Here is a 121,605-nt window from a genome sequence, read left to right as displayed (position 1 = left end):
TGAAGTGAAAATATCCCAGACTTTGCACAGACTTTGGCTCCAAAATAATCAGGGTTGAAGCTGCACTTTAGAGTCAGGAGCAGAGCTCAGCTGTCAATCATGACATGAAGTTCCAATTTTTTATAACATCAAATAACTAATTAAAGTCAGTCTGATCAGGAAAATGAACACTTGAACGAACGCCCGCATGACAAGAACAACACAAAATGACAGGAACCATCATCAACCAAATTTTATTTGATGTGTTCTTTAATGTTCTAGTTTAGCACATCTCCCTCCTGTTAACATTGGAGAGACAGGATTTATGCGCTATACTGCAGCCCGCCTCCAGGGGGTGATCAAAATGTTCTGGCTTCACTTTTGAGGAGCTCTCATGTTGTACATTGCAATATATGTCCATGGTCTGGATGGGAAGAAACTGAGACTTTCGGAAATGATGACAGACACTGTGTTGATCTCTCAAACTTTGATAGATGGTACCCATAACTGTCTACTATAAATAAAACTTAACTTGGATGTCCACTAGACAGTCACAGATTATGTGAGTTAATGTCAAACACGAGGAGCTCCATTGTTACAACCTACCCCACAACTAGGGTGAGCTGTAACAGCTGATCAGGTCATGTACAGGTCATTTGCTGAATTAAGATCCACACTACCTAATTTATGAAAGGACTTAGGTGAGGAATATACAGTAAAGTAACACTTAACACTTAATGTGTGTGTAGACTGTATTCTTGAATGTGCATGTGTTACATAAGGGCTCAATTATTGTCACAGTTGTGGCAAATATAAATATCTGCCCCTGAGCTGCAGGTTTTGTCAGCCCAGAATTGACAACGTACAAACTTGACCCACACTTCTCTTGCAAAGTGTTCCTTAGACATAATGCAGAAAAAACAAAAGCTATTTATACTAGATATTGCTACTTAAGGGGGTGTAAAAAGGAAGTGGGACTCTACAAAGTTGATGACATCACGTCAGCTCTTTTCTGAATGGTGAAACTGACAGTGTTACAACAGTCCCCAGTCGCCTCTATTGTTAGATTCTAATTTGTCAGCAGGAAGTGCTTTATTAGTCTCTCATTCTGATAAATGGTGATTATATCTTATCCTGTCTAACGTAACGGAATTTGATTCAGCTGTGTGAAATTAACAGGTAAATCTCTTATACTTAAGTATTTCCAATCTCAGCTGCCTCCAGTCCACGAGACAAATATTGTAGCTTAATTTATATATAATTCAATATTAATAATCCAATAATATTATATATGAGTATGAAAATCAAGGGGCTAGTTTTCTGATCATGAATACTTTTACTTTACCTTCAGTGCATTTTGCAGATAATGCTTGTGTATTTCTACTTAAGTGGCACTTTTAAACATTTAAATTTAACAGAGGTTTTATATGGCAATGTCAGCAAGGAAAGTGTCAAAATGTCTCCAACACCTTTGAAACTGACTGACTGCAAGTTTGTGTAAGGAGTACTTTCCCTTTTGATAGCCTACATTTTGTTACTTGTGTACGTAAGTAAAAATCTGAACGCAGTACTTTACTTTTGAAGATTTATTTCATAATGTGGTATATTTTTACTTAGGTAAATAAATATTGAAATGGAACTAATGAAGTGCAATTGCTTCAAAAATTGCATGTAAGTGCTTGAATAAGTTAACTAAAAATAGGCTGTTTCAGCAGTGTTTTGGTAGCACATGAAAAAGTGCGTGTAGGAAAAAACGCAAATTAGAGGCGTCCTTCAGCTGTTACATAGACTACTGTTTTTTGTTGCTGTTTTGTCCTCATGTAGAAAGTTCAGCCTGGGGGATGATTTGCATTACAGCAAAATCAAATGTGTTTCACTACATTTTTAGATGATGAAACTGATGAAGATGAAGATACGAAACAGAAATGTTAAGTAACTTAAAGGAAGTAACCTTAAAGTGATATGAGATTTCTTTCAAAACAAAGGGAAACCATGCTATATTGCTAATAATATATATTAAACAAGACCTGCAAACAGGTTCTAACAGGATCCAAGCAGGTTGTGAAAAAGACATTTTTAAAGTAGAAGACCTGATGCTGATGACTTGAAGGATTAAAATTCTGAAGAATTTTGGCTTTCGAGATAATTGCTCAAATTTGATGTGACAAAATTTCATTGAAATCATTGAGTGTCACAATACATGCCAAAGTAGTCGGGGAATTCACCTGGGTATTCAAACCTGTGACCTTATGATTAAAGGACATGTCTTTAGACTAGACCAGTGGCAGCTGTCCCTGATATCAGCTGACACCAAACATAAACTTAAGGTCTGCAGACGCTTAATAAAGTTCTGCATTGAAGTCAATGAGAGTGAATAATTATATCAGCGTCTTATGGCTTGAGGAAAAGAGAGAGAATTTCACATGGAAGCCACCAAAACAGTCTGAGGCCTAAATGAACCAGGAGCAGATACTTTCCTGACGCCGTCTCTGACCCCGCTCACTGGCTGCTGAGACAGGAAGAAGCTCACAAGCAGAAAATCAGAGAGTGGGATGTAGATCGCAGAAATGTAACTGTTAGTGGTGCAATGCTGAAAAAAATCACACATCAACCTACATTTCTTGGGCGTAATGTCAATTTTTTAAACATACAGTGGTGGCCAAAATTATTAGAACACTTGGCATATTTAAGAGTCAAGTTATTTTTGTTGAACTATTTGGAATGCAGGGCTTTTAGTTGTAATGGAGTATCTTTACATTAATGTATTATGGATCTGAATACCGTTGTGAGAGACAGCAGAATACTTCACTGGCACTTGATCTTTGATATGCTTATTAGATGACTGAGCCTCAGTTTGCACATCAGCAAAATTGTTAGGAACCAATCAAAGATTGTAACTGTTGTCGTCAGAAAAAACAACAGTGTTCGTTGTTGTAAATGACAAGATCTTATAGAGGAAGTTGAGATATAATGCTGTGTCAGCAAACATGCCTACATGCACAAAATATTTGATTTTCTGCCCTCATTCCAAAAATACAAAGCTGTTTACATGGCTAATGAATATCAATATATATTAATTTATATTTTTAGCTGGGAAAATAATAATAATAAGATAGAAAGAATAATCATACCAAAAACAATAAATAAATAAATAATAAATATTATCATAGACTGGAGGTTTTATGTGCCAGTTACGATTTTACTTTTCACTATTATTTATTTATTTTTATTTTCATGTATTTTTATATTTATGTATTTATTTATTTATATTTTTCTTGTTGTAAAAAAATTGGGCACGGCTTAACTTCCCCGAAGTGAAGCCGGAACTAAGTGACGATCATGTGATTTCAGTCAGGACACGATTAGTTGCCGCACTGTTTACCTTTCATGCAAACAGAAGTATCAGAGGAATGCTAGACTTTCTCTCAAAATGTACTCTCACGGTTCCGAGAGTTTAATTAAACAAGCAAGGTAAGACTAAATCATTAAAGGAGAACTTTCTCTGCCGTCGTTAGCGCTTCTTTTCATCTGGTTTAACTGGTTTTCATCTCGCTGTCATTTCCTCTGCTAAGCTAACAAGGCTAAAGTTAGTCTGTCAAAGCCTTCCCTGACTTAAACTTTTAATGTTATATCCACATGAAAAGTGCAGAATGTTCCCTTTAAAGTGCCTGTTGTGTTTTCAGTTATATAAGTTTGTTTTAAATCGTGCCAGTCGATCAGGTTGCAACGTGTTTAGCAGTGTGTCTTTACAGATGCTAAACCAGGTGCACTGGGGGTGTGTGTGTTTATGTGTGTGTTATTTTTAGGGAGATCCAGGACTCTGAGCTGCAGAAGTTTTACAGCAGATTAATCAAGCTGCTCCAGTTGAAGGAGCTTGGTCATGAGACTGTCGACTCCTTACAGAGGCTGCACCTCATCCTCTCTGCCACCAAGTACACCAGGACGTAAGAGCTCCAGCCTGCACCTCCATACAGCATGCATGAGCCACTGACACTGTCCATTCACATTAAGTTTAATTGGCACATTTCTCTTTCCTGTCTTTATTCCTTTCGATTCCCTCCTTCTTCACTCCCTTCACTCTCATTTACTGACTGTGGTGATCACACAAGAGCCACAGTGCTGACCATCACCCTCCAAGTCATCAGTCTTCTTCTTCTGTTTCTGCTCCAATCTCATTTATCCTCAGTTTGAGCTTTTAGTCATAATGTTTCTGCCACAGTTTAAAATCTCATCTGCTGTCATTGACCAAAGGTTGCCTCCAGAGCTTCAGAAGAGGCTTTTGTCACTCCTCTCCTCACCTGTGGAGCAGCTTCAGGTGCTGAGCTCAGCTGTACTCAGAGAGACACTGCCGCTCTCTGGTCAGGAACTGAACTACAGCCAGGAGAACATCAGTCAACTGAACAGCCATGCTGCTGCCCTGCTGCTCTCACAGGTGTGCAGTAATGTGTAGATTGTGTCTGGCTGAATGCATCTTTATTTGGGGACATATATAGGATTCTAAGAGGCCTTTTGTTGCCTTTTAAATTGTTTGTGATTAATTGTCTGATTGGTTAATCAGTTAGTCATTTTGCCACTACTCTACTCAGACATGGTGCAGGTTTGGTGCAAATCCACACAAGAGTAAAAAGTACTGTAGTTTGTTTTGGTATGTTTTAAAGTATAGAGTTATAACTCTATTCATAGATCAGGTATAGACTAGAACACTATTCATAACTTGTGTGTTCATGACACAGTGATTAATTAAAGGAGCTATATGTAATAATTGTATGTCGAAAAATCATTACTGTAGTCCAAATAGTGAGTTGGAGCTATAGATGCTTTATTAAATAGGTCGAAATCCTATTTAATATACAGTCTATGGTTAAAGCGAGTTGTTCCCCTGAAACAGGGGCCCGAATAGAAATTTCAAAGGATGATACAAAACATTTATCACGTATCTGTCCTTAAACACATAAATGAGCTTGTTTTGTTTTTCATATTTACGCTTACAACTTAAACACGTCTCTCACAAACGGTAACCCCAACAGGCTGGATCCAGGGCCGATCTGTCATCCCTCTGTGCTCAGCTGCTTCGCAGTCTGGAAAGCCAACAATCAGAGGGGCCAGCTCACTCTCTAACACACACCCTGCCCATCCTCAACACCATCCTCACACACAGCCCCGAGTGTCTCACTGAAGGTAACAGACAGATTGTGGAGGAAAGTTTGCAGCAAATTGAAAGCGGAAATAACTGACCAAGTGATTCTACACGCACATTAATCAGCACCCTTTGTTTTGTAAAGCTGTGTTCATGCAAAGGAGAAGTTTTCACACAGTTCTTTCAACCTGACTTGCCACAGATCACGTGACCCTCCTGAGTAAAAAGCTTGTCGATTGGCTGCGTTATGCTAGCATCATTCAGGGAGGTGGTGCTTCCTCGGGAGGATTCTTCACGGGACCCAGGTCACGTCAGGTAATCTACCTTCATAGTCGGCCTATAAAGCATTCTCTAAGCTTTTGACTTTTTCATTAATGTAGAAAAGATGTAGACTTTCTCTTTCTTTTCATTGTTTTATATCAAGCTTTACTAAGTTACTGTATCTTTATGTCTGTTTTCTATCAGCCAGTGCCAATAGCAGAGCTGGATGGGACGGTGTCAGGGGATTTCTTCACTGTGCTGTGTGTGGGCCAGGGCTTCACTGATGACCAGTGGATGAACGTCTATTCCTTTTCCATGCTTCGCCACTGGCTTCTCACTTACCACTCTGTTTCCAGTGGCAACTCCACGGCTGACACTGGTATGACCTTACCATTACAAACCACAACTTTTTGCCATCCCATTGTAGAGAGGCTCACTACTTGTCATGTCATACCCACAAAGTACAAACCCCAGTTCCAAAAAAGTTGGGGCGCTGTGTAAAACATAAATAAAAACAGAATGCGATGATTTGCAAATCCTTTTCGACTTGTATTCAATTGAATACAGTACATAGACAAAATATTTAAACTTCAAACTACTTATTTCACCAAGACAATGACAGAACCCATTTTGCATGTGTTAAAACTGTGTGTCTTTGTTGTGAAAGGGTCCAGGCACTGCACTGGTCTGCCTGCAGTCCAGACCTGTGTCTGAGTGAAAATATGGGGCGCAATATGAATTAAAAAATAAACCAACACAGACCCCTGACTGCTGAGTAATTGAAGTTGTATATTATGGAAGAATAATCTGTTTGAACATTCAGTATCTTGTCTTTGTACTGTATTCAACTAAACATGAGTAGAAAATGGTTTTCAGATCATTGTAAAGTCCAAGTATCGACCTTGAAGGCGGTAATTCATTTACATCAGCCGTCTTGGATGACCTGCTCTGTGTTTTCATCATCTCCAGCAAACAGGCTGCAGCTCAGCCTCTCCCTCTCCCACTCCCACTCCTTCTCTAATGGTAAGACACACAAGTTTGTTGACGTTCTCTCCCTGCATGCGCATCTTTCTGAGATGCTATAAATAATCATATCTCTTACAGCTTTGGTTTGACTTTGGGGCGGCACAGGTCAACTCACAACACTTGATATGATCATGACTCCCAGCCACACTTCTTTCTAACAAACCGTCTCACCAGAAATCCTGATCTGTGACTTCTTAATTACACTTTCACATGTGTGTATGCAACTTTTAATCTTCTTTTAATCTTCCTGTGTGTGTAAACCTGAATGAATCACTGGGATGGAATACTAATAAAGTGCTCTGACAGCAGCTACAGTCGGGATGGGATATTGCTATAGAGAGGCAAAGTCCCTCCCATTGTGGTGGTCCACATGGGACCTTACTTCAAAAAGAATATGAACGGCTGTCAATGGAGACACATAATCTTTTGTTCCCATTTGAATTATGTCATGAATTACAAATATGATGTTTGTCAATATAAAAGATAATTTTACAGTAAAGTTGCAGTTTGTAGTTGGTCACGTAGATAGTTGGTCACATCACGTATACAACACCAACATTGTTGTCTCTTGTAATATTATCCTCCCTGATGTTTTATCGGGTGACTCCTGGTCTTTTTATCAGCTGGGAAGTGACAGAATGAGCAAGACCCGTTGCTCATGTGTCTACATCCCGGTACGAAAACACACAGGCATCATAACATCAGCAGCTGACTTCAGCTTATGGAGGGAGAAAGTTACGAGTTACGAGAAACTGTCTTGACATGTAAAATTATCTTTTAAATTGACAAACGGCATATGTGTAATTCATGGTACAGTTGGATAATAATTTGTCCCTTATCACTGAAACATTTTTTTTCCAAAGCATGTCCCACAGTGGTCCACCGGAAGGGGAGGGTCTCTGCCTCTCTATACTGACCTACATCTGCCACAGAGCTACAGCACATGTTGCTTATGGTGTGTTTTTAGTATGAGGAGCAGCCAGATTCTGCCTGTTATCATTTTGATTGTTTCCTCTTGACACCTCTGTGAGTTGGTGGTCTTGAGGCCTAACTCATTGTAGCCAGGTAAATATCTCAACTGCATGAGTTATTTTTTTTACGCATTTGTGAAAGAGCTCAGCGTGATATGATTCTTGTTGCTCTCCTCTGGTTGAACAGCTTCGGGCTTTGTCTTTGCTATATTATAATTTCAGTTTCCAACTGTTATTTTTTTCCTCTTTCTACCGAGATGTGATTGGGTCAGTGATTAACTTGACTGTGTCTAAACCTCTTCTGATAATCTCTTATCTAAACCTCCACAACAAACTTATCTTAAAGCATTTAGATTCAAGAAGTGATGGGTGGATGAAGCTCTGTAAAGCTTTGAGGTTTGAGGCATCAGGGCTCCAAACACAACAGCACAGTGACATCTGTTGGTTTGTAAGGATCACAGCAGCTCCTCATGACGGGTTGAAGCAATAAAACACTCAGATTTTAACAGTTTAGTCTCATTTGTGTGATAAAAGTCAAAGACATATATAAATGAGCAATCATCTGGCCATTTCTAATTTAAAAATGCCCAGTGGACGGTTTCTTAAATGACAACAAACAACATTTCTGTTTATATTAAAGAACTTGTCACCAAATCATATAGCAGGGTTCAACATTAATACTTTTTTCACTAGCCTGGTTGGGTAAGTTAGACAAAATCTACTTGCCCAAAGCCAGTTTTTACTTGCCCCTGTACAAACTGTTTTATTTATTAGTGGTTATCAAATAACAACAAAGACTAAAGTTAATTGTGTTTTATCTAGGTCTGTAATGTCTCTAAAATGGCAGAAAATTAGAAAAAAAAGTCAATCCCTGTTTCTCAAAGTCCAAGGTGATGTCTTTAAATGTCTTGTTTCGTCAGTCTGAAACCCAGTATTCAGTATATGATATTAGATGGAGAATGCAGGATATCTGTATGTTTGAGAGGCTGAAAACTGCACAAAAAGTTACTTTAACCATTATTGGTCATCAGAATAGTTTAATGGCTTTTTTTCTATAAATAAATGAATTGGCTGTGATCTACATTAACAAAAAATATTTCAATAATTTTAACTTCTGCTGTCTCAGATTTTGCAAAAAGCAGTCTGAGAATACATTATAATTTTAAATGATGTTACTATAATAATTCAGCATTTCTTCAAGAAGGATTTGAATCGTGTCTTCTCATTCCTGACTTCCCGTGTTGCAGATGACCGGTCGGAGGTGGACGGGTCGGTGGTTTCTATGGTTTCAGCGACTTCCTCCTCCAGCCGACTGCTGCCTCCAAAGGAGCGTCTGAGAGAGAAGGCTTTCCAGTACTGCCAACGCCTCATTGAGCAGAGTGATCGCAGTGAGTGTGTGTGTGTGAGTGAGAGAAAAGTAAGCAACGTTGTTTTCAACCAAGGTTGTCTGTTCTCCTGTATCTGTACATTATATTTTACTCTGTGGTAGTGTAATAAGTTGTGATGTGTATTTTATTCTTTGTCTCAGAGGCACACAAAAGGACAGACACAGACCTGCAGAAAGCGGTGAGCCTGTAACCCCCTAAAGCAACCCTCTAAACCCCGTAAAGTTTTATACTGGTGCACTCACTGTGTTCTTCTTTCAGTGTCTGGTGGAGGCGGTGTGTATCCTGGACTGTGTGTGTGTAGAGGACGCCACGCTGGTCTACCGAACGTTCCCGTGCATTAAGGCTCTCTTCAGTCGGCTCAGCTCAGACCTGTCATTTGCCCGAGTCATGCTGCCTATAGCACAGTTCTACCTCAACCATGGTGTGTATTCATGTCAACATGTACATGTGCACAACACTTCACATACGTCTCCTCCCTTTCTCTCATATAAGTTCAGATCCTTAGTTCACTGTTAGCTAATAACAGCTAAACGTGTACTTGAACCTGTCTAGGCGAGATGGCTGCAGTGGAGTGTGAGAGTGTGTGGAAGCTGGTGTTAAGCCGATTCCCTGCCGAACTGTTCAACGATCACTTCCTGGCACATGAGCTTCTGCGCTTCCTTCGCCTGAACCTTGAGAACCTGCAGCTCCGAGTCCCACAGTACACCCACTACTTCCCAAACCTGCTGAAGGTGAAAACCAGAGAAAACACGTCCATACGGAGATTGTTCGACTGTTGTATTCTCTTCCATTTGTACATAGTTTTAATAATAATAATGACAATAATAATAAACTAAAATAATAAAGTAATATAATAAAATACTATAACTAATATAAAATAAACTTTATTATGCATCATTATTATTATTGTTATGTGAAATAAACAACACACAAATATATTAGACATTTACTGAAAATATTTGCACCATATCAACGCAAAATATTTTATTTTGATTAATTTCTATTAATTTGCAATAAAAAATGTAAAAATATAAATAATAAACCATTAAAAAGACATGATAGGAGAGGAAATGATTTTTGTAAATTGCTAAAAGTCTAATCAATTTAGATTATATAATGAAGCCTTTTGTTAAATAAATAGATAAATATATTAATTTTAAAAAATTATATCATGATACTTTAAATCATGGGTTTCAGCAGGGGGTCCATGACCCCAGTGGGGTCCTCAGACATGCCCTCCACCTCACAAACCACCACTGAAAGTGCAGAGGGCGAGGATGACGCACTTAACATTACAACTGCTGCTGACTTAGTAGATATGGATAAGCACTAATGAGAAAAAAAATATTCAGTGTAGTATATGTAGAAGAGGGTCCCTGCTTCATCTCTCTATCAGCTAAGGGCTGCATGGCCTGAAAAACTTTGATGACATGTGCTTTAAATTAATGAATCTAAAATGTTTTCATGGACCTCCTATGCCTCCTGTATGTGAGTGAGGAGTTTATGTTAGACGAAGTGTGGATACACAATTTGTTTTCTTTCTTCCTGTGTCTGTCTCTGTAGTTGTTAGCATGGGACAGCCCAGCAGTGGTGGATGACTTTGTGGATCTGCTGCCCTCTCTGGTGACGGCTGGAACTGCAGTGGAGCTTCTCCACACTCTGCTGGACCTGCCCTGTCTCACTGCCACACTGATCCTGCAACTCAGGTCTGTGCCAAAAACTAATCTAACTGGATAAAAGTATCCATCGACATCCTGAATTTTGGAAGAAAAATCTGTTTTTGTGAAGTTATTCACTCCACAATCCCACTTCTCTTGATTCCGACTCTGCGTCCACACACTCCACCATACAGAAGTAGCAGCCATAGCTACACAAAAAACCATAATTACTCTTTTTTGTTTGTTTGTTTGTTTGTTTGTTTTTCAGGTCAACTTGTTTGCCCATCTCTGAGCCAGGTGGGCGTGGCCTTCTGTCACTTGATGCATTTCGAAGCCCCTCCTTCCGTGGGCTTTTCCTCTTCCTGCTCCGAGTGGAAGCAGGCTCAGGTAATCACAGTCACACAATAAAAGGAAAAGCTTTTTTGGGAAATATGCGTATTTGTTTTCCCTCATTTCCCTTATACGTCCTGTCATTTTTACTTCTCACCTTTTGTACAGAATAAATTATTTTTGAGCGTATTCCCTAAAATGTCCAACAATTCCTTTAAAGATTTGTAGAAGTTTTTATTTATGCAATTGTGAATATTTGTAATAAAGTACTTTTTTTTTTTTTACTGTTCAAACTTTCATCAGTGATTGTAGCAGATTGTTCATTGTTAAAACCAGTGGCTTGTGGGAAGTGGCTAGTAACTTTTGGTCTTTATTCTGTAAACACAGCTAATTGACTCAGTCTGTTCTTCTGCCTCCCCTCACAGGTGATACAATTGACAGACTGAGCACGCTCCATGAGCTTCTAGCCGAGGCTGCTGATTGGCCGAGAGTTGTTCAGTGTGCGCAGACTGTCCCTGTGCTGTTGCACATCTTTTTCAACACAGTCATCACGGTGAAGAGATGAGATGTTCATGAGAACTGTAACCGCAGCACATTAACATGTTTCATTTCATTTTCTAATCGTGAGGTGTCCGGCTGTTTTCCAGGTTGCTGATGAGAAGCTTTTAGCTCACTTGATTCTGGTGATGCTGGAGAGAAGCAGCCTCCTCCTCAACATCCCTAAATACATCAAAGAGATACACAGGTAGACACACACGCAGAGAAAGTGTTAATCTGCTGCATGTCTTCACCTTCATCTCCTCACTTGCTCCAACCCTCTGTGTCTCTGCAGGGTGTTCAGCTGCCACCTGCTGAGGTTGTGTAAGCTCCACCCCTCCCTGGTGGTGGACCAGTCTCACGAGCTGCTGGAGTTCGCTGGAACCACAGCCAATGTCTACAGCAAAGAGGAAATCTACACACACGTGGTAATGAAGCTGCGTGTGTCTGCATGAGACAGGAGATGGCAGAGAGGAGAGTCATGCTGATTTGATGAGGATACTTTTTCCTTTCTCTGGATTTTAGATTCTGAACAAAACCCCCAGTATCTCAAGCTCTTCTCACATCTCAGCACCCTGTCTCATGTATTTAATAAGGGTTAATGTACAGTGAGTACATCATTACTTCATGATAATGACCTCCTCACTGTACATTATCCCACTTATTACACAGCTACATACCAGAAAATTCAATAATTTGTCACAAAATATTTCACTGATTTAAAAATTATTTTATCACCCCCTTAGAGCCGATGATCAGAACTGTGTCCATATCAACAGTCTGTTACAGATAGCACTGGTCTGCTATACAGAAATAACAGACCTTAGAATGCTGTGATTGACCAATCAGAATCGAGTGTAATCTATGGTCAGATATAACAGTAAACTATAAAATGTGCCGGCAGACACCAAAATAATATTTCACTTGTTTACTTGCTTTCAGGTGTGGGTGCTCGGAGAGTACCTGTCTGTGTCATGTGACTCTCGCTGCTCCGTGAGACTCATCACTTCCTGTTTTGAGGCGTTGGAGGCGGTGCTGTTTGAGATCACTTCATCTGCCCCGACACCTGGAGCAGTCTGCCCCGCCCCCAGAGTCATCACCACCCTAATGAGTGCTCTGGCTAAGCTTGCATCACGATCACATGACCTCATACCCAGGTGACTGACAGCCATAGATACGAGCAAACCATCCCGCTACTTTGGCCTTGTGTCAAGAACCCGCCCCTTTTTAGGTGAAAGCAACTCCCCTAATTTGACTGGTGGTGTTTGCCAGTTTGAAGACACAAAATACAAAAAACAGTATCACTTTTTAGCTATTAGAATCCCAAATCCTGCAGCCAGTCAGGTGAACAGTCGTGTTATGTTGTTGCTGATCAACTATCAGCATCATAATCAGTCTGCCTTCATCAAAGTTTTTAAATTTGGTGCTTGTTTTCACCCAAAATGGGGCATGATCATTCTAATGAAAGAAAAGTGAAGTATGCCAGCTCTCATGTGTACACTTTTAATTTGTATTTTTTTATTCACACAGACTAGGGCTGCAGAATATAGGAGAGAAAAACCATATTGTGATTTTTGACAGATTGCTGTTGTAATGACTGAATTAATGAGAATAATCAAATTTTGCACCACAATTTATTTTCCCTGAAAAACACCATTAAAAACATTGATGATATGACATTTGCGGGGCTCTGTACCAAACAAACATGTTTTTTTTTTTACATGTGGGATTTGTAGACCAGGGTATCTCTACAGCCAGGGTGAAAAATTAACTTTTTAATCCTCTGGTCAAATGAGCAGTGAACGTTCAAATTTTTACAACCGTCTTAATAGATTAACATTGTTTATTTTGGCTGGTGAGTGAAGCATATCTAGCAGCCACTTGCATATTTTACCAGCATTTGGCTCTTGGCTGGTGCTAATTTTGTACCCTTTCTGCAGCTCTACAGTACTTCATTATAATGCTGTTTTTTAATAATTATAGAACAATAAAGTTTTGATTAATTGTGCAGCCCTGATACAGACATATAGTATGTAAGTGTAATTGTATGTTTATGTCTGTTTTAGGGTGTCTCTCTTCCTCTCCAAACTAAGAACTGTAACCAGAGGCGGGTCAGTCACCTGGTGCTCTGATGAAGAGGACCTTGTTGCCATAGTAACACGAGGCGAGGAGTTGTGGTCGCTGCTGAAGGCCCCCGGTGTGGCTCAGAGCGTCCTGACCCCACCTCCACATGTCATGACACCCCAGTGGCACCGAGACACCAATGTGGCCATGCCACTGCGACTGCGGGCCCTCACCAACCTCACACACTCACAGTGACACACAAACACATTTACACACCACTTAGAGATCAGCATCAGCGTACAGAAACAGTTTCTTCTTTGAAATGGGCATCATACTGAATCTTGTTTGATTTTTGCACATTATTTTTGTAAATAAATTACATCATTTGATCAAAATTTGATGTGATGTGATGAAGCATTTTTGGCATCCAAAAAACACACAGATCCTCTCTCAGTGTAATATACTTCTCTTTTTTTAATCCAGTGAAAATAATTTTTTTACAAAATAGATCATCTGATTTTAAAAAAGAAAGAAATGCTCACTTCCTGAGTAAGTGCTTTGTTTTCTGAAAGTAAAAACAGAAACAGTTGAACTACGAGGGGTTAGAGAAAACCTGCAGATGTGATCTGTACGCTGTTTGAAGAAGTATAAAAAAAACTGCATATATAATCTACATGAATAACATGCCCGTCTGTTAATTCTGTCATATTCAGACATTTTAGGAAACTTCATTCATCACTGCTGCTGACAGAAAAGTGCTGAAGATTAAAACAACTGGCAATCATTGTCCTTTAAACAAAATAATCAATGCAAATAGCCTCGACATTCTTTGTCGATTTAACATTTGACTCAGAATATAGTTAGTGTTACATTAGCTTTATGGTAATCTCAGACTTTTCATTGATCAAATCACATTACAGTAAAACTGATTCATGATTCATGACAAATATAAATGACAACCGGGCAAGTTGTACTGAGGCCCATTATGCTCAACAGGTGACCTTTATCCTTTAACTAAAACATTAACATTACTTATTGCGGTCTAAGTCAACCATAATGTTTGTTTAGGAGACTAGTGGCAGTGAAGGCATTGCACAAACACTCTCAGAGGAACGTACAATATGTGGGCCTAAAACTGTAACAGCTGTAACAGCTAAACAGAACAGTTCCTCACATGAATTTTATTTCAGTGAAGTGTTTGATGGTTTTAATCCAAGCTCTATATTATCAAATGTTGCTGCTGTGCAAAAAAAAGGCCAAAATAAAAATTAAATGTAATTAATTGTGACACTGAGTTCCACTATTTAAAAGTGTGGGTTAGCACCAATATAAAGGAATGCCTGTGTGGTAAGTTTTGGCACATCACTTATGGTTGGAGGAAGGAAAGGGCAGAGGATAGTTTAGGAGGTGTAGTCACAGACTATATCATCTCTTCACTTACAGAGATGAATGATTATAAGAATAGTCTGACATTTTGCACGCTTATTTGCTTTGAGATGGTTGATAACACTCTCATATCGATAAACCCTTTCAGTGCTGACGTCATGGTTATGTCACAGTGTTGGCTAGAGGCAAATAATATATACAGGTGAAAATCTTGTGTTGTTGGTGCCAAAATCAAATTAGTATAAAGTTTTATTCCATAATAACAAACCAACCATATAAAACCAAAGACAACTATGGTTAGATGTGATAAAATGAAAAAACTTGCTAGCTAGTCGCCTCCTTTTGCCCTGTGCTCCAACAACAGTTGAGCAAACTTAGTACTTCAATCAACTTTCTTCTTTTCCTGTCTTTTAGTTGTTTCACCCTGTTTCAAGTCTTTGTGCCGAGCTAAGCAAACCAACTGCTATCTGCAGTTACATATTTAGCATACAGACATGAAAGTGGTATCAGTCTTCTCATTATCTCAACTTTCATTAAAGTGAATAAGCGTATTTTCCAAACTGTCAGAACCATTCATTTAACTGAGCGCTGGTCATTTAAAAGTCCTGGCACAGTACATATTCTCCTATTTGTGCAAATATCTCCTGTGAGGTGATGAACACGGCAGCTACTCAGTTCATTTCAATATGCAGCATTTTGACATGATTTTTAGTTTAACACTAAGTGTCTGATCTCTGCGGATAATTTCAACTGATCAGTCGCAGTCAGTGCTGAAAGTCAGATCATCTCAGCACCATCTCTCCAGGAGCAGCCTCATGAGTCAGGTCAGTCATAGTCAAAACGCAGTGGTCTCATGACTACACTTGTCTCAGACGTCACATGATGTGGGACCGCGTGGTCTCAACTGGGAGCGGCTAGTCACCTCGACGTGTGCAGCACTGGCCCAGGTAAGTACAGGTACCTCCAGATGGCGTAATAATGAATGCATGCTCCTGCTGCAACAAACAGATGCCAGATGGCATGGGCGAAAGGGACGAGGCCGTCGCTCTTAAAGAAGACTACGCCCACCACATAGAAGACACCTCCCACTGCCAGCTCACACACACCTGCACGCTCCACCTGGAACATTTCAAAAGATCATAAAGAGTTGGTGGTGTCCAAGGATATACAGCTCAAACAAACCTGGTACATTTTGTTAATAGAGCATGTTTAATCAAATGAATTGCAATATCAGTCAAAATAATTGCAACTAGATATTTTTTCAAAGTCATTCAGTTCCACAAGAGGGGCATGAATGGCAATCCATTCAATAGTTGTTGAGACATTTCACTCAAAACTACAAATGTGAACCCATTAGGGATGTTAATGATTTATCGGCATTAAGGATTTAACCAATTAAAATTTTATTAACCACTTCTCCAGAGCTCACACATTCTCACACAGTTTGGTTTGGTCTGCCTTTTCTGGAAATGGTAGTTATCGTGTCCCATCTGACATTGTTTTGTTGTTTAAATTCTTTGTGCCTCATGAATTCTTTCACATAACCAAAGTGCCTCTAGTTTTGTTAAACTCAGTGTTTCCCAAACGTTATTTCTCTGGGGACCCACTTCATAAAAATGACAAACCATTGCGAGCAAATTTAAATTAGACTTTATCAATGAATCTTGGGAAACTTAATTTGAACATAAATGAAAGTTCCAGACCATTTTTTACCACCGGTTCTGCATCACCTTTTTATGCAGAATTAACAGGCTCTTGTTTTTTCCTCTCATCAGTAAAACATTTTAAATGCTTTATAAAATGTTTACTACAGATATGAATCTTAAATTTGCAGAATTTCTTCCACTGTCTTTTAATTTTTGGGGACCCAAATGAAATTCAGGATTGCTGACATGTTCAACTATTAAGAAAAGTGCACAAAATGCATCTCTAGAACCCACAACACTATCATATCTGTGTAACAAATACACAGTGATATCTCAAGAAAGTTTCAAGTCTTTGCAAGTCAAATTTTAGAGCATACTTAAATGGAAACATGATTCTGTGAAGAAGAGGAAGTCAGTCTAAATGCTTGTACTTTGGAAGATGGTTAGCAGTTGTGTTACTGTTACTACATGTGATTTGCAGGTAATGCGCTCAAACGAACAAAACCACCACTTTGTTTCTTTAAATACTGTCAGTGTGATTCACACGCAACAGCAGGAAGCCTGTTGCAGCAGAAGAGGGGCTCACAGAAAAAAAGCTTTTTGTTTCCCAGAAGCGGAGACAGACGACCTATGTGGTCGGTTCTTACCATAGACAGTATGACCAAAGCAGGAACCGCCCCCATGGCCACGTAACCCAACAGCTCCACCAGCTTGTACCTGCAGGTAGAAAAAATGGGACATGAGAAGATAATACCTCCAGTTTCTTAAGTAATTGTTTCTGCTTCAAACAGCCGTCCGGTGTTTGCTGTAAACACATGAGGACGGGAGTTTGGTTTCAGGTTAATTGTGTTAAACCAGGACACGGAGCAGCGAGACACAAAGACAGACAGTGTTACCTCTCATGGAAAAAGAAGACATATGTGGATCCTACACATGCCATGACCCATATCAGCCAGCGCATGTGGCACGACCAGGGCCCCAGCTCCCTCAGCATCAGCCTGAGGAAACACATCAGTACCTTCACTATTTGAGGCTGATAACCGGCTTTATTATCATCCAAACTGCGCGCAGTTTGTTGAATGTGATCAGACGTGACCCACCAGGGAGAGTAGGAGGCAGCTATGAAGAAATAGATGGCCATTCTGTCACACATGTGGAACCGCTGCTCCACCTTCCTGCACAGTGACAAAGAGAAGGAGAGATAAGAGCTCATCTCTAAATCACTAAAACTTAGTTTCCATAATCTCTAGATGTGACAGGAGCCAGCCTGCAAAACACATGAAACTTGGGGACCTTTACAGAGTGCTGAAGTTTGTGTCAGTGTTTGTTGTGTCTTTTTGGACTATTGATCATGTGTGAAAGGTCAGGAGGAGGAGGAGGAGGAGCAGCTGGAGTTCATGAGTTGGAATCCATTCACCATATTCTTAGTTAAATGTGTTGATAAGAATCATAATAATCACAGAGCTGAAATAGATAAGTGCTTTCCAAAAATTAAAGGATAAATCTGTAATATATTCACTGTAATAAATCATAAACTTATCATGATATGTCATCAGAGACTAAGGTAAGTTTAGTTGCAGTGTCCTCCTTTGACATTTCTATTAAGTTCAGTAACTTGTGTTACTGTTTGCCCGTTTCACATGAATAACAGTTAAAATTAACAGACTTAGCTTCACACTGACAGACAACTGACACTTATAAACAGCTGATCATCTTACAGCGGAGGACTCGTCATCGCTTGTTATTGTCAAATTACAACGTTGCACCCGTCTTGCTCTCCTGCAGTGTTCCTGCAGCCTGCCTGAGCTTCCTCGAGTCTGGAGAGGAGGAGCAGGAGGAAACAACTTGCTTCAAACATAGACTGCATATTAAATAGAATTTCAACATATATTAAGGGACAGTACACCTAAAAATCAAAAGTGCATATTTTTCCTGTGGCCTGTAGTGCTATTTATCCATTTAGATTTATTTAGTTGATATTGCAGAGTTTTGGCGATATCAGCCATAGAGATGTCTGCCTTCTCTCCCATATAAGGGACAAAATGGCACTTGGCTTGTGGTGCTCAAAGCAACAAAAAATACATTTGAAAATTTTAAAACCAGTGTTTCTTTCCAAAAATGATGACCTGGTTACACAGGATAGCCCACAAACCTTGCTGTGAGCAGTTTCATGCAGGAACTACTTTATTTCTGCAGCAGAATCTACTGGACCTTCTTTCTTTCTACTAGAAGGATGACAAAGAGCATTTTAAAAGTGTATTATTATTATTGGCCATTATTGGCACATGACAAAGGAAGGAATAGCCACACAAACAATAAACTTAACAGCATCATTCTGTGTTTTATGATGGAAAAACAGGAAACTGGACAGAATTCAATGTGGAACTGATCAAAAAGAGTTTTTTTGACTGTTAATATGTGGGTGAATTTTTTCAGAGGGTGTGAGTTGAAGATGATGTGAAATATTTTCATTACCATGCCACATCTGTTGTTTGGTCTCTGGCCTTCTGGCTGTGTCATAATTAATAATCTGTGTGTCTGAGTGTGATGTAAATGTGTACCGGAGCAGCACATAAACACACACTCGCACATCTGCCAAATCCCTGCCAGCGTTGATACACACACACACACACACACACACACACACAAACACACACACACACACACATATACACACCGGAGGTGGCTGATCTTCCAGGCAGCGGTGTGGAAAAGTGTTGAGGTGACGAATAGGCCAGTGAGACCGCTCCCATAGAGCCAGGCAGCCATACGATGCCATTGGTCCACAGACAGGAAGTAGAGCACAGACCCGCCCACCAGACTTGGGAGAATCCACAACTGGAAACGGTCAGAAGGACACAAAACCACAGTTTCACATCATTTTCTCATGATACACACACTGAACTTTACTTTTTTAAATTTCCTGACTTCTGTAGACTTTGAATTTAACCAGGTATTTTAATTGATAGAATTATCAGCATCTTATTGAATACAGTAGAAACACATGCAACCCATATTTAAGGAATTGTTCAACATTTCAGGAAATTTGCATTCTTGTCGACAGTTTGAAGATTGACACCACCCTTGTGACTATACATTAATGGTGCGCTCCATTTATTTAGAAACTGGAATTTCCAAGTCATGAATTTCAACCTGAACATTCCCTGAAGCCAGATTTCTGACTTGAATAGTCGGATTAATTTCATGAACCCCAGCCTCAAAAACCAAGATGGCTGCTCTGCACATCAACAGTAGTGAAAGCTGTAGTAACATACTACATAGGTGTTTTTATGTGCAAAATAACATGTAATGACTAGCAGCCGATCAGCTTAGCTTAGTTTAAAGACAGGAAACACCCAGCCTGTCTTAACAAAATCCATCTACTAGTTTAGCTAAATCTCACTATGTGACATGTTATGTTTTCTATATATAGTCAGTGGAAAATGTTAAATTTTAGTTTTTGACACCTTTGAACAGAGGCAGGCTAGCTGTCTCTCTTTGTATAGCTTCTATAGCTTCATATTTCCATAAAGATGTGACAGTGGTATCAATCTTCTCATCTAATTATTGGCAAAAAAATGTCAAACTATTCCTTTAATTGATTCTGTGAAAGCTGAACCTGATACTTGACATTTATGGGAAGCACTTTAGCTGACAGAGTGAATGAATGAATCAATGCACGTCTCATAGAGAGATTTCACTCAGCCCATTTGAGGCTTTACAGTCATTACTGCCCTGTTTCCTCTGTGCTTTCTTTCATCTCTCACTGTCTGTGTCATTCGCTGTGTGTCTTGCTCTCTCGGAGGCGGAAGCACACAGGGATTACAGCAGATTAGAGAGAGCTACAGGCTGAATCACAGATTATAGCCCACCGCTTCTATGGCACCGCCAAAAATCCTCCCCATCCAGCCTCATTCCTCGCAATCCTCTCCATCTTTTCAGAGGCTTCTCTGAACTGACAAACTCACTGAACACAGAAAGCGCTGGGATAGGGAGAATAAACCAAAAATAAACTCCAGGAGGGCTGGAGGAAAATTAACTTGGACTCTGAAAGTGTGTGTTTCTGTCTGTCTGTATTTATCTGGCTCACCCCATGTGTGGCACAGTTTGCAGCATGTTCATATTCAGTGGGCTGGTATCTCTTACTGGCTGGAACCCTGCAGTTCATGAACCTGAGAGAGAGAGAGAGAGAGAGAGAGAGAGAGAGAGAGAGAGAGAGAGAGAGAGAGAGAGAGAGAGGTGAGGTGAGCAATGGAAATTTCACTGACTAATAATTTTCCTGACAAAAACAACATGATAACTAAATAAAAAGGAATTTATGTTGACTAAAAACTATGACAAAATCTACTGACAATTCCATTGACAAATAAGAACAAGATGAAAATGTTAGGGAGGAGAACCAATCCCTTTGTTTGGCAGGGAGGTTAATGATGTAGATACACGCAACTGGACAGTACTGCTCCAACCGTGACTTCAACTAACATGCAGGAGAAAGAGAAGACATTTAATGTCAAAGAAATCAAGACCCTTTGTGAACAGTGTGGAGCGACAATCACTAGTAAGAACGGAACAAAGTGTTATCCAGTAGTTCATGAAGAAAATGAAAGATTAAAGTTTGTCACACCACTGAAGCATGTGTTACGATCATACAGAATTCGATCTCAAAATCATGAAAAATGAGCAGTTTTCTCTGCTCTGAAACACTGGCGGCGTGTCCGCTCCGCTGTCTCAGTGTCAAACACCGCTACGACCTGCACTCGACCTGAAACATGGACACTCCGTCTACCAGTTTTATTGGACATGTCCACACACGTTTGAGCCACCAGAGACAGAATGGTATTTGTTTTTCTTCTGTGTCGGGTTAGTGGAACTGAAGTGAGCTGAACTGCTGGGCTGATTAACAGGTGCTGAAGGTTCATTAGGGACAGTTAGGGAGCGTGAGGAGAGGAGGAGGTGGTGTTCAGTTTATGGGGTTTATATAGTGTTGGGAGACCATAGCTCCAGCACGTCACTGAGTCATGTTTCAGGTCTGCCAAAAAAAACTCCTGAAAACAGAAATTGTGAACAACAGTTCAATGGTCAAACTCCACAATTCAGAATTACATAGTTTTCAGTGTTTTCACGTGTTTTCAGCAACTATGTTCTAACATGTATGACGTGTTTAGAAGAAAATCCCCCACTGAGTGACAGAGAGGGGTGTGTTCACGGCAAAACAAGGTACTGCTTTATTAGTTAATAAGTTACTATGTGCTGAACCCATGAAGAGTGTGTGTGTGTGTGTGTGTGTGTGTGTGTGTGTGTGTGTGTGTGTGTGTGTGTGTGTGTGTGTGTGATGGTCATTCTTGGAGGATTTACAGGTCTTTAATCCACATCACGTTGTCTGAATATTAGTGTGGCTCATCGTTGCTGGGGTAACTGTCTGTGTTGTTATGGCTACTGGTGATGTCACTGCCTGTACTACAACAACAGGATACCACTGACCACTAACCATTAACTACATTTGCATTATTATCATGTTGCCATATGCTATTGAGAAAGTTACTTTGCATCTGTGTGTGTGTGTGTGTGTGTGTGTGTGTGTGTGCGTGCGCTGTGTAGGCTATTTAATCAGCAGTAAATCTCTCAATCCCAGCTTACAGGGAAAAACACATCTGGAGATGTTACGAAACCACATTTTATACGTCAAGATGCACACACACACACACACACACACACAAATATACACAAGCAAACACACTCACTCATTTGAATGTAACTCCTTATGCAGGGGCCACAGGTGTGTCTGTGTCGGTCAGCTGTGTTATATGATTACACATTTAGGCCGACGGTTCATCATCACACACACCGGCATCACGCCTTATTCCCAACTCAAATTCACACACACACGCACACACACACGCACACATACACACACACACACAGTAACACAGTTGTAATAGTCTATTAATTCTGCACAGCAAAGAGAGCAATCAGGTGAAAGTGGATCAGAGGAAGACAGAGGGGAGTACGATCTGTCACAACCTTAAAGTCCATAAAAGACCAGATTACCAAAACACCCTGTTTAGTGTTACAGGAAAGAAGTCTTGCGTAACACAGTGACCTGACATCTGGTAACAAAAAACGTTAAGTCCAAACATTCGAAGCTGCAGAAATTTTAGCTGTGACTCCAGATTTGAATCCCTCATAGCATTTAGAAAGGAGTTCAAATACTGATTGAGTTCAAAAGATAATCTTCATCTGCAGCCAAAATTGTCTTGTGAGATGAAGGAAACCTTGTTGAAATGTCAATATGTGATTTTTAAGAAAGCATTCTTTCTAGATTAAAGGAAAAAAATGCGCTACGTCTAATTTTATATTGAAAAAATATTATTTTATGGTGCTAAACTTTAGAGCTGCAACGATTGCAATATGATACGTTTCACACAGGGGTTATAATTCAATATTTTCTTGTTTTGTTGTTTTGATGTAATATTTGCATGTGGGGATTCCTGATCATTAAAAGTCCTGGTGAAAGAAAAGGTAACAGATGCCAGCTTGTTTACATTTGTACCATTTGTGATCAGTTGCTAACTAGCCATTTTCACTGTGTAGCTTGCTAGATGGAGGTTGTTGCTATTTCCTGTAACGACGAAAAGGAGATAGCAGATAGCACTTTTATCTTTGTAAAAGCTGTAATGTGTGGCTGTGGGGTGTCAGACAGAAAGAGAATGAGAAAGTAAGATTGGTGTGTCATCTTATTTCAGTTTTATGTGTGTGAACACTGTAAAACTCAGAAATTAAAGGCAACTAGCTTCATTAAATCTTTGAGTTTTCAGTCAAACTCTTGCATTTTGAAATAAAGCTTGAAAGGTTTTGCTGACCTACAACATTTTGTTGAAATCATTTACTTTTCTTATTTAGACAAACTTGAATCTTTGAGTTGTAGAAATGCCCCAAATGCTGTATTTCAAAAATTTTTCACAGTGAGATGTGGACCCAATTTGTCATTATCTGGGTGCAACTGAAAATATTAAATTATTCACCTATATTCACTTTAACTTTAATGAATTAACTAGCACATTTTTTTCTTTCTAAAGCTCAAAGTTTACATTTATTTAAAGAAGAAAAAGACATAATCTCAACAGATTATAAGATGATGATTTTTTTTTTTTTTTTTTTTTTTTTTTGTTATTTCGAGTTTGAGTTTGATTAAAGGTTTAAATTGAAATTATGAGTTTTCTCAACTTTTTTACAGTGTGTATGTGTTTGTGCCCTCCTCACCAGAACCCTGTTGATACGTTTTCCTGTAGTACATCTGGTTAGTAACACAAGGTATCAGGGCTTTCACACTCACACCCTCCACAAACACACACATTTTTTCCATATCTCTAGACTTTTCTAGACTTCCTATCACTGCATTATAACGATACAGACTCATCATAATCACATTTATGAAAGTATTAATCACATGTGAACGTCTGCGAGATTGTCATCACAATAGCTAAAGTAAATGGTGTCACCATCAGGCTCATGTCACATGTGATCCAAATAAAGAAAACCTTTAGTAACATTAGATTATTGTATAACTGCTGTTCCTTTTGTTTTTCCCTGCAGGCTGTCGTTCCAAGTGCACAACAAGAGACACTGTATTTTTCTGAGCACTGTTGTGGTATTGTATGGCTATCAATGGACCTGAGTGTAACAGTCTGATGTCCTCTAATCGGGTATGACAGAACTGTGTGTGTGTGTGTGTGTGTGTGTGTGTGTGTGTGTGTGTGTGTGTGTGTGTGTGTGTGTGTGTGTGTGTGTGTAATGAACTGAGAGGAAGGGATAGGGATTCACAGGCTCTGATCAGAGAGAGCATTGTTTTCCTCATCAGCACACTTTCTCTTTTCTCTCTTTCTTTATTTCTTTATTCTTTATTACTCTTTCTTCTATTCAGAGCAAGGGGCTGGGCGACATGAACAAAATCAAATATCACAATATTTTTGACCAAACACCACAATATCGATATTTATCACTATTTATCACTATTTATCGCTATTTATCGCTATTTATTGATATTGTGATGTCACAGACCTTTAAATTGCATTTTTCAGCTTGAGGAAAGTTTGACAAATACAAAAACTCCATGGATCAAAAATTCATATCAGAAAGAGTCACAGCTCACCTTGTTTGTGTGAAGGGGAGGAGCGAAAGAGAGTTCAGGCCTCAGACACCCCATTTACACCTGATGTGAAAATGCAATCTGTATCTGGATATGTTATCCAGGTAAGAAAACTATGTTAACGCAAGGTGAAAATGCTACATGATCTGCTTGACCACATGTGGACGTAGCCTGGCTTGCATTGTGTTTGGATATTAAGTGTTAATGCAATCTGTCCAACGATATGGATAACGTATCCAGATACAGATCCCAGTTTGATTCCAGGTGTACATGAGAGGCAGCGGGAAGCCAGAATATTTTCACCTCTAACTTGGTGAATTAAGGATTTATTTTCAACCAAACCAGTGTTGGTGGAAAAGACAAATGTTTTTTGTGAATTTTGTTCATCTTAGTTTGGGCAAAGAGAGAAAATCGAAACCAGAAGGTGGACACTTCATTACAGACAACAGGGATAACAATATTTCCTTTCTTGACATCTTGTGAGGTTTTTGTGTATTTATTAGACTATAAAAGCTAAGAGAGTTTGCATATATCTCCCAGCTGAAACTATGGAGAGATTGGACTCTCACCTCTTTGGATACAAAGTGGTATTACCCAACAGGATGGGCTGGAGCTAGCTGGTTAGCATGCTAACTTCAGTAGATATCTGTGACATAACGTCAGAACTGTTACCTCTTTACATTCCATTGATAATATTTGTTCATTTTGGATGTTTTAAATTTACTACTCCTTTAAAACCAGGAAAAGACAACACTTCTGCCATATCATGATATAACAATATTCAAAATCAAGTCTCAGATATTGATAATTGATTGATAAATATTGATATACTGCCCATCCCCAGTTCAGACTCTGTATTTCCTCACACTTGTTTCTTCTTTTCTGCATTCACGCCATGTGTAGAGCTGCAATGATTAATAGATTATTAATTGCTTATTAAAAGAACCAAATGAAAACTTTAAATGAACAGCTATTTTAATAATCAATTAAACACTTTAGACATTTCTTAAAAATTTCAGCTTCTTAAATGTGAATATTTTCTGGTATATTTACTCCTCTCTGACAGTACACTAAATATCTTTGGGATGTGGACAAAACAAGACATTTGAGGACGTGATCGTGAGCTTTTGGAAACAGTGATTGACATTTTCTGCCATTGTATGGACCAACCAACTAACCGAGTAGTGGAGAAAATGATCAACAGATTGATTGGCAATGAAAATAATCATTACAGAAAAGACTTGAAAAACATGAAGCTTGAAAAATAGGTCCAGACATGGATTTTTGAAACATGGGAGCACACGGACATAATACGCATGTTTGCACCTATTTTTCAATTTAGGATTGATAAATCGATTAATTAAGAAAATAATCCACAATGAAAATAATCATTAGTTGCAGCCCTAGTCATATGGTTCAATATACGTGTGTGTGTGTGTGTGTGTGTGTGTGTGTGTGTGTGTGTGTGTGTGTGTGGGGCATGTTTGCACCTCATAAAGCCACTGTTTGTTGTTTGGTACAGAACATTCCATACATTAACAGGATCAGTTGCATCTAAGAGGATCATAACCTTTGGATCATTGTATAATAGTGTGTACCACAGGAATGTGGGTGTGTGTGTGTGTGTGTGTGTATGTGTGTGTGTGTGTGTGTGTGTGTGTGCGCGTGGGTGTGCATGCCTGCATGTGTGTGTGCGTGTTTGTGCATGCATGTGTGTGTGTTTGTATACGCTCCCTGTAACTCCAGGGCTATTCCTTTTACAGCAAAGATCAAGTTCATCTCCTCTGGGACTCAAAGTCCGGTTCTCACGATTATCGCCATCTCCCATTTACACACACACACACACACACACACACACACACACACACAAACAGTGGAAGATGTACACAGACACACAGGCTAACTGAGTGATGAATGCACCCAGGCAGAATTCAGTGTGATAGGCCTACACTAGGGTTGATGATTGTTGGATCTGATATTCAGCATTTTTAAGATGATCAGAATCAGTGTTTTTGCTTTAATCAGACTGCTGATGAGAAAATGTGCGACTTTGGCTTTGATACAGATGCCTCTCTCTGCCTGTAGTCTGTATTTTGTGGTCTCACTCAATGTACAGTTCATAAAACTACCTGATTGGTTGCATGTCACATATAACAGCCTCATCAAATGTGCTTTAAGGCATTTCAAGTTTTGTGTTGTGTCAGTCTAAATTTTAACACTGCAGTTTTCATTTTTACTGTAAATGTACTGGTTGCAAATATCTGTTTCCTTGAATGATAACAACATGTATCGTATCCACCCTGTGTGATGCCATGTGAAAAACAGCAGCATATGACATAAAAAACTATATATAACTGAAGGGAGATGGATGGGAGAAATAAGAAACATTAAAAATCAGATGGATAATAAGACCACTTTTTAGCTCTTTTCGTAGCATTGTAACAATATATCAAATAGTGTGAAATTGCAATTAAAACAATGGTAACATACTGGACTGTGACAAAATAGAATGTGCTATTATTAATTATTTATTTTATTTATTTGGATTTTATTTTTATAAAAGGACTGCTACTGACCACTTGTTTTGCAATTGTACATTCATAATGCAAACATTCATTACCAAAGACAATTCATGCCAATTTGTTTTTACAAAGACTTGACTGACTACTTTTATTTTATTTTAGTACAGAAGGAAAACAGAAGCACTTTAAGTCAAAAGGAAAAACTAATTTTATACAAACAAAAAATGCTGAACATATCAGATGTATTATTTAGTTTAGTAGTAGGATGTTAGCAAGTTTTAAAAAAGCAGGAGGAGATTTTTATTTTGATTAATTTATTTTAAATGCTACATTTTGTGGTAATAACGGTGGAAAAACTACCACTTTTGTCCACAGAAGTCTCCAAAATCAACAAAATATTTAAGTTCCTTGTAGAAGCAAAAGGAAGAAACCAGAGCAGAGGTACAACAATTAATCTAATAATCAATTATGAACTTAATTTCCAATTATTTCAATAATCAATTATTAGATCAAAGTTCTCTGATTCTAGTTCAGTAAATGTGAATATTTTATGGTTTCTAAGTATATGGCCTAGGCATTTACATTTTTAACACTTTATGGACCAAACAACGAATCGATTAATCAAAAATCAAGAAGCACTCAGTCTGAGTTGTACGAGCTGTTTGTAAAGACACCAGACAAATCATTTTTGTTGTGTCTCATTCCCAGGACGTCAAATACCTTTATGGCTGGTTAAAGGCTGGTTAAAGCCTGGTGAGCACAGCAAAATCATGAGAAATACAGACAGACGGCAGGAACTCTGCAGATACAGACACCAACACACACTTCTGGTGGGTTAAAAGTGATCATTTAAAGGGATCATGTTTGTGAGTCTACTCATTGTTTCAAGTTGTTATTTCCTTTGTTTTTTAATAACGTGATAAATATCGTATCATGGACTTTTTTTTATCGGGGTATTATCATATCGTTAAATTTCTACTTTTTCTCTGTTTGGGTAATTTAATAGTAATAAAAGTACGGGTCTCCTGGCTCGTTACATCTCTCTCTCTCTCTCTCTCTCTCTCTCTCTCTGACACCTACACACACACACACACACACACACACACACACAAATTAATCTATAACACCCCTCTGATTGACTCTGTGCCAGCGCGTCAGTGCGCATGGATGCACAGGATGTGTCACACATGAAAAATGTAAGCCATCTATCAGCACTAGTCACACTGACAAACTGGTTCAAAATTAGTTACCTTCCAAACTTTGTCTTCTTAAAGTCCATCTCGTGCGTCGGCTCTCCGTCCGCGCGTCGGTGCGCTCGCGCTCTATTTACCAACAGCACAGCCGCGAGCGTCCTCTGCTCCTACGGAGTCCCCATCCGGATGTCCCACCGACGCGCGTCCAAACATGAAGTCCAGCAGAGGCCAACTCACAAAGCACACAAACAACTGTCTCTAAAGTGTCAAACAGGGAGCCATCCTGCAGCAGCGGCGAGCTGCACGGACAGACAAACACACGGACAGACAGAGTTCAGTTCCGAGTCTCAGATGTGTGTTTGCAGGATGTTCCGCGGGACTGGGTTTGTAACCCCTCCTCTCTCCTCTCCTGCCCTCCCCTTTCCTCTTATCCTGGCTCATGATGATAACACAACCCCTCCCCACAACACCACCACACTTTCTCCCGCCTCAGCTTTCATTTTCAACTGCTGGTGGGAAATACCCCAAAAACGAGGCAAAGGTAAAAACAAAACATGACCAAATTAAATAAAAAAAGTTATCCATATTGTACTACCTTAGAGAAAATAGTATGAAAAACAAACAAAAAAGACTTTACTTCTGAAAATATTCTTGTCAGCCACAGTGCGGCACAGGATTTAAAAGTCCAAATTTGCCAAATTAGGAATGTTTATACTAACTAATTTCCCTGTTGATTAAATGGGAATTTTAATTTTGACTTGTTGACTACTTCAAAGGTACAAAAACACTCAGAAAACAGTTAAAACTGAGCACAATTTATTAATTAACAAGGTAAAATATTGTGCAAAAATATTAAGAGCCACTTTGAAGACATTAATAACATTCCTCTATAACTAAAAATTCATATCCTTCAATGCATGCGAACAATTAACTAAATGCGTTCTCTTTTCAGACTGAGCAGGATCAGTGTCTGTAAACAATATCCTTTACCCACAGCTGATATTAGCTGCTACACAGTGTAACTAATGTCAGCTGTGCTAGCACCAGCAGCCCACTCTCCTTGCAGGTTAACGTCCACATGTGCTGAATTGCTCTGGTTGAGTGGTTACATGTTTATTCTCACACAACCTACATACAACTTTATTTTTGTTTTCTAGATCAAACTACTGTTTATGAGTCATCATCTGTCCCACTTTGCTGATAATAACATCCTGGCTCTCCAGGCATTAGCGAGGGGAGAGAAGGGCCGTCATCTGACGGAGCTTCAGCCCCAGCTAGTGGCGGCTGGCTGCAGAACCTCTTAGAGGCAACAGTTAACCAGTGTTGTATATTAATAAAAATATTAATAATTACAGTAACTGACTTGTATTTCTGGTGCCCACCAGCAAGGGTGGCAACGTTTAATCCACTAGATGACTAATCGCACACATCCCTACCTTTTATGTGTTGTTTTTCCATTGTGCATGCCTTTCCTCAGGCTGCAGGCACATTCATTATTGCACTCCACCATAAAAATATATATTTTAAGGATTGAACTTGTAATAGAATATTTTTACATTAATATATTGGTACTTTTACTTAAGTAATCTAAATTCTCTAAGTGGGGGTCTTAATGCTTCCTACTCCACACAGCCAAGATAAATACTGGGTTTGTTATTTATTTATTGGCCTAAAAGCACTCTATTTTAAATATATTGGGTATAAAAACATAGGAATCAGCCTGTAAAATACCCACAAAGTGAATGTTTCTTTTTTTTTCTTGTAGAATTGCTAACAACCCTTTATTTCTGTAAAAAGCACCAAGATTTACTGATTTGTCTGGCACTTAAATATGTGAGTTTTCAAACCAAGATGATTAATGTGTAATGTGTCAGAATCATCAGTATCAAGGCGACATGAGGCTTTGGCAAATACAGACAAGCTGCAGGGTGGAAAGACAAGGATACCTTCTGCTCTGTATACAGTAAACACATATTCTGTCTGTGACATTAAAATAGATATGTTTAGCTTAATAAAGACATGACTCTACTTCTACAGTACATTTATCTTCTCATGATAAAAAGGTAGGCGTCATTCTTTCTCTGCCTGCCTCTGTCCCTTCAAATAACACACACACACACACACACACACACACACACACACACACACACACACACACACACACACACACACACACACATGCATGCACAGACTCAAACTGAATGGAAAATTAAATATTATCCAACAACAACAGTGGCCAGCGGAGGCCCTTTGTGGCACTGTGCAGCAGCTGTGTGAGACAGAACAGATACATTATGCAAACACACAGACATCCAAACAAGTTTCTGCACTTCAAACAAAACGTGTTACTCTTTCACCCCTGGCTATGTTTGGAGATACGAGTCAAAATATCACTGACGGTGGTCAGACAGGCAGATTTGCGCAGGTAAATAACAGCGTCTATTGGCTTTTCCCATTACACTGTAGGTACAACTAACATTAATACAAACATTTTAGCCTTTTTAGAGCATGAAGACTGACATAATGTAAAATCTAAGTATTAAAGTAAAAGTACTGGTACTACACAAACCTTTTTTCAGTTTCTGGGTTTTTTTTTATAATTTAATCTAATTTTGATTTTTTGGTGAGATATTACATCATTTGAATATTGAAATGAAACCATATGAAAAGTTTGAGGAAAAAATCACTACTTGCTGGAGCTGTTAACAACTCTTAGATATCTGAAATGTGACCCCCGACTACACCCTGGTTTTTGCAAGATGTCAGAATCCAAAAGGTTGTAAACCACTGGTTTAATCTTTAACAAAGTGCCATCATTCAAACGCTTGTTATGTTGTATTCTTGTGTAAAATCTTCACCTTAAAAGTAACTACCAACTACAGCTGTCAAATTAATGTAGTGGGGTGCAGTTATAAAGTAGCATAAAATGGAAAGTATAGTACAAGTACCTTAAAATGGCACTTAAAGCTACTGCAAGGAGTTTTAACTGGTTACAAAACAGTCTCAACGCATTACTATTAATAGTTTGGACTAATTATTCTCTTTATTGCCTGAGGCCCAGAAATGATGAAATCCTCCCCTGTTGTCGGTATCAGGATCATCAAAGAAACTTGAACTTTTTCCTACAAGAGTATTTGTTCTCTTTTGCACACAAACCCCACCTCTGCCTTTCTGTCTATCATGTTTATTTGGAAGCCGTGTCTTGTGTAAACCAAAGGCCAGTACACAGTGTGTTGGGCCTCTGCCTGTGCTGACAGACCGCTGGTGGAGAAGCAGCCACTCAGTCCCTGAAAACAGTAAACTGGACGGAAGGACACAGCTGATGCAGAACCACTACCACACACGCAGGAGCAAAGAAACAGCTTAGATGAACAAAATGATGTGGTCACTGCGGGCGATTTCACAGATGAAACTTCAAAATAAATCCATCTGTCCTGCATTTTAGTAGATCTTTGTTGTGTCAAAAATAATGCCGTAATAATAAAGTTTTATGTACAATGTACACATAGTAATGTGACAGTGGCACAGTTTATCATTTAAAGAAATTTAAAGGAACTACTTTGAATTTTAATCAATCACTTGTAAATGATTACTAGTACAAATACTCTTTACCTTTAGTACCCACATTTGAGCACAAATACCTGTACTTTCTTGTTATATTTGAAAAATAGACTCAATACTTTATTTTTTGTTTTGTTTTGTTTTGTTTTGTATGTTAAAGACATAACAGGACATAAAAGACATAACAACACAAAAAACATCAAATGTAAAAGACAACAAGTCAAAACAGACAAGATTACAAACAATGTAAGAAGTCACAAGGCAAAAAAAAAAAGACGTAACAAGACGTAACAAGATCTGAGAAACGTACGTAAAAGACGCAAGATGTGACGGACATGACAAGACCAAAAAAGATGTAATAGACATAACAAGATGTAAAAGACGTAACAATGTTTAACAAGACATGAAAGACGTAAGAAGGCATAAAATATGCAACAAGATGTAACAAGATGCAACGAGATGTAAAAAAAAGATGTAGAACATGTAACAAGATGTGACGAGGCAAAAAAACAACAAAAAAAACAGAAGTAACAAGATGTAACAAGACATGACAAGGTGTAAAACATGTAAGAAAAAGTAATAAGGTAACAAGATGTAACAAGAAGAAAACGACAGAGAGGGAGATTCAGCTGTTGAGAAAAGGTGAGGTTCAGTTAGCGTTGCACAGAGACAACTGGTAGAAATGCCCCAGAGAATGCTACTTTTTACCTTTATACTTAGAGAACATCTCAGAGCCTGTACTTTTTCACTTTTATCTGGGTGAAGAAGTTGCAGCAGTACTTCTACTTTTCAGAGTTTTTTTTTTTTTTTTACAGATATGTTTGTACTTCTACAGTAAAAAAAAATGTGTGTACTTTTACCACCTGTGAGAACTATTTATGAAAGGATACAAAGACAGATTTAACAAAACTGTTGTTAAGGACGGCAAAGCCTTTCATCAGACTAAAATTCATCATGTTGGACTTATTTCCTCCCAGTGCAGTGGAGCATTTGTTGCTGTCTTATTCTAATGTTTTTGTCATTGGTTTCATTGTTTTCCTCTACTTTTGTTTCCTTCTCATACTTTCTCACCCAGCCTTTCACAGTGTGGCTAAGCTTTTTCATTGTTATCCAACGTGTATGTAACCGTCGAAATCACATTCTGACATGCTCAGACTTACACCTGAAACTGCAATCAAAGTCATACACATGAACAGAAACTGTGACTCACACCCTTAATTAAACAGTCAAGTCAAAAGATCACTAACTACATTTTTCCCTCTCATCTCACACCCCAGATATCTCTGCTGCAGCCACCTTTCCAACTTTTATGTCCATATGAAGGCTCATGTGGGAAGACAGGTCAGAAAATAATCTATATCAGGCTCCTGAGCAATAGTGTTGTGAAAATGAATAGATGGAATTCAGAAAAAATTAAATAAATGCAATTTAATGGATTTATCTACCTTTATTTGATCATTTTTAGTGACACTCTGTGTTCCATGCAATTATATGCAACAAACAGAATCTGATACAGGGTCAGTGCATGGATGAACTTTTACATATAGGGACAGACATTTTGATGTAGTATCAGTTTTCCAAAAAATTTCAGATTAAACTCACTTTACTTACTTTACCTTTCCGCCGTTTGCATGAGTGGATTTTTCCCTTCTTAATATTCAAGAGATGAGCAAGTCTTCATATCAACCCAGAATGGCATTATGACATTAAAAAGGTCAGGAGGAACAAAATGTTCAACTGTTATTTTTGCATTTTGCAATACAAAATATGGATGGAGTTGGATCAAAATGAAACTTATTGGTAAGAAAACAGAACAAGGCAGTAAGTAAAAGCTGTAAAGGGTACAGTTTTGTCAATTCATTAAATCATTTTCATTCATTAATGTTCATGAGGTCGTCAAATATATCATGTTGAGCTGCACTGTGTTATAATTTCACACTGAATGTTTGATCAAACATGAAAATGTTTTCTTTTTTTAAAAAAAAAAAAAAAGGTAAGAAAGTGGAGATATTTGAATAAAGATTATTCAAATTAACTGGAGAATGGGTGTTGGAACAGCTTTACAAATGGTATAAACTATCAGTTAATATTAAATTTTAAGCTGGGCTTAAGAGAAGATCTGTCCTGTATTATCAATACCTTTCTTAAACAGTGGACCAATGCAAATTGTTGTTTTCATTTGAAAGCTTAAAGCTTTCATATTTAAAGAATGTTAGTTTTACTAACAGTTAGTTTTGAGTCTTTTGTTTTTAACTCAAGTGTTGTTGCATGTAAGTCAGTTTTTGTTTTTATGGAAGTTACAAATAAAAGAAGAAGATAATTAAATGTAATAAAGTATGGTATGGTGTACTTACTTTATATTTTTAAATTGGATTCATAACTTATATATGCCATTGCCATGATATAAAATTAAATATGCTGTGATATAAGTTTTTTGCCATAATTTACAAAGCTTATTCTTACACCTTAACGTGCTGAAGAAATTTAAAAGAGTCAAATTAAAAGCAGCTAGCTGCAGTCTTTCCTTTTTGATCACATTACTTGTATATTGTTTCTCATTGATTTGCGAAAGTGGTCTTCATCATTTTTTAAATCAGAAGTGGCCCTTCAGTTGCAAGAGGTTGAAAACCCCTGATCTATCATATGGTGATATAATAACTTAAACATACACATCGGGAGGGGTACAGTTGGTATCTGGCGTGTTCATTCTAGATGCTGTTTGTAGACATTGACGGTGGGGGGCGCTGTTAGATCAAGTCTTGAGTAGTTACTGCACAGCGGCGTGTTTACAGGAGAGTTTGCTCCTGTTTTCTAACCCCCCTCTGCAACTGAAATATCAGACACGGTCACGGCAGAGAGGCTGACATTATTATTATCAAGACCCTGCAACTGACAAGACTTTTTCTGAATTGTTCAAATAAGGATTGTCAAACATTAAGGACTTAACATCTTCTAGGACATGAAGTAAACAGACAACACAAGAGATACAAAACAAGGTACAAAATAAAATAATAAATTAATACATAATAAAATGTAAACATTCAACATTCATGCATTTCCAGTTAGTCTATAGAGGTCTTAGGCACATTTATAATTGTTACAATAGCATCATTACAGAAAACAAATGCACTATTCTCATACCAAATCTTAATCTTAAAATTTAAAAAAAAAATTTGGTTGAACTGGGAATTTAAAAAAACTGTTCTCATTTTGTGATCTTGACAAAACTGATCTGGCTCTTTAAAGGCGTCGCACGCTGCGTCCTCGGCGCATGCGCAGTACGGGGAGCAACAGCCCCTATGAAAAACAACAACAATCACTACAGCAGGGCTAGGAAAAAGAGATGGCCCCCTGAAGCTCAACACTTCTGGCCCCTATTACAGTAGTAAACCCAGCCCAACTGCTGCTATTTTTCCCGGAGCATTTTATGTCGATGGTGCCGAGCTCATGAACTTGGCCAGTCAAAGCGGGGATGCCGGCGGCAGCCAGCTCCTGTTCGCCAACTTTAACCAGGACAACACGTAAGGCAGGGCCGGGGACAGTGTCTGGGGAGCCGACGGCCTGTGCTGCTGTCAAGCTAGCTGACGTTAGCTAGCTCAGTCAGTGTGGACTTGTCTGGACACCTCACGGGGTGACATGCTGTAATGTGAAATAGCCTGGATACGGTTTCTCGTGTTAAAATGACCACTAATACACGCTGGTTTTAGGTAGAGCTAATTAAACTGTCCAGATAACGGCAACGCTGTGTTCATTTTCACCCGTCACTAGCATAGCTTTGTAGCTAACATGATGCTGTGTGGTCCGAAGCTAACTTTAGCCACAATACACATGTAGGTTAGGTGTCATGTAACTAACTAGTCTGAGGTGACGATTGTTATGATTAATATACTGACCGCAAATAGATATAATGTGATTTAGCTTGTTTAGCTCGTTAGCTTCGTCTGGTTGATCATTTTAGGACTAACTAGCGCTACAGTTGGAGGACTGCTTGATAACGCTGTAAAAGTCAAACTGATTCACTGCGTTTGTCGTAGACAGACCGTAAAAACAACAATAATTAAATAAATAAATAAAACATGGAGGTTGATAATGCTGTTGTAATGTAGCAGGGTAGTCAGCTAAATGTGCTGATGCCTGCTGCAGACCACAGAGGCCTTGTCTTATTGCAAAACAGCTCCAGTCGTATGACAACTGTCACAGTCTGACCAACAGAGACTGAACGAACAGGCTGGTCCCCTCAATGTCCAGGTTGTGTCCAATGTTTATGAGCTGTTATAACGACAGTGGAGTCAGTGTTCAGTATGTGTGGGGGCAATTCCTCGCTGATGCAATGACTGTTCAATGCTGTTGTGTTGTCTGTTTTTATCTTGTGTATAGGTCCTTAGCTGTTGGCACCAAATCAGGATACAAGTTTTTCTCCCTGTCCTCTGTGGACAAGTTGGAGCAGATATATGAATGTAGTAAGTACTGTCCAAGTTCTGTTTCTATTCTAATACCTTCTTCACATTTGTGTGTAAAATTTTATTATTCAGTCACAAGTAGAGATGACTATCAAGTAGGGCTTGGCAATACATTGATATTGTATCAATATCGTGGTATGACACTAGATATTGTCTTAGGTTTTAGATGTTATTATATGGTGATATCACTTAAACTTTTACAGAATGTTATTTTAGAGAAAATATTGAGATATATAGTACATATCACAGAATAGCCTAAAGTATTAAGATATATATTTGCCGTATTGGCCAGCCCTATGGGTAGTATCAGTAGGAGAATCAATACATATCTGTATAGATATGGGTCACAACAAAATCCTAATGATACCCATCCAAGTCCATATACAGTTGATTTTAAAGATACTTGTTCTATAGTGCTACAGTAACAGTATCATTATGTTGTTCTATTGTTGCTCAGTCATATTTTTTGAGTTATTGTGTTTAATGCATGCTGTCTAGACAGGACAATTACTGCACCATTAGAGCATTCCTGTTACTTTAAATATTGATAAAGTTTGTCAGCACTTTTCCCACACCCATTTACTAAAACACTGAGCTTCTTCCTCACTGTATTTGCATAATGTATAGTATGATCTCAGCAGTCGCATTAAATACCTATGTATCGTGAGCTAACCTGCACCTTTTGACGATCCTGTTAAACTTTAATAGCAAATACACAGCAGGCAGTAGGAGACTCCAGCTGTAAAGTTGGAAAAAGACTATCTATATCTATAATTCACGAGGCTGTTATTTGTTCTGTCCATTCATAAATGTACATGAAATATTCCAGGTCTGTTCAGGAGCAAGGAAACTGATGTGATGCTTTCATTTGCACTATTTCACTCCCATAAGGGTCACAGAAAGGAGAAACTAAAATATGCCAGGATGCTACTGGGTGAAATTTGTGAAGTGATAAATTGTGTGTGTGTGTGTGTGTGTGTGTGTGTGTGTGTGTGTGTGTGTGTGTGTGTGTGTCTGCAGCGGACACGGAGGATGTGTGTATTGTGGAGCGTCTGTTCTCCAGCAGCCTGGTGGCTATCGTCAGCCTGAAGGCGCCCAGGAAGCTCAAAGTCTGTCACTTCAAGAAGGGAACTGAGATCTGCAACTACTCCTACTCCAACACCATACTGGCTGTCAAGCTCAACAGACAGGTAGGAGGCTAAGGGGGAAGAAATACCTGCCTGCGAGACCACACTTTCACCTGACACAAACCACCTTGTCACACCTTCATCAAACACCAGCAGACGTCTATCTTATGCAAATGTCATAGTTAGGTAATAAATAAAGCTTTGACAGTGATGGTGATATTTTGTTGTTCCTCTGCAGAGGCTGATTGTGTGTCTGGAGGAGTCGCTTTACATTCACAATATCCGAGACATGAAAGTGTTGCACACTATCAGAGAAACTCCACCTAACCCTTCAGGTGAGTCTAAAGAACAACAATCAAGTGTCTCAACATAGTATAGTAGGTAATAGGGGAGGAACTAGAGGTGGCACCTCATGAGTTGATTTGATTCTGATGTAGAGCAACAATGCAATTATAAAAGGATTACTGGTGCATCTTGATGCATCAGAATTTTCAGACGTGATATTTTTTCTTACTCTGTGACCACTTGCTATTTTTAAAACATAGCGTATTTGTAATGATCGATGATAGGTTTAGTTGGATGTGACTTGCATACAGTTTGGCTCATGTTCAGGTCCTTTTTCCCTTGGATTTCACAGCCAAAATGCTCCCATACCCTAAGTTTGAAGCCAGAGGGCTTATTGTATCTATCTGCAGTTGCTCAGACTCAGCCATCCTCACCAACACTCAAGAAGCAACCCTGTTGAGAATATAAACATGTAAATACAAACATGTCTCGTTTTATAGTCCAATTGGTTCCACCTTACAAAATATATAGCCCAGTCTTACAGAATTGTTACAAGTGATTGTAATGTTGAGAACTGGGTTTGGAATTTACAGTTATAGACTTTTGTGTATCAGCTCATAATCTTTCAAGAGGGAATTGCAGTGCATTGAAGAATCCCTCCCATCCACAGGTGGAACAGTAGGCAAAATTCATGGTTCAGTATCTACCTTGGTTTTAGGGTACATTTTCGGTGCAAAAGGGAAAGACAAAATCAATGTAGAAGATAACGTACCATTTATTTTGAAAAAACAAACAAACAAACAATTATTTTAAAAGTGGCTCATTATCCATAATTGTTATTGTAAAAGTTAAGGCTCTTAAATACTGACATATTGTCAGTAAGAAAAAATAAATCACAAATGCTAGTAATGCTTCCATCATAAGACTTTGACCTGTTAATAATACCTGAACAACCTTGTGCTGATTTATGCAGAGCAACACAACAGAATGACTAACATGCACACATGAATGCCCTGTTCAGGCCTGGTATTGACATGCGTGATCACAAGTGAACAGCTCTAAGTGCAGGTGTGAATGCATTTGAGATCTTACTGCTCAGACCACATTCAAAGGTGATCTGGGCTACATGTGACCACATTCTTTTAGCCCCTTGTGTGCAGATGTTCCCTGGGTCACATTGAAAGGATCTCCTGAAGGTACAGCATTTGCTTTGCATCCAGGGGAACAGGCAATGTGGCTGTTTACACTGGCAAGGCTGAGACAAACCATGATCGTATCCTAAACCAACCAAGTAGTTTTGTTCATCTAAACCTAACCAAACTGTGACTGAAAACTGAACTGAAATCATTTAAAAACTGTAAATAATCTCACAAGACTTGAACCCCAGTCCAGTGTTAAACTTATTCACCCACTGGATTCTCTTGCTGACAGCAAATATGTTGGTCTTTATAGGTAGACTAAGGAGTCAGGTGTGAATAACCAAATAGTTGCTGTGTGCCTATTCTTGCCCCGGTGCAAGTAGACACTCCTTAAATATAAACAGACAGTTTTGACAGTTGGGGCCATACCTAACCGAGGAAGATGTATATCCACATGAATGCCCTGTACTGAAACATTTTGGAACAAACACACACACTGTTGCACCTCTAGTAGGGTGTAGGGTGATAAGATAAGAGTTTTTTTCCATATGCAAAGTATACTGTGTGCTCTGAAACCAAGGATGTGGCTATCCTCAGTTTTTTTTGGGAATGTGTTTCATCAGTTTATTTTTATTTCAAAATCTCCATTTTGTTTGCTGTGACCCCAAGCTGTCACTGCGGTCTTAGTTACTTCTGTGAAAGCATCCACAGAACAAAAAAAAACCCTCTTGCTGTCAGAACTATTAAAAACACGTAGATCATTGTCACTTGAGTCCATCTTTCAGTTTCACTTATCATCAAGTTCAGATAAATGTGGTCCTGTTGGAAACAGACTTATCTGTACTTCTTTGGCTTCTTTTTGTTAATTAGTTTATATTTGTGCTCATATTTCCACAGGATTGTGTGCCCTTTCCATCAGCAATGACAACTGTTATCTGGCCTATCCAGGCAGCGCTACGATAGGAGAAGTTCAAGTGTTTGACACAGTCAACCTGGTAGGTGAACACCAATACAGTAAAGCCCTCTGTCCTACTCTGTCATATCTATCTCTTTCATATTTATTCATGCAAACAAACCTTTTCTCCTCTGCTCTTATTTCCTCCTTTTTCTAAGACACATAACTGCTCTGTTCTTTCCCCACTGTTCTGACAGCTAGTGTTTCCTATCATCAGCCTCTGATGCTCCCTTTTTTCATCTTTTTAAAGTAGCACATCTCTAACTAGTGTCAGTATTTGTTTTCCAGCGAGCGGCTAACATGATTCCAGCCCACGACAGCCCATTAGCGGCTCTGGCTTTTGATGCCAGTGGAACCAAACTGGCCACAGCCTCAGAGAAGGTGAGACAGTTAGTGTACAGTGCATTGGCCTGTGGGGGTTATTTGTGTGTGATTATTGTTTTCCAGCCGAGTAAATATGTATCGCTGCTGTTGCTTCCCCACCAAGTGTTGTCATTCTCTGTGCATCTTTCACTTCCTCCCAGGGCACAGTCATCCGTGTCTTCTCAATCCCAGAGGGACAAAAGCTCTTTGAATTTCGAAGAGGAGTCAAGAGGTAGATGATTTGGTGACTGATGCGCTACATTTTTATTCTTCTAAAGCTGTGTTACTGTGTGGACTGGTATGACTCTGTATCTTATCTTAGGTGTGTGAGCATCTGCTCACTGGCATTCAGTATGGAAGGCCTGTACTTGTCGGCCTCCAGCAACACAGAGACGGTCCATATCTTCAAATTAGAGACACAGAAGGAGAAGTATGTGTACGTACCTTTTTTTTGGCTCTGTCGTCTTACTTCCAATTTTGAAAAGCTCCCAGCGGCTGAGATGTCCTCCACATTCACCTACAGCATGCTTCAGGTTTCTTAGAGAAACACAGTTTTCTCAGATTCTGTGTGTATGTGTGTTTAGGCCAGCGGAGGAGCCCACTACATGGGGAGGCTACCTGGGGAAGGTCCTAATGGCGTCCACCACCTACCTGCCTTCCCAGGTTACGGAAATGTTCACCCAGGGGCGAGCCTTTGCCACCGTACGTCTGCCCTTCTGCGGACATAAGAACATTTGCGCCTTAGCTGTGTGAGTACACACACACACACACACACACACACGCCTATATGCAAACATATAATATGTATGCACACATACAGCACTGTTGTTGTTTGGGTCCTGTGTTCTACAAGTATTGCAATTCGACATTACAGATGATTGTGGTTTTTGTTTGCTTTTTTAACGCTTTTTTTTTTTTTCTTGAAGATGCTACTCTGCAGTGTAGAGCAGCATATGTTGAAAGAACTTTGTCTCAACAATTATTATTGCATATCTTGTATATCTTTTGATGAATAAGTGCAGCAGATCATTACTTCAGCCACAGAGAACTGTGATCCAAACACAGTTTCAGTTGTTGCATTGCAACAGCGCAAAAGCCTCAGTAGCTAAAAGTGGGTTCTAAGATGTTTATTAATATTTGTTGTTTTTTTTTTCTTAAATTAGGATTCAGAAGATTCCCAGGTTGTTGGTGGCAGCGGCCGATGGTTACCTGTATCTGTACAACCTGGATCCACAAGAGGGAGGGGAATGCACACTTATGAAGCAGCACAGGTAACACACACACACACACACACACACACACACACACACACACAGACTGAATGTTACAGATATAGGGTGACAATGCACAGGTCACTGAACTCTATAATCTGAAGTTTAACACAGTTAACAGCCCAAACTGTATTGTCTCTGAATCTCTTCTGTCACCGACTTCAGGTTAGATGGCAGTGCTGAACCATCCAATGAGATCCTTGAGCAGGGGTCACATGAGCGCCCACTTGTGGCCCAAACCTACAGTGCCGCAGTCACTAAAGGTATGTCACAGAAATATTCAGAAGTAACTGTATTTCACAGATCCTTAGTTTCCAGTTATTTTTCTAATAATTTCAGCATTTGACCATTGACCTCTTGTTTCCTAGGTTACTGCGAAGAGCAGGGCGCCGTGGGAGGTGCGGGGCTAGAAGATGACCTCAACGACTTGCGCTTAGAGGAGGAGAACGAGCAACCGCCGCTCATCCTTGAAACTGACTGACTTAACGGACGGCTGTACCCACCAATCAGAGGGCTCCTCTGGTGCTGCTATGAACATGTGACACAAGGGGGGCAGGGCCAGGATCAAAGACTGGGGGTGTTTTTAAACGCTCAAAGTGTTCAAGAGCCTGTCTGTAAGTCTGTCTGTGCATTCGTCTGTTCACATACACGTCTCTCTTTTTCTTGCCCCCCTCCTCCCTCCCTGCGTTCCCTTTGCCCTCAGTTTTGCCTGCGCAGGCCAAACTGATGCTTTGCATGTACATGTGCCAACGCTAAAAACATGCTCCAATGTGAAAACGAGTATCTGTGAGTGTGTGTGTGTGTGTGTGTGGACGTTTGATCAAAAAAAAAAAAATGTAGCTGTGTCTCCCCTTAAGACACACACACTGACGCAAGCACTGTGTAAAACTAAAGTGATTGTGTAAGTGCCTCGCTGCCCCGGTGTCATGGTTTCTTCTGTTTGAGAGGCGGGATCTCTTTGCATTGGCTCAATAAAATCTATTTTCAGTTGTCGGATCTTAATCGGGAGTGTGTGTACTATCTTTTCTGACCCTTTCCTCTCTCACACACAGTCACACACTGTCTGGTGAGGAGTGTGGCACCAGTCATCCCGCTCAACTTTACCCTCCAAACAACGATTCAGAAGCCTTTTGCATGAGGCAGAGGTGTTTGCGAACAAGAGTGTGTGTCTGTGCGCTTGTTCAGAGATCTCATTTGTATATATGTGTGTGTGTGTGTGTGTGTGTGTGTGTGTGTGTGTGTGTGTGTGTGTGTGTGTGTGTGTATGCTGGGCATGTACATTAGCAAAACACTGAGTAATTAGCCTCCACTTGCCCCTCCCCCCCTCACTTTTACCTCATCCAAACAGAGGCTCAGTGGACGTTCCCGCCCTCTCCCCGGCCTCCTCAGGCCTGCAGTCATTGGTTGATTTTAAAACTCTGATATTAATGATCTTGTTTTTTAAATTTACATAACCAATCATAACCAATGATGTGTCATGCGTAAGAAAACATGCATGGTGTTGTTGATGTGGTACTTTGTCCATACATCAAAGACATGTAGGTGGTGATGATCAGTTAAAGGCAACAGAAAGAAAGGCAGGAAGCCGTCTGTCTCTGCTCTGTACATCACTAGATGTGGCAGGATATTACTGTACCATATTGTCCGGTTATGATGAGATTTTAAACTCTGGGGTAGTGGGTGTTTGGCCATAGAGGGAGCTGTGGATTACTATTTGATTGATCTGGAGCTCAGACTGAGCCTCATCAACTGGTCCAGGATGCTGCACGATTCCCTGTTAATCCTTTGGTGTCTGAAGCCACTAAACAAGGATTAGCCACAGGGTTTTTGGAGTGTCAGGCATTTTCTAATGATTTTGTATAAAATGTGAAACATTCATCTGAAACTAAAATGAAAATAAATTCCATGTTGATGTATGAGATAGATGCCTTTTGTTCTTGTTACACTGTGGTAACTTGCTCACATTCATTAAGAAAAGCAGGTGGGGAAATTCAGTGAGAACAGTGAGTTCTTAGTATTGTGTTAGTTAGCATCACAGCTACCATAAAGAAATTTAATAACTTTTATAATTTTAATTAAAGGAGCAATATGTAACAATTGTTGTCATTTAATCATTTTAATTTATTGTCATTCTAAAGTACTAAAAACACAACAGATCTTATTTTCGGGTGATTATTCACTAATGAAAACATACTTCCCCATAAATCATACACACCAGACAGTTGCACATCCAGCAGACACTGAGCAACATTAGCCATCATTTGGAGTCACATTTCTTTCTGAAGTTATATATTCACTCTCTTTTAGCTCTATTGTGGTCTTCACCAGTTGTAGCTGGCTTCTTTAGCCAGAAAACACAATGCTCCACTATGTCTACGCTCTGCCATCTGGTTCTTCATAGCTCATGTACTGTGGTTTTAACAGAGCGTACATGGTCAATAGGAGCAGTGAGACAGAACCAAAACAGGAAAGCTGCAGGATGCAAAACCAAAACAGTCAACTGAAAGAAACTAAAAGGCTCTGAGAGGAGCTGAAGTGTTGGGTTGCATATCGGTATCAGCATGAATGTTGTCTGATGTGCGTCTATATGAAAACTTTTTTGAACACAACATAATGCAAATTGTTTTGATTTGTTAGCTTTATGTACAGCATTTTATCTATATCTTATCCTTTTCTGTTAAATTCAAGTTTAATATATACATATACTTTGCTCTATTTTTTAATCATATTTATTTATAATAAGGGTTTAAAATGTACTTTTTTGTCCCCCAACCAAATGGTGTGTGAATGTTCGAATTTTACCAGCAACTCGATAGATTGCCACAGATTTCTTTGCTGCTGAGCAAAGTTGATAACCATATTGAGGGCTCAGTGCAAAAATGTGTCTATGTATTGAGTATCTATTCTATATTCTGTATATTATATTTTGTATAAAGAACATTGGCCGATAAATGGACATAGGAATGTTTATTACTTCCTAATAATCTATCAAACTCAAAAAGGCAGTATGTGTCAGGCCCTTATTTGATCCATTGTCAATATGAGCAGCCTTAAAGCAGTCTAGTAGAGAGGCCCTGTGTCAAAATTGTACTGTAAAATCGTCAATATATTAGTTTATATCACTATCACAAACTTCAGGTCATTGTTTCACATAGTACAGACGGTAAAATTTATGAATTCACCTTTCCAGATGTGGATTTTTTTTGTCCATACACAGATAAAAGCTACATACTCAAAAACAATACATAAAAAACACAGATGTCTCATTTGCTCATTTGCTTGTAGTTTATTAAGACTTCGCAGCAAGTCACAACACACACACTTATAACACTCATGCAGGAGCGACACACACAGGTGGGCTCTCTATCATTGACGTGAGAGCACAGCTTCACCCACTCCCCCCTCCAGTATAGAGACAATAACTGAGATCATGAAAGGCACACACACAGACACACACAGACACACACACCATTAAACAATATGAGATCCAACGTACTTTACAGAACCATGAGAGCAAAGACTGTAGACACGTACAGAACATTGAAGGCACACTGACTAACACAGACACAGCGTGCAGGCTAAAACCGACTAGTACAGCTTAAGTGACCAATCCTAAGACTATATTGATTAAGACTATTGGTGATGTTAAAGACTCATTTAATTATTTAAGACTTTCTATTAGTAGGTCTATCTGGGCCTTTTTAAGACTTTCCCCCGGGTGCCTGAGCTCATACGTCTTCAGTCAAATGTCCTCTGGAGGTCTGAGTGGCTGCGTGTCGCTCTGTGGGAGCACAAAGACAAACACAGACTGAGCAGTACTGTTCTGATGCATTACAATGAGATCTCTCATATACACAAAATGCACATACAGCTGAAACACACTACATACTCAGTTTGACATCAAACTTAGTAGGGGTGTAACGATACATTGATCTGGATCAATATATTGATTCAACACTCAACAATCAACGTTTCAACGTTTTAATTAAGAGAAGTTTGACAATATGGCAGATGAAAGTCCTTAGAGTGTCTTGTATAATATGAGTGAATGTCTGAGAAAGACATTAAGAAAGCAAGAAAGCAATTCTTGAGTTAGGTGTATATATTTATACATCACATTAAAAAAAATAAACTTCATAGACTTTTTATAGACATGCATGTCTTGTTGAAGTACCCACCTGTCAGTGGTGTGTGTGTGTGTCTCTGTCCCCCTCTACCCATCCTGTCCTCCACTGCTAGGCTTGCTGACCTGGACGATCTCCACTGAAGTGAAGCCCTTCGTGGCGGAGGCTCGATTCCTCATCCTCATTTTATTCAGGGTCATTTCTGCCACCTCTGCTCGCTCCTCAGCATCATCCAAATCATGGACCGTCTTCCTGTATTTAGACAGGCTGTTGTTGGCCTGCTCCTCCTATAGAGACACGGGCAAGAGGTTTGTCTTCGTATTTAATATTAAATAAACACAATGGCTGTTTGTTACATGTCGTCAGCATGCTCTCTAACGTTTCTGCTTTTGAGGAATAAAAGTGCCCCATTTTTTGACTGACACATTTTTGAATATTCATACTTTAATGGGATTCAAGTATCCTAATTAAAAGTGACATAATTAAAAGTAAGTGTTCAGCATTTTGCATTCGCTTATTCACTTTCTGGTTACTTAGATGATATGATACCACACGAGTGGGTTTGATTAGGACTGAGCGATTAAGAAAGAGAGAATTAAGAAAAAATGAGTATCTCCAATGTGGCCTTACTGAATTGGACATGCAACCAAAATGTCTCAGGAGACGAAACCTGCCAGACAGCGTTTTATTGAGCTTATGTATGCAATTAGAGTGAAATACTTCCTCTTGATATGACTGTCTGTGTATGGGCTGCCTTTCATATTTAGTTTAGATGCAGTGTTGCTGCAGCTAGTTGAACTGATGCCACTTGAATTGTGTTATGGTTTATGTTCAAATCTTTCTAATGCATTTTGCTTGTTGTTCTTTCACACAACTAAGGCTACAGAAGTGCTAAAAATAGGCTACATCAAACTATTCCAAGGGATATACATGAGGGTCTCCCCAACCGGTATCTTTTTAATCTGATAAGTGGTCTTAAGATATGCAGTTAGAAAGAACTTGTTCCTTAAAACATCACAAAAAAATCCAAATTGTTATTTAGAAAGAGATAAAAAAAAAAAAAAAAGAGAGAAATTTAAATGCAACTTCACCACTCCTACTCACAGCATCCTCTATCTGCCGTTTGTAGGACTTGAGCTTGTTCTGGAGTTTCTCCACCAGCTCTTGCATGCGCTGATTGGTCTTATGGTCCTCCTCCGTCTGGAACATCAGCTCCTTGAGTCGACGCTCTCCCTTGCGGAGGTTTTTCACCGTCTCCATGTGGCGCTTCTGCTCCTGGTCCAGCTCATTCTCCACCTCCCTGATCTGGTAGCAATGGTAGGGAAGAATCGACAGGGCGTGGATGAGACCTGGTGTGGGCGTGTGACCTGTTCCCATTTTGTCACTTTTAAAGGGATGGTTTGGATTATTTGAAGTGGGGTTGCATGAGGTACTTATAGATAGTATTACCTACAGTAGATGTAGGTCAGCATGCCCCCAAAAAAAGGTCCGCCAAGAATAAAAAACAATATTAGTCTAAGTGTACGCTATATTTAGAATAATGTCCTTGCTCTACTTTGCCATTAGACAGCCTTTTCTGACAGGGAAAGGTTGTTATATAAGCCCAATTTCGTTCTCTCCAAACCAACCACACAGCACAGTCGAAATCAGTGATTTTACCTCACGGAACATAGGAGTTGCTTGTCTTCCAGTGCCTCAATCTGTTTTTTTTTTTTTTTTTTTTTTGTTATTGTGTGACCTCAGTGAGTCCAAACTATCTTTTTAAAACACTGAAATCACAACAAAAACAAGCTAGCAAGCAAGACCAGCAGCACCCATGTTCTGTGGGGCAAAATCACTGATTTAGCTAATTTGGTTGGCTTGGTGAGAGCTGCATTTCGCTTATATAATAGTGGTTTTCATTCAGAAAAGGCTGTCTGATGCCAAAGTAAAGCTGTGAAAATGTCCTAAATATAGCGTACACTAAAACTGATACTGACATTTCAAGGTGGACCTTTTTTAAGTGGCTAAAATACATTTGTTTCTGACCCAGTCTACAGCAGTACACTGCCTGGCTTCCATGCAACTGTGGCTAATACGTTGTCTTTTGATAAGTACCTCATACAACCCCACATCAAATAATCCAAACTATCCCTTTAAGATAATGTTATTGCCTGCCATCCCTCGATCAGCCCAGCTCCTCACCCTGGTTTCCAGTTTCTGGATGGTGCGTTTTCCAGCCTTCATTGCCTGCTGCTCGGCCTCCTCCAGCCTCACTGTGAGGTCTCTGAGGTTCTGCTCCTGGTTCCTCTTGATCTTCTCCAGGTGGGAGCTTCGATCCTGCTCCTGCCGAAGCTCCTCACACAGCCGCGTCGCCTGGAGACAGACATCGTTCACTCATTTATAAAAATGACCCTGAACTGAACACAACTAAAATAATTTCTTTTTTATGTATTTGAGGCCCTTACTCTGACATTTGTTTGTGTGTATAAACTTTGTGTGTGTCTAGTCATACAGCTTACATCAGTCACAGCCTTTTTGGCTCTCTCGTCGGCAGAGCGAAACTCTGAGATCAGTTCCTCGTTCTCGGTGGACAGTCGGGTGAGGTCAGCCTCCAGTTTTCTCTTCAGGATAGTCAGACTTTGGTTCTAGAGCAAGAAAAATGGATGAATGTAGTTGCGATGATCCACTAGAGAAAATGACCGCACTAAGAACTCATGCAACATGAAATTTGAGAATTAATTAGGAATCAAAAATAAAACCGTATTAAGCCCACCAATTCCCTTACTACTACTAATAATATAAATACTATTACTACTACTATAATAATAATACAGAGGGCCAAACAAAAGCAAGGTAAAATTAGGGTAAAATTAAATGCCACCTACCTGCATGTTGATCTCACTGAACCTCTCTGTGATCTCCACCAGCTCCTGTTCAATTTGTTTGCGGGCCCTCTCAGACGCCTCCAGGCCTCCTCTCAGCTCCTCCATCTCTCCCTGCATCAGACACAGGCGTCGCTCCTGGAGGCTGTACTTCTCCCTCAGCTCGTCATGCTGACGGGCGTCCTCATCCATCTGCACCTGCAGGTCCTGGATGAGACACGAGGATTACTGCTGCAGTATTTTCAAACTACAAAGTTTTTCTCTTTTTTTAATATATATAATTTTTACTTGTTGACTTATTTTAACCATATTTGAACTTTGTTCTCCATGCTACACACTCATATCATCTGTGTGTATTGATAAATGTCAACAACAATGACAAATCTTGTGCTCTTTTTAGTAAAATTATCATCGTATTTAACCTGCTGAAATGGTGTCATAAAATAATGGAGCTGTATCTTCCAAGCATACTCCCACCAAAAAGTGAATTTTGTTCAATTTTCTCAATTCTTCTTCTAGTATACCAGTATTTATCTTTCTCTGCAGGGGTTTTCTAAGCACTGCTCCAAATAAAACTCCTACTTTGATCTGCTGCTGCAGCTTCTTGAGGGTTTTGACCAGCTCAGCGTTGTTCCTGTTGGCATGCTCCAGCTGAATCTCCATCTCATTCAGGTCTCCCTCCATCTTCTTCTTCATCCTCAGAGCCTCGGCACGACCTTTGGCCTCTGCCTCCAGGCTGGCCTGCAGCGACTCCACTGCACGCGCGTGGTTCTTTCTAAAGAGCACAGAGGACACACATGAGCTGCAGCTCGCTGGTGGCACAGGTACAGTCAGCACACTTGTGAATGAAGACTGGATCTTCTAAAGTTATGTAATGAACTAACAGTTTACTTCAGGAAATTGGTGGGGTCAGACAAGGGGGAGTTTTGGCTTTTTGTTTCCTGTTTTGCGCAAGGGAGGATTTTTTGGAAGGACAGAAGCAGGTTTTTAAGCTCTATATAACACATAATAGATTAAAGTTTGGACAATATGTATTGGTGCCAATTTATGTTGACTTTGTTTCTCTTGATCAGAGGTATTGTGGACACAAAATCTGTTAATGCATGTTGCAATTTGTGTGAGGTTGATCCACATTTTTGGGTAAAATGCCTGGGCTACTATGCAAAAAGTACTGTTCCATTAACATATTAGCTAACTAAAAAGTTAGTTTTCCTGCTCATGGTGGCTCTGCAGGGAAGCTCTAATTTCTCCTCCTTTGGGAAAAAAATTGTCAACTGGAGTGAAAGAAAGAGGAGACACCTCATAAAACTCACTTTGGTTATGTCTGTCCCTTAACTTTCTTGTGTGTGCACTGGTTTTCTAACCTGGTGACTTCAAACTCCTCCTCCTTCTCATGGATTCTGCGGTCGATGTCGGCCTTGACTTGAGCAAGCTCCAGCTGTACACGTACCAGCTTACCTTCCTCCACCTGGACACACAAACGCACACACACATACACACATTTTGACAACTGAAAAATAGACAACTGCACAACCAGCAGAAGCAAAAGTCCCTTGTGGCTCGGAAATTTCCCCCTCAAATCTCAAAATCCACACTGTGGACATTCATGGTTACCTTAATAATATTTGATAATTTTCTCTTCCATGTTTTGTTCAATCAATCTATCATCATCCAGTCCTAACTGGCAATAATCTATCATATAATCTGCCTTCACATTCCTTTTCTTTTCCCTTATTGTACCTCTAGTGAAGCTTCAGCCTCCTCCAGAGCCAGCTGCAGCTCCTCCTTCTCAACCTCCAGCTTCTTCTTCATCTTCTGCAGCTCGTGGACACTGCGGCCTCCTTCCCCGAGCTGGTCCACCAACTCCTTGATCTCCTCTGTGGGGAGAGAGGGCACATGATAAGCGTGTACATGCGCCATCAGATTTTGTTATCCAGCTTTATAGGATATCAGCCCCTCTATCACACTTTTCCATTATGACCCACTGCACCACAGTTAGAAGCTACCTGCGAGGGTTTTGTTTTCCTTGCGGACGGTCTCTATATGATCCTGGCTCTCCTCGTAGGCCGTCTTCAGCTTGTAGAGCTCGGTCATGTAGGAGCGGCTCTCCTTCTGGCTGTTGTCCAGTTCCAGTTGCAGCTCCTCGTTCTTCTGGCTCCACTCGGCCGCCAGCTTGTCGAAAACTCGCTGCTTCTTATCCAGAGCTGCTGCTGCTGCCGTGGACTAGACACAAAAACGCAGGCAGAAAGCAAATAAATTTCCCATTTTGTGATCTTAAATTATATCTTCACGATTCAATCAGATTTTTTTTTATTTAAACTTATTTTAGGATGGTTATGCCATTTTTAGTATCAAGTCTTGATATGTAAAGATCAACAGATGGCTGGTTTTATGCCTTGACAATTGTCATTTACATTTTCAAGTCTTTTTTAATTTAATATTGAAATTGTGATAGACACTCCACTACACTCTCCATTACCATCCACTGCATTACCATATTTTCCATGGCCATTATGGTTGAAAGGCTCTTCTGCCATTGATTAACAGTTGGTGTTTCAGGTTTTATTCCCATTTGAGGATAACATTATACAATATTTTGCTTCCAAGTTACAAAAGCTAACCAATCAGACCTTTCAGACTAAACAAAGACTTTAGCAAAACTAGGTTTAATATAAGTAAATGCAGGTTTAAAATTATGCAGAATTAAAAACTAATCTCAGTTTAGTAAATCCAAGTTTAGTACTGAAATTAAATAGAGTGGGGGTGTTAACAAAATGTTGCATTGCTCGAATTTCTCCTCCTTTGAAAAGACTTGGTGGCTGAATGATAAACTGGAGTGAAAGAGAGAAGAGACTCTCGACACTAAAAAGTTAGGTTGAGTCTCTTTTAACTTTCTTTGAAGAACTTCATTATTTGTCTCATTCCATCTCAAAAAGGCAGCTATTTTAAAACCTTCTCAAGCGTAAGCTTTAAGTTCTTACTGGATCACAATTTAAGTGGAGTTTTGGTTTGACAGAATTAAATTCAATCCAGGTTTAGGTTTAACATTCTACATTTTGAGCTTGTTTTAAAGTTTGGTGCAACATAATTTAAAGCTAAACCAGATTTTAAATGGGTTTAAAAACTGATCTTTGTTGGTGCAACAAAGTCTAAGATTTTGAATTTGATTATTAGTTTTATTAGGCGAAAACATTATCTGGTTACAGGTTCAGTAAAACATTTACAGTTAAAACCAGCAAGCATTTTAAGATATTATTTTCAGAAAGGAATGAATCAATAATATTCCACCTACAGTCCTGTGAGAGTCTATATTTTTAGAATGAATACTTGATCACAGCAGAGAAGTGAATTCCCACAGCGTATATGTTGCAGACATTCATTTGTCTGCGTGTGTGTGTATTACCCTCTCCAGGTCTATGGTGAGGTCCTCCACCTCTCCCTGCAGTCTCTGCTTGACCTTCTCGAGGCTGGCAGCTCTGGCTTGGGCCGCCTCTGCTGCCTCCTCAGCCTCCTGGAGACGCACTGCAAGTTTGCGCCTGGTGGAGAGTGGGCGGAGGGAGAGAGAGGAAGAGGCAACCGTGGGATTAGATTAAAAAGTATCTTGACAACCACCATGTTTCATTCATGCACAAGGCTGGAATATAAAACTTTTGGCTTTGATTCACAGCCATAGTCGGAGGACTTATTTCCCTCGCTTCAACCTACTTGGTCTCCTCCAGCTCCTCGGTGCGGTGGATGGCATCCGTCTCGTACTTGGTTCTCCAGGAAGTGACGTCGGCGTTGAGCTTGGAGACGAGGCGTTGCAGCTCCCCGCGGGCCTCCGACTCCTCCTCCAGCTGCTCCTTCAGCAGGGAGAGGTCATGACGGGCGTTGGCCAGGGCCACCACCGCTGTATTACGGCCCTGCAGAGTGGGAGAGAGGCAGAAGGTTTTACTGGAGGTCCAACAATCATTTTATAGGCATGTTTTTAAGAAAACAGAAAGAAAACTACAGAGACAAAAAGAAGACAGATGGTCAGTTTGAATCACAGAACCAGCTGAGGTTTGTTCTTGCACATAGCAATAAGAGGAAAACAAGAAAATCCTACATGGGATTAATGAAAATGCACTGAAAGCCAAGTTTGTTCTTATCCAACTTATCCCCCTTTTCAGACACAGTAGTATGAAATTTCAGATGCAGAGCTACTGACACGTCCATGTGATAACTAGTGAACCTGGCTGTAGCTGCTTGATTAAGCATGGTACTGTGTTACAAAAGCTCCTTTTTTGTGAGTGTGTCCAATCAGAACTCGTGCACACACACACACTCCAAAAAATCTATTCTAAGACCAATTATATAACTGGTACAGGCGATGTGATGCCTTGTGCTAGCCTGAGTAGTGTGTTAAGTTTGCAGTTTTTGTTACAAAATGCGAATGTTACTTTTTGCTATGGTTTGTATCTGTTCAGAACATGGGGGTTTGTGTTAGTAACTGTCAGTTTTGTGCTGGTTTATAGTTTTTTAAAATTATTTTGGAAAGGAGAGGAAAATAGATAGATAGATAAATCAACCAATCAATGAATAAATAAATATTGAGGTAAAGTAAAACAGGATCAAGGATCCTGGAGGGGGGGCTGCGAGTACGCCCGTCCAGTCTACATTTGTTTTGTGGATTCGGAGAAGGCGTTTGACCGGATTCCACGGGAGACATTGTGGGAGGTGCTGCAGGAGTATGGGTTGAGGGGGTCACTGCTCAGGACTATCCAATCTCCGTCCGCTCAAAACAGGAGCTGTGTTCAGGTTCTCGGTAGTAAGTCAGTCACTTTCCTGGTGAGGGTTGGCCTCCATCATGGCTGCACCTTATCACCAATCCTGTTCATGATATTCATGGACAGGATCTCCAGGTGTAATCATGGAAGGGAGGGGCAGCCGTTCAGTGGCTTGAGGACTGCAAAGCTGCTTTTTGCAGATGATGTGGTTCTGATGGCATCATTGATCTGTGACCTGAGTGTGAAGCGACAGGGATGAGGATCAGTACCTCTAAATCTGAGGCCATAGTTCTCAGCAGGAAACTGGTGGATTGTCTACTCCAAGTAGGGAATGAGTCCTTACCCTGAGAGAGGGAGTTCAAATACCTCAGGGTTTTGTTGTCAAGTGAGGGGACAATGGAGGGTGAAATGGGTCGGAGAATCAGAGCAGTGGGACCGGTATTGTGTTCGCTTTACCGCACTGTTGTGACGAAAAGAGAGCTTAGCCAGAAGGCAAAGCTCTCAATCTACCAGTCAGTGTTTGTTCCTACTCTCACCTACGGTCATGACGGTTGGGTCATGACCAAAAGAACAAGATCGTGGATACCAGCGGCCAAAATGGGTTTTCTCAGGGAGGTGGCTAGCATCTCCCGTAGAGAAAGGATGAGAAGCTCAGTCGTCTGTGAGCATAGAAAGGAGCCAGTTGAGGTGGTTAGGGCATCTCATAAGAACATTTCTTAAGGCCAGCTGTATTTTGTGTATTTTGAATGCCATGAAGTGGCTGACACTGCTGAAAAGTGTCAAATGAATGAGAGTGTGTGTGTGTGTGTGTGTGTGTGTGTGTGTGTGTGTGTGTGTGTGTGTGTGTGTGTGTGTGTGTGTGTGTGTGTGTGTGTGTGTGGTGACTTGTACCTTATTTTCCTCGTCCACCTGTCGCTTGAGCTCGTCGATCTGTGAGGTGAGGGAGGCCTTCAGCCTGGTCACCTGGGTCAGCTTACTCTGCGTGTCCTCCAGCTCCCTGCTCAGGTCGTTGTTCTCCGCTACACACACACACACACACACATAAGAAAATTAATAGACTGTTTAAAAAAAAACAAATGTTTGTGGGCATCTGTGTGTGTGTTCTCACCAGTCAGATGTATTTTAACAGTGCTGAGCTCAGTCTGAGTGCGTTCCATCTCAGCCAGGCGGGCGTTGGCCTCCGCCAGGTTGTCCTCCAGTTTATGGGCGTGGGCCTCAGAGTTCATCTACAGGTGTCAACATCCAAATACACACAGATGCAAAGGGAGGAGTGTGTTTGAGTTCATATTTATGTGTTTTCTTGGAGTTAATCACACAGGATTTTCCAAGTAACTTCATACCTTCGCTTTCTGAGTGGCTTCCATGGTGATGTTGAGATCTTCGATCTCCGCCTTCATGCTCTGTTTGTCCTTCTCCAGTTTCACTTTCAGCCTGGTCAGGTTCTCTAGCTGCTCACCCAACTCTGCCATTGCGTCTGAGTGCTTCTTCCTCAGTGCCGCCGACGTGGCCTCTGATTGGAGCGCTGCCTCCTCCAGCTCCCGCCTCAGCTTCAGCAGATCTGTCTCCCGCTTCCTGTTCTGCTCGATCTATAAGGGGTCAGCCACAGATGAAAGGGCAGAGGTCAGTGTTTTCCAAACAAAACAAAAATCAGTTTTGTTGATTGACACCTCTCACTCGCACTCACCTGGGTGACAGTGGCTCCTCCCGCTTCTTCCAACCTATCACTGAGGTCCTCGAGATCTCGTGATAGCTCCGCCCTCTGCTTCTCCACCTATCAGAGAAAAGACAGAGAACGAACTAATCTGAACTTTAACTTCACACATTAATATCCCATCTGCCAGCCAGAACGTTTTTAGAAAAATCTTAAGCTTAGGAAAAGGTTGAATGAATGAATGTTATCCTCCATTTAAGAAAAATATTCTGGTAGCCAAGAAAAAAGTTCCAGCTGTAAACATTACCACAACACTGCATGTTAATATTCTCAGAATAGCTAGAAACAAAAAGTTTCTAGCTGTGAGTGCACAATTGAAGTGCTGCAGGTTTGAACTCCAGTAACCTGTCTAAACTAAGTTGTTACAGATTGAATCTGTACCTTGGCTCTCATGGCTCGTTCAGCTTCCAGCTCCTCCTCCAGCTCCTCAATGCGGCCCTGAAAGGAACAAACAACAATAAACTTGCAACTTTTAAACCAGATCTTTTATCATCCTCTTTCACTTCTTCAGCTCCTCGTTTTCACCCTCTCCCACATTTCCTAACTGTATATTCACGCTGCACCTTCCTTCGCGGGCTCATCTGTCATCTCACATTTACATCCCATAATCCTGTCCTTCTCACTCTGCTGACCTTATGCAACATTCGTCACCTCACATTTACCTGTGCCACTACGGCTCACTGATGTCAACACAGTAAACATCTAAAATTAACAATCTGTTTGTTCATAGCTCCTAAATAAAAATGTTTTTCTAAGTGGGTATTATAAAGAGTTGTACAAGGACTTGTGCAATTTATAGTTTAAAAAAGAGCCTCCTGTATCAGCCTCAGGGCTGTGAATGTATTAATAATAATGATGACGTTAACTGTATTTATATAGCACCTTTAAAAACACAGTTTACAAAGTGGTTTGACAGACAAAGCAAAAAAGATACCCAGGAGGAAACAGCTCATTAGCTCCAAGCTAAATGACTTAAACAAACATCTTAAACCACAGAAGAAGAAACGATTGAAAATCAGCTAGCTTGGTACCTGGTGCTCTTTGAGCTTGCGGCTGAGCATGGAGCTGAGCGACTGTTCATCCTCCAGCTTTGAGTTCATGTTGTTGATCTCAAAGTCTCTCCTGGATGAACACACAGCAAACACACACACACACACACACACACACGCATACGCACACACACACACACACACACACAGCAGAGGGAAGATCAGTGTGTAACAAAGGGTGAGGAGCACACACAGAAGTATTACTGCTGTACTTTATAAAATTTTGTTTTTATTTATTCATTCATTTTATTGGCTTATTTAACAGGCATGGTGCACATTAATAAACATTACTGTAAATGTGCCAGAGTTAGCCAAGAGGTTATTTTTCACTTGTAGTGCTTGAATAGATGTTTCAAAGTCACCCTAAAATACAGAATGAACTTTTGAATATTAAACTATATGTACTGAGAAAAATACTTTTGAAGCTTTAGTGAACTTTTCAGCTTCACTGTGTGTGTGTGTGTGTGTGTGTATCTCACTTCTTGATGACCTCCTCCAGGTCAAGCTTAGCATTCTCCATTTCATTCAGGTTCTCTATGGTCATCTTCAGGTCTCCCTCTGCCTTCCTCCTCGCTTTCTCCACCTCCGCCCTGATCCTCTTCTCCTGCTCCCAGCTGTCCTCCAGCTACACCCACACACACACAAACACACACAGACACATACAGACACACAGAGACATCACACAAACATCCAAACATGAGAAATCACTAATGCTGAGTATATTCAGCTGCAGGACAAATCTGTCATGTTTTTCTGTCTCATACCTCATTCACTTGGCTGTTGAGCTTGCTGTTGGTCTTGGTCAGATGGTTAACTTTGTCTTCTTCTGTTTGGAGATCCTCAAGAGTTTTCTGATTAAATAATAAGCAACAACTTATTGACATGAAAGTGAATAATGGTTCATAATTTGATATTTTCAATTTCAATCATTTATTTTTTTAAAGGGACAGTTCACCCAAAAATCAAAAATACATATTTTTTCCCCTGGTCTGCAGTGTTGTTTATCCATTTAGATTTTTTTTGGTTTGGTTTGCTGAGTTTTGGAGATGTATTACAAGTGAGGGTAATAATATGTGTTTTTGATTTCTTTTTTTTAGGTTTCTAAAACTCGAAGACTCAAGTTTATCTACAAAAGAAAAGTAAATTATCACAAAAACCTTATGGGTTGCCAAAACCTTGTTCAGTTTATTTAAAAAGTTTGATTCAGAAATCAAAAATTTAGTGAAAGGCACTTGCTATCACATTGTGAGTTTTCTCAACCTTTTTTTTTTTTTTTATCATATGCTTATCTACCTGTTGCAGTTCCTCCAGAGCTCTCTTCTCCTTCTGCAGCTTTGAGATATGGTTGTCTCTCTGGCCCAGGTCACCTGTCAGAGTTCGCACCTTGAAGTCCAGTCCCTGAACACACCATTGAACAGAATTCAGTGGTAACGTCGTACATCTGATATCCTGGTTTTCTGTCCATCAACCCAGATGTCTCCTCATCCAAACAATGCTTAGTTAAATAAAACAACATCTCCAGAGTGGCTCAACTTCATCGCTTCTCTGCTCTGCCTCTACCTGTTTCTCCTTCTCAGTCTTGGCCAATGTGGACTCCAGAGACTCCAGGTCTCTCTTCAGCTCAGTCAGTTCCCCCTCCAGCTGCCTCCTCTGGCCTTGGAGGGAGGCGGCGTTGCCTTCTTCTTCCTCCAGGCGCTCACGCAGGTCCTATATTCAAGGTTATTTTAGACACAGGACAGTTTTGTAGCTGTTTCCAGAACTCCAGACGTGTCTGTTCAGCTTTGTGTTCCAACATAAATAAAATTTAAAAAGAGCTGAATACACATATAATATTGTATGATTCATCTATAACATATTACCTGCACTGCCTCCTCCAGCTGGACCTTTTGGTGCATCAGCTGGGTGGCACGCTCCTCGGCATCACCCAGCGTGTCCTGCTCCTGTGGAAAGACAAGGACATAAAGGAAGTATATATGAGTATGATGTGTGTGTGTGTGTGTGTGTGTGTGTGTGTGTGTGTGTGTGTTTATAACTATAAGTATACAACTGCAATAACAGAGGCAGAGTATCAGTGATTGTGGCTTGAGCTGGTGAACTCAGTGACCCCTCATGAAGTCAAATTATGTTCAATTTACAGCCACTTTTTCTAAAAAATAAATATCTGATGATCTGAGGTTGAGGTTGTTTCACAAGATTTACATTGTTCTGAAAGCATTTCTTCAATATCAAAGACTCTTCAAACCAAACAAGAGAAGCAGAGGATTTTACACTGATGATTCAGCCTTTCTTTGAAGGTTTCCTAGAAGCCAGAAAAAGTATTTTGACCTCATATTTTACTCACTGCACATTAAGATTTGCAGATGTGAACTTACTGCAGCCAGCGCCAGGGTGAGGTCGTTCTTCTCCTGCGACAGAGTGACCATCTTCCCATCCAGATCTTTGATTTTGCCCTCCAGCTCTTTGACCTTCTCCACTGCCACCCTCAGCTCCTCTTCCTTAGCCTTGAAGATCTCCTCCTGGCGGGCGACCATCAGCAGGGGCTTTACCTGCAGGAGCCAAGCCAGGAAATTGAGAATGATCACGGTGATAATGATGATAAGAATTTATCATTTGAAATAAGGTAAAAATTCAGATTTTTACCTTATTGTAAAGTTTCCACCAGCCCCAGAAACGTAGCTGAAGAAACTTCCTCACATTGCGTTGGATAGCCATCAATGCAATTCTGCACCACACACACATATAATGTTAGTGCTCACAAACCTGCAACGTGTACTCCATCCTTCTGACCCACCTGTTATAAAGGAAAAGAGATTGTGTTCACTGACCGTCTGTCCACCATCTTCTTAAACTCGATCCTCATCAGAGTTCCTCGGAGCTGAGCCTGCAGCATGGTCATGATCTTTGCCAGCCGCTCATCACGCATGTCCTCCAGCTTTGCCAGGATGCCTGCACGGAAGAACACCTGGGGAGGAAAACACAGACAGGTGATAGGAGGAAGAGCGGGAAGAGTGAGGAAAAGAAAAAAACTGATGATAATATCCTGAATTCATATATTTGTTCAATAATAGATGTAATTTAAATCTTTTGGATATAGCTGATTATAAATGTGGTCTACCTTGGTGTGGCCAATGCGGTACTCCATATTATCCAGTCCAACTGAACTGAGGAGGAGCTCAGAGGCCTTCTTGTTGTCAACGAATCCCTTAGGGATAACGTTTGGGTTGAGAATATAGTACCTGGGAGACATTAGGAAGAGGGATAGAAGGAGAAGAGAGGAGTGGGGGGGGTGTTAAAATGAGAAAGAGAGACAGAATGAGATCAGGGGAAGGACGATGAAATATGTATGTATGCAAGGGGGCAAAAGGAGACAAAAATTAGGAAGAGGACCACTAAGATTGTAAAAGTGACAGCAGTTAAATTAACATGGACATGAATACAGAAAGAATGAGGGTCAGACCTCTGTTTGAACTCTGGGTACTGTAGTCTATTGGGGAATCCTTTCCTGCAGATGCGGATGCCCTCCAGCACGCCGTTACAGGCTAACTGGTGCAGGATCAGATGGTTATCTGTCACACCTTGACCATGAAAGAAAGAAACTGTGATCATCAGCACCAAGAATTTCCAGTGCATGGTCAATATTTTACCAGTGTCTCAAAAAGAAGACATTTCATAGTACATAGGACACATTTTTTGCTGTTGGTGCTTCAGCTACCGACCTGTCTTCTTGAACTCATTGGGCACGATGCAGCGGACAAAGTGGGGAGCAGTGCTTCGCAGGGTGCTCATCAGTTTGTTCAGTTGTTCCTGTTGTGCATAAACAGTTAAAGGACACCTGTGATGGTGAGCACATGCGTTACAGTAGATGAGTGTGTTTGTGTTGTTGGTACTTGAGATCAATGGCTTGACACTTGAGTTGTTGTATATTAGCTTTATGATGAGACAGGGCTGATAGATCACTTTAAAGAAATAGACTGACATTTTGGGAAATATGTTTATTGTTGACTGTATAAATCAAACGGAAGTGCCTTAAACTTGTATTCTTTCTTATAGCCAGCAGGGAGCGACATCATTGTGGCAAAAAGAAGTCTGATTTTATTTAATCTTATAAGAAAATTCTCACTCGATTTATTACCTAAGCAAACAGTTTCCTAATGAGTTTATGGTCTCAGTAGGTCTTATGCTATACAATGGGATATTCTGTTTATAAATCATGGTCCCATTTAGAATAAAAGAGATAATGAAGCAGGGTATGCTTCATGGCATGGCTAGCTTATGATTAATAAGTTGCTACCACAGCCACCTGTCAAGAGGCTACCACTCCAATTTCACATGCTCCACCCTCTCATCCAAATATGGTCACTTATGGCTCCAAAAAAACCAAGATGGCAATGGTCATAATGCCAAATTTGAGGCTTCAAAACAAGTTCACAAACCAATGTGTGATGTCACATCCATTTCTTTTATACAGACTAGTCTATGATGCTTATCTGCTTTCTGGTGGAGAGACCAGTGTTTCATCAACTCTCTGATAAAAATATGCTGTTATAATCCTTTTCAGTTGCCTCACAAAAACAGCAACACAATATTTTTGTCAAACTTTAGGTATTCTGATTGCAGGAACAGACAGTGTAGGAAGTTGTGTGTGTGAGTTACCCTGTAGAAGTTAGAGACAGTTTGAAAGGAAGACCCTTTCTTCTGTTTCTTGGTTCCCGCAGTGGCCTCCTCCTCTTTGAAGAGCAGAGCCAGGAGAGGCAAAGAGGACTTCTGGAAGAGTCCCACCACCGTCTCATTCAGAGGGTCTTTGTTCTTCTCCAGCCAGCCAGCGATGTTGTAGCCCACCTGTGAGAGGCACAGACGACTTGACTGCACCTTTTGTATGTACGCATCGAAGTTAGACATCACACTTTAAGGAGGTTCAATAAAAGCAGATGGCATGGTACCCAGCACATGAGATACAGATTATCATTGACATTGGACATAGAATATTCAACAAAATAGCTATAGGTCGAATGCAACTGACCACAAGGCAATCACAAAAACATTTTTTATGTGCAAAGGTGAAAGACCTCAGGACTGGACAGCACCAATGCAGCCACAATTAATAACACAATACATCTAAAATTCAACAACAAGAGGTGCATTTATTCTATATGCTTAATCAGATAGCTTCAATGGTAATAATATTTCAGTTGATATCTAAAGTGCAGCCAGAATGAGAGGTGCAATGTATTTAGCCTACTAGCCTTTCTATTGCAAAAAACAGACAAAACTTATAGGCTGACAATAAACATGCATCCTGCAGTGGATTGATTATAAATTAAAAATAAAAACCTAAATGCCCAAAGAGGCCTAACTGGGGCTACGCCAATTTTTAACAAGGCTACAGCGCCCACCGTCCCTATGGGAACGTGTGTGTGTGTATTATAGCCATTAACATTTCCATGTCAAATGCTACAATCCAGTACTCACAGTGCCAGCGTAGTGCACCAGTTCAAAGTGGGCCTCAGGTCCTTTCTTCCCCCCTTTTGGCTTGAGGAAGTTGGAGGACTTGCCCAGGTGGTTGTCATAGAGAGCTGTTTTAAAGGTTGTGTCTGTCGCCTTTGGAAACACACACTGCTCTTCCAGGATGGAGAAGACTCCCATAGGCTAGAAGAGACAGAGAGACGGAGGTGGAAATAGAAAGAATCTGGGCCCTGTCCGTGTTTGTACACTTTTCATAGCTACTGTGTGTTACCTTCTCGAGCAGGTCGATACAGGCTTGCAGATCCAGGCCGAAGTCGATGAAGACCCAGTCAATGCCCTCCTTCTTGTACTCTTCCTGCTCCAGCACGAACATGTGGTGGTTGAAGAACTGCTGCAGCTTCTCATTGGTGAAGTTGATGCACAGCTGCTCAAAGCTGTTGAACTGGAGATGCAAGACAACGTTGGCTCACTGAAGGATGAAATGACGTGATCATGTCTCACCCAAATAATCTGTTCAAATCTCACCTCAAAGATCTCAAACCCAGCAATGTCCAGCACTCCTATGAAGTACTGCCTCTGCAGCTTGGTGTCCAGGGTCTTATTGATGCGGGTCACCATCCACTTGAACATGCGGTCATAGATGGCCTTTGCCAGAGCGCCGATGGAGTACACACACTGGTCCTGGTTCTGACCTGATATTTCAAATTCAGATATTTTAACTGTGGATGAGTGTATTGCCTACCCTCCTTGAATAGTCTAATCTTCACAAGAAAATTATAATCATCTAAATCAGTGGTACTCAACCTTTCTGAGTTGTGACGCCCCAGAATAATCAGTTTGTTGATCGTAACCCCACACCAGTCTGCCCAAGGAACTCAAACTCAAGATCTTTGGAAACACACTCTATAAAATCCATTCTAAACCAAATTATATCAGTGGTACCAGTAATATAATGTAAGAACCATTCCCTAGTCTAAAATATGGCCTCATTTCCCATCATGCCAAGTGCTGGACTGAGTAAGTTTGCTATTTTATGTTACAAAATGCCAGTCTTACTTTGCTGTGTGTTTTGCTTGTGTCTGTTCAGAACATGGTGGTTTATCTGGGTAGTTGTCATTTTTGTGCTGGTTTATACTTGAAATGATTAGTGAGGGGGCCTGTTTTTCTTGAAGCAAGCTGTACTTTATCCAAAACTGTTACTTTTCAGGAAATATGTTATTTTAATCTAAGTGAATCCTGCTTAGTCAAGTTTAGCTATTTTACTGGTGGACAGACATAAAAGATGACCAATAGCATTGAATTATGTAAAAAAAAAAAAAAAGAAAAGGTCAAAATATGGAGATACAAGATTTGTGCCGGACAGCAACAATGCTTTTGAGTTAACTACTTATTTGTCCTTTATGTTGACTCTCCTTAAGGAATGGCACTGATGTTGCTCAGAGCTGCTTCTTAGCTCTCATCACACAAGATGTTATTTTATTTTTTTCTCTGCAACCATCGACCCCCACAGAAATGATCTCTCGTCCTCCTTAGGGGTCCCAACCCCCAGGTTGAGAACCACTGATGAAAATCATATCCATGAAATACCTTTGGTCACAAACTCATTGCCAACCTTGACCCTAGGACGTGTTATGCCCTTCTGCAGCTCCCCAGAATTGATGGCCATGAGGTGGGCGACTTTGTCAGCCACTTTAGGAAGGGAAATAGAGAGGAGACAATGATGAGATGATTTCAACAACGTCTTATAGCACATGCTGGGAAAATGGATCAGGACAGACCACACAAATGAGATATTAGGGACTGATGAGAGGAAAAAACAACATATAGAGTTTGAGAAACAGAACTGGGACAGCAGAATCAAAGAGATAGATGGAGCGAGGTGGACTTTATATACCCTCAGTGGAATCCACATCAGCCTGTTCCTCTCTGGCTTTCTGTTTGAACTTCATGTTGCCAAAGTGCATAATGCCTCCAGTCAGCTTGTACACGCTCATCTTCTCTTCAGGAGTGAAGCCCAGGACATCAAAGGCTTCCTATGGACACATAAGCATAAAGAGAGGGGGGAGGACAGAAAAGAGAATATCAGCGCTGCACAACGGAGCTACACAAAGAGAAGCAACAGCACCATCAACAGGCTAATGCACATGGATCATTTTTCTTTGGTTATGCAAAGAAGTGTCTGTCTTTACTGATGATTTAAAACCAAAGCACAGCATGAATAACTCAGCTCACACAGAAAAATGAATGAACTCACATCAGTGAGCAGCAGTTCTTCTCCATCATCCATGTTGTCCACCACAGTGACTCCCTGACACACCCACACATACTGTTTGGGGTCTGGACTCAGCAGCAAAGCCTCTGGAAGATAAAGTATCAAAAATTAAAATAAGACAATAATTATGTGTTACGCTGAAAGCAAAGCCCACTGTTTAATACTTGATGTTACTAAATATTACCAACAGAAGTAACATTTGTACATCAGCACCATCAGACTCGGTCCAAATGTGTTAATTTGCATTGATTTCAAACTGGATGTTATTTGGCTGTATTTACACATAATTTTTTCACACAACTGAACTGTCAATATTTAGATGAAGTTTGCATTCATACTGATATTTATACTACTAGTGGCAAAAGCTAGATTTTTCTACAACTTTAAGACAATAATTTTAACGGTTTATGCATTGTTTTTAGTTCTATTTTTTTCTTTACCATTTATCCACTTATATTAGCTAGCTACTTAAACTGTTTTTCCAGTACTTTTAACTTTTTCACAATTTATACACGACTTTACTCTTTTCAACCATTTATTTAGCTTATGTAAAGTTAGCAACTTAAAGTGTTTATCCACTTCTGGGTAGCCCTGTCAGTGGGAGAGGATTCACTCCATGCACTGAGGATATCACTCCTCTGAAGTGACTCCTGCTTGTGGCCCTTTACTGCATGTTGACCCCCTTTCTTGTCTGCTCTTCGGCTGTCCCTATGTAAAGGCAAAAAGCCTAAAAATAATCTAAAAATTGTTTATCCACTTCTTTTAGCTTTTTTTTTCCATTTATCCACTATTTTTAGCTGACGTTATTTCAGATATGTATCCAGCTGCTGCTGGTGGTGTTTAACATGTGACAAATGACACAATATGTACTTACTTACTTTTTTAAAATGGTCATTTCTATTTCTTCAAATTAACATTAGCTGAGCTACTCTGCAGAAGCACACCCACAGATCACAGATTTAGACTTTGTTATTGATTTCAGGGTTAATATTTAAAAATGAGCATCACTGTATGTGAGCAGACTCTCTCACTCTTTCAATCTCCATTAAACCCATTTAGAGATATCCATGTGGAAATTAATCTGTAAAACAAAATTGTTAGTCTCCCTTTAAATGTAGATGTGACTTTACTATGATGCCACATGAACTGGTGACACTGCAGCTCTGTGTCTCACCTATGAGTTCAGGCTTCCTTCCAGACAGGAGTTGGTAGAATATGTGGTATCCTCTCTCCGCAGCCTGCTGGGAAATCACCCTTGATTTCTCTAGCAGGTCTGATACACACACACAGACAGACACAACAAGGCAAACAGTTTTTAAGGATGTGAAGCTAATGATTTTTTCACAGGATAATACCTTAATTTCATAAAACATAGCATGTAATAACCAAGACTTTACCATTGTGCACTTATACAAACTAAAAGAACACACTCACAGGACTCAATGTCAGCACCAGACAGCTTAGCTGTCGGCCCAAAGTGGATCCGGATGAATTTCCCCTAAAACAACACATAAATATTATTTTCATAGATTTGGTGAGTTTGTTGTTGTTATCTTTGGATCATTCTCATTTCATCTCACATGGATATGAATTATTTCACTGTATAAAATAGCAAATATATGTGTCCCTACAAAGCGTGAGGAGTTGTTGTTCCTGATGGTCTTGGCGTTGCCAAATGCCTCCAGCACTGGGTTAGCCTGGATGATCTGGTCCTCCAGGGAACCCTGAGAGAAGAGAAGAGAAGAGAAGAGAAGAGAAGAGAAGAGAAGAGAAGAGAAGAGAAGAGAAGAGAAGAGAAGAGAAGAGAAATATATATGATTTTGTCGGATAAGAAAAGCGACATGAAAAATCATGTCTACGCACACACAAACACACACTTGCCATCAGGCTTGGGGAGTAACAGATTACATGTAACAGGATTAAGTCATTAGGATACAACAAAGCCAACTGTAATCCATAACAGTTACAGAAAAGAAGACGTAATCAGATTACTGTAACATGTTGAAGAAATGGGGATTATCAATAGGATTAAATTGATGAATTTTAAAATACATTTTGTGTGTTATTTCTGTTTTTGTTTCACTTTTTTCTTTTTTATTCTGTTTTTGTCTGTTTTTGATTCTTTTATATCATTAACTTGATTATGAATGTTGTTCTTTGTCTCATATTTGTCTTTCTTTATAATTGTTTACATACAAAAATATGAGAGTAATGCTGTAAAAACAATTTATGAAATTCTCTCATTAAAAAAACATACATTGAAAAAATTAAAACACATTTTAAAATAAAGAATAATATACTACCATGCACAGTGTGCAAAAGTTACAACACTTCACGAGACTCAACACCTCTCTGCTCTCAGTAGAGCCAGCTGATCCGACAGCTGTCAATTCATTGTCATGGCCTGTAAAAATGCTTCACTGGGTGGAAAGTTCAACATTATTTTGTTGTTAAATCAGCAAATAGGAACAATCTCACAGTACAGTAACAGTTGTGCCCTCAGCTATGAAAATGCTGTCATCACCCAAGAACTCAACATCTAATTTCAAAAAACATTTACAGGAAAAATGGACTGCTAAAATTAGGTACACAGACCAACTGCTAACACTGACACACAGACCAATTACTAACATTAGCTATACAGAAATACAGTGAGGCAGCTAACCTGTCAGTACCAACTCTACTACTGAAAAATGATCAGGATGGTGTGTGTAAATAAGTTTCTGCCAGTTTACTTGAAGTCTGAGTGTTATTTGTGAATAGCATAAAGAACTTATAGTGTATTTTAATGCGCATAATTACCACTATAGTTGGACAAACAATAACCTTAACAACGAAGACAACAACCCATTTTTAGTATTGAGGTAGTGCCTAATCCAAAAGTAACAGTGAGTAGTAAAGTTACATTACTCTAATATTGTAATACTTGGATTAGGTCACTGACTACATTTTTAACAAGTTATTAGTAATTGTATTGGAATACATGTTTAGAGTAACCCTCCCAACCCTGCTTGCCTTGGAGTCGGTGGTTTTGCTCCCAGAGGCTCCAACATTGGCAAAGTACTGGATGACCTTCTTAGTGTTTTCAGTCTTGCCAGCACCAGATTCTCCACTAGGGGAAAGAAACAAATAAGGAATCAATAATAACGAGAGATGCAGGATACTGTATAAAAAAAACAAACAAACATGTTCTTACGTGATCAGCATAGACTGGTTCTCATGCTCTGCGATGGTGGGACATAAAGAGGGCAGGAGAGAAACAGAAAGAGTGTGTGAGAGACGAGAGTAATTACTGCTGATTTCCCTTTGAGCAGATCAGAGGACTGCTGATGTTCTCTGTCAGCACTACCAACAACACAGACAGCTGTCAGCTCTCCCCTGATGCCATATAATGGCTTCAAATATTTTTCTACTCCCTGAACAAATCATCACACGGCACGCTGATTGCACACTCCCAGCAACTGCCCCACTCCCTCTTTCCACATAAAAAACAATGTAATGACTTTCAAGCTACTCGTCTCGAGGGGTCGTCCCAAATCACCACATACCACTTGCATGCTTACATCTCCTCTTCACCTCCCTCCCCTCACCCATCAATGACCTACAGTATGACTGATTACTCATTTTACTGTCACCACCCTGCTGTTGCCCTGTCCTCACCCATCAGCATGTCGTGGTAGGCGTTGTCAGAGATGGAGAAGAGGTGAGGAGGAACTTCGTTGCGTTTCTTCCCCTTGTATATCTGGGCCACTTTAGCTCCATAGATGGGCAGCCATTTGTATGGGTTGATCGTCACGCAGAAGAGGCCTGAGTAGGTCTAGAAGTAGAGGTGGGGTGTAAAGTGTGAGCATAAACCTGGTTCATAAGCACTTTCCCTTCTCTTTCCCCTTGTGTACCTTGCATTTCCTATCTAACCCATGAATTACAATTTGATCTTTTTGTTACACCCACTTTCCATGTTAAGCCTACATAGTTGTGTGCTTCTATTAGTGATTTCTACTGCGAGTTGGGGGACAGATTTTCAAAGAAGCATGGTCAAAATCAAAGCAGGAGCAGCTGAGATATTCAGACTTTTTGTCTCTAGTATCAACCGAGCTCCAAAAACACTGGATCCTACATTTCCCATAATGCAACCAATAGCATTTTTTCATAAGACCCATCCTGCCTGGTATATCCTGGCACATTTCTAACTTCAAACGAATCCATTTTTAAGAGCAGCCACTCTGATTTAACTGGCAGTAAATACAAATCACAATAAATACAATAAGGGTTCAAAAATAGTTCTTCCTTAAGGGCTGAGGTTCTACCCAGAACCATTTGCTTCTAAAGAAACTTTTTTGAGGAAAGGGGTCCACTTTTTGGAAGAAATTCTGCATAGATTGTTGAAATCCTTGAACAACTCTTTCATCAACAGTTCATTAACATTTTTTGTATCATAATATAAATGGTTATCAGTAGATAAAATTCTCGGAACATAAAAAATATTCTGGGTAGAACCCCCTGGGTTGGTTCTAGATAAAACCCTTGGAATATAAAAAGACTCTTGGTAGAACCTCCTGGGTGGGCACCCTTTGAAGGTGAACCTTATATCATTGAAGCGGTCACTGTAGAACCTCTCATCAGGGGTTCTAGATGAAACCTTTCACAGATGGTTCTAGTTGTAGTGTATTTCTAAGAGTGTTGATTAACAGGCTTACATAGATCCTCATGTTGACGTAGCGGCTGCGCAGGTTTTCCAACACGCTGGCCTCGTTGAGGAAAGTGAGGTTGGCCATGTCACTGGCTTGGTAGAACTTAGGAGGGTTCATCTGCTGAATATCATCCATCCTTACGGTCACAGTCTGATCAGAAAGGATAATCAATCAATCACTTCATCATTATCACAATTATTATGATCAGATTCACTTTTACTTCATAAACATGAAAGTATCCTAAATCTTTAAGACAAAAAAAGCTGCAGTGCTAGTCTTACAGCATTCTTGGAGGTCTTGACAGTGATTTTGTCCCCGTCTTCAGACTGAATCTCCCCAGCAATGAAAGCCTCCTTCTCATCTTTGACCCAGCAGGAGCGCTTGATGTCGTATGTTTTATTCATAGCATCCAAGCGCTCCTTCTCTGAGGGAACCAGGAACGGCATGGGGTCCACATCGTCCCCGCACTCGCCTTTGTACACACCCGGCATGGCTGCTGCTGCTGCCACCAACAAACACCAACCAACTGACCAGCTCACTCACCTACTGGCTGCTGCAGAGAGGCTGAGCGAAGGAGAGCAGGCAGAAATGAATGTGTTAATAATAACAAGAGGAAGGACACTGGCCATCAGTTAAACAGGACCCAATATTTGACTCAGCTACTCACCAATGCTGGAGGTGCGTTCAGGAGGAATATGGGTGTGTGATCCCAGGTCATGCCGTTATATATCAGGCTGTCTCCTTCCTGATATGGTCACAACTCTAAAACCAGCCATCACCCTGAGGTCTCATCCTTCTGCCTGGCAGCGTGAGATCTGGGAATTCTTCAATCTGCCTCCGTCCATTTAGGGTTTCCGTGGAAAGTCATCAGCTCAGGCTGAGACCATCTCCTTCCCTCACCGCATCACTCGAAAATAGCTAGGTATTCTTTATCCCTCCACCTTCCCACACCTCAGTTTTCATCCCTACTATCCATTTAGGACAGGGTACAGGTTGTTGTATAGTCGAGACGTTGATAGATTGCCGAGGCAAAGCTGGGTTTGGTTTTAGGCCATATATGAAAGAGTTTTGCCCAAGCAACTGAAATGATGGCAAGGAAAGCTCTTGCATGTTTTAGCTCTTTCAGGGAAACTTCACTCTTTCAAGTATCACCGTCTTGATCTTCTTCAGAGACCGGCCACAAGCTCAACTAGATTCCCCAGAACTGGAGCAGCTGTTGCTTCTGTTCCCCAAATGGGGCTCTAATAGATACAGACTGACGTTAATCACATACATAGAATCAGACTCAGGAGAGTTGGTGGTTTGACTGAATCCAAGACTCTCTATAAGAAATCTATATTTTTCAGCTTCCTAAAAATACAACTTTATTGTTGTACTTTAATTCCTTTCCTTTTTTTTTTGTGAACTTTATGCCATTTACACAGATTCTCAGGAGCAAAAATGCTCAATGCTTATATAAATAAACTCTCTCTCACTGTCCCTCTTTATCATCTTTCCTTCGTGTTAAAGCCTAATGTAATTTCTTCTTTGCCCATTTTTAGCCCCCTTTTTATTTGCTCTTTTTATTGGAAATCATTTTGTGGGAATAAATACACTGGGCCACCCAATGGGATTTACCAACTGTTCTGTGCAATGAATGACTTCATCTTCATCTTCAACTCCCTCTCTCTCTCTCTCTGTGTGTGTGTGTGTGTGGCTGTGTGTGTGTGTGTGTGTGGGGCGGTGTATTACTCATGTTGTGGGGACTGTCTGTGAGAGTCTGTTTACACACTCACATTGTGGAGCCTTGCCTTCCTTGTGGGGACAAAACACAAGTCTCCATAATGTAAATCATTAAATTTTAGGATCAAGACTTGGGTTAAGGGTTAAGGGTTAAGGATTAGGTTTAGGCACACAGTCATTATGGTTAGGTTTAGGGCAAGTCTCCAGGAAATAAATGTAAGTCAACATAATGTCGTCTGAAGTGATGGAAACACAACTGTGTGTGTGCACATGTGCATGTGTGTCCCCGGAGGTATAACTAAGTTTGTGTCTATGATTGGAATGATCTAAGTAGTTGTGAACACACTCTCAGGGGTTCCAACGGCACTTTGAATAAAATACACACTATATAGACACACATGTACACACAATCACACAAACACACACACATAATCACATAATCATACTAGCAGCTGTACATGACCGCTTTGGGAGGATAAACTAATTTGTGTGTGTAAGTGTATGTGTGTGTGTGTCTGGTGATAGTACAGCCACCTGTTGAGTGTTGACATGTACATGAAACATACATGATACATACAAACACAAGTGTTAGTTAGGCAGATGTTGTCTGTGTGAGTTCACATGATTTCTGTGTGAGAAGAAGAGAGAGGAGAGAGAGAGAGAGAGAGTGTGTGTGTGTGTGTGTGTGTGTGTGTGTGTGTGTGTGTGTGTGTGTGTGTGTGTGTGTGTGTATGAAGGGGTGGGGTTCACACAGATGAAAAAAATTGATCTAAAAGTTGCAACTGTGTGTGTATGTGTTCGTGAGACGAAGTGTGTGTGAGAGCCTAGCTTCTGGAAGTGTGTAGTGTCCGGCGAGACGTTTCACTGCTTATGTGGATTTGCTGTGTCCTGTAAACAGGCTGGTGAGAGGGTCCATTGTTCCATCAGCTAATACTGCAGCCGTGCAGCTAACCCCAGTGCTGCTAAAGAGCCAAATCCCTCCAGTTATTATTCCTGCCTGCCCAGATAGTCTTACCTTCATTATCACCATAATTATGCATTTTAAATGAAAGATTTTATTATCTCTGTCGAGCAGAAGTCTGGAGGGGATCATGCAATCGCTTATATTTGTGGGTGCGTGACCTGGAACTTATTTGCAGCTAATCTCGCCTACTACTGAACCAATCAGCCTCATGTATGCTGAAGGATCTCTGTAATTCATACATTTTTGAAAAACCTCATAAAACCTTCGCACCATCCATTGTAATCCATTCCAGTTACTGAGGAATATATGTAATTTGTTGTAGTGTTTTTGTGGTCCTGGCTCAGGTTCAGAGTATGGCATCATCAGAAAAGGCAAGTAATGCTCCAAGTAATATGCCATTAAATGGTCCTGTAATAATGAGCAGTAGGGGGAAAGCTTAATATTTGGACTTTTAAATTCCACAATTATTGAAGGAAGAGAAAACAAAATTTCACTTACCCTGTGCAAATTTATGTCTTAATTTAGACTCACGATCGATCTGTGAGTCATGGACAGAGCCTGTCCACTTGGCTTCAACATTGGTGATTGTGTGGGCTGCATCACATATTACCTTTAGTGCAAAAAAATAATCATCAATAGTTGCAGTACATTATATCCAAGCAAGCTTACAGAGACTTATAGACCTTGATACTGTAATCAAAATGTTTGTGGCTTCAGGAGTCAATACTTCAAAAACTGTCTCGGAAATCTCATGGATAATTTATTTGTGTGCTTAGGATTCTGAATATTAAGCCAGCTTTGTTTTATCAAACATAAGATATAGTATTACACCTTACCAATCTGATGTAGAGACATTTGTCCAGATTTAAAAGAGGAATAAAATCTTAATTTCTTACAAGAGAAATATATTTTAAGCTCATACATGAGAAAAAAAGATTTTGTTTTAATGTGAGATCTGTTATTTTGCTTTTGTATGTAATTTATTCAGTGTAATGTGTTATATTATATCTGTACCCTGAGTCTGAAATAAAGTTTTTTAATGACTTGTGAAGTGAAACTTTTGAAAGAGAATAGAAGTCCTCCGTCTTGTCTTACCTGCACGTTGATGCTGTGAAATGACTTCCTCTCCTTCATTCACAGATGAAGCTGTAATAACAATAACAGATGACAGTGCAAATCCTCAATGTGTGATGTATGATTTGTGCAAACGGAGAAGATTGTACAGATAAATGACTGATGTGCAGAGAAATAGTAATGTTCGTAAAGATATACTCCTTTGGGAACGACAATACATCGAAATGCACAGGCTTGGGGACTAACAGATTTTCACTAAGCCTATTTTCTGAACTAAGGCCCAGCATCACCACCTACAGTCCCAAAATATTTTACAGCTGTAGTAGCAGTAGAAGTGCTTTAGTAGTATTGACAGCTTAGCTAGCTAACTGGATTGGTCCTACCTGTACCATGAAATGTTTATTAGGCAGAGCTGCAATGATCAATTGATTATTAAATCAATCACCAACTATTTTGACAATCAATTAATCAGATGGGTCATTTTTAAAGAAAGAAAGTAACTATTATCCAATTTCAGCTTCTTAAATGTGAATATTTTCTGGTTTCTTTACTTCTCTCTGTAAAGTGAATATCTTTGTTGTAGGCAAAAAGGACATTTAGGGACATCGTGGGCTTTGGGAAACACTGATCAACATTTTTCACCATTCTCTGGCATTTCATAGACAAACATCTACTATCAATTAATTGAGAAAATAATCAACAGATTAATTGTGAATAAAAATAATCTTTATTCACAGCCCTAATTAGTGGGAATGCTCCTCTATTGTTATTCTAGTTTTTATTATAAGAGGGATTGCTGTAATACTTCTGAATACTTTGTGCAACAGAAACCATTCAACTATCAAAATGTTCAGCACTTTGAGGACGTCAGATATGAATTTTCAACTTACTACCTTTAATACTTCTAAATATATTAATATTATTATAAAAATCTGATGGGTAATTTAAGAGCAGACGTTAATTCATTAGTTTGCTCCGGAATATCAAATGAAATGACTTAACTGTATCTCTATGTGATCATTGTTTCTCCTCTCTGTCCTCAGGCTGACCAGTGCACTGGCCTTTAGGGCTTCCTGGTTCTCTGATCCTCACGGGTACGCCCACGCTTCCCAGACGCGAGCACGTAAGGTTATACCCGTTAAGGACATGACGTCAGTACGTGCTTGAGCCTGCCCGAAAATGTTTTCTCGTGTTGTTGGATTTCGAAGGAGCGCAGGACTTTGCGATGAAATAATACATTTTTACCCGTGAGGAAAACACAAACAAAGCGCATGTTTTTAAACTGAAGTTATCCGCGTTCCCATTAAGTGGTGAAACTGTGTTTTTGGGAGACTCCAGTGGGAAGTTTGCGTGATCGTTTTTCCCGGAGTGATGTCGAATCCTGGGACTCGGAGGAACGGGTCCAGCATCAAAATCCGACTGACAGGTAAAAAAAAAACGAGACCGAAAGAAAGCGCTTACGGTGCATGTTTTAACTGGCGCTGAAATGTTTCACCCACGAGCCACTGTTCTAAAGTGTTGATATTAGCAACCCTTGCCAGACATAACGAAGTGTCTTTCGGGCTATCGGCTGTGCTGTTTGCCCAAACATCCGGTTTTTGTGTGGCAAACACAGCAGCACAAGTGCTAGCTTGTTAGCTGACATGCTAACAGAATTACCGAGAGGACAATCAAAAAGGTGTCCACTGTTCTAGGGTTCTCACAGCTGAGACACCCGACTATCAGCTAGCTTCAGGTCTTTGGAAACACCGACTCTTGAAAGCCAGGTTCAGAAACTTTATCAGCTGCTAGCACTTAGCCAGCTAGCCTCAACTAGCTAGTAGTAACATTGTAGATAATGTTGACCGCTAACGCTCGCTAGCTACACCCATTTTTTTGGGGCTGACCACCAGCCGAACCCATCGTTTGACCTGAATGCGACGAGCCCTGTACTGGGGGTGAAAGCAAATGTTGAACCGCAGTCTCTCTGAAAATCAATCTGTCGGTAGATTTGACATGCTAGCCTAGATTACCCATGAGTATTGATTGGCATTTCGCTGCTGTGTCAACTGTAACGAGACAAATGTCTGAGTCGTTCAACTTATTTCCACTCACAGAAGCTTGACACGTCTTCTCTTTCTGCTCTCAACTCAAATATTTTGTTCGTTTTGAGGTCAGACTCTCCTCTGTAGGGCACACAGGAGCCTCTCTCTGTCTCCTTTCTCTCTCTCCCCCTCTCTCTCTCTCTCACACACGGACACAGCTGGAACAATGGTTTTTACTGTAGCTAATGTAACCCCACTGGGCACCCAGGGGCCTCTATTCAAATGGAAATGACCTCTCTGTGCCGCTGGACAGACGCCTTGTCCTTCTTCTGATTCAAATTTGAGCAAACACACACTAAAATTGGCTTGCTAGTTGGCTAAATATTCTTTCATGTGGTTTGTATGGACCATCATCAAGTGTATTAGAACTGCAGGTTGTAGATTTGTGATGAAGTTTCTAGATATCTACTTTAGGGCTGCACGTAAAGGTTATTTTCATGTCGTTTAATTGGCTGATTATTATCTTGATTAATTGATTAATAGGTGGTCACCTGTAAATTAACATAAAATGGTAAAATGATCATTGTTTCCAAAACCCCAATATGTTGTCACATGTCTTCTTTTATCCACAACCCAAAGATATTTAGCTGGAATCAGGGAGCTTTGACTTTTTGTCTTTCAAAAAATACTCAAACCAATTAATGGATTATCAAAAAGGTTTAATAAATTTTCAATAATCAGTTAATTGTGCATTTCTAGTCTATTTTCCTGGCCCTCTTTTTCTGAAACTGGATTTCAAGCAAGCAGAGCAGGAATCAGAAACAGAGCATGACATACAGAAAGGGACATAAGTTAAAACCAAAACAAAACATCAAGATTAGAGCTTCAAAATTAATCCAAATAGATCGGAATCACAATATGGCCAAGTGTAATATTCAAACCACAGAAGCTGCAATTTTTTTTGATAAAGGAACCTGAGTGACAAAACAGCATTGTAAAGCAAGTACTGTAGTGTTGCATATATGCTCTAACCTACAAGTCGTGTTAACCAGATGTAGAAAAATAGGTTTGTTTGATACAGAGTAGAACCCAACAAATGTCTCATCATCACAATTTCATCAGTGAAGATAAAAAACATTGAGATCTTGAATCACACTGCAATAGCAATATCTGTCAGAGGCAAAACAGATTAGAAAGTTGTAGCCTTACAGTTAGAAAAAGAGTTTACAGATAATCTATATATTATTTGCCAAATTGAGCAAAAATTCATTGGTTCCAGCTTCTTTTATCTGAACTTTGTCTGGAATGTTGTCTGGACTTCTAAGTCAAAATATGATAGCAACCTTAAAATCTGTATTCTTTTGACTGTTTGTCAGACAAAATAACATATTTGAAGATGTTGCCATGGACTCTTTGGAAGTGTGATGAGTATTTTTCACAGTCATTTTGAGTAAGCATTTTACAGACCAATCAAAGAAATAACTGATGATGAATCAAATCAAATGGAAATAATTCTTGCTTCCATAGTTAAAAGACAATAAATACATTTTTACTCATCCATCAGTATTATCATAAAGAAACACTATTTTCAATATAGTAGCAAAATAACGCAGAGGAATTCCTCTAATTAAATGCAGTGTGTTATCAGAGAGTTGTGTCCCAGATGACAGAGAGCAGAGAAAGTGTGTATGGATGTTAAAGAGTGAATGTGTGTGTTTGTATGTGTGTGTAAAGCAGTCACTCATTATTTCAGCTTGGATATAAACAAAGGTTATTGCCCCTGACTGTGCCCCGCCCCCACAGGTATGAGTGGAATTCTAATTGGGTGAGGAATGTGCGATGAGCCAATGGGAGTGCAATGCTCCCTGGCTGGCCAGCACTCTGTTTAGTCTGTCAGAGAGAGGGGTTGTTTGGCCTACATCAGAGAGGCCTGTGTCTGTGGCAGGGACACAGACAAAGACCAGGCAAGTTTGACTGTTTCAGATTTCAGAAACTCTGTCGGGTTTATATGGACATGTGTGAGCTAGCCAAGAGGTTAGCAATCAGTGTTTTTTGTTTTTGGTGGGTGGGGGTAGTGTAGTCTAGTGAGACATGTATGGACAGTAGTGAACTTAGAAAGAAAAACTTAATGAAAAAGCTTCCTGTTTGGTTGCACCTAATTTTTTAACCCACTTTTTGCGTCTGTGGTAGAGCTGCAACAGTTCGTTGATCAAAAGCAAATTGGTTGCTATTGCAAACTATGTTGATAATCAATAAATTGTTTAAGTATTTTTTTAAAGCAAAAATATCAAACATTTGCTGGCTTCTTAAATACAAAGATTTACTGCTTTTCTTTTTCTTTCATGATATTAAGTAAGGAGTCTTTGGGTTTTGGGCTGTTGGTTGGACAAAAGAAGCTATTTGAAGACCTCGTGTGAAATTAAGAGGGTTTTTTTTGTCTGTTTGTTTCGTTTTTTACCATTTTGTAAGAGTCATTCTGGTATCGGCCTCAGATAATGTCTTAAATGTTGGTAAAGTACGGGTATTGGTTTCAGAAAGGAGAAATTGGTAGTTTATTGTATATTGTGTTTTTATTTCTGATGTCCTGGGCAACGTCAGACAGAATAAAAAGAAGAATCATTCTTCTACCATTATTGACCAGGTTTGAATGCAGGACATGGTCAGGACAATGCAAAAACAGGAAATAAATGGGTCAGAAAGAAGTTGGTTTTGTTTGGAAATGAATGGGCTTTAAAAATGCCATCTCATGAAAGAAAGAATCAGTAATTCAGCAGGATAAAGTGACTTTGCTCATGGAAGCAACACGTGCCACTCAGGTTCTGGTGCCAGGTAGTCGGATTGAACACCGATTTGCCCAGGAGCCAACGCAGGCCAGCCTCAGGACAGCAGGTGGCCTGGGATATTCTAAAGAAAGAGGAAGAGAGAGCTGGAACAGACCAGGGCAGAAAAGTGGAAGAATGAGCAACGACTAATGGGGGGGAAAAAAGAGCAAAAGATAAACAAGGACAGGACACAAAATGCAACTGCATTGTAAGAGAGAGGAAAGTGGGGAATCCTGCTTACTTAAGAAGCAGCATAAGCACTTCTAATCCGCTCACTTACTGAGCCGGCAGCATGTGCAGAAACACACACATATACAGCACACAAAATATGTGTAGAAAGTGAGAATGGAGGGAAAAAGAATGTGACACCATTGCTCAAGCAAACACATCAATGAGGCAGATACTGCACAGAATTATTTATTTTGTTATGCTGCTTATTTAACAGCTGGTTTGTGATTGGCTTGGGGCCATTAAACCTATTTTTTCTATCTGTGTGGCAGTGAGACCCATTTGTCATCCTGTGTGTGTTTGGACTTTGGATGCTGGTACAGGGCATGTTATTAAGTAGGTGAGATATTTGCTCACGTGCCCACTGGCCACTGCTTTGTTTTCAGAGCTGAGAGGAGAAGGTCAGACAGGAAATGACATCGTTGTAATCTCAACACAGGTCACTTTACTTGACTTGTAAATCTGCGAGTGCATTGTGAAATAGTCCAGTCAGTCTCAAAAGGATCTTGGCATCACGATTATTGATGTCGATGAGCAGAGGGTTCGCTGCACCTTGGCATCTCCTCCAAAGAACTTGACCATTATCTGTGATTTAAGAAGTCGTAATGAGCTTCTGAGCTTCCACAGTTTTATGGTTCCTGTCATTATCAGAAGAATATGCTCTGTAGTTATGGTGCAAGAGTAGAGCAAAACTGCAACCCCTTGAAATGTTTTGTGGGAGATGGTTGATTGTGCTAGAAACATGTTGTGACTTCAAATTCCTAGAGGAGCTGCAAGCGTAGCAGCACAGAAGCAGCTCAGTTTTTCATCATCTTGCCTGAACTGTTTCTGCTTGTTCCCTCAAGATTGGATGAATAGAATTCTTCCCCAGCTGGCTCTCTCCAGTGCTCAGGTTTTTGTAAAAAAAAAAAAAAAGAAAGAAAGGACACAAACGCCAAAAAAAGAGAGCGGCAGTGGGGGGAATTTAGAACCAGCTGAGCTGTGACTGTGTGTGTCTTTACCAGCCGTGACCTTGGCAGAATGAGGAATTTCCTGAGACACTGAGAAAGGGTCTGTCACACAGTCAGTGCCACAGAAGAGTTGGTCAAGAGGCAGAATAAAGAGGGATGGGGCGAAATTAGTGGTGTCCCTCGTCTCAGGCAAGGAGGGTGAGAGGGGTGGGCAGGAAAGCAGTGACAGGAACAGAGGAAGTCTTCTTCTTCTGCTTGTCTAAAAGAGGAGGCAGAGGCAAATTAGAAACTTGATTCTGCCCTTCTCTGGCTGTGTTTCCTTCATTGTATCCGTGTAGAAAAGATGAGACCTTGGTGTGGAATGTGTGAGTCAGGACAAGGAGGACTGGAAGGGGTTGATGAGGAAGAGGGAAGGATATCCTGCCGCCATTCTCAATGGTTTAATCACAGGAAATAAACCAGGCTACGCCAGACACATCTACCACGCTACATAGTCACCACATCCTAAACCACTGACTGACTGACTAACTTCCTAGATGGCTGTCTGGGCCAAACCAAGCCATGCCAGATTTTAATTGGACATCGAAACTGTGATTATGGCTGAGGTAGTGTAGAGCAGAGTCAAACTGTGCCATGCTGAGTTGCATTTACATTAACAGTTATAGTGTACAGAGCTGTGCTCTGATGGACCCTCTCTGAAGTGGCCCCAAAGTATACCTGACCCACCTACAAGTGCCATGTCATCCACAGGCAAACCTGGGACGACCCCTCTTATCCCTTTCAAACAAGTTGTGAGACCCCCATCTGTCAGTTCGTGTCTCTGGAGAGCAGAGAAAGGTGCTTTAAAATGTCTAGTACTTTTGTAGCTTCTAACTGAATCTCTGTCGTTTGAAGTTTAGTTTTTCTTCTGTGTTGCTGTTTGTACTTTCAGGTATATACTTTATTTTTCGTGTTTGCTTTTGGCCGTACAGGAGTAGTGTTATATTACTGCTGATTTAAAAAAAAAAAAATTATAGGAAATTTAGTGTTTGTGCACCATTTTACAGCCGCTCAACTCAAGCTAAAATCATCTTCAATGAAAAGATATGTCTTTTAACAGGTGGTGGAGCTGCAAGCCCTTGCTGTGTTGGACTGATGTGTGGGTAGCTGAGAACCTCTGGTGTAGTGAATCAGTTTGGAACAGTTAGAAAAAGATGCTATTTTGGGTTGCACCAATCATTTTTATCATTGGTTAATCCACCGATTATGCTCTAAATTAATGTGGTTGTCATATTGTCTAAAAAAGGCTATCACAATTTAGAACTTTCCAGATTCTTAAAAGCAGCAGAAAAGCAGCTAACCCATGCTTCAAAGAAAATGCAGCAAATGTTTAGCATTTTGTTTTGAAAAATTACCAAATTATTATCCTGTTATCAAAATAGAATAACTGATTAGTCACCTTGTTGTTTCAGCTCTAATTGACTGTTCCTAAGTCCTGCCCTTTTTTGCAATTAACCACAGTTAGGTCTCTCCTTTCCGTTAAAAGCTAATAATTAGCTAGCTAGTTAGTTAGCTACTTAGCAAGCTAGTTAGCTTCCTAGCATTACAAATGTTAGCAAAATACTAGCTAGCAAATTAGCAAACTTAATATGTGAATACTTGCTGCCTGTACAGCCCTCCCAGCAGTATCTTTTAACCATCTTCAAAATCTTTTCAACAGAAACAAGCCTCGCACATAACATGTACAGGAAAAAGGAAAGGAGAAAGTTGACCAAGGTTTCATGCTTGTTCAACTGATGGAGCACACAGTAAAAAGGGGAGGGGGAGCTAAGGAAGGATCGATTGTGATGCATGAAACCCAATTTAAAGCTCTGGCAGAAATTCACAGGAGTAAAGAGAACCTTTAATAATTCAAACCAGTGCAGGGGGTGACACTCCTCTCCCCCCTAGACCGTCTCCTCCGTGTAACTTAATGAAGGTGATTGACGTGATGTAGTTACACTTTCCACCTCATTTGTTAGATGGGCTTCAATTTATTTTTGTGTTCCTTTGAATTGAGGCCAAAGGTTTTTCTAAAAAAAAAATACTTTCAAGTTCTCCCTCCTTTTTCTGACCACCAAACATGACAATTTATCTTGAGCACATGTCAGTAAGTCTTAATGAAATGAAAGTTAATGCTGTTGGTCAAAGGCAATAATCCAAATAGTAATTTAACACCTGCACATGTATTAGTGATACTCCAGAGTACCTTGCACCCCTTGGTCCACTATGGTGAATAATCATCAGGTTTTGCTGCCAGTTTAGTAGATCAGCTAATTTTATTTTCCACCACATTGACACTGACATTCAACAATCATTCTGTGACTTACAGAATAAAGAATTCTGGCTTCTTCTCCTTTGGCAACAACAGCTGGGGACACTTCTATTGCTCAGTCACTGATATATATAAATGTCAAAACTGTTTGCATTGCAAAAGTTTGCATAGTTTATAGTTATAATGACTTCCACCCTCCAATATTTTGTAAGGTAAAAATGACCCTGAACATAGATAAACTGGTTTAAATGTTCTTTCTCAGTGTGATCTGGTGGCAAAGGGATTCAAGATGATGACCAAGAAGTCACAAAATTAATCTTTCATTTCCTAAAAAGAAGGTTTACCTGTAGAACTAATTCATGGACATGTTAAAAACATTCTTTGACTACACAAGATTCCTAACAATGGCCTTAAATGCTGAAATTTAGGAATGGACGCTGTGGCCTTCAGTGTAAATATTATTACTGTTTTCATGTCAGTTACACCTTCCTTGTCATTTTTTGGGTACCTTACATCACCCTTGAATACAAACAGGCAGCCTGTTTTTGTTCAGCACCCACACTGCCCTATAATCAAGACTTGTAACTGGACATGATTGTGTTTCTAAAAATTGGTGCATTGTGGTTCAGTTGTGTTTTTTAGTGTTATAGTACTGCTCACTGATCTGAACTGAAGTGACACAGGTCAGCCTCGCACCACCCAGGCTGTCTGGCAAATGGATAACAAGAAATGTACATGCGCACCCACATGTATACACTAAATACTCAAAAACACAAAGATATTCTGATACCATTTTTTCCTTACACACAGAAACTGATTGCCATTATGGACAAAAAAAGGGGGGTCAGGTATGCTGCTGGGAAGGAGCAGGGTGCAGTTTTGGGGCTAATAAATTACGTGATATGGCATTGATGCACAAAATCTTACAGCTGCCAATGCCAACATTTTAGGCAGTATCTGAGGTATTTTCCGATACTGACATTGGTATCGGAACAACCTTAGAAACACATACAAAATAACACAAAGTGTTGGTCAGTCTGAGCTTTGCTCTCTAAATCCATAAAGATGATGTGGCAGAGAGGCATTCTGCCACTCTCACTGTGGGCGGCCAGTGTGTGTGCATGCATGTGTTTGTGTGTGTGGTGATCCTTACACTAGCCTATACTGTATTGCTTACTCTTGTCTGTATGTCGCATAAGTTCTCCTGCACATTACCATCCTCTGGCATTCATATATTATCCTAACCAGCATTCTTCCTTCTCACACAGTTTTTATGTGCACCAGCATACATTTGTACCAGCCTACACACTGTAACAGCATTTACATATTTGTGTGTGGCATTTTGTTCATAATGATTTTTATCTTTTCCAGTATTATGTGCCAAGAACCTCGCAAAGAAAGACTTCTTTCGTAAGTATCTTTTCTTCTTGTGCTCATTTTGATGTGCATGGATCTTACATTATGACGAGTGGTACACATGATGAGATGATGTGTTTCAATAAGGCTCTGTGTGCACCATCAAAAGGAAAGCTGCAACAAATATGCATTGGTGTTTCTTTGCTCAGCTGCAGCAATCGACCTACAATCAGTTTGTCAGCTTAAGACTGCCAGGATTGGGTTTACGTTCCATAGGTTTCACCATGCTGTGATTAAATTATGCACCCCAGATACTGTTGAATAACAGTAACAACAAAGTAGAATATGCTGCTATTAAGTTAGAGGTTTTCAAATTGTCAACTCAGTAAAGGTACAGATAAGAAGAAAAATCTGTTAAATGTCTGGATGAGTACAGAGCTTGGCTTTGTTCTTTAGATAGTGTTATCTGCACTACTTAAACTAATGTAGATGTTTCTAATATTGAGATGTTATCTCACTTGAGATTTAATAAAGAGGATGTAAACATTCATTTGAACTGTGTGCAGGCCTGCCAGATCCATTTGCCAAGGTTGTGGTGGACGGATCAGGTCAATGCCACTCTACAGACACAGTCAAGAGCACACTGGATCCCAAATGGAATCAGCACTACGACCTGTGAGTGTCCTGCCCTGCTTGCACCACAAATACACTGAATCCATCTTAAAAATGGGATTATTTAATGAGTGTTTTCTTATTGAGGATGCATATTTTGTTTGTTTCATCCATTTTGCCTCTTCACCTTCTAATAGTCAATTTCCAAAAAAAGTTCTGCAAAAACGAGGAATTGTCTTCAAATAAATTCCTTCAAGTTTTAGGGGTTTTTTCCCCCTCTAGGCCAGGGTTCATACTGGTGCTGGATTCACTGGAAACAGTGATTTTTTTAAGTTATATTTTTGAGGTTTGAAAACTTCTTGGATGCTGTGCTTGAAATGTCTTGACATAGTAATTACATTACTTTCATAATAAAGTGCTACCTCACTGAATATTTTGCTTTTCAGATAGAGATTAAAAATAAGTCAGATATTGGTTTTGCCAAGTTGTATAAGACTACTTACAGTCTTGAAACTTGACACTTTGTTGTGTTTCCCTTTAATTTGTCACTTTTCTGTAGAGGGCTATTACAAAACATATTTTTGGTTGCTTGTAGCCATGATTTTGAAGGATAGTGCTAAAAAAAAATTATAATCAAATATTATTATTATTATTATTATTATTATGTGTAGTCTAATTTACATTTATTTGTATATTAATAAAATCAACAAAATATATTTTGTTTGTTTTTTTAAACATTTACTGTAGTATTGTCAATCTATTTAAAGACAGGGCATTGGTATGGAAAAACTTAGGGAACCCCTGAGTTATATTAGAATAACATCTTGATTTAATGCAATGAAGAAGTGAAATGACTATTTTGAGTATAGGTATACAAATATGTAATTTACCACAGCTGCAAGATGCTGGAAAAGATTGAAAATTCTTGAAAAGTGCTTGAATTTCAGTTTGGAAATGGTGTAGGAACACTGCAGGCGTTCAGGTAGCTCACACTGATACTTGACTGTATTGAACAACATGGAGTAAACGCATGAGAATCTGATGGTGTGTGTTTTTCAGCTACATTGGAAAGACGGACTCCATCACTATCAGTATATGGAACCACAAAAAGATCCATAAACGACAGGGGGCGGGCTTCCTGGGCTGTATACGACTTCTTTCTAATGCCATCAGCAGGCTAAAAGACACAGGATGTAAGTCCGTCCTTTTTTGCCTATCCCTCTGATTTCAAACACCCTCAACTCCATTCATGCTCACAGGAAAATGTTTTGGTTTAAATGCGTTTCCTTACCCCTCTTCTTCCAGACCAGCGTCTAGATCTATGTAAGCTGAACCCCTCAGACAGTGACGCAGTGCGGGGACAGATTGTAGGTAAGGCTGGACACACGGATGCATTATCTGTACAGATGACTCTCTCCTTGTCGTTTTTCTTTCACAATGTGCATACTCTGCTCTCCAGCTCTTTCACGCTGTCATCTCTCTGACCTTTACCACCTGCTTGTTTCCAGTGAGCTTACAGACGCGAGACCGCATTGGCAGCGGAGGCCCTGTGGTGGACTGTAGAGGACTGTTGGAAAACGATGGGTGAGTGTCACCAGGCTTTTAGGCTGCCAACATTGTGTAGCAACATTTAGAGAAATATTTATCACAATGCTAAATGTCTGAATATGTTTCATAGATGATTTGACAGCGATATTTGCTTTTCAGACCATGGAAGACAAAACAAAAATATTTTGGCAAATATCACCCTCAAACCTATGAATTTCTAAATACTTTGGTTTATATTTTCATGTGGAATTAAATACCATTATTCCAATATTCCAACATTTGGATCTCCCATAGGTGCTCAACTGGGTTGATATCTGGTTACTTCAAAGTCCATAGCATACAGGTTTTAGTCACAGTTACATGTTACGTACATGAATGCATGGGAGTGGCCATTGCCAGCCAAGGCGAATGCTACACACATCTTTGTTATTGAGACTGTGACTCAGCCCCTATAAAGTTCACTTAAGAAAGAATGCAAATCCATCTGTATATTGTAATTAGAGCTGTACAGTATGGTAAAATAATTTCGTAGTGTGATTATTATGACAGATATGATTCACTGATCATTTTTTCATCACAATTTTGTTGTCTGAAAAAAAAAAAATTAAATCAACATGTGACATTTGTTGGGGTCTCTACCAAGCAAACATGTTTTCTTACATCTGGAGAACAAGATTTGTAGGTCAGGGAATCTCTGCGGCACTACAGTACTCCATTTTTCCTTCATCAAAAAATTGCAGCCACTGTGACTTAGATATTGAAGTTGGCCATATTGCAATTTTGATGATATTTTGATTAAATGTACAGCCCTAATTACAATATAACATAATGAAAAATGTCAAACGCAGGTTACCAAAACCCTGAGGTGAAAATTCTGTTAATTGATTAGATTCCGTTTCATGTTAATGCTCAGGCTCTTCTTTATCATGCTGGGTCTCATGTGAAGTCGGACTGAGACTCATTTTGGGCGCTTGTTGTGTTGCCAGATCAGTTTAATCATCATTATCATTTGTGTGATCTTCTCCCAGTCTTTGATACTCAAAATAAAAACAAGTTAACCTATCATGTGATTCCAGCAAAAATAGGACTTGGGGCAGGACAAATAGGACAGTGATGAGTTTGTGTGTGCGTCTGTGTGTGTGTGTAGGCCTGTGTTTGAGGGATGTTTCAGTGAGGAGCCGCTGCCCTACTCCGACCCCACCGGTGCTGCAGGGGGCGGGAACTGTCGGCTTGACTCACCCAGTCAGGAGAGCCGTCTTCAGACGCAGCGAATCAGAGGGCAGGACTCGAGAGGCCACGGCCACACCCCTCAGAACAGGCCTCATGGGCACCAACCGCCCGACCTACCTGAGGGATATGGTCAGTCAGAATTTCTATTTCACATCATTCTCTGACCAAAACTCTGGCTCATGTTCTATTTTTTTTAAGTCATTTAACATCTTACTTTTTTTTCTTTTCACAAACAGAGCAGCGAACAACAGTGCAGGGCCAGGTGTACTTCCTTCACACACAGACAGGCGTCAGCACCTGGCATGACCCTCGGATACCGCGGTACGATCACACCCCTGCTTCACTTCTGTCTAGTCCAAGCATGAACTGAAATGTGATGAACCTTGAATAAACCCCACTGAGAAACTAGGTCATTGTAGCAGCAGAGGAAGAGGACACAGAAAAATATAAGAAAAAGACAGAACAGTATAAATTACCACACAGGGTTATAAAATGTGGATTATAATACATCTCTGTATTGCCATGTAATCTAAAGGATTATTCTATTTTTATGACTGGAAAATTTCTCATTAAAATTGAGAAATGTATTTAGAAATGTATGAAAACAGACTCCCACTTTCTCTTTAGCTAGTGCACTAATTACACCAACAGATTAAGAGAAAATCTCAGGTTGTTTACCTCAGCCCTAGGGTTTTTGGCTTAAGTTCAGTATGAGGGGTTAAGAACATACACTATGTGAGGTCAGAACTGTTGGAGACAGGAAGTCTGGTTGAAGTTTGTAGTCTCACCAAGTTGAACTGCTGCAGTGCTGCTGGCTGAAGTCCTCCTCCTTGTTACTGATGCAGGGACCTGGCCAGTGTGAGCTGTGAGGAGCTTGGGCCATTGCCAGTGGGCTGGGAGGTCCGAAGCACCGTGTCGGGCCGGATCTACTTTGTGGACCACAACAACCGAACCACACAGTTCACAGACCCACGCCTACACACTATTATCAGGTACAGACACGCACACTTGAAATCCGATTTCTCATGTATGGAAAAATTGCTTTCCACCTGGGTGGCAGACATCCCTGACACATGCAAAATAAGTGGTTTCAAGACTAATCTGTCGTTAATCTAATCTCTCACAGCAGTAATGCTGGACTCAGACTAGGTCTGAACATGACCTACTAACAGTCTTCAGCTCTGTTAATGATGCTGAATCGTGTGATTTGACAGAAATGTGGGCTTATGGTAGATTTAGCTGCTCTGGGGCAAATGCACAGTTTGTAATCCAGTCTGCTCTTCTTTTTTGTTGTCTTTTCTTTCTGTCACCTCTTTAATATGTTAAAACTCAGATTTTCTTAAAAAGACAAAGCAAAAAGAGAGGTGCAGACTTGCAAACCAAGTAATTTTATATATAATTTGGTGTTTTAGGGTCTACCCACAATGTACAATCATATCTTGCCGACTTCAGGCTAAAATGCATCTTAATTAGCCCATATGTATCACTTAAATGTAAGTATATAAAGCCAGAATATACGTTTCCTAAGCAGTAAACAACAACTTGTAATGACCCCTGACTCCCCTAACTGAATAGGGTGTCTTATGCCAGTTATATTAACTTGGTGGAAATGTTAAAAAAGAGTATCATTGTTCTGTCATTTGCATCATATATTTGATAATTATGTATACATTTTTGCATTTTAACGCCCCTCTGTCATGTGCCCCTCTCATCATGTCATCTCCCCTTGCTTCTCCTTGACTTCTTCCCACCTCCAGCCAGCAATCCCAAGCGAAGGAATCCTCTCAAGCCCCCCAGATGGATGTGGGGGGTGAGGACGTAGGAGGTGGGGGAGTGGGAAGCGGTGGAGGCGGAGGCGGAGGAGGAGGAGGAGATGGAGATGTGGCAGCCCGCTACGAGAGAGACTTGGTGCATAAGTTGAAGCTGCTCCGCCATGAGCTGTCCCTGCAGCAGCCTCAGGCAGGACACTGTCGCATAGAGGTGTCCCGAGAGGAGATCTTTGAGGTGGGAGCAAATGCCAGACCAGGAAGGAATGAAAATGAAAGAAGTCATAACATTTGTCTCCCATGAATGGCACAGAACCAGACAACAATGCTGTCTTACACACACGCATTACACACAGACAGATCAGATATTTGTACAAATGTGCACACAGTAGAGCTATGAAAGCAGCGTGGATGGAGTGGGTAGCTCCTGTGAAGGTTTACATTCATATAGACTCATACACACTCTTCATGATTCACACAGCAGTCAAAACAACCTATTGTTTCAGGGTCTTTCTCTGGAGGACAAAAGCAGCATATTAATAAACTGTCTCACAGAACAGAACTGATCTAAACGGCTGTGTTGTCGCTCACCAATTGTTCCTTCTGTCTGTGATAATGTGCGTGTGTGTGTGTGTTGTTGTGTGTGGTTGTAGGAGTCTTATCGGCAGATAATGAAGATGAGGCCCAAAGACCTGAAGAAGCGTCTCATGGTGAAGTTCCGGGGAGAGGAGGGCCTGGACTATGGTGGGGTGGCCAGGTAATTTGCTGTCAACATCTCTGAGCAGCTCTGCACACTGCATTTGTCATTGTGTGTCTACTTTGTCAGCAGCCCCGACCAAGCAGTTTTAATCCGTCTTTTCTCTCACTGAAAATTTAAGTTCAACTGGTATAGGTAGGTATAGGTATACATTCATCAGTCTATGTTAAAAGACAAACAAATTGGAATCATAGAGCTGAAAACAGTAGATTGATTCAAGAGGTTCAATCAGACATTGTGGACCCGTACAATTTTACTGCTGCTGTTACTTTTTAAAGTAATAATTCCCTAAGGCTTAAGACTTGCAGTGAAAAGACAAGACAGATGTGCACTGTGTTTTACTCTGAAAGGAAACATTGTGTGGAACAGAGTCTTTAAAAATGTCAAAGAGGGACTAATTTAAGAGCTGGCACTTTTGTCTCTATGTAGTAAAATCCTGAGCATGACTTTGGGCATTTTCAGTGGTGTCACTGGGAACCTGGACATGCTTGTCATCATCGAAACGTATCATAAGATAAGATTTTTATTGTAACTTCAATAATATGAGCTGCTCTCTGTTCAGTCTGCCCTCCTACACTGGGTCAGCTGCAGCCTCTGCCGGACTGTAGATTGGCTATTACTCATGATGTTTAACATCATGCCATTATGAATCCAACTTTGATATATACAGTGTGATATTTCCTCACCCCCAGCTTTTAATGGTGCAGGTTTGTCTCCCAGGTCACTTTTTAAATTTCAGAATTTATATATTTTGTGTCACAGCATCCAAGAGACCGTTAGCTAGCTAAGAGTGGCCTAACACATCTGTCACTATCTTATGATGTGTCATAATTGGTGTGGCGATAAACATACCTGATCATTGAAATTATGCAAGTTTTGTATTCATGTGAATTCTTGACTACATTTAGATATAAAATAACTACACCTTTTTTTTTTAATCTAACCATCTGGCAATACCACTGGCTCCAAGGCCCACTAGATGGTGCTCTGAAGCCCACCAGTCGGCCCAGTAGTTGAGAATGGCTGTCATATAGTATTATTATATGTACCATTACCATGATGGTGACTCCATACAGAGAGATGTAGCTGCATCTGAACTAAAGCACTTTATTAAATTAATTTAATCCTAACCCAAATTGCTGATCCAAAAAATGATCTGATCCATGACTCAAAAGTGTGATACAATCCAATCTCTGTTTTATGATCCGTTGCACCCCTGTTAATTGTTGTGCTGCAAGTCTGGTAGATAAACACCTTAGGTCTAATAATACTTAATAATAATTTTTCTTTTGTGGACAAAATCCCACACTCCAATTTTTCTTCCTGTGCCCTGGTCTTTGGCTGTCTCAATTTGACAGTTTGGGATTTTAACCTGGTGCAGGCTGTGGTTGGTCAACTGCTGCTATGCTCAAGCTGCTGCAGGGCCTCCCTTGTGATGAGAAAATATGTAAGAAATGATGTTAAGTAACTCCTTCTCCTTGGCCAGTACTGACAGTATTGATCTTCCCCCTTTTAAACAAGCCTCTTTAAGTGTCAGTTGAGCTTGAAATAGGAGACTTAATGAAGGAGAGTTGTGACACTGTAAAATGTGCCCTCTCTCACAATAAAATCATAGATGTCAGCAGGTTTCCCAGGGTCTTCTTTACTTGAACATTTTTGTAGCTTTCCCTTTACATTCATTAGTCATGTAATAATAACAGGAAAGTCTCTCTCACTTTATAGAACAGACAGCTTAATACTTTAAAGCGATAGTTCACCCAAAAATGAAAATTCAGTCAATATCTATTCAACCCTGTGCTGATGTGAGGATGGGTGAAGATCTCCAGTTCACAAAACACTCCTACAACTTCAGCGGAAAAAAGCGTTTCAGCCAAATTCAGTACAATTGAAGTGAACGGTGACCAGTTTTAAAAATGTAAAAAAAAAAAAACTCAAAATGTCTCCACACGCCTGAAGCAGATACACAAGTTCTCACCCAAGCGGAGCGACATACGATATATGAGATCTCGCAATACCTTCATATCTACAGAAATAGAGACTTGTTAGGAGAAATAGTGACTTGTTACGCATACAGGTGACTTTGTCTGAGGACTTCGACATTAGAGGAACATCATTTCTTTGCTGCAGCTGTGGACTACAGAGCGAAAGCAATTTAAACCTGGTGGTGTAGTGTACAAAATCCTTTCCAGATTGAGAAAGGCCCAACTTGCGCTTCAGGCGTGTGCACGTGGCTCCAGTCTGAGAGGCTACAGGTGACATTTAGGCAAATTTTAATGTCGCAGCTTACGGACGCTTGGATTACACCACACAAGCAGTATGGAGATATTTTGTCTTTTTTTTTGTTGTTTTTTTACATTTTAAAACTGGTCACCATTCACTTCACTTGTACTGGATTTGGCTGCAATGTTGTTTTCCGCTGAAACCCTGGGAGTGTTTTGTGAACTGGAGATCTTCACCCATCCTCCCATCAGCAGAGGGGTGAAATCTGCTAATTTTTAAGAAAGAGATTTCAGTGGACTCACACACTACATCATATAATCTAGTGTTTATCAGTTTCGTAAATGATTGTGTTACAAAGTTTTTATGTGTTCTGAAAGTTTGTTAATAATGTGATGGTTGTCTGTAGGGAGTGGCTGTACCTGCTGTGTCATGAAATGTTGAACCCCTATTACGGCCTGTTCCAGTACTCCACAGACAATATCTACACACTACAAATCAACCCCGACTCCTCCATCAACCCTGTGAGTACACACATACTCGCACTTACACCTGAAACACTGCACGGTTAAATTGAATAAGGGGAATCTTTTTAACCCTGTGTCTCTGTCTATCTGTCTCCCTCTCTGTGTTACTGTCTTTCAGGACCACCTGTCATATTTCCACTTTGTGGGTCGCGTGATGGGCCTGGCAGTTTTTCATGGTCACTACATCAATGGGAGCTTCACGCTACCCTTCTATAAACAGCTGCTAGGCAAACCGATCCAGCTCAACGACCTGGAGACCACCGATCCAGAGTTGCACAAGAGCCTCGTCTGGATATTGTGAGCACATTAACCCGCAGAGAGCTTTTTTTTATCATCAGCTATTTACTAGTTCATGTCCTGCATTTAGAAAGATTTTCCATTTCATTGTTAACATCTTCTGATGCTCTTTGTGCAGAGAGAATGACATCACTTCAGTTCTCGACCACACATTCTGCGTAGAGCACAACGCCTTTGGGAAGTTCTTACAACATGAACTTAAACCTAATGGCCGCAATATCCCTGTCACTGAGGAGAACAAAAAAGAATATGTGAGGTAAGAACAGTGAGACACTTATGTTCCATCTTTTCTGTGGGTGTTATCCAAACTATGCCCTTGATACAGAGTGTAAACAATGTACCATCTTGTTTGCAGAAAGAGCTATTGTGCACAGTACTTCTGTTAGTTTATTGCTAGCTATATTGATTTGCCCTACATCATTTGTGTTTGTATTTTTCAGGCTTTATGTGAATTGGAGGTTTATGCGTGGAATTGAAGCCCAGTTTCTGGCTCTACAGAAGGGATTTAGTGAGCTCATCCCCCAGCACCTCCTCAAACCCTTCGACCATAAAGAACTAGAGGTACGTTTGCTGTCTGTGAACAATAAACCATAATGAACTACAGTACAAATGCAAGATATTTAAAGTTCAACCTGAGAAACTTTATTGTCTTTTGTAAATATAAACTCGTTATGAATTTGGTGTCTGCAACACTTTTAAAAAGTTGGCAAACAGAAGACTGGGAAAGTTGTGGAATGCTCAAAAAAGACCTTTTAGGATCATTCAGTAGTCCAAGAGTTAACATCTCTCAACACAAAACTGCAGTTTGTTGCTGCATTTACAAATGCAACTCCATTAATGCTGAAAGGCACATGCAGGTTTTTGAGCAGCATAGGCTGCCATTTAGACAAAAATTTTTTCAGGGATGTCCCTGCCTATTTCAGCAAGACCATGCCGAGACACAATCTGCATGTGTTACAACCGTGCAGCTTTGTTGTGGTAGAGTTCAGGTATCAGACTGACATGCCTGTAGACCAGACCTGCCTTTCAATGAAAATGCGTGGTGCATTATGAAGCACAAATTATGACAGAGTATGTATGTATGTATGTATGTATGCTGTATATCAAGCACGAATGGGAAAGAATTTCACTTTACAATATTGAACACTTACTGAGTGTTGTTAAAAGAAAAGCTGATGTCACACACTGTCAGGAACACCCCTGTCCCAACTTTTTTAGAATGTGTTGCAGGCATCAAATTCAGAATGAGAGTATATTTACCAAAAACAATGAAGTTTAGTTTGGTTGGTTAGTTAGTTAAGGTTGAACATTAAATATGTTTTACACCTTTTTGAAATAGGACTTTGTAAATACTTGTATGAATGTTGGAATAGTTGAGTCTTATTTTTGGGGCACAAAGAGGAAGACAGTAATATTCCTCCAGCTCATCTCTTGCCATATTATTTATGATGGCCTTTCTTCTTAATCTTCATCTCTTCCCTCCAGTTGATCATCGGTGGATTGGGGAAGATAGATCTTGCAGACTGGAAGACCAACACCCGCCTGAAGCACTGCACAAGTGAAAGCAACGTGGTGCGGTGGTTCTGGCAGGCAGTGGAGGCCTTCAGTGAGGAGAGGAGAGGACGCCTCCTGCAGTTTGTCACAGGCTCCACAAGGGTCCCCTTACAGGGGTTCAAGGCGCTGCAGGGTGGGTCATGGACTTGCTCAGAGAACATATACACACATTTAAGAACATACACGCACTATAGCTGTAAATATATAATTTTAAAAATTATTCATCCATTCATCCACTTGAGTTATAACAATTCTTAAGGCAATACATTTATAGTTGTAGCTAGTCTTTGGTGTTTACTGTTACACACATCACCTACCAAGTTTATTTGATACTAACATTTCGTCCTTCCTCCTGAGGATGGATACAAAAGAGCTCTTTCACAAACTAGCAGCGTAATAACAAAGGAAAGTTATAGCAAAGGTCTTGTGGAAATGTCCAGGAAACATTCCCTCATGTTTGTTTCTGTTTATTGTATACTTCTGAAGGCATTTAACTCTGATTAGCTTTTAATATTCAAAGTCTGATGAGTGCTCTCTGTACCAGAGTAGAGCAGTGATAACTAGAATGTATGTGTGTAAGGTTCTACAGGTTCTGCAGGACCAAGGCTCTTCACCATCCATTTGATAGACGCCAACACAGACAACCTGCCCAAGGCTCACACGTGGTAAGGACGCATAAAAGAAGAGGATGATGCAAGTGTCTCTTGTTTTTTTGGTGTCACTAATTATCCTTTTCTTCCTCTAGTTTTAACCGGATAGACATCCCTCCCTACGAGTCTTACGAGAAACTTTACGAGAAACTGCTGACGGCTGTAGAGGAGACCTGCGGCTTTGCTGTGGAATGATGAATCCACAACCAATCCAACTTACACACAGTCACATTTGCGCTTGCACTTGCACACAACCTATTTGACTTTTACATACACACAGACACACATACATCAAGAGAATATCGAGTATACACAGAGTATACAGAGCGGCCAAGCATAACAAGGACACACAGAGCCTCTTGTCACCTCCTACCGAACTGACTGGGGGGGGGGGGTTAAAGGAGGAAGCACAGCAAGAGGCGAAAAAAAACAAAACAAGAAAAAACAAAAAAATAAAGTATTTTAAAATTTTTTCAGATGTTTTGAAGAAGCATTTTTATCCTTCAGTTTTAACAAGCTATGATGTCATTCTTCAGAATGTCTACCGCCACAGCAAATTTGACTCCCCGACATGCTTGAGTCTGCAGATGGAATCAGCCAATCACATGCGAGCCTGCGAACAGAGACTTTGAAAATCCGACGCGTGAAGAACAAGGCGGAGACTGATTTGTCTTTTCTGTCTGACAAGCTGATTGATTGACTAGTATTCATGCTTCATGTTTAACCACTGTCGTGTATCAGAACGTGTGCATGTTCGTGTGTCTGAGTGAGTGCGTGTGAGACAGTGACAGAGTGAGACTGTATTTGTGTCTGTGTGCGTGAGTGTGTGCGTGTGTGTGTGTGTGTGTCAGGCATGGCACCTGGTTACGCTGTAAAAATGATCAAAATGAGCCTGCTCCTCTGTTTGGTAACATTTTGTCTCTTCCGTTTGTATCTGCGACCACTCTGATCCAGTCTGATATTTTATTATTTATTACTAAGTGATTACTGACCAAGCTGCTATTTGCTCTACAAAGAGCCCACACTAATCTCTTCACCACCCCCTCTACCAGAGTTGAAGGGTCAATTCACTTGCAATTCAAGTAATCCACAAAGTGGGTTTTATTGAATTTTGTTACATTTTTTAACATTCATATTATTGCAGAGAAATACTCTTGTCAGTGTATGAAATCTGTTAGTGTTTTGGTGTTTTAAATGCCATGTTACATTTATTTGATGTGAAAGGGATTGATCTCCCCAGCCCTAATTTTTAAAAATCTAACTCTACTGACGTTATGGAGAGGTCTGAGGGCATGACCTGGATATTTAACAAAAATGAGCCATGAGGATGGAAAGATGGAGTCAGTTTCAGGAATTCTTGGGTTGTATGTGACATGTATAATAAAATCTCATAAGCCTTTCATACATGTTTCATCATCCATTTCACCATCTTCTGTTTTTTTCTTTCTTTGTGGCGCTGGTGTTTCTCTGCCCATCTCCTTTTCTCCATAGCCTGAATGTTAGAAAAAGTAGTCATTGTCCTCAAGACCACCATGAATGAACAAAGTCTCTTTGCAGTCATTAATCCTCCATAGAAGTGAATGAAATCAAAAACTTAAATGTTGAGCAAGTAATGTGGAAAAAGATGGGATTTGTTGTAGATTGAATATTGAAGACTGTTATGCAGTATCATTTCAATCTGCATTTTCTAGGTTCTGAGTTCACTGTGTAATGGATGCAAGAGTATTGTAACTTACTATGTACTAAACATTTATGAAAAAATACAATGTAAATAAGATTATATTAAAAGAAATTAAATTGAAAATACATCCCTTGTGTGCACTATTCTCTTTCTGTATATATGACTGTCCAAATCACCTTGTATCCACTGTTAAGCGGTGGAATGTAACATATTTACTCAAGTACTATACTTTAACAGAGCTATATGTAACATTTGTACCTCCAAAAAGGAGTACTCTAGTCCAAATAGGGAGTTGGAGCCATAGACTGTATATTAAATTGATTAAAATCCTAATTAAAATGTTATCTATGATTGAAGAAACCTGTTTATCATCCTGTCCTCCCCAGATATTTGGACTATACTTAAGTATTTCCATTTTATCCAGCTTTATACTCTACTTCATTACATCTCAGAGACAAATATTGTACTTTTTACTCCACTAGATTTGTCTGACAGCTTTAGTTATTTCAGATTACGTTTCATACTCCTACTGTCCAATGAAAACCATGTATCTCCAAATGTGTTGATTTTGATTATTTGTGATAAACTGAAAGATGAAATGTTTAACCATAAACATCTACAACAGTAAAATGCAACATACGCACATTAATGCAGTAGTGATATAAATCCAAAAACATCACATAGTAAAACACTGATAGGGAACATTTTACTACACAATGAATACTTTTACTTTTCAGATTTTAGGTATATTTTTTCTAGTAGTACATACTTTTACCCAGTTCATAATATGAGTGCCATATCTTCACTTGTGATACCAGTACTTTCACTTTTACACATGACCTTAGGAACTCAATAATGACCTTATATAGCATGGGACAAGGACTGTCCACAATTGTATGTACAATGTATGTATGTATGTATGTATGTATAATCTTTAATAATTTCAGTCTTTTATCATTTCAAACCATACAATTATCAAACAACAACTTATCAAAACAAGACTAAAACAGGATAACAGAAATTCAGGGGAAAAAACTATATACATAGGGGCACCATGTAATAATCAGTAAACATATTAATATACTGTCAAAAAAAAACATTGACAAAACTCAGAGATGTATAACTTTTTGTTGAGGTAATTTACTAATTTACTGTTCTAATTTACTGTTCTTCTTTAGTTAAACCTCTTTGAGTTTTAGATAGCCTAAAACCTTTGTATTTGTTCAAAGTGAACTGTAAACACAATTTGTCATAATCTGGGTACTTTGTTGCACTTGAAAATATTAAATTATTAACCATTATTCATTTTCACTTCAATGAGTTTACTCATCAAGTTTTGAAAGACGTTTTTATAGTTTCTATAAATGATCGCAACATTTATAAATGATCTCAGTCGGAAAAACTTTATCACAGCTTAATAGTTCGGTTTGGGCTCAGAACGCAGCAATCTATTGTAGTAATTTGTCTTTTTATTTATCAAAACAAATTTCTTTTGTTTTCACTGCTTTACTATATTTTAAACCATATAGTGTTCCATCAAAATGCCCAGTTTCTATTTGGAATCGTTGTATTTGTTGTTTCTTTTCAGCCTATTTACATATGTGAATACAGTATTCCCCATATAAAATAAGACGATTTTTATTTTTTAAGAATCAATTTATTTTTTTCTTAAAAATATAAATCACTTTATCTAAATGAACATTTGCACCACTCGATGTTTTAGAGAAATACTCTATATGTAACCAAAATAATTTCATACATAGGCATTCATAAAATAAATAACAAATAGTCTGCTCTCGAGTTCATTAACATGAGGACTACATTTCCCGGAGGGCCACCGCCTGTACGTTCCAAAATGCATTGTACGCGTGACGTTGCTAGTGTTCTTGTTTTGGCAGTTTGTTTCGATATTCACGGATTGTCAGTCCACCAAGAAGGCGTTTTACACTGGTTATCCAACACGAAGCTGCGGTATGGAACATTTATGCACGTGTATTTTCCATATGTAGATCTTAGACGGTATACGGTTGTTTCAAAGCAATCTTATCGATATAAATCCCGACAGAAGTGAGCTAACTACCTAACCTACTAGCTAGCTAGCTAGCCAAGCTAATTAACATTAGCTTAGCTGAGAGCAGTGGTTTGTTCTGTATGTGTGCGGGCGGAAATGGTCGATTGTTTATTTGTTATTAACTACAGTATGTTGAACAGTAAGCTAATAATACAGTGTTTCGACGATTGTCAGGATGATTAATACAAAGCAAGTTCGTGTAGCTAGTATGGCATTATTGCCAGCTCTTCGTAGTGTTAGCGCCTGTCTGTGTGCTGTGTAACAACATGTAACATTTACATTGATTTCATGCCAGCTTTGATCAGATCTAGGGCAACTGGGGCTGGGTTAGCAAGTACGGATGGAGTGAATGCTTCAACATATCCTCGCAGGATCAAGTTGGCTAACAGTTCAGATCAGCTTTGAGTTACCTGACAGTTAGTTAATGTTATTTCTAAGTGGTGACACAAATCCCAACCTCTCAACCTTGCTTCTCATGCTTTAGTTCTCTGCTTCATTATATGCTTCCTCTATTAAGTTCTCTTTTGCTAACATGCTGGTTGAATTGGTCATTGGATAGTCGCAAATAGGGTTTGTTCCTTAGTAACTTTGGCTCATAGGATTATTCACGGTGACAGGGTGGAGGTCAACCCATGTTATTACATGCCATTGATTTTAAAGTGAAACCATTTGTCGAAATTCCAGGGGAATACCAGATTGAACTCCGTGTGTGTGTGTGTGTGTGTGTGTGTGTGTGTGTGTGTGTGTGTGTGTGTGTGTGGAGTAGATGGTTTTGATTGAGCAGTGAGTCTGTGTGTGGACTGATTCAGGGGCTGGTAAGTGTAGTTTCACGATGGCAGATGGAGGCAGCGATGATGATGTTATTCACCTGGCAAGCTTCAATGTTCACCGCAGCCAAGGTGAGACACACTTTCATTTCCTCACTCACAATCACATTCACATAAATGACTCAAACTTAACAAAACAATCACTCTCATTCTCTCACACTCAATATCAGAGGTTCAGTATGTCCCAGCAATCTGTTCTTGTTAGAGATGGGAATCGAACACTGGTTCCAAGTTGTTCAGATGATCAGAATCCCATGACTCCAAGCTCATTAGTTACCTTTATTGATGCTAGTGTGTTTTTCTGACACTTGTGTATGGCAATACAATGACGTTAAATTCATGTTTCTACAATGCAACAACTTGCAGCAGGAATGAGTCATGGGCATGGCAGAGAACATTTTAATTTTTCATTACTGTGTATAGACAGAGTTATTAAAAGAGTTGTGTTGGCAGTAGTGCTACAACCAGTGATTACTTTAATTTTCAATTACTCTATCAGTTGTTTTTTGTGATTAATGTATTAGTGTTCTGGTCTGTAAAATGTCAGAAAATAGTGAAAAGTGTAATTAAGATTAGTGTTTTCTAAAGCCAAAAATGTTGTCCTCAAATGTCTTGTTTTATCCGCAGTGAAAAGATGCTCAGTTTGCTTTCATAAAATTGGGGGAAAAAACAAGAAAATATTAAGATTTCAGGAAGTGAAAAATCTGACTTTTTTTTTCTTAAAAACTGACTCAGACTGATTAAGAAATTATCAAAATAGTTGCAGATTAATTTAATAATTGATTATTCATTGTAGCTTTAGTTGAAGATGGCGAAGACCTTTGCAGGCTTTTTTCCTCACAGAAAGCTATTTATGAATCAGGATGGGAAATGATAAGGAATCTGACCGATAATCAGATGGCATTGATCAATAAAGTCTTATTAATTCCCATCCCAAATTCTGTGCCAGTTTGTCACAAAGGGGTTATGATATTTATTGGCGTGACATTTTACAATGGGCTACCATTTGCACATGCAGTTTTACATTTTGATTGAGGCTGACACATTTTCTTTGTCATATTGCCTCTGGTATTACAACGCAGAGTGAATAAACTCAATCTTCTGTGCACTCTTCTCTCTCAGGATCTAAATTATTTGTAAATTAGGTTTGGGTCACAGACCTTGATTTGGGATATGTCTGCGACTGAATCTGGAGCCATTTGTTAGATATTGAAAATGTTTGTGACAGTAATGTTTAGAGCACATTGGTATATTTTTGTTGATGCAAACAAAAATTAAACAAGGCATAAATTTTGCATTCCAATCCAAAAGTCAGTTGATTCATGTCACAGTTTATTTTACAGGTTGTACAAAGGGCAGGTAGTGCTCTGTGAGACTTGTTGTTTACCTGTGGTTTCTCTCTCTCATACATGTGTACCAGAGTCTGACTGATTGGCTTATGTGCATATGTACACTTTTAGAATTGGCCTTAGACACTGGTTTATAAATGAGACCCCTGCTCTGTACATTTCTTTATTGCAGTTGTCAAAAAAATAATTTAAGAGTTAATTTAAATGTTGAATTGTATTTTAATGGCACCATTGTGTCATCATTTGATTATTTTAAATCTCATCAGTATTGGTGGTAGACTCAAAAATCTTGTATCAATTGGGCTATAAAACATGCATTCATATGTTGTACCTTGCCAGGAAGGAACATGGAACAACTCTAGTGGCCAATCACATCTCAATTTTTGAGGAAAAAAAAGAGTAAAATACTAAAATAACTAAAAGTCTGGCTGCCCAGTATACCTTTTCCCACTTCTTCAATCTGTTTTACTATGAATATTCTTATTGCTGGATGATATACATTATAACCAAGAATGTTTCTAGCCAACATAATAATCACATAAAAAAAATCAGTACTAAATGTAGTACTTAGTGGCTCATGCCAGGTTTTGTTTTTTATTTTTATTTTTCTTCTGTCACACACGCTGCATTTAAGACACATCATATAATTTCCTTGTACAATATTGATATTTCGCTGTGTGTGTTTTAGGCTCCCATGCTCGTAAGAGGGAGCTCATCACCATTTCTGATGACTCAGATGAAGAGCCTGTGACTCTGGTACCTGGCAGCCCTGTTTTAGTCCCAGACGATGCCGATGATGACGACATTAGCATACTGGAGGTGGCTGATCTTAAAGCTTTATTGTGCATAACAAACCAACTTATTGTTTGATTCTTTTCTGTTGCTTTATACACAAAAGGTAAATGTTTTGTTCTACAGTTGGTATAAAATCAACAGCTGTAGAACTTCAAACACCATTTGCATCTTTCATCCTTCAATTTGTCTCTTCTGCTTCTTGTGTTTTCCTGCAGCCACTAACTCCAGCACGCAGACATGTGATTCGCCCAGCAGCAAAATGGAGCGGGGCCTCGCACAACCTCATTGAAGTTGTAGGTCACAGTAGCGCAACTTCTGGGGTTTCCACAGGGGACCCCGGTTCTGCCCCCTCTACCTCCAGAGATGCCAAGGCCAACGCCTCTGCAGTAAGGCCAGCCATACGAAAAGCAGTACAGTTCAGCACACAGCCACAACATGACTCTTCATCACAGACACAGTCTCAGCCAAAAGTTAACACACACTCACATCAACAGGACGGTACATCAGCACATACACAAGTGGAGCTCAATGCAGTTTCTTCTGTCCAAACCCCGTCTACCTCCACAAATGCCATCACATCCATAGCACCTTTACAAGAACTTGTTCAGCCTCAGCCCAGCACATCTGGACTTGTGCAGCCAAAAACTGGCTCTTCAGCACATGTAACGGTGGAGCTCCAGGCGAGAACCCCCACCAGTGCCACACACCATTCTTCGTGTGCAGTAGCGAGTTCTTCTACAAAGACTCAAGAAAAGGCGAATACAAGTATAAGCACTCATTCTCAAGACAATCCTCAGGCCAGTACGTCAACTGCACAGTCTCACACACACATGCAGTCTCAGCCCGGTACATCCACACAGCTCCAGTCCAGTGGCTCCACCATCCTAAAGCCCACCCTCATCCAGGTGAAGGAGATGAAACTAGTTGTTCTTCCCCAGCAACCGAGCATCCAAGCCTCTGCTTTAATAACCCAACCCCAGCTACAGCTCCGGCCCCAGAACCTCCTGCAGCCTGTGATGGTCAATCGCATGCAGGGCAATCTTATTCAGATTGAACCACAGCCCCTGGCCCAGGCACCGGCCCAGCCTCCAGCCCAGGCCCCGGACCACCCTCTAGCCCAGGCCCCTCAGCCCCCTCAGGTGATACCAGTGATCCCCCCCGCAGTGCTAATAGCTGCAGCACCTGAGAGACTAGGACCTCCAGAGGCGGGTCATCGGATCATTCTGGGGAGCCAGGCACCTGGGGAGGCTGTTCACAACCTTCCGCCACAAGCTGACGCAGCCAGCGTGGCCCCACCGGCCCGCAGCCTCAACATCAGGGTGCCTGTGAACTCAAATCCTCCCGCTCCTCCAGCCGCCACAGCTTCAGTCCCCCACAACGGAATAGAGGCTCATCTCATTCTGGCTCCAGCTCCGAACCCAGAAAGGGTCAACCCAGCCCCCGGCCTGGTCGCAATCCCGCCTGCACCAGAGGACATTCCCCGAATAGAAGATGCGAGACCCGGTCCCTCTGCTCCACGAGACAGAGCGGAGCAGCAGCCCCTTGTTAGAACCCTTATCACTGGTGTTGTGAGTATCAAGAGCGCTCATAAGTGTGCCAGTAACAGGTTAAATTATTTTAGCTGCAGTGCTACTTCTCAGGTCCTCTGTTCTGACTGCATCCCACCTATTCAACTCTTTGTGTGTTCTCTACAGTTGGATCTATTCCCAGACGTCCAAGAAGCCTATGTAGCAGAACTGATCCAAAAGAATAATGTGAAAGACTTGAATGTGTAAGAAACGCCAGCCTTTTTTCTCCAGTTCTTCATATTGCAGTACAGGGCTGTACTGAGTACTTCAAAGATTCAAAGTTTCATTCATAATGTTGACATTTGAATGCAGCACAGTTTTTTTTTTGTCTTTTTTGCTTGTCTATTCATTCTGGAGACCATTTTTTCCCCTCCCAATACTGATACCTGAACGTTGCATATGGGCTGATTGGGAGTACTGATCTGAAACCAAAGTGTTCAAAATAAATAATCATCTCAGAGTTCAAAGCAGTCCAGTGAAGAGTCTTTTATGTTTTCCCCACAATCCAAAAACAGTTCACGCCAATCCAGTTCACAGTCACAAAAGAAAGACAACAAGATTCCCACAAAAACCAAATCAGGAAATTAAGATTGAAGCAACAGAATCTGTATTTGCAGTTCAGTAACAGTGATTATGTACATTATATACAGCAGTAATCACGGCACTGACAGTCAGTCAGTAAAAAAATCCACTGTTCCTGCTACTGACAGACTACAGAGACCTTCTGCTTGACAGTAACCTGACTTAGATAAAGCTGTCGTTTCTCTACTCCGCTGATCATAAAATTTAGCACAGAGAATGCTGCTGGGAAGGAGCGGGGCCTCGTTTTGTGTTGGGCGGTATTGGATCAGTACACATTTTTTTAGGCAGTATTGGAGGCACTTTCTGATAGTGGTATTGGTATGGGAACAACCCTAATTAATTGTTTAACCTGATAATTCTGCATAGATAAAGGATTAGGCTAGTTCTCTAAGTGAAGTGAATAGTGAAGTGTAAACAATTGTCAAGATGTTGTTGTCATAGAAACAAAACCCACATGCAGTGTTTGTTTCTCTCACTGCTCAAGCGCTTCACGCCCGTACCAGTACCTGATCTTTGTGTATCAAATATGACAGACATTCAAAGCTTCATCTGAAAACTTCAGTAAAAGCTTTGAATCTAAAGAAAAGATATTTGCTACAGCACTACAAGAGTTCTGACAAGTGATTTAACTTCTCAGGAAATTACGTGAATACCTGTTTGATTTTGAGCTAACTGTTGAGGGTAGTATGCATTTTTTTACAGGGACTAACTTGCACTCTGGAGCCCTTCAACACATGCTTTGATTTCTGCAGCACTTTTACAGCCCATTTATCAGCCTTTTCAGTATTTACGTTCAATATTTGACTGATTTGATCTCGTTGGTACACATTTCTTTTTAGTTCTGACATTTATTAAAACAAGATTTATTCAGGTATCAGAATTTCATGTTTAATATCATTTTGATCTAGAAGCAATGTTTTACTATAAGCAACGCTAATTTCTAGATTTGCTGTCTGGACTGTCTCATATAAAGTATTGCCCATGCTTAAAGACTGAATAATACGTAAGCCTAATTGTATATTGGTCATATAATCATAAATTGAATATATTGTATTATTATTATTATTATTATTATTATTATATTTTTCTCACAGAAAGCTGAAAGAATGATCGTCCCCAATCTGTATTCTTGAATTTGTTCTGTGTCAGTTGACAGGTATTCAGAGACCATTATACCTGTAACTGTGTGTTCTGTGTCTGTCTGTACAAGCTTGTTTACATGTAGCTCCACTGTGCTGTGTTTTTCAGTATCTGTAACCTGCTGTTGGAGAACCCGGAGTATCCAAGGACGGAGACTGCAGCAGCCACAGCAGCACCCACCAGCATCCTACTGGAGTCTGGAGACACCCAGACAGAGGTTTGTGTTAAATTTTGATACCAGTACCAAGTTTAATATCACCATACTCAATACCAAAATGATACTTGCGATTGAAACAATAAAGGTTTAATACTCAATACCTAATAGATCAGAAACAGAACATTCACAGGGTACATTAACACGGGACATTCAACACACTGCTGCTAAACCTTGAGACCCACAATTAAATCCTAACTCTTTCATTTTAGGTTGATCTGAATGAGGGCAAATTGCTGATCTATGGTTAGATTTTTTTGGTATCTGTCAAGAGATTATTGATCACATTTTTCTTGTGTTCTGTTGTTTATATTTATCGTTCTTTTCCCAAGCAAACTTCTGTACACAGGCACATAAATGAGGGCATAGAACAGGAAGGAACAATTTCACCTCAGGCTCTCTGACTTTTTCACGTACAACAGCAGACAGTGCACATACAGACACTCAGTCTCCCCTGGATTGAAACCTGATTACTCAGCTGTTCCTCCACCCTCCCTGCAATCAGAAAAAAGCCTCACATGTCAAAAAAAAGATAAAGAAAAAATTGAACGGTGTCATTTTTAAATTGTATTTTTGTTGACGACTCCTCGCCTGTGCATGAATCAGGTATCTCTTTGTCTGGGTAATGTCTTAATGCATCTGTTCTGTTTTTTGTTTTTTTTTTCAGATGACTGAGGACTTGTTTGACTTCACCAAACTGGGCACAGTGGGACCTGAGGCTGTGATGCAGGCTGCTGACTTGCTCATGGCGGATTTCAGGATGCTCAGTTGTCAGGACATCAAATGGGCCCTCAATGCTCTGAAGGGACACTATGCAATCACACGCAAGGTACTAGAGATGTTATAGTACACTATACATCTCAGGAATGCAATTTCAAATTATCTCAAATGTCTTACCCCCTTTTTACACATGTCACTTTAACCCCTGCTATTCCAGGCCTTATGTGAAGCTCTGAAGAAGTGGCAACATTCAGGCGACCCCTCAGGAAAGAGACGGCGGAGCAGAGCCTCCTCTGAGCGCTGCTACATTGATTTCCATTTTGAGCATGGTGAATAAACTTTCCATGTGCTATGGTCTATGTGTGACTGTGTGTGTATGTTAGGTACACATATTTGCAGTGCATGTAGGGTTTTCTTTTGTTCCTGCACACACTTAGGCACTGTGTCCACCAAAACATTTTTTTCCTGAGGCCAGCGAACTTTTTGAATTGTTTCCAATATGAATGCGACATATTTTTACTCCGCCACAAAGTAATAATATAATAATAATAATCTTTATTTATAGAGCACTTTTCAAAATTCACATTACAAAGTGCTTCACAAAGGCAACAAAGTAAAACAGACAGGATCAAGTGTCACACAACAACTCAAACAGGTTAAAATAAGATGGTACAGAGCAAGAATAGGAATGTAAAAACATTTTTAAGAAAAGCAGTGCACAACAGTTCAAGTTTAGATAAAATCAGGAAAGGCTCTCCGATAAAGGTATGTCTTAAGAAGAGATTTAAAGGAGATCACTGACTCGGCTGTCTCGGCTGTCCTAACAAAGCATGATGAGACGCTGAGCTACCAAATAGGCTACCACAAACTGTGTCCTGCTCGCACTCCTTAAACCAGGCTCTGTGCAACTTCACATCTTTTACCAAACAAAAGTGTTTCCTTGCCGAAAAAATCTTTTGAATACAAGCAGGCTGGTGGGTCTGACCTCCTTCCCCACAACCTGCAGCCTTCCCCTATCCAGGACAAGGATCAGAGCAAGTAGGCTACTGTATCTTGTGCCACCATTTTTACATTCAGTATTTCTTGATAACACAAACTATCAGGGAAATGAGATACTTGCAAAACATAAATTAACTTTTTTCCACAGATATTACATATCATGGCAACCAGAGCTCAGCTGAAATAATGCTGCACCTCCAAAACCTTCTCATGCACTCCCAGTTGGGAGTTTTCAGAGAAGTGCCTGCCGTGCGCTGGGGAAAAAACACTTTGGTGGATACAAGGCTTTAGAAATAATTTTTTAACAAGCCAGTACTTGCGGAAAATGCCTTACTGCTTTTCTTTCATTGGCATAAGCTTCAGTTTGACTACAGATTTGCAGGTGCATCATGGAAAGACCTTTTCAATACTTTTTTTTGTTTCTGGACAGAAGTGACTGAAAAGCTGTTATAGTTTTAAAAACCGCTGCTACCAGCTGACTCACTCACGTGGTTCCCTCTGTCCACCAGGCTCAGTGAAGTTTGACAAGAGGATGTATTTCTTGGAAAACGACCGTCGTTACTGCAGGACGTACAACAATCTGGAAGCTTCTGTGCAGAAAGAGCTTTCATTCTATCAGCAGAAGGCCAAGGAATGGGCAGAGGTACACACTCAAGACACAAATAAAATATAACTAAAATAAAAAACAAAATAAACCAACATCATCAACATCATCACTTTACTGTAATGCAGCCTTTAAAACCAGGAAAAGACTACACGTATGCCATGTCATGTCATAAAGGTATTCAAAATCAAAAAATACTATATCTAATCTCATATGATGTCAGTATATTGTGCAGCTACACATAACTATACAGTGGTACAGTTTACATAACACTAAACTTATACAACACATTATACTTAGAGTACGGGTAACGCAGTGCGTTTCATTTAAGGTGAATAAAGTGCCCATGAGCTATTCAGATTCCAATCGCACCCACATGATTGGTTTACTGGTAAGGCTATGAATGAGCTAGAGGTCTTGTACACTTTGGCTGTCACAGGACAGGAGCTCAGTTCTTGGGAGTCGCATTGTAAGGTCTTTGTCCGCTAAGGTAGAGAAGTCTTTATCTTGTGCTAATGCAATATCTGGTTGTCACCCCCTTTCTCTCTCCAGCATGAGGACTTCCTCTTGGCTCTGAAAGTCAATGAAGATGAATACAAGAAGGTAAGAGTCACACATACCTCAGCCACACTGATGAAACCTTAACAAAGGCGCATACTAAGTGTGGTCATCATAATGAAAAAATCTGGCCTCTCAGTGGGTCATTTGACTAAACCTTGTAGTTATTTTGCATCTAAGTGGTTAAGGTATGTTTCAATATTGTTGTGTGAACTTACAAGATAGATTTGGTATTACATGATAGATTTAACGGACCACACATCCATTGCCTTATTCAGGATGGTACTGGTTAGTCAGTCACAGTTACACTAAGAGTCATTATTGGAAACATTTTAAAATAGATCCCCCAGTATTTCCATCAAAGTGAAAATGCTGAGTGTGCTTGGTTTTCTTAAAATTTTTTCAGTTCCTAAGAAACAGTTTACTCTGTTGTAGACTAGAAATGCACCAGCTTATGTGCTGACTGTGTTAACTAGCGTACTGCTGTTCACATGCTAAAATCTCACCTCCAGTTCTTTCTGTAATATAACCACCTAGTGTTGACTGCATCTCTCCAAACATTTTCTCAACCAGACTTGTTTAACCTCTGCTTTTGTTTGTTTTAACTGCAAAGCATCACTACAGCAAGTTGTAGCACCATGTCAGTCTCCATTCTGTTTATATGTGCTTCCCCATGAGATCTCATCAGATATTGCTCCCTCTGGTACAAATATCCTTGTGTCCTGTATTGTTTGTTATTATGGGCCTTTATTTTCAAATCCCGAAAATGGGTTTGGGATTTTAAAGTTCCTGAAATCTGAGCTTTAGGGAAAGAAGAGACAGAGAGGAGAATTTAAGTTTCCATTTAAGAGAAGTTACAGTTCTTAGAGAAAAAAAATCTGAATCAGCCAAAATTGTAATCAGCAGTTCAGACCAAAAAAAAAAAAAGAAAAAGGAAATTGGAATCAGCCCAGAAAATTGCAGTCATTGCATCATTAGATTTTTGTAAGTTAATTTTATTCCTTAGTTATTTTTTTATTATGATCAGGCTCTCTGAACTTCATAAAACATATCTTTGTATGATTCTTTCTGCAGGACGGCCAGCTGATTGAGTGTGGCTGCTGCTACGGGGAGTTCGCGTTCGAGAAGATGACACAGTGTTCAGACGGCCACCTGTTCTGTAAAGAGTGCCTGGTCAAATACGCTCAGGAGGCAGTATTTGGCTCCGGAAAGGTATGGGCAGAGACACACATACACACACACATAGTTTTTCCTCACATTTGAAATGCGTTGTCGCGTAACAATAAATGACTATTTGCATAAAAACCAATGTCATCATTAAGTTGTACTGCCAACTTCTTTTTCTTCTGTTAAGGCTGATTTTCTGCTACTTGTATTCAGAAAACTTGCAGATTTTGGAAGAAGCTTTAGTTTCTAAAAGGTCAATTTCCCCTCTTCAAACTTGCAGCACACACTATGTCTGCTTTTGTTAACATTGCATGATAGTACAGTTAAAAGTGATTTGAAAAGACTGCCGATATGATTCAGGTTTCAAGTAGATTCAAACAGACATCTTTTCAAGTCTCCGCAGGCTGATTTTTATACTGCACTGAAATGAGACAAACCACATTTATTTATCTGTAACACTATGTTGTGGAAGGAATGATGTAATGTAAAAGATTTAAACATGTAGTAAAACATGCCTTGTAAAATACCCAGTTGTCAGTTTTTTAGGTACATCTGTATAATTTAATACAATCCAATAAAACAGCTCAGTCCCTCTCTGGTGCTGGTTCATCTTCATGAGGCTGTTGTTTATGGCATTTTTTTATTGGACTGAATTATAATAAATGGTGTTTTTAATTGGTTTGCCTACCTCCATTTACATACATTAGATTGGACCATTAATAATGTGGTAATAATGTGTCTGTATCTGTATGCTGAGTGTTGGCTGAGGGTTCTTGTGAAATGTACCTGTGCATTTGTACTTGTACTTGCATGTATGCTAATGTGTGTGCTTGCGTTGCAGTCGGAGCTGAGCTGCATGGAGGGGGGCTGCCCCTGCTCGTACCCAGTGTGTGAGCTGGAGAAGGTCCTACCAGAGAACATACTCTGTAAATATTATGAGAGGCAGGCAGAGGAGGCGGTCGCTGCCACCTGTGCTGATGAACTTGTGCGGTAAGTTGCATAATGTTTTCATTTGTTTTGCACAGCATCCCTAATTTTTGGAAGTTGGGCTTGTATTCTGGCTGCTTTTTTCAGCTTGATTAGCAAATCTTCCTGGATCCGTGTGGTGAAGGTTTTTCATATCCATGTCAGGCTTTTATTGCACGTTGAACATACAGTCCAGTCAGCATGGCTGCCTGTTAATTCATGGTCTAAAGGAGGTCTGTACACACATTAGAGACCTGAAATAATGCCTCTCTGCTTGCTCACAGTGGGATTCCTCCGCCTGAGTTTTCTGTGTCTCATGTACAGCGTCACACATTTCCTCTCTCTGTCACTCATTGACCATCCTTCCTGTCTTTTCAGGTGTCCGTTTTGCAACTTCCCAGCCTTGTTGGACAAAGACATGTCTCTGTTTAGCTGTCCCAACCCTCGGTGCCGCAAGGTCAGTCCAACTCTGTATTTATTTAGTTCATCTAACACATTCAGGTTGTAGGAAAGTTAGGCTGTTGTATTGCTGCTGTTCTTCCTGTTCACAGTGAGTATGTTCAGTCAAATATAGGTAACGCTTTGGCTCCTGCACACTATATGTATCCTCTGTTGTACGGTATGATATAAGTCTGATATACATGATTCCATCAGAGAGACTGAAGCTAGATTTGACTTCAAGAGGAGACGATCATGAATAACTCAGCCTGTTGTGACAGTAAAACTTGAAAGCTCTTGCGTGCAGCGTCCATCTGAGCATAAATCATCTAAGTGCAACCTGGGCATGAGACGGAGATCAAAATCAGGGAGAAAGGAAAGATTGATAAATAGTTTCACGGACGCGATGAAATGGTTCCATCTGGTGAGGTCGCCACCTCTGTCTCCCTCTCTGTTTATCTCTGGGCCTCCTCCCTCTGTCTGAGGAATGCAGCAGGAGGCGTCGCTTTGTGTCTGCCAAGGCTGTCACATGGATTCCAGTCTAAAATCTACATTATTTGGCAGAAAGACACACACGCACACCTATAATCATATTCTCACTCTCACTATACAAACAAAAGGCCTCCCTTCTTTCTCTTTGTGCATCTTTGTCTTTTTGTTTTGGTTCTTGTGTCTCAGACTCACTCCTGCCACACCACAATCTCTTTGTGACTCAACACAAATAACACACACACACACACACTCTCACATTCCTACTATAACTGCATTCCTGGAATGGGGGGGTGGGGGGTTTGTGTAAACACTCCCGACATAATAAATGTGTATATTTGTCGTATGGCACCATGGCATCAAGTCCTCCAATAACATTTTGTAGATCACACCAACTGATCTGTTATTTGAAAACAAAAAAAAAAAGAAAACAGATGAATCAGTAATGAAAATAATTCTTAGTTACATTGCAGCCCTTTTTTACACTTTCCAACGCCAGTTTCAGTAATGGGACTGTGAATCATCAAACATCTGTTTTTGCTGGCTTTAAATGGGACTCAGAGCAGTGCAGACACCATACTGAGACAATAAGAAATACAGTCATCTGTGTTTAAAGGTCCTCAGCAGGAACTGGCTAGTGTATTACTGCATATTTGTTGTATTACAGGGCCTTTCCACAGAATCCTTACCCAGGCGTACCAAGATCCTTTTTCTGGAGAGAAACTTACATTTCGACCGGAGGGTCCAAGTACTTAGATTAGTTCCTGTTCAGTAGTTCCAGGTGGTAGCTTAGGAACTACAGGGACATAGTTTGCAGGGTCATGGAAACAACCCTTTTCTGTTGGTAAACATTATGATGTTTTTTAGGTGGAAGCAAAGCAATTCCCTAAACATGTCAGCTAACACCAGCTAGCAAGTTTTGTTGGTCTGTTTCTTAACAATGGTTGAAGAAAATACAAACTCTGCTGAATATGTAAGGTCTCTCACTCTCCAGGGCCACTAGTGTTACTTGAAAAAGTTAACATAAACCAGAGGGACCAAACTGACTGACCCATACACACTCACTTAATGGATGGACAAGCTTTTTACTATCATGGGCAGGGCGATTAGATGAATCTATTGGTTATTTAATTTTGTTAATTTAATGGTCTGCACAAATGACAGGCACTGCTCTGCATCACATTCAGCAGCACAGTACGCACGATTGAGCCGGAGGATGAGTAGAGCTAAATAGTCTGTAGAGCCAGACTGTTTTCACATGCAACAGACTGATTTAAGAATTTAGGTCGACCATACAAGAGTTGCTGATTGTTAAAACACTGGAAAGACCAACTGACAGTTGTGGACAGTTTGCATGAAGTGTCTGTTACAGACTTAACAATTTAAGTTTTTCTTAGTTCAGTAAAAGAGAGAAACTTGAATTCAGAAGGAAATCAGACGGTGCTGGTATCCATCTTCAGTTGCTGACACTCAGCCATCATCCCCAAAACTCAAGAAGTAGCTTAGTTTAGAAACACAAGCATGACACGTGTTTATCCTATTGATTGAGCTGTAAGGAACATACAGCCGAGTCTTTGATTGTTGTTGTTGCCCTGGTCAGTCATTTTATTTTTATCCTGGTTCCTCTGGCTACACAGTAGTCCTCTTTTTCTTTTTCTTTTTTTTTTTTAAACTAATGTCTTTGGTGTGGCTTCTCTATTAACAGCTACCGTATATTGTGAGGCCGTCCTGTCTCAATAATATTCTCAAATAGGTTTCACATTGTCATTTCAGTCAGTGCCTGAAAAGCAACATGGCCCTAAATGAAATCTTACAAACCTCTGCACTTACAAAATGTAGAAATCAAATTGCTGTTCAGTGTATTGACCTGTAGGTGGAGCTAGAGATTCACAGTGGCTGCCCTGCAGTGTGACTGCACAGCTGCACCTCATTACATACTCACACACACCCAAAGATACAAAAAAGTTCAACATGCTCCAGATATCTGCTGCTCTGATCCTTTCCTGAATATGAGTGTGTAGATTTAGGTCAACTGTTATAAGACAAATATTATACTCACCGGTCTAAATTGGACACTTAAGCTATGAAGGGAACAGTGCTCACGCTCTGTTTTTTTGCTAAGTAAGTGAAGTTCTAGCGAAACACAACTTGCTTCCTCTTTAATGTTAGTAAGAATCAAGATGTGAGTGTGAGTGTGAGGCTGCTGTTTCCCCTCTCTGTGGTGGAAACCCCCTCGCAAACAGAATCTGATTATTACACAAACAGATGATCTTTACTACATGTTTTGTTTTTTTAAATATACTTTTGTCCTGCTCCCCGGCAGCCATCAGCACAGTTGAAGATGGTCATTGTACAGTCGGCCCTGCAGCCTGCTCAGTCTACGAGCAGGGAGGGGCTTCATTATGTAACTGACACACTTCCATATGCCCGCCTGCCTTCTCCCACACCGTCGCTTCATTGGCTGGCTGCATCATCCACTCCCCTCATACTGGTTTTTTACTGGTTGGACACACTTCCTCCGCCATTTCAAATGTGGTTCAGATCAAGTTTGACCCAGATTCTCCTCCCTCTCTTTTCCCTTCTCCTGCTCCCCTCCCCTGGCTCTGTCTGACCTACACACATGCACATACACACACACTCATAGATGCACACAAGCAGCACTAATGTATTCCACATGTGGTTATGAGGACATTTGGACAGGCCTGTGTGTGATTACTTCATGAAAGTAGAGGAATATAAAATGTAGGCCACTGGAAGGCTGTCACAGTGCAAACAAGAGCTTTGTGTGTGTGTGTGTGTGTGTGTGTGTGTGTGTGTGTGTGTGTGTGTGTGTGTGTGTGTGTGTGTGTGTGTGTGTGTGTGTGTGTGTGTGTGTTTGTGCGTGTATTGGACTGTGAGTGTGTGTTGCACCAGTTGGCACCTCATGCATTTTCACATGCTGCATTGTCTCATCTTTATAAAAGCTAAATATTGTATAACATCATGCTGTCTACTGTCATGTTCATCTCTTCTCTCCTTCCCTGCCCTTTACTCTGCGCTCAGACTTGATTGCAGTAAAAGCCACCTCCCCACCAAAAAACACACACATACACACACACACACACACACACACACAAGCTCAATGCAGACCCCCAATCAGAAGCTCTGTAAGCTGCTTGCACTGCCTTATAAGGGCTGCTGCAGCCTGCATCGTGAGAGAGGAGATAGAAAAAGAGAGAGATCCACAGGAGGAGAGGCAAGGTATGAATGAAGATGGAGGGAGGAGATGCAGGGCAGGAGGGGAGGAAGGAGGGTAGGACCCAAGGAAGAGGAGTGCAGTGAATTGAGGTGGAGGACAAGTTAGAGCAGGATGGGGAAGAAGGCAGATGGGAGGAGTGACTGTAGAGACTGGAGTAAAACAGCTGACCTGGCAGTGTTGCCAGATTTGGCAGTTTTCTGGTTAAAATGGGCCTGGCTGTGAGATCAGGATTTTGTCTGGTTCACCATGAGTTGGGCTGTTTTTAAAAGGAGCAATATGTAACAATTGTGCATGTAAAAATTAGAACAGCAGTCCAGTCAGTTTTTTGTGTAAAAAAAAAAAAAGCCCACTGCTCTGAAAATACACACTCTGGAGTTGAAGTTCAGTGACTGTCTTGCTGCCTGCCAGACTCCATTATCATATTCTTCAATTTAACTATTATTAACATCAACTCCTTATAAAAGATTATTAATGAATTCTCACAACACATGAATGGATACTTGTGATTTTCATAAAATTACAATTAATTATGCAACCCTAATCTACATGAAAGGCTCCTATCTGTGTCCTAACACTTCAGTTGTTGTTTTAGTTTTATGTCACATTGAAAATTAATTTCTATTGTTTATTATAGATAATTAGTTGTTTTTAAACCAGTTTGGGTAGATTTTGAACAGTTACTAGATTAGAAAACATCAAACCAATCTGGCAACACTTAACACATGCACTGTTTCCTGGTGCTCACAGTGCTGTCATTTGCGCATTATAAAGTTGTGTGTGCGTGTGTTTATAACTTTTGTCACATTTCAACTACTTGAATTAGTCATTGCAGTGGTGCAGGGAAGACACGCCCCCATGCAAGTGTCCACGTCACCGGCTGTATTTTTAGCTGCACTATAAGAACTCAGGTGTGTTCCTGCTTTTCAAAACAGCTTTTCAAATGGCTCTCCGACACACACACACACCCCGTCACACTCTCTTATGCTGTCCCTCTTCCTCGTCTGGAAGTTACCACTAGGGGGCGATCTCTTACCACTTTGCCTTCGGTCCTCCTCTCCTCCTCACTCTTGGCCTCTCTGTCTTTGTGTGATCCAGCTTTTTCTTGACACTTAAGTCCAGTTCAGCACCTCTGGGCTGGCACGTCACCCCCCCGTCCTCCTGCTCCTCTAAACACCCTAATTTTACTGAAATCATAGAGCAGAGTGTGTTTTCTCATTATACTTTGTTTCTTGACTGTGTTATCATGCTTCTGTCTGCTTGGACACTCCCTCTTAAATCAGAAACACCACAAAAATGTGGACACAGTTGATCCGCTTTTCATCTGTTACGTGTTGGAGAAGGGTTTTTCCTTTGCTCAAAGCTACTAAACTGGCTCCATGATTTGACTTTGGAGAGTCTCTCGTGTTTCCATCCAAACCAAATGCCAACAAAAACTCCAGTCCAGTTCCCCACCCTCTGGCTGACCTTGCACACACACACACACACACACACACACACACACACACACACACACACACACACACACACACACACAGCGGTCTCAGTGAATATTCTGAGAGCTACAAGCCTGTGATAGCTGAAGCACACAACAAAATAACACACAGTGACTGAAGGGTGTGTAAAGAGGTCACTAGACAAGCAGAGGGTGTGTTTCTAACCCAATGTGGGGTTTCCTTCTGAGGTTGAGGAGGTCGCCGTGGAGATATGGATCATACCGTGCTGCATCAGCTGTCACATGCCACACTCTTCAATATTAGATGAGCTGGTTCAAATATTCATGGTGACACCACTTAGCTAAGGGTTAGCAAGGGAGGCAACCCCGTGCTTCTGTGTGTGTCTTTGTGTGTGCGGTGATGCCGTCCATCCTGCGCGTCCTTTAGCTGAACGTCTCTAGCTGACATGTCGAAGGAGGCTGGGGGTTGGATGGAGGATGGAGTTGCTGTTTCTAGGCAACCGAGCAGTCAGCGACGAGCAAATCGCACTCTTGCTGCAGTCACAGACACATTTGCAGGGAGAGCCACACCTAGCTGTGTCTGTGAAAGTCCAAGTCCCTGCAGTGGTAGCACCAGCAGCATATAGAGCAGACGCTGTGGAGGAATATCCTGTCTGCAGCGTTGCTCTTATTCAGCAGTAACTGGGATCATGTCAGAGGAGGAGTAGTGATGGATGGATGTGGAAGTGCAGGATCTCTGTGGTGTGAGATGACAGATTAAAGGTCCAGTGTGTAAGATTTACAGGGATTTATTGCCAGAATATGGCAGAAATGTAACAAAATATTAATAAGTATGTTTTCGTTAGTGTATAATCATCTGAAAATAAGAATTGTTGTGTTTCCATTACCTTTGAATGAACTGTTAATATCTGCAGAGGGGGTGGATCCTCTTCTATGGAAGCCACCATGTTGCTCCATCATGTAGAGCCTGATCAAGATAACTATCACAGCTATATTGTTTATATTGGTATCAGCATATATGTTGTCCTTTAAGTGCTGATATTAAAACTTTTTAGCTTTATAAGCTAAAAAAATATACACCAATGTAGCTGCAATGCCAGTATCGGTCAGCCGATATATCAGTTGGGCACTAGTTTGTTCAGTAGCCCAGAATGGACCAAAATACCAAACACCGGCTCTAGAAAAGTTGCGTTTGTCATGAGTTTCATGGCCACCGTAATTTCACCTAAACACTTTGAAGAGAGTGAGGTGAGGTGACGTGTTTGCAGTCTGCGAGTTTCTCACCACTATATGCCACTAAATTCTTCAGAATGATCCTTTTAAGAAACATTGCGTGTCCAGAATCTGATGAAACAATCCACACTTTTGCCCCCTCAGTCTCTCATTACTTTTTGTCTCCTTCCGTTCTTGTCTTTTTCTTCAGGAGAGCTGCAGGAAGTGCCACGTCCAGTGGAAGCAGCACGTGGGGAAGACGTGCGAGCAGGTCCTGGAGAGGGACGAGATCCGCATGAGGGTGCTCTTGTAAGTGGTCCTACTGAAACAAACGGCTTCATCAGACCCATTTATCAACACACCACCACTTACTGAGCCATCCACACTAATGATCTGTAGAGGGCAGATAATCTCTCATATACATGCTTTTATGTCCTTTTCTTTGTGGCTATTTTTGGGGGGCTGGAAATCAGAATAAACACTGAAGTAGTGCTGATATCAGAAAAACAAAATGAAATTTATGCTGCTAAAATAAATTTAATTTTAAATAACACCAACCAGCCCCATACTAATCATCAGGAATTTTACTGCAGTGTTTTTGTGAAACCAGTCATTGTTTCATATCTAATCATGATCTGTGGAGGGCAGCATTCACATTTTATGTAAACACTCTACTTGACAAAGAACACATTCAAATATGGTAAAGGTCCAACAACAGTACTCCCAATTATCCTGAGTGTTTTGACACATTTTGACTCTTCAAGGACATCTCTGGTTTCTCGCTGTCCCCTATGCTCCTTCTCACTTGGAGAGGATGCTGGGTAAACAGCTCAGTTTCCCGGACAACATGCCAGGAAGTAGAGAGGCCGGCTGCTTCCTGTGGTCCAGCCGGCCCACAGGCAGTACTTCCTGTTTTGAGCCATTCACAGATCCTCCTGCTTCCTGGTGCTGAAAGAGACAGGACGTGTCCTGGTGGAGGGATCAGTGGAGCAGGTCTGACCTGATGATTCTAACAGGACACAAGTGGAAGAATCACAACAACAACACTAGTTCACTCACCAACACTGACTCCAAACCACAAACTTATTTTTATGGACAATCTTTTTCATCCTGGTTGGATCGAAGGTCAGAATGTCTAAAAATATAAAGTATGTGTATCCAAGCTTCCCAGAGCATAAACATCTCAAAAAGATTAGTAATTCAATTAATATACTGTACAGTGAAAACTCAGAAGTACATCCATCTCACATGTCAAAAATATGTGCTCAGATGTAAGCCACGTGACAGGAACATTCTCAAAGAAAACCTGAATGCATATTAACCGAAAAGTCTAAATATATTTTTCTGTTAACATATACTAACATAAATGCATGTTTGGTCAACAGTGTGGACTGCTATCATCAAGAAGCTCTATCTAAAATATATCCAAAAATATTTTATTTCATGCTTTTGGCCTCTTGGTGTCTCAGTCTGAAGGGTTAAGATGTAAGCAAGCATTTTCCACCTTGCTGTTCTGTATAAAAGTTATGGACACGGGGTGGGTGTGCAGGAGGGGCGGCGGCGCCTCTCTGGTCAGTTTTTGGAGGTACATCACACAAGATGTGATGATCTGTCTCTTACTCCCTTCCGTCTACAGTGTTTCCCTGCCTATCTAACGCAAAGGTATTTTTGACCGGCGCCTTTGTTGAAATTTCCGTTAAAACTGTGCCTTTTATCAGCAACTGCTTTGATGCACTCGTACCGAGCGCACGCAACGCACAGCACTCGAGTGTGGAGGAACATGTTCACAACTTCTGTAAGGTAATCGTGCGGCAGATAAATGCGTGTTTGTAACGAAAGCTAAATTAGCTTAAATTACAGAATTAAATATTACAGGACATTTAATCTCAGTAGCCACTTTTTTGAGTGCTGGTACTTTACAGATCATTTAGAAAACAAGATGCACATCGGTGTGGATATTTTCCCTGATAAATAGATCAAAAGCTGTTAACTGCTGTGCTTTTATCCTGCTGCAAGTACTTGGTCACACTGTCAGTCCCACAGTAACGAGCCCTAAATCATGACTGTAGAAGACGCCTCCTTGTCATCTTGTCTTTACCTGATTTGAAGTACTGCATACATTTCTGTCAGTCAGTGGTTTGATTTCCCCACATTTGTCCTGATGCACTGATGATGATTTTTTTTTTCAAAACAAACAAAACTAAAGCATTACAATATTCTCATTTTCAAGTACTGAGCAAACATCTTAGTCGGTGAGTTTCAAGGTATTTCATAAAATGTCCCCATATTTTAAAAATGTCCAACTGTAGGTGTCTCTGTGCCCTTTGAAGCAGTTGTTCACACATTTTTTATTGTATTTAAGTTTTTTATTTCTTATTTTTATTAATATATTTATGGGAAATTCATGATTTTATTTCAGTATCTAGCTCTGTTCTTGTTTGTCCTTTTTCTGTCCATTTTTTTCCCTTTTCTCTCCTCAAGTTGCAAAAAAAACCAAAAAGTTAAATTGTTTTTTTTTGATTGAAAGTGTTTTTTGTTTTTTGCCACACCCATTCTCCAGCCTTTGCCACCTTTGTTTCAAAAGAATCTTGCGGAAACCCCGACTCTTCATCCATTTTTTAAACTGTCTGTCCATGTTCCCTGTGCCGCAGTGAGGAGCGCATGACAGCGGCTCGGGTGAGGAAGTGCGTCAAATGCGGGACGGGCCTGGTCAAGTCGGAGGGCTGCAACCGGATGTCGTGCCGCTGCGGCAGCTTCATGTGCTACCTCTGCAGAGAGCCCATCACTGGCTACAACCACTTCTGCCAGCATGCCCGCTCACCTGGCGCTCCCTGCCGCCACTGCCGCAAGTGCTCCCTCTGGACCGACCCCACGGTAATCTCTCAGACGTGTTAACTAGACACGTTTTCCTTTCCTCTTGGTTGGCCCTGGACTGATTTGATTGTACCTCTGACTTGTGTGTTGTCAGATTTATTTTCAAAGTGTCTGGTCATTTAGCCACAAACCTCAGCCAGTGCACGTCCAGTGTCAGTGTCCGTCTGTGCTCCTCTTCACACTCGTAAACATACTGACAGTCTCTCCCTGCACTTTGACCCTGGCCACCTGACTCCATGGTAGCCCACAGTGTCCTGGACACAGCATCACTGGCAACCAGGAGCAACAATTAATCCCCGAGCAGTTAATGAGCTGGAGCTGCTCCAGACGCTCTAGAGAGGCACCAGAGCTGGCCAAGAGCTGGTCCTGAAGGCACTGCCAAGAAATGGATAAATACTGGTAACCAGAGGGCCATCGGAGGCTTGGAGAATGGGGCCACCTTCCTTTTTATCTTTATTTAACAATTTTCCTTTACACGGTTCACTAAGCTTTATGTTCACTTAAAGAGAATTAGAGAAACACACGGTCACTTGTATAACATTGGTCAGTTTAGACTATACCACCCTCCCAACACAGTAGCTCTCATCTGTCTGGAAACAGTTTTCTCCAGACTCAGACACAACAGCCCTGCAGCTACACGGGCACTCTGCTCACTGAAGCTTGAGTTATAGCTATGCATTACAAAGGTTAAAGCGTAGCAAGTGAGGCTACGCTTGTAGCTGCCATAAGCTACGCCTGTATGGTTGCAGAAGGAATCACAGCGTACATATGTATTTACCACTGCACGTAAGGATGGCTCTGTTTTGACTGGAAACTAACAAGTTCTCTCTCTGTGTTTCTGCAGCAAGATGACGAGCGAATCATTCAGGAGATCCAGAAGGAAGGCGAGGCCGAGCTGAATAAGAAGTCCGCAGGTCTGAGCTGTCACTATGTTTTACATGAACATTAAATTATTATTCAGTATTTCTCTCCAGTTCGTCATCTTTTCTAGTTTTATTTAGACTGACTGTCTGGTGAATTATGTTCCCCAGCAGGGAGACATTACGCTGCAGCAACATTAGTCTTCCTCTCTGCTGCTTCCTCTTTGTCTTTTTAACCTTTATTTATCCAGTCAAGTTTGCTGTTTACAGCATCAAGCGGCAGCAGTTGCAGGGGTGTTTCCTGTGTTTGGTTTGTATCAATGTGTTTGTGTAAAGTGTGTAAGGCCGGCGAGGGCGTACCAGGGTTACATTCAAACCTCCAGGGAACTATAACAACATGTACTACAAAACCGGACAGGAAGATCAGACAAGACTGGAGCTTAATCCATAACTTCCTTCTTTTCCTCGTGTCAGATAATTCAGGGAAGAGGGTCGGCCCGCCTCCAGAGCCCATCACGGACGCCAAGCGACCACGAGTGGGTCCACCCCCCGAAAACCCACCGAACCCCAACCCCCTAGCACCTCCTCACCCACAGGCAGTGCAGGCTCCCCTTTTTGTGCCTCCACGCGCCCGCTACCCGCCAGCTCCACCCCAGGGCAGGATGTACCACCAAGTGATCATTCCCCGGCTGCCCCCGGCACCCTACGTGCCCCCCCTGCAGCACCTGCCTCCCCTGAACAATAATAACAACAACAACAACAACCACCATCACCACCACCACAACCCTCCCGTTAACCCTCATCACCACAACATGGATGTCATGGACCTGCCCATGCACTACGGACCCCCACACCGCTACTATAGACGCTTCTAACACACACTCCTCAGACACACACACACACACACACATACACACACACACATGTCCTCACTCGCTACAGACATACATTTCATTTCAGTGCTGTTTTTGAGATCTGATGTTTTTCGTCCCTTTCAGAGTGCATCATCTTTCTCTGTTCCTTCTCTCCGTCTGTTTTCACAGCTCATGTACGCTCACGCAGGTCTCTGACTCATTCTTTTGTGTCTATGATGATAAAACACACTGAAATGATAAGTGTGTCTGTAGAAAGACACGTTCGGACACTTTGCCTTCTCCCGCTGAACCTGGGACTTCAATAAAGAGGTGGATCCCCGCGTTACGTGTTCCTTTTTTTTTTCATCTTTTTCTGTTTGAATACTGAGGATGAACTGATGAATGGTATAGAATCTTGAGACAATTTATTTCCAGTTTATACAGATATTTTTGACTACATAATTGAAAAAAACAGTTAGCATTCCCTTCTGTATCTTTTATGTAATGTGTGCAACCACACAATTTTCTAATAAAGATTTCTGTTCACATTTCCTTGAGTTTCTGCCTCATATGAGTTTTAAAGGAGAAATCTGTAAAAAATGTTCTGTAATACATCACACAATGATCATGATATGATAAATTTGATTATATTGTTATACCATACTGACAGGTAGAGCCCTCACTTTGCTTGATCAGAAGAAAAAGTGTCCTAGCTTTACATTGATAGACAGTTGACAGTTATAAACAGTTGAACAGCTGACACTATAGTGCTCATGTATCATCAAATTATAATGTTGCGCTTGTCTCAGCCTGCCTGAGGTTCCTTGGTGTGGGGAGCAGGGACTCATTTTTGGACGTGCGCTTGTTACATGTTGCTCCTTTAACTTCGTCTCCTTGAAGTTTGATGTTGCTATAAAAGTAATTTCTCCCTAAATCAGACTTCTTACTACCTATCTGCCTGTCTCTCTCTCAGTCATACTGTTCAGTCTGTCTCTTCCCCTCCTCTTGTATCATGCAGAAAAAAAAAAGGGGCTGACTCATGATAACTGAGCCCCTGGGCTATGCACCAATCACATGACAGAGCGGGTGCTTTCCACCAATCATGGCGTAGCGACAGCCGGCTTTGTGATGTTCCAGAGAGAGGGGACTTCTTTGTTCAGCCAAGTGTGCTGCGAGTGTGACAAATCACTTTGCTACACGCTCACACACTCAGTCACACACTCAGAGCCTCTTGTTTCTGCATGCAGACTATAGAAGTAGCACAGCGAACCCCCGTTTTAGCCCAGGGATCCTAATAGTTTTAGTCATGGGTGGTATGAGACAGACTGTTTGTACGAGGGCCAGAATTAGACTTTAATCAGATTCAGCATCTTCTAAGCCATCATGAATGAAGTGATGTATGTTGAATTTAACAAAGACACACAAGCACATGCCATACTGTCTGTGAGAGTTCCAGCAGCTCATTACTGTGTATGTCTGGCACTGTGAGTGTTCAGTCTGTTAATGTAGCTTGACTTTCCAACTACAATAACATCTGAAAAGTCTTTTTGAGAGGAGGGACGACTGAGAGAACTGCCACAAACAGTAGCATGACCCTTGGAGCAGTGATTTAGGGTTGTTTAAAGTTTGGAACAGATAAAACAAGAGTTTATGTGCTCTAGCTGCTAGTGGCTATAACTTCTGGGAAAACATGAGATAAATCAAAGAGCGAGGAAGAGGGTCATGCAAACATGGAAAAAGTAAGGTTTATAAACCAGTAATTCATTATCTCGGCTGTGAGTCGTGTCAGAAAGATTTTCATTAGTTAGGATGGTTTTTTAACAATGAACAATACAACTCCCATGATGCCACACTACTTTGTGATGTCATTAAACTACATCTTTTTAGCAGCAGAATATACAGTACATATACATATTGTGCATTCAACATAAGCTTTCTGTGAAAAATAAACAGATTTAATACAGGCCCAAGCAGAGATAGCCCACGTCTCCACTTCTAATGACATCACTATGACATCAGACTTGACCA

General features: G+C 40.3%; 6 protein-coding genes across 12 annotated transcripts; 4 read left to right on the top strand and 2 right to left on the bottom strand.

Moving 5' to 3' along the window:
- Positions 1–3,297: 3,297 nt before the first annotated feature.
- ap5z1 (adaptor related protein complex 5 subunit zeta 1) lies at positions 3,298–13,746 on the top strand. 3 transcript variants are annotated; one of them, XM_084744438.1, is made up of 18 exons: positions 3,298–3,450; positions 3,786–3,923; positions 4,231–4,411; positions 5,007–5,157; positions 5,319–5,431; positions 5,582–5,756; positions 6,254–6,400; positions 8,622–8,762; positions 8,903–8,940; positions 9,021–9,183; positions 9,315–9,493; positions 10,326–10,468; positions 10,689–10,807; positions 11,176–11,303; positions 11,398–11,495; positions 11,583–11,715; positions 12,230–12,444; positions 13,354–13,746. In XM_084744438.1, the coding sequence occupies exons 1-18, from the start codon at positions 3,410–3,412 to the stop codon at positions 13,604–13,606; spliced, it is 2,556 nt and encodes an 851-aa protein (XP_084600564.1). In that variant the 5' UTR covers positions 3,298–3,409; the 3' UTR covers positions 13,607–13,746. The 3 variants fall into 3 exon arrangements, with proteins under 3 accessions (XP_084600564.1, XP_084600565.1, XP_084600566.1); XM_084744439.1 differs by having other exon boundaries at positions 3,299–3,450; positions 6,347–6,400; XM_084744440.1 differs by lacking the exon at positions 6,254–6,400 and having other exon boundaries at positions 3,299–3,450.
- A 998-nt stretch (positions 13,747–14,744) lies between these two features.
- Positions 14,745–28,493, bottom strand: mmd2a (monocyte to macrophage differentiation-associated 2a). 2 transcript variants are annotated; one of them, XM_084745029.1, is made up of 7 exons: positions 28,302–28,493; positions 20,474–20,555; positions 19,061–19,221; positions 17,484–17,558; positions 17,280–17,381; positions 17,031–17,100; positions 14,745–15,856 (listed from the first exon to the last, which is right to left on the bottom strand). In XM_084745029.1, the coding sequence occupies exons 1-7, from the start codon at positions 28,328–28,330 to the stop codon at positions 15,656–15,658; spliced, it is 720 nt and encodes a 239-aa protein (XP_084601155.1). In that variant the 5' UTR covers positions 28,331–28,493; the 3' UTR covers positions 14,745–15,655. The 2 variants fall into 2 exon arrangements, with proteins under 2 accessions (XP_084601155.1, XP_084601154.1); XM_084745028.1 differs by having other exon boundaries at positions 17,280–17,558.
- A 6,591-nt stretch (positions 28,494–35,084) lies between these two features.
- wipi2 (WD repeat domain, phosphoinositide interacting 2) lies at positions 35,085–43,326 on the top strand. 2 transcript variants are annotated; one of them, XM_084744223.1, is made up of 12 exons: positions 35,085–35,326; positions 36,183–36,265; positions 37,286–37,455; positions 37,631–37,727; positions 39,714–39,811; positions 40,060–40,152; positions 40,296–40,366; positions 40,457–40,564; positions 40,719–40,883; positions 41,298–41,405; positions 41,571–41,668; positions 41,774–43,326. In XM_084744223.1, exons 1-12 carry the CDS (start codon positions 35,253–35,255, stop codon positions 41,884–41,886), a joined length of 1,278 nt encoding a protein of 425 aa, XP_084600349.1. In that variant the 5' UTR covers positions 35,085–35,252; the 3' UTR covers positions 41,887–43,326. The 2 variants fall into 2 exon arrangements, with proteins under 2 accessions (XP_084600349.1, XP_084600348.1); XM_084744222.1 differs by having other exon boundaries at positions 35,086–35,326; positions 40,457–40,570.
- Positions 43,327–44,666: 1,340 nt separating this feature from the next.
- Positions 44,667–68,471, bottom strand: LOC146309849 (myosin-16-like). Its single transcript, XM_084744859.1, has 43 exons — positions 68,334–68,471; positions 67,297–67,453; positions 66,833–66,860; positions 66,652–66,748; positions 65,268–65,360; positions 65,071–65,134; positions 64,811–64,909; positions 63,619–63,722; positions 63,259–63,397; positions 62,952–63,053; positions 61,890–62,056; positions 61,636–61,806; positions 61,371–61,547; positions 60,555–60,740; positions 59,618–59,705; positions 59,359–59,476; positions 59,017–59,137; positions 58,727–58,863; positions 58,542–58,623; positions 58,274–58,447; positions 57,761–57,841; positions 57,462–57,608; positions 57,195–57,299; positions 56,666–56,752; positions 56,381–56,526; positions 55,884–55,974; positions 55,234–55,290; positions 54,826–54,912; positions 54,482–54,727; positions 54,250–54,367; positions 54,033–54,160; positions 52,099–52,295; positions 51,797–51,929; positions 50,400–50,616; positions 50,134–50,270; positions 49,758–49,861; positions 48,976–49,168; positions 48,397–48,600; positions 48,031–48,156; positions 47,714–47,884; positions 46,634–46,834; positions 45,584–45,816; positions 44,667–45,186 (listed from the first exon to the last, which is right to left on the bottom strand). The coding sequence occupies exons 1-42, from the start codon at positions 68,460–68,462 to the stop codon at positions 45,619–45,621; spliced, it is 5,607 nt and encodes a 1,868-aa protein (XP_084600985.1). The 5' UTR covers positions 68,463–68,471; the 3' UTR covers positions 44,667–45,186; positions 45,584–45,618.
- Positions 68,472–73,231: 4,760 nt separating this feature from the next.
- smurf1 (SMAD specific E3 ubiquitin protein ligase 1) lies at positions 73,232–93,296 on the top strand. 2 transcript variants are annotated; one of them, XM_084743599.1, is made up of 18 exons: positions 73,232–73,513; positions 81,776–81,814; positions 82,327–82,435; positions 83,432–83,565; positions 83,678–83,743; positions 83,881–83,956; positions 85,068–85,279; positions 85,387–85,471; positions 85,996–86,142; positions 86,908–87,154; positions 87,570–87,673; positions 90,300–90,414; positions 90,536–90,714; positions 90,833–90,970; positions 91,155–91,275; positions 92,200–92,401; positions 92,858–92,933; positions 93,014–93,296. In XM_084743599.1, exons 1-18 carry the CDS (start codon positions 73,459–73,461, stop codon positions 93,111–93,113), a joined length of 2,205 nt encoding a protein of 734 aa, XP_084599725.1. In that variant the 5' UTR covers positions 73,232–73,458; the 3' UTR covers positions 93,114–93,296. The 2 variants fall into 2 exon arrangements, with proteins under 2 accessions (XP_084599725.1, XP_084599724.1); XM_084743598.1 differs by having other exon boundaries at positions 92,849–92,933.
- A 3,141-nt stretch (positions 93,297–96,437) lies between these two features.
- rnf216 (ring finger protein 216) lies at positions 96,438–120,129 on the top strand. Of its 2 annotated transcripts, none has more exons than XM_084743922.1 (17): positions 96,438–96,570; positions 97,437–97,569; positions 99,535–99,665; positions 99,857–101,209; positions 101,336–101,412; positions 103,040–103,148; positions 103,813–103,974; positions 104,083–104,194; positions 105,374–105,507; positions 106,021–106,071; positions 107,101–107,238; positions 108,035–108,183; positions 108,538–108,616; positions 115,201–115,298; positions 117,641–117,863; positions 118,708–118,777; positions 119,198–120,129. In XM_084743922.1, the coding sequence occupies exons 2-17, from the start codon at positions 97,503–97,505 to the stop codon at positions 119,596–119,598; spliced, it is 3,354 nt and encodes a 1,117-aa protein (XP_084600048.1). In that variant the 5' UTR covers positions 96,438–96,570; positions 97,437–97,502; the 3' UTR covers positions 119,599–120,129. The 2 variants fall into 2 exon arrangements, with proteins under 2 accessions (XP_084600048.1, XP_084600049.1); XM_084743923.1 differs by having other exon boundaries at positions 96,486–96,570; positions 97,355–97,569.
- Positions 120,130–121,605: the final 1,476 nt, after the last annotated feature.

The sequence above is a fragment of the Lutjanus erythropterus genome, chromosome 19, assembly GCF_056507025.1.
Source record: "Lutjanus erythropterus isolate fLutEry1 chromosome 19, fLutEry1.hap2, whole genome shotgun sequence".
NCBI lineage: Eukaryota > Metazoa > Chordata > Actinopteri > Lutjaniformes > Lutjanidae > Lutjanus > Lutjanus erythropterus.
This window is presented reverse-complemented; position numbering and strand designations above follow the sequence as displayed.

Excerpts from the sequence above, each read along its gene's own strand:
- ap5z1 (XM_084744438.1), top strand. The coding sequence starts at position 3,410 with ATGTACTCTCACGGTTCCGAGAGTTTAATTAAACAAGCAAG. Across the intron at positions 5,432-5,581 it reads CGGGACCCAGGTCACGTCAG|CCAGTGCCAATAGCAGAGCT; the intron begins GTAATCTACCTT and ends GTTTTCTATCAG. Across the intron at positions 6,401-8,621 it reads CTCCCACTCCTTCTCTAATG|ATGACCGGTCGGAGGTGGAC; the intron begins GTAAGACACACA and ends CCCGTGTTGCAG.
- mmd2a (XM_084745028.1), bottom strand. The coding sequence starts at position 28,330 with ATGGACTTTAAGAAGACAAAGTTTGGAAG. Across the intron at positions 17,559-19,060 it reads TGGAAGATCAGCCACCTCCG|GAAGGTGGAGCAGCGGTTCC; the intron begins GTGTGTATATGT and ends GTCACTGTGCAG. Across the intron at positions 17,101-17,279 it reads GTCTTCTTTTTCCATGAGAG|GTACAAGCTGGTGGAGCTGT; the intron begins GTAACACTGTCT and ends TTCTACCTGCAG.
- wipi2 (XM_084744222.1), top strand. The coding sequence starts at position 35,253 with ATGAACTTGGCCAGTCAAAGCGGGGATGCCGGCGGCAGCCAGCTCCTG. Across the intron at positions 40,571-40,718 it reads ACACAGAAGGAGAAGTATGT|GCCAGCGGAGGAGCCCACTA; the intron begins GTACGTACCTTT and ends ATGTGTGTTTAG. Across the intron at positions 41,406-41,570 it reads ACACTTATGAAGCAGCACAG|GTTAGATGGCAGTGCTGAAC; the intron begins GTAACACACACA and ends CACCGACTTCAG.
- LOC146309849 (XM_084744859.1), bottom strand. The coding sequence starts at position 68,462 with ATGGATGATATTCAGCAGATGAACCCTCCTAAGTTCTACCAAGCCAGT. Across the intron at positions 59,706-60,554 it reads CTGTCTCTAACTTCTACAGG|GAACAACTGAACAAACTGAT; the intron begins GTAACTCACACA and ends TATGCACAACAG. Across the intron at positions 58,864-59,016 it reads ACCGCATTGGCCACACCAAG|GTGTTCTTCCGTGCAGGCAT; the intron begins GTAGACCACATT and ends TTTCCTCCCCAG.
- smurf1 (XM_084743598.1), top strand. The coding sequence starts at position 73,459 with ATGTCGAATCCTGGGACTCGGAGGAACGGGTCCAGCATCAAAATCCGA. Across the intron at positions 83,566-83,677 it reads CAGGCTAAAAGACACAGGAT|ACCAGCGTCTAGATCTATGT; the intron begins GTAAGTCCGTCC and ends CTCTTCTTCCAG. Across the intron at positions 86,143-86,907 it reads CGCCTACACACTATTATCAG|CCAGCAATCCCAAGCGAAGG; the intron begins GTACAGACACGC and ends TCCCACCTCCAG.
- rnf216 (XM_084743922.1), top strand. The coding sequence starts at position 97,503 with ATGGCAGATGGAGGCAGCGATGATGATGTTATTCACCTGGCAAGCTTC. Across the intron at positions 107,239-108,034 it reads CAGTATTTGGCTCCGGAAAG|TCGGAGCTGAGCTGCATGGA; the intron begins GTATGGGCAGAG and ends CTTGCGTTGCAG. Across the intron at positions 118,778-119,197 it reads GCTGAATAAGAAGTCCGCAG|ATAATTCAGGGAAGAGGGTC; the intron begins GTCTGAGCTGTC and ends TCCTCGTGTCAG.